The sequence below is a fragment of the Coregonus clupeaformis genome, chromosome 17, assembly GCF_020615455.1.
Source record: "Coregonus clupeaformis isolate EN_2021a chromosome 17, ASM2061545v1, whole genome shotgun sequence".
Taxonomy (NCBI): Eukaryota; Metazoa; Chordata; class Actinopteri; order Salmoniformes; family Salmonidae; genus Coregonus; species Coregonus clupeaformis.
The window spans coordinates 2881524-3025702 of record NC_059208.1 but is presented as its reverse complement, the minus strand read 5'-3'; the positions used below and the strand labels follow the sequence as shown (position 1 = coordinate 3025702).

At 43.2% G+C, this 144179-nt stretch overlaps 4 protein-coding genes across 8 annotated transcripts; 3 read left to right on the top strand and 1 right to left on the bottom strand.

Moving 5' to 3' along the window:
- Window positions 1-204: 204 nt before the first annotated feature.
- sybu (syntabulin (syntaxin-interacting)) lies at window positions 205-19121 on the top strand. Of its 5 annotated transcripts, none has more exons than XM_045226036.1 (8): window positions 205-331; window positions 10092-10146; window positions 10445-10631; window positions 11634-11774; window positions 14831-14930; window positions 15257-15403; window positions 17097-17249; window positions 17367-19121. In XM_045226036.1, the coding sequence occupies exons 2-8, from the start codon at window positions 10123-10125 to the stop codon at window positions 18505-18507; spliced, it is 1893 nt and encodes a 630-aa protein (XP_045081971.1). In that variant the 5' UTR covers window positions 205-331; window positions 10092-10122; the 3' UTR covers window positions 18508-19121. The 5 variants fall into 5 exon arrangements, with proteins under 5 accessions (XP_045081971.1, XP_045081968.1, XP_045081969.1 ...); XM_045226033.1 differs by having other exon boundaries at window positions 11580-11774; XM_045226034.1 differs by having other exon boundaries at window positions 206-331; window positions 17094-17249.
- A 5467-nt stretch (window positions 19122-24588) lies between these two features.
- LOC121585877 (receptor-binding cancer antigen expressed on SiSo cells) lies at window positions 24589-33103 on the bottom strand. Its single transcript, XM_045226031.1, has 7 exons — window positions 32780-33103; window positions 30825-30919; window positions 30430-30508; window positions 30008-30160; window positions 29290-29397; window positions 27805-27899; window positions 24589-25362 (listed from the first exon to the last, which is right to left on the bottom strand). The coding sequence occupies exons 2-7, from the start codon at window positions 30905-30907 to the stop codon at window positions 25245-25247; spliced, it is 636 nt and encodes a 211-aa protein (XP_045081966.1). The 5' UTR covers window positions 30908-30919; window positions 32780-33103; the 3' UTR covers window positions 24589-25244.
- A 384-nt stretch (window positions 33104-33487) lies between these two features.
- On the top strand, window positions 33488-43295 carry LOC121558616 (dual specificity protein kinase Ttk-like). The gene is made up of 25 exons (XM_045226616.1): window positions 33488-33610; window positions 34004-34096; window positions 34372-34594; window positions 35086-35192; window positions 35517-35660; window positions 35880-35991; window positions 36123-36207; window positions 36781-36887; window positions 36973-37054; window positions 37248-37356; window positions 37537-37759; window positions 37869-37975; window positions 38080-38223; window positions 38458-38621; window positions 38825-38964; window positions 39402-39534; window positions 39730-39822; window positions 40145-40302; window positions 41227-41378; window positions 41520-41644; window positions 41740-41814; window positions 41954-42130; window positions 42245-42344; window positions 42477-42562; window positions 42652-43295. The coding sequence occupies exons 2-25, from the start codon at window positions 34006-34008 to the stop codon at window positions 42736-42738; spliced, it is 3024 nt and encodes a 1007-aa protein (XP_045082551.1). The 5' UTR covers window positions 33488-33610; window positions 34004-34005; the 3' UTR covers window positions 42739-43295.
- Window positions 43296-47692: 4397 nt separating this feature from the next.
- On the top strand, window positions 47693-137559 carry LOC121558609 (2-oxoisovalerate dehydrogenase subunit beta, mitochondrial). The gene is made up of 11 exons (XM_041871995.2): window positions 47693-47913; window positions 55147-55224; window positions 55372-55440; window positions 58028-58161; window positions 64833-64988; window positions 67494-67602; window positions 74890-74987; window positions 76392-76502; window positions 124346-124432; window positions 136162-136323; window positions 137105-137559. The coding sequence occupies exons 1-10, from the start codon at window positions 47718-47720 to the stop codon at window positions 136300-136302; spliced, it is 1179 nt and encodes a 392-aa protein (XP_041727929.1). The 5' UTR covers window positions 47693-47717; the 3' UTR covers window positions 136303-136323; window positions 137105-137559.
- The last annotated feature ends 6620 nt before the right edge of the window (window positions 137560-144179 follow it).

The window sequence follows — 144179 nt, the reverse complement described above, 5'->3', positions numbered from 1 at the left end:
GCGTTATTATAGGCTTAATTGGCAGCCAGATATGTCTTTAAATATTGAAGGAATGAGTCAACAATTTCAGGACAGAACAATCATGTCTGCGTTATGTAACCCAACACGGTTGGGACATTGGTCATATTTGACTTCGAGCGCGCGCTGTCATTGGTCCTCGTCCAATCCTGTGTGCACAGTGTCATTTCCACATCTCAAAACACAGAGTGGGATGGGCTCGACAGGCAGACTCGTGAGGAACACTGGAGTAACGCGGGACTCGTTGTTGTGTTCGTGATTTAGGCTACACGCGCATCCTTTGCGACTGGAGGAATCAACACCAAACATCCAGGCAAGTAGACTTATATGTTTATGTAAATAGCTTGATGACAACATTTTTGAAAAAAAAAATAGGAATAGTAAAAAAAGAAAAGCATGTCATTCTGATTTCTAGCTGGCCTATGATGTTGTTTACTTTCCATTTCTTATCACAATTTGCTATCCATCGACATATTGTTGTATTCAGTTAAGTCCGAAATTATGATTGTAAAATACATTTAATTTAGTTAAGCTACTGCGCACTAACCAAATGTTAAAGGTGGGGATGGTTGAAAAGAGGGCCAGGTTAAGTTTGGACTCATACAGCCCTTGATCATATTCAGCACCACGAGACAGTGGACAGCGCCACTGATTTCAACTGCGTATTACGATAATCCCTTGAGCGACCATCCCCCTATATGCTTAGATATCTTTCCTCTGGGGTTACAAGAGCGACAAAACAAACATGTTTTGGTAGCTATATTTCAATAAACTTATGGGCTAGACTATATGTTTTGCATTCATTGCTGGATTTTGGGGGAATGGTCTAAAATCATTGACAAACCATCAATCTTAAGAATTCATACATGTGGCGGAAAACTTTTGATATTAGGCCTACCTTTGATATTAAAAAGGGAGAGAGCGGGTAAGAAAAACAAAACAACAACTATAATAACCTTAATCCAAGTCACCATGAAGCACATCTCATACTGTAACATAAACATGGACAAACATGGTCAGCATTTGCAGAAACAGATATTATATGGATATTAAGGAACGTTTTGCCATCATAAATTGGCTGATGTGAGCTGTCTGTATTTTCTCTGTAAATAATGTGTGTATTTAGAGTGCACTGAAAGGGATGTTATCGACCACCAACAGCAAGTGAAAGCTTTTACACCTTGCCATTGTTATGGGTCTTTTATGGGTAATTTATGCACACCATAATGTTCAGGTTGATACGGATAATCTATGTTGGATTTAGGGAAAATCTGTCAGAGCAATTTATAGATCTGGACATTTTCGGATGTGGTTTTATTGGAGAAACTGTAATGTATTCGTTTGTGAACATCATCAAAAGACAGATAATTAGACACCTTGAAACACATTGTTTCTATCATCATCTTGAATGCTCTCACACACACACACACACACACACACACACACACACACACACACACACACACATCACACACTCACACACAAACCATACACAATACCTACACATACAGTGGGGAAAAAAAGTATTTAGTCAGCCACCAATTGTGCAAGTTCTCCCACTTAAAAAGATGAGAGAGGCCTGTCATTTTCATCATATGTACACGTCAACTATGACAGACAAATTGAGAAAAAAAAATCCAGAAAATCACATTGTAGGATTTTTAATGAATTTATTTGCAAATTATGGTGGAAAATAAGTATTTGGTCACCTACAAACAAGCAAGATTTCTGGCTCTCACAGACCTGTAACTTCTTCTTTAAGAGGCTCCTCTGTCCTCCACTCGTTACCTGTATTAATGGCACCTGTTTGAACTTGTTATCAGTATAAAAGACACCTGTCCACAACCTCAAACAGTCACACTCCAAACTCCACTATGGTCAAGACCAAAGAGCTGTCAAAGGACACCAGAAACAAAATTGTAGACCTGCACCAGGCTGGGAAGACTGAATCTGCAATAGGTAAGCAGCTTGGTTTGAAGAAATCAACTGTGGGAGCAATTATTAGGAAATGGAAGACATACAAGACCACTGATAATCTCCCTCGATCTGGGGCTCCACGCAAGATCTCACCCCGTGGGGTCAAAATGATCACAAGAACGGTGAGCAAAAATCCCAGAACCACACGGGGGGACCTAGTGAATGACCTGCAGAGAGCTGGGACCAAAGTAACAAAGTCTAACATCAGTAACACACTACTCCACCAGGGACTCAAATCCTGCATTGCCAGACGTGTCCCCCTGCTTAAGCCAGTACATGTCCAGGCCCGTCTGAAGTTTGCTAGAGTGCATTTGGATGATCCAGAAGAGGATTGGGAGAATGTCATATGGTCAGATGAAACCAACATATAACTTTTTGGTAAAAACTCAACTCATCGTGTTTGGAGGACAAGAATGCTGAGTTGCATCCAAATAACACCATACCTACTGTGAAGCATGGGGGTGGAAACTTCATGCTTTGGGGCTGTTTTTTCTGCAAAGGGACCAGGACGACTGATCCGTGTAAAGGAAAGAATGAATGGGGCCATGTATCGTGAGATTTTGAGTGAAAACCTCCTTCCATCAGCAAGGGCATTGAAGATTAAACGTGGCTGGGTCTTTTAGCATGACAATGATCCCAAACACCCCCCCCGGGCAACGAAGGAGTGGCTTCGTAAGAAGCATTTCAAGGTCCTGGAGTGGCCTAGCCAGTCTCCAGATCTCAACCCCATAGAAAATCTTTGGAGGGAGTTGAAAGTCCGTGTTGCCCAGCGACAGCCCCAAAACATCACTGCTCTAGAGGAGATCTGCATGGAGGAATGGGCCAAAATACCAGCAACAGTGTGTGAAAACCTTGTGAAGACTTACAGAAAACGTTTGACCTGTGTCATTGCCAACAAGGGGTATATAACAAAGTATTGAGAAACTTTTGTTATTGACCAAATACTTATTTTCCACCATAATTTGCAAATAAATTCATAAAAAATCCTACAATGTGATTTTCTGGATTTTCTTTCCTCATTTTGTCTGTCATAGTTGACATGTACCTATAATGAAAATTACAGGCCTCTCTCATCCTTTTAAGTGGGAGAACTTGCACAATTGGTGGCTGACTAAATACTTTTTTGCCCCACTGTACATACACGATATGTCCTGGTCAATAAGCTTATTTTCTCTGTTTTTATATGGCTTTCAATAAATGATTATGTGCCATACCATATGTCAACCCACTCAGAGGAAGAGATTGGATTATATAACTCTCCATACAGTTGACTGACCTAAAGTGCACACTCTAAATAGCTGAACAGATCTGCAGGGTATGGCAAGCTCATATTTTAACAAGATAACTAATTTAGTTATGAAAGCCCACTGAGTGGGTATAATGGTTTCATTTAATTCAAGTTGTTTTATTTGTTATTTGCATTACACTTAGACGTAAGGTTATTTCTGAGCTGGGAATTACCTCACGATACTGCATCTTCAATCTGTTCAATCTGTATTTAGTCTGCCTGCTTGGCTTGAGTGTGCACTTTAGGGCAGTCAACTTTATGGAACGTTATATGAGAGTGGAAAAATCATGTGAAATTGTGAAAATTCTGGTAATGCCCTTTTAGTTTGAAAAGACCACCTGAAATTTCAGACTGTTTTGGTGGGATGGCGTTTTGGCCTGCTTGGTGACACCACCAGGCGGTAAATTAGTTAATAGACCAATAACAGAGAGTGTTCCAAAACTCTCTGCCAATAACAGCTCATTTCAGTTTTCCCCTCCCACTCAGACTCTCCCAGACAGTCCTAGCAAAATTCCTGTTTGAGAAATTGCTCTTTGCTAAGAAGCTATTTTTGTTTCTTTTTTATCATTTTAATTTAAAACAATCACAGCATGGTACTTAATTGTTACCCAGAAATGATTTGATATTGAGATAAACGGCTGCAAACCACTAGAATAGATGAGTAACCTTGCCTGCAGAACTGAAAATGAATGTTAACTCCCAGAGCTGAGGTCTATAGACTTTAGCTTGGTGGGGTAACATAGTCTTGAGTTGTGCAGAACACCCGTGTTTGATACCCAGTTTATTGCATAAGTTCCAGCCGTAGGACCAAGGCCAGGAACATTGTGAACAACACAGCCAGGTCACTCGTGATACAAGTCAGTATTAGACGCACATCTATATCCGAGGACGTCAGGAGATGATGTCAAAACCAGCCACTAGGGGCAACAGTGAGCGCTGTTACCTTCAAGAAGGTTTATGGTTGATGTTTTGTGATGTGAACACGGATGGGGGATGGGTGTGAGCATCTGCCTCTGGTGCCAAAGGTTGCATGTTTGAATCCTGCTATAGAAAGTTGTTTTTGAGATTTCTTTCCCAAACCTTAACCCTTACCTTAACCATTTGGAGTTAATGCCTTACAAATTCGCTTCCGGTAAGCATCTGCCTCTGGTAAGCATCTGCCTCTGGTGCCAAAGATTACATGTTCAAATCTAGCAATAGAACGTTGTTTTTTTACACCTTAACCCATACCTTAGCCATTCGGAGTTAATGCCTAACCTTAAGAGTTCGGAGTTAATGCCTAAACTTAGCCCTAACCTTAAAAATTCTGAGTTTCACTTCAAAATATGACGTTTGGAACAACTTCGAAATGTCATGCTTGAGAAACATGGACGGACATCTAATTCTGACGTGAGACTGTAAGAGCTGCTGTTGCAGCAACAGCCAGAGCGCCAGACAGCTCCCGTCTACCAAGGCATAGATGAAAACCTCTCTGTGAATCTGAGGCTGTCAACCCTCCACAGCCCTTATTGGTCTCTATCTGCTAAGGGATCACCAGGGTCACATTTGCCTGCATGGAAAATGTAATGTTTTAAATTATTTTGCAAAGGAAAGCGAAAATTAGTGCTTCTTATTTGACAGGTCCAGGTAGTCCGACACCATTTCGGTCCATTTTCTTTGACCTTTTCTTTGAGAAGGAGGTTCACAAGCACTGCTGAGATTCAATCAGCATTGAAACACCGTATGGACATGACATGATAACAACTATTGGGTATAGCAATGCACAAACTTGATTGCATTTTCCTGACATTGATTGCTGCTGATGTGCACAGAGACAACAGCTCACGTGCGCTTGTTCATATGGGAGCACACCTGACCATGTCTCAGTCTGTGGTAACACTCCCCCCACACTGCCCTAGGCCACTCCCAAAGTAAACAACATTGACCTTTGTTATGTTGCAGGAGGAAAACCCTCCTATTGCACTCTCGGAAGATGCAGAACACTGAACTGTCTGCAAATGTAATTGGCCCCATTTAGCCTGTGTCTTCCTTGCAGTCATTTTCCTCTGTTGCTAAGTCTGTTGCTAGGGCATGGTTTGGTTGGTAGCTCTGCGACTGTGCCTGCTGCCTAATCTGATTCTACTCTGAAGCTGTGTGCCTGTGTGCCAGCTATCCAGAAGCGGGTAGAAACAAAAGGAAAACATATCGAGGCATAAAATGCTGGTGTACTGCGTTTTTATTGTGATGCTCATGACACACTACTCAGTTGCCTTAAGAGGTACAAAAAGCTGAGCTCATTTCAGGTGAACTTTTGGGGTGTTCTCATATCAGGGCTGGGGGACCTACATTACCAAAAGTGCATACAATCTGGTATAAAACCTGCCTTCAAGTATTCTATTTTGTGGTTTAACTGATTTCCTTGCCCTTACTTGCTGAAAACATACCTGTTGTCACGCCCTGACCTATAGAACTCTAGTTAGTTTGGTCAGGGTGTGAATATCATGTGTGTGTTGATTCTATGTTTGTATTTCTATGTTTGGCCGGGTGTGGTTCCCAATCAGAGGCAGCTGTCGCTCGTTGTCTCTGATTGGGGATCATACTTAGGCAGCCAGTTTTCCTGCCTGTGTTGTGGGATCTTGTTTTGTGCTCGGTGAGTTTGGCTTGTGTGTATAGCCTTCCGACGTCACGTCAAGTTTAGTTTATTGTTTTGTTGAGTGTTTATTAAGTTTAAATAAATGTATGCATATCACGCTGCGCCTTGGTCCGTCCCGTCTATGAACGAACGTGACAGAAGATCCCACCACCAATGGACCAAGCAGCGTGCCCAGGAGGAGCAGAGAGTATGGACTTGGAGGGAAATAAGAGAGGATCTGGCCAAGCAGATGGAGGCCCTGAAAGGGATCAGGGTGGAGAAGGAGAGACAGCCACAATACATTTTTTTGGGGGGGCTAAAAGGGTGGTCGGGGAGCGACAGAGAGGAGCCCTGACCACTGCATTCGTGGGGGCTCAAAGAGGAGTCCTCACTGGAGGAGGACGGGGCGCGGAGTGTAAAGGACGGAGACAGTCGTAGACCTCCAGCGCCGGTTCCCAGTCCGGTACGCCCCGTACCTGCTCCTCGCACCAGAACTGTGGTGCGTGTTTCCAGTCCGGCACGGCCCGTGCCCGTTCCACCGGTGCCTGGTCCAGCTCCGGTCAACGGTTCCACTCCGGAGCCAGAGCAGTCCGCTCCACCGGTGCCCAGTCCAGCTCTGGTCAACGGTTCCACTCCGGAGCCAGAGCAGTCCGCTCCACCGGTGCCAAGTCCAGCTCCGGTCAACGGTTCCACTCCGGAGCCAGAGCAGTCCGCTCCACCGGTGCCTGATCCAGCTCCGGTCGGTTGCTCCACTCCGGAGCCGGAGCGGTCCGCTCCACCGGTGCCTAGTCCAGCTCCGGTCAGCAGCTCCACTCCGGAGCCAGAGCAGTCCGCTCCACCGGGATCCGGTGCAGCTCCGGTCAGCGGCTCCACTCCGGGTCCAGACGTTAGCCCCTCTCTAGGTTCGGCGTCTCCCACACCAGGGTCCAGACAGGGATCGGTGCATCGTGGGAGGACTGAGAGGGGAAGCTCCGCGTTGAGGTCCAGACCGGTCCAGGGTGCAACGCGAGTCAGTAAGGAGGAGACGGCAAGCCCGGAGCCGCCACCGAGGCTGGAAGCCCACCAGGACCCTCCCCTGTTAAGTCAGGTTTGTGCGGCCGGAGTCCGCACCTTTGGGGGGTACTGTCACGCCCTGACCTATAGAATTCTAGTTAGTTTGGTCAGGGTGTGAATATCATGTGTGTGTTGATTCTATGTTTGTATTTCTATGTTTGGCCGGGTGTGGTTCCCAATCAGAGGCAGCTGTCGCTCGTTGTCTCTGATTGGGGATCATACTTAGGCAGCCAGTTTTCCTGCCTGTGTTGTGGGATCTTGTTTTGTGCTCGGTGAGTTTGGCTTGTGTGTATAGCCTTCCGACGTCACGTCAAGTTTCGTTTAGTTTATTGTTTTGTTGAGTGTTTATTAAGTTTAAATAAATGTATGCATATCATGCTGCGCCTTGGTCCGTCCCGTCTATGAACGAATGTGACAGAAGATCCCACCACCAATGGACCAAGCAGCGTGCCCAGGAGGAGCAGAGAGTATGGACTTGGAGGGTAATAAGAGAGGATCTGGCCAAGCAGATGGAGGCCCTGAAAGGGATCAGGGTGGAGAAGGAGAGCCAGCCCCAATAAATTTTTTTGGGGGGGCTAAAAGAGTGGTCGGGGAGCGACAGAGAGGAGCCCTGACCACTGCACTCGTGGGGGCTCAAAGAGGAGTCCTCACTGGAGGAGGACGGGGCGCGGAGTGTAAAGGACGGAGACAGTCGTAGACTTCCAGCGCCGGTTCCCAGTCCGGTACGCCCCGTACCTGCTCCCCGCACCAAGCCAGTGGTGTGTGTTCCCAGTCCGGCCCGGCCCGTTCCTGCTCCTCACACCAGACCAGTGGTGCGTGTTCCCAGTCCGGTCCGGCCCGTGCCTGCTCCTCGCACCAAACCAGTGGTGCGTGTCGCCAGCCCGGTACGCCCCGTACCTGCTCCCCGCACCAAGCCAGTGGTGCGTGTTCCCAGTCCGGCCCGGCCCGTTCCTGCTCCTCGCACCAGACCTGTGGTGCGTGTTTCCAGTCCGGCACGGCCCGTGCCCGTTCCACCGGTGCCTGGTCCAGCTCCGGTCAACGGTTCCACTCCGGAGCCAGAGCAGTCCGCTCCACCGGTCGCCAGTCCAGCTCTGGTCAACGGTTCCACTCCCGAGCCAGAGCAGTCCGCTCCACCGGTGCTTAGTCCAGCTCCGGTCAACGGTTCCACTCCGGAGCCAGAGCAGTCCGCTCCACCGGTGCCTGATCCAGCTCCGGTCGGTTGCTCCACTCCGGGGCCGGAGCGGTCCGCTCCACCGGTGCCCAGTCCAGCTCCGGTCAGCAGCTCCACTCCGGAGCCAGAGCAGTCCGCTCCACCGGGATCCGGTGCAGCTCCGGTCAGCGGCTCCACTCCGGGTCCAGACGTTAGCCCCTCTCTAGGTTCGGCGTCTCCCACACCAGGGTCCAGACAGGGATCGGTGCATCGTGGGAGGACTGAGAGGGGAAGCTCCGCGTTGATGTCCAGACCGGTCCAGGGGTGCAACGCGGAGTCAGTAAGGGAGGAGACGGCAAGCCCGGAGCCGCCACCGAGGCTGGAAGCCCACCCGGACCCTCCCCTGTTAAGTCAGGTTTGTGCGGCCGGAGTCCGCACCTTTGGGGGGGGGGGTACTGTCACGCCCTGACCTATAGAATTCTAGTTAGTTTGGTCAGGGTGTGAATATCATGTGTGTGTTGATTCTATGTTTGTATTTCTATGTTTGGCCGGGTGTGGTTCCCAATCAGAGGCAGCTGTCACTCGTTGTCTCTGATTGGGGATCATACTTAGGCAGCCAGTTTTCCTGCCTGTGTTGTGGGATCTTGTTTTGTGCTCGGTGAGTTTGGCTTGTGTGTATAGCCTTCCGATGTTTCGTTTATTGTTTTGTCGAGTGTTTATTAAGTTTAAATAAACATGTATGCATATCACGCTGCGCCTTGGTCCGTCCCATCTATGAACGAACGTGACACCTGTAGTGAAGACATGATAGTCAGGGTACACAGTGTATTTCAAGATGGGTGTTTGCTTGGGGATAGGGACAGCAGATGTCCTGAGCTATATATACCAACATCCTGGGTGCCATGCAGTCAAAATAAAGAGATAGCATCTGGATGGTAAGTGGGGAAAAAGAAGTCCGGATTCAGGAAAGCGATAACGAATCAGACCTTAGGGGTCAATTACATAACCAACCCCTTTAAGCGGTGATGCTAAGAGGCACAACATTCAACAGGAGAGAGGGAATGGATAAGGAATGGAGTGACGTTATAATGTGCAGTCAGGCATTATGGGAACCTTGAATTATTCAGCCATCAAACATCAATAAAACATACACTTTTGTACTGGATCCTGGAGTCTATGTCTATGTCAAAATGGAAAGGGTGAAATGAACTACGTGTATAGGGTCTATGAAAATCAATATACAACACAAACACCATACACTATTATTCTGTAATTCTTATCTCAATATTCAGTGAGCGGTTTGCCGGTGTGTTACTCTCTGGTGTCATCTTTTTGGCAGGAAAAAGACTCTTGGCACAGGATCCCAAAAGGAAGAAATGATGTCATATTTCTGTGGTGTTTCTTGGCAGAATTACTCATGGCACCGAGGAAAACCTTAGTCAGCCTCTCTCTACTAGATGTTTGAAGATGCTGCTGTCTGTTTACCACCTAGTGGGACATCATTTAGAAATAAATTAATAAATGAAGAGTTAGAACCACACCCAGTTCCTCTCTGCAGCATCATTCACGACTAGATTTCAATCATCATTCCATTATATCGATACATAATTGGATAATGGATTTTAGGTTGTTGTATTTTTTGTGGCACATGCATGTGAAGGACAGTAAGCCTGGGTTTTATTGGATTCAAGAAACGGTCTCATGCCTTTGTTACATGTTTGAGGAAATACATGCAAACTATTTTCAAGTAAAGAATATATATTTTCAATCTGGTAGCCTACATTTGATGTGGGGCTCACTGGTTTAATGACCAAGGTCCGGTCAGTGTCTGTGCCATCTGTGCCAGGCAGGGGTGGACGTGGGCGGGGGTGACATGATTTACGTAACAGATTTCGGACAGAGTCGCCCTTGTTCGTAAAGGGATCAGTGCCAGTGTGCCACGTCAGGATGCCTCGGACAGAAATACATCTCACCTAGTTTTACTTTTCTCACAGATCCAAAGGGGGAAACGCAGAGTGAAGCACAATGGGACCGTTCCAGGAATATGAGGTGCGTGTCATTGCAACACTTTGAAATCATTTTGAATCTTAACAATTCAGCTAATATCTTTGTTAAAATATCACATGATGAGAATGATAATAGCCTACAGTTATCTAATCTAGACTGTCAACGTCACATTAATAGACCATCATTATTTAATGACTGTGTTGCTGTGACAGAGCTAGTAAGACAAAAACTAAATGCACAAAGTTGTATTTGCGCACACTGATTGTCATATGAATTTCATGTGTTCTTGTCGCAAACATTCAAGTGGTGAGCATAGTTGTGATACCTGTATGGTTCTCAGGAAAAGAAGTCACCAGGGAAGGAGAGCCCCCGCAGCCGCATCCCACGCTTGATCCTCCATCCTTTCCACCCTAATGAGAAAGGGTTGCCCCTGTCCGAATCCCCCATTTCTGAGGAGGAGGGTAAGGACTGCGACATCAGCTCGGACAACTCCAAACGGACCATCAGCACTAACAGCTTTTGCTCAGGTATGTTGTTCCCATGTTTCAGATCAAGGTTAGGTTGCATCCTGAAAGTCTAAAATAGATTCCTCTTCTAATCTCACTACATTTAGCTGAAAACAGAACATTTATGGGAATTTGCTTTCACCTGTCACTATTGTCACATTGTTGATGGCAGCCAGGGCAGTTCTGGCAATGGCAGATGGGCTGGTCTGTCTTTAGCTCAGTGGGTCTATCTAAATATCATTTTTGTGTGCAGAATTAATGGCCGCCGGTGTGTTAGAAATGCCCAGGACGATTTCTGATCCCAGTCCATCCCTGCAGCCAGGGTTCATCATATAAAAATGTCTGAATTCATGCCAACACACTGCTATGTAGGCCGAATCCACATCTTATCACACACTAGTCAGGGCATTGATTACATAATCATGCATTGGAGGTTTTGTGAGTGTTGCCAAGTCAAATTATGTAAAGATAAGTCCTCCTCATATGAAAGCTAGTTGATTACTGTTGTTTCAATCAACTAACATACTTTTTTTGTAGATGATGACATCAACTGTTGAAACAAATCTGAATTACACAAGTCTACTAACCTACCATAAACAACAAAGTGGCAAACATAACAAAGTTGGCATAATAGTTGGAATTATTCCAGAAATTACCTTCTATAGTAGGCCTAGGTTCTTTTCTCTATTGACATTATTTTGACAACAGTTAAACCTAACCAAAATTAGGTTACAACATATTGATGTATATTGAATAACATTAAGTCACCATGGAAGTTTCTTGTCACCCCTTTCACCTCCCTTCTGCTTCCATAACACAGTGCTGTGGTGTTGGTAATATGAGCACTGTTGGTTGGATGAGTTACAGTATGAACAGATAAGAGGGACTGAACATCGAGCTCTGAATGATTGATTGACTGCTGTGTGTTCCGTGCTGCATGCGTATTCTTGGCTGTACCTGTTTACATAGATGACACCGGCTGCCCCAGTAGTCAGTCTGTGTCCCCCTCCAAAACCCTGTCAGGCTCAGACAACAGTCCGCATGGCTCACCCACACCCACCGCTGAGTGCAAGACCAAGGTGAAGAGGGTGAGGGTGATGGCAGAGTGGCAAGCATCCCCGCCGAAGCACAAGAAGGAGCAGCGATCCTCCACATTGCCCAGAGGTAGGCTACTACAGGGAATGGCTTCAGGTTGGTTTTTTTTGTAGGTGGGGTTTGGAGGCTCATACATACGTTGTCCTAGCAGATCTTAGGCTTTTCTCTCAATTCTGATTCTGACATGTATTTGTTTGATTGAGGTACTAACTGTCAATTAAAAAAAGATCTACAAAATAGATCAACGTCAGAGTAAAATATATATGAAATAACCATGTGAAATGGGATCTTGTAGACCAGGGTTGTGCTCAATTCGAATTGAATGCAGTCAATTCAGGAAGTAAACTAAAATCACAATCCTATAATAGAAAAAATGGCTTTTATTTTCAATGACTTCTCAATAAATTCAAAAGCAGAAGTTATTTATTTCTAAAGTTTTTAAATGTCTGCATTTTAAATTCAAATCATTTCTTGATTGACTGCCTTTAACTTAATTGAACCCAACCCTGATTTCTACATGCTTTGTATGTATACACTATCTGCATAGTATTGTTTTCATGTAATTTTAATCTCAATTGCAGAACACCCATTGGAGGAGACAGTCAGAGGGGAAGGACCTCTGGCTTTCTCATCCATTGGATTTTGAGAAGGAGGCAAGACACTAAAAGCTTATCGTTTTTTTTAATGAGTACGCAATTGAGACTCTCCCTATGGCTAAATCCCAAATATCTCTCCTACCTTCCACAGTGAGTGTACACTTGTTCACTTCCCTTCATGGATTTGAAGGAACTGACTGGTATAAGCAATATGGTAGAAACGTCCTCTAGCCCATGCCTACACCAATCCAATGCTTTTACATTTCTGGGGAGTAGTGAATGAGTGCAGGAAGAAGGAGATATTATTGGGACGCACTCAATGGTTGTGTTCCCCTGCACAGACATTGCATGCATTAACCAATGGTTGCATGTCACTTCATCGACTGTGCCTTTGGGCACCAGATTGCTATGACATATGATGTGGTTAGCTGATATGTAAAATACTTATGCAGGCTTTGTCAAATCTGGCATGTGTCAGCAACGTTTGTGCAGAGGAATGCCAACAATGAGGGGATTTGAGTAATCTGGGCCGGGCACCCCGTTTTAAAGCCCACGTTGAAGTTGGCTCAAAACAAAAGTGATGTAATTAAGCACATGGAGTAATGAGTAAGACTCTGTGTTTTCACATGCAAAAGTGATTGCTTTTGATAAAAAACGATTTATCTGCCAAATTAAAAATAGGTAGACAATACAAATATATACTGTATGGAAAAGAGATGTATGTTTCTGGACAATGCGCCATGCTGCCTTGTTTGACGGCATGACCGAGCAGTGCAGATTACTGTTTGATTTGAGAAGGGCACTCCTCCCTCACCCCTTTTGCCCGTTCATGTCACGGGCCATATACTGGTGCCCCGAGGCTCAGCCTAATTGAATCCGCCCAACGGCTTGATCAAGGTTCAAATCCAGAGAGGCTGCTGATTGGATAATTAATGTTGGACCTGAGGTTTTCCAGTTAGGCTGATTAGCAGTAGTTGACTTCACTTATTGGTTGGCAGCACATTGTACCTGGAATTGACTCACTCACCCAGTGTTGAAGGTTCAGTTTTGTTGTTAGTTAATCATAAATTCACAGTGAGCACTTTGCTATGGTTTTATCGAATGGAAATAGATGCTACTCAGGTATGTCATGTTTTCACAGAAAATACATCATTAGTGTCCCATGCTTCCTTTCCTTACAGAAGGTTACCAATCATTGATAAGGGAGAAAGATATTCTACCCACATAGTGAGTTGTCATACTGGCTCATTCTGAGTGATTATTTTGTTTGATGGAATGTCTGAATGCAGTATTGCAAAAGTATTTATGTACTAATTTAGCAACATGTCTTCAGAGATTATTTATAGAATGATTTGGTACAGCTGTAGGTACATTAGGTTAGGTTGACCCTGTTCTTTTCATTAGATTAATCTTGTCTGAATTTTTACTAGATGATGATATGCTTAAGCTTACTATCTTTGGTTTTCTAGGTATTACCTGGATTAGATTTAGATTTTTTTTTGTTGGTATATAGTGGTTGATAATATATATATTTGTTTTTTACATAACTTTGCATCGGCCCTTCATGTCTGCTCACGTCAGTAGGTTACTGTAGTGCGTAGGGGATGGAGGGAGAGGTTAGAGAATGGGATACCACAGCCTGTCCTGCAACCATCAGACAGGTGTTGAGTGACAGATCTCAAGGTTGCCTAGCCCAATAATTGACAAAAGGAGCCTAATGTTATTCCTTATAGCCCAAGCAACTCGCATGTTCTGTTTAGAGGTGAATTGGCTCTGGCAGCCAAACCAGCCAAATACTCCATCTAAACATTAGCGCAGGTAGTTGACCGTCTTCTGTCTGTTCTCCGTAAACAAGCGCTGTAACATGGAAATATGGCAGTTTGGGAACCCTATAAAGGTGTGTAGCAATTTAACCTTTTTATTGTTATTTCTCGCTTTATGTTTCGAAAACCATACCGTAAGCGACGCATTTTAACGTTCAGAACGAGTGTTGGGGCTCTTAATAAAACTCCCCCAGCCAGAAGATCCTATCGTCAATGGGCGCTAAAGGTAGTTGGCGTCTATGAATGGATTAGCGGTTGCCTAGAGGGTAAGAGGCTGCATTCATTAGGTAGTATCTCATGCCGTGCGAGGTTGGACTGACCGGGCCTGCTTATACTATGGCAGCTGTGTAATCCCATAGCCTCTGCTTGAATCCTGCCATTGTTGCTAACGACAAATGCACCATAGCCTCTTACAAGGAAGGGCTTTGCAGCAGGATGAAGCTTGTCAGTTTGCTTACCGTTTTGAAGTGGCTCACATGGTGATTTCGGGGACTTTTCTGTGATGTTTTTGACTTCTGAACACAGAAGTAGGTTCTGATAGGATTAAATTCAAAGACTTGAAATGGACATGGATCACAACTGCACGATGTGTAGCCATGGAAATGCATAATGTAAGTGGTGTGTGTGTATAGCACCAGTGTTTGGTGTTTCCTGCCCGCTGATGCTAGGTCAGTAGTAACATCCTGATGCATTTGTCTGACTGCAGGTAGCGAGGCAGACTTCAGCTCCTCCAGCAGCACGGGCAGCCTGAAGAGAGGGGGGAGCCTGGCCCACAACTCAACAGGGAAGAAGATCTCCTCACGCAGGTGATATATGGGGTGGCTCTGGTTCTGTTTCTCTACTGCCTCTGTCCTAAAAGCAGGCACTCCATTCTCTTACACCACTAGTGGGTGTCATACTTAAAGGGCCAGTTTCCCAGACCCTGATCCTAAACTAAAATGCACTTTAAACAAAAAAAATGTAATTGGGTCTGGGAAACTGTTCCAAAAACTATAGCTATGCTATTTCTTTATTGCTGTATCGTTTTTTCCCCTGCTGGTATTTGTTTTTTCAATGATAAATGGACAACATTACAAGACTAGTTATGTCTTCTCATTAGCTTTACCTAACAACTACATGTCTCTTCCCGCAGTCGTGGTGCCCACATCAGGAGCCTCCCGGTTTTCAAGCTGGCAGGGAGCCCCTCAGCATCCCGCGATGCAAAGCTCTACGCCCCGTACAGGACAGTCCCCTCATCCACCAACAGCAGCAGCAACTCCAGCCCCACAGTACCCTCCAGGTAAACAGCCATGTCATACCCACACCCCCATACACTGGCCAGTTCCAGAAACAACCTCCAGCGGTACCCCTTCTGGTATTTCTTGCCATATTGCTTACGTAGACAGGGCCTGGATCTGAAATGATTGGATAGCTCAAAGCAATATGGCAATAATTCCACCTAGCCTATCAAAGGACAAGATCAACTACCATGTTCCTATCCTTTCAGATCAACATGAAAGAAGGGGCTAGGGGTCCCTTTGTAATGGAGCGTCTGCTCTGTGAGGGGTGGGCATTCACTAGTTGGGGCAAGGGTGGATAGATTAGGCTCTATGCCAGGACTGTTTGTCATCTCCTCCCCCCCCCTCTTCTGAGAGACTGGGATTATATTCGTCAGGATTGGGCTATGCCGAGATGATTAGAACAGTCTGAATTTTGTTATGGTCTGTGTGTGGGTGTCAGTCAAAACCTTGGGTTTATAGGAGAGGAAGGTCATGAATATTTCATCGTAACTCAGTCGATAGCCAGACTGGCTTGCCTGACTGCATCCCTGCCTTTTTTTCACTTACTGTCTCACATTTGTGGTAGTGCTGCTGGGTTCTCATGTTGCTATGTGGCAGAATATTCACTCGAGGGATCCTGTGCTGCCATGACAGCAGCACTGCACGAGCAAGCTCAACCTTGCCTTTCTGCTCTGACTATATAAAATAACTAACCAGCGCCCTCTTGAATTCAGCCCAAAGGCTTAATGTGAGTCATTCTCTATGCAAAACAATCCCTACTTATGTATTTTATGCGGACGGGAAAACGTCCATGACTGCATTTTTGTTTCTAGAGTCATTTTATTGCTACAGGATTTCTTTTTGTTCTTGTTCCCCTCAGCTCTCTTCTGGCTGGCTGGGTTTCGTGTGGTGTCCTTGTTCTCTCGCTACCTTCTGCTAGCCTGTTCTATTTCTGGCAGGGATGCAGAGCGCTCACATCAAAGCACAAGTCCCATTTTGATGCTAGGATCTAGTGCTAGCTTTTAAGCCTGTTTGTAAGCCTGTTTGTAAGAGGGGCTGCTCTGCATATTAGCCAAATCCACCCTCTCATCCTCAGACACACACAAATGTGTTTCATCAATCCTCTTTGAACCTGAGGAAGACCTGATCACAGGTATATTCCAGAACTGCTCATGTACAATTGAAGGTTAATGTACTTGTATTAATTTTAAAGACGTTTTAGGCATTTCAGGGAATTCTCAGGCAGAAATGCTGTTACCTTGTAGACTAGAGCCAAGCAAATGTAATTTGGGCTTTCCCTCCCAATTAATTGTTTTCCTATCCAGCCTTTGACCAACCTGGCATTTTAGCTTTTTGCAGCATGAAGTCTGCTGGTTGGTCAGTCCGTGTCCTGACAGTGACATCCCCAGTCAGACACAATCGACTAAGTAATAACCTTGCCCGGCAGTGTTTTCTCTCTAAAACAAGCTATTTTGAGCTTTGCGTCGTGCAAGTTGCACCAATCACTATTTTTTTTCATGGCCTAGTTCCTTCCCCACAGAACTGAGGGAGTCTGCTTTAGATGGGGCTCAGCACTGTTCATGTTACTGAACACAGTACAGGATGGTGTGTACAATAGATGGGTTGTCCTCTTCATCAGATGTCTCACCAGCAGAACATACAGTATGTGACTTAGGGCTAATGTGTAATTTCCTGTCTCATCCCCCCCAGAAGGATGACCCCCGTACGATACCACTCCTGTGGGGACAACCATGGCATCAGACCCCCCAACCCAGAGCAGTACCTCACCCCCCTGCAACAGAAGGAGGTGGCCATTCGCCACCTGAGGAGCAAGCTGAGGGAAGTGGAGAACACCGTCCACGACAGGTTACCTTCTCAGTGTACATCTCATGTTTAGCTTATTTCCTAAATGCATTCCAACTACAGTGTAGCCAAACATTGCAATCCCATTCAGCTGTAACTATTAACTCTTTTCCCCCTCAGGGAGTCTGAGATCGAGGAGCTCAAGTCCCAGCTGGGACGGATGAGGGAGGACTGGATCGAGGAGGAGTGCCACCGCGTAGAGGCGCAGCTAGCCCTGAAGGAGGCGCGCAAGGAGATCAAGCAGCTTCGGCAGGTGGTGGAGACCATGAAGAACAGCCTGATGGAGAAGGACAAGGGCATCCAGAAGTACTTTGTCGACATCAACATCCAGAACCGCAAGCTGGAGTCCCTGCTGCACAGCATGGAGATGGCCCAGAGCGGCTCCACACTGCAAGACGAGCCAACTATGGACTTCATCTGTGGCGACTCCGACTCCCCTGTCAAAGACAAGCAGTGGGAGGTGGGTGACCAGACGGCGGAGGAGATGGCGGACAGTGGGCTGCTGGTCAACGACAACCTGGAGCACGTGCTCATGTCCACGGCGGTGGACTCTAGCGGTAAGCTGCGCTGCCACCCAGAGGCTGGTCTGGGGGTGTCCACTCTTCTCCACAGCCTGGAGGAGGAGAAGATCACACCACTGCCTCCACCACCCTCCTCCAACACGTTCTGCTACAGCACACTCCCCTTCCCCGCTCCAGAGGAGAAGGCCGTTCAGACCGAGGTGGCGTCATTCCCTCCTGATCTGCACGCCCTCCTGCTGCAGCTGCTGAAGCTCCATGGTGGTGCAGTTGGAGACGCTCTCCTCCCAGCTTCTACCAGCCTCCTAGAAATCCCAGCACTGCAGGGCCCAGACTCGGCCCCTATCCCGTCCACTCTAAGCCTGCCCAGTCCCAGCCAGCCCACCCCAGTTCTGCCAGTGAGCCCTGACATGTCCAGTGATTCAGGGCTGTGTTGCTCAGACCCTGAGGTGGTGATCTCCATGGGCTTCATGGAGGAGCTGGATTTTGAGGTGAGCAGCGAGGAGCCCTGCAGGGCCCCTGAGATGGACGTGGTCAACAAACGCTATTGGAGCAGCAGCTTCCTTGTTGATCTGGTTGCTGTGGCTGTACCAGTGTTGCCCACGGTGGCCTGGCTGTATTCCCGGCATGGCGTGGATGGGGCGGCGCCAGTCTACAACATCGCAGCGCTGATCCGTGGCTGTTGCATCATGGGATTGCACTCTCTCCGTCATGTCACTCCTCATCATGTGGCAGATGTGTAACGGCCTCCGACCCGCATGCACAACCCGACCCGTCAACTTAAAGCACTTCTTAATCTTTAGTTTTTCTACACTTGTGAATATTAACGCCACAGTTATTACTTTAGGTTCCCACGCGGTTACTTTGCACTGTGTACAGTTGCTGTGCGTCAAGGCAAAAATTGTGAAATTATTTATGGTGAAGGGATCTATTTTGTTCATTTTATTTACTTTCCATCTGTTCCGTTATCATAATTGTGTATAAACTGATAATCTGGGTAGGTGGTTATGCATCATTGATGTCCTGGGCTGGCACTAGTTACCCCTACTTAAACAACCATGTTTTTTCTGAAAGTATTAGGATGTCTGAGGGTGGGGATGAAATTGAATGTTTGAGCAAGCGTTTGATATGTTCCAAAATAATCTTAAACCTGCAGCCAAAGCGTAATTAATGAATGTTCACTCTTGTTTATTTTTCTACCTGTGAGTAGAGCTTTTTACGTATGTGTTAAAGAAATTTGTTAGGAGTATGAGATCAACGCTTCAAAACAACCCATACTTGTTTGTGCCTGAGCTATGTGTAATACTCTTAACATCAAATGTCCTAATATATTTATTATTAAAGCATGATAATCCCATTCGTGTTTGGCTCCTCTTGGGCATTTTCGGGTGGGAAGGGTTTAGCAGATTATTTAATCCCAAGCAGTTTATAAGAGAATCTATGGCATATGTAGCAACAGAACGTTGTGTATTGTTCTACATCCAATTGCGATGCATTGTTCAGCTCTTGTCTTTTTCATGGGTGCAAATTTCAATTGGTGATTATTTGAATAGTTTCTTTTTAAATGCCAACAAGAAGGATATTTGAGTGAACAAATTAAACTAAAGACTTCTTGGATTTACTGTTTTAATCTCCAGATTAGAGGGGGATCCTTAATTGCAAAAACATTTCTGAGAACGGCAGAACACAATGTTCCCGGCCCCAAACACGAGGGCACATGTTTCTGCGTTCGCACAACAGCTCTTAACTACGGAACAAGTTCACGTGAATTAGTAAACATCTGTCTGAGCCTTTCCTTATGACTGCAGATTACACTGAACAAAAATATAAATGCAACATGAGCTGAAAAAAGATCCCAGATATTTTCCATATGCACAAATATTTTTCTCATTTTGTGCACAAATGAGTTTGCGTCCCTGTTTGTGAGCATTTCTCCTTTGCCAAAATAATCCTTCCACCTGACAGGTGTGGCATATCAAGGTGATTAAATGGCATGATCATTACGCAGGTGCACCTTGTGCTTGGGACAAAAGGCCACTAAAATGTGCCATTTTGTCACAACACAATGCCACGTGTCAAGTTAGGAGGGAGTGTGCAATTGGCATGTTGACTTAAGAAATGTCCACCAGAGCTGTTGCCAGAGAATTCAATGTTCATTTCTCTACCATAAGCCGCCTCCAACGGTCCTGGTTACACATGGTCATACATTGAGCATGTTTGGAATGCTCTGGATCGACGTGTACGACAGCGTGTTCCAGTTCCTGCCAATATCCAGCAACTTCGCACAGCCATTGAAGAGGAGTGGGACAACATTCCACAGGCCACAATCAACAGCCTGATCAACTCTATTCCAAGGAGATGTGTCACGCTGCATGAGGCAAATGGGGGTCACACCAGATACTGGCTGGTTTTCTGATCCACGCCTCTACTTTTTTTTTAAGGTATCTGTGACCAACAGATGCAAATCTGTATTCCCAGTCATGTGAAATCCATAGATTATGGCCTAATTAATTTATTCAATTGACTGATGTCCTATTATGAACTGTAACTCAGTAAAATCTTTGAAATTGTTCCATGTTGCGTTTATATTTTTGTTCAATGTATATCAAACAAAAAATGCAATGGCTTTTTCAGGCTGTCAATGTCCCCTGGGCAGTTTACAACGGAAGTGCATTAGACCTGCCATAGTGGAACTTCCAAAGCTGCAAGATGGTGGTTCCGAGTCCGACCATCTTTGAAGAAAGGTCATGCACCAGACCAGCAGTGACTGTTTACACACACAGACTATGTTTTCACTTGTCACGTTACAGCTATTTAAATACATCTAATCAACCGGCAAACTGATGCAATGAGACTGGGGTTGGAATGAGAAGCCCCATGCGATGCTAAATAACCAATTTCCCCTACTGCCATATGGGGATGTTCTGTTACATAACCATATGTTCATTAGAGTGCAAGCAGACTGATTAATCATTCCATCTGTTATAATCTCTCTCTGCAACCAGGCCTGGTAGCAAAGAAAAGGTTGAATCAATATGAGGAAAGGGGTGGAGTCATACTGCATTCGTAACCAAGTGGGAATTTACCACATATGAATGGGGAAAATTCATCTGAATGGCCTTCCAACTGGTAATTACTCGTGGTGAACTCGTCTATCATCCTGAGCTCTCATTTCTTCCACATGCTGACCTCTGACATCAGCTACTAAGGAAATTACCTTGATAACAGCATTTTCGGCAGTTAAATGCAACAAAACGTTATTTATAAAAGGCAATATATTAATATGGTTTTTGAAGATAATTTGTTTACGGGCGTGATAGCTGAACTTTTAGTTTACGGTTTACTCAGCTTGTTGGCCATTAGCCAATCTGCATTTCTCAAAGAGTTCATAGCATGTGAATGCATCCAACTGTTATTTATGACTTCACAACTGGTCAATTCCCACTTCCCACTTGGTTACGAGTGCAGCGTTAGCTAAATTCAGGGCTGTCTCAATTTGTCTTTCTTTGATTCCATGCATCCTTTCTCCTCACCTCCTTCTCAACTGTATTGGAGGAGACGGACCAAGGTCCCTCCCCTCTGACCTTCTCCAATGCATTTTGAGGAGGCGAGGCGATAGGATGTGAGGAATCAAGGAAAGATGGATTGAGATAGTGCCAGAGAGAGCTAGTAGTGGTTAACATACCAGCAGGATAAAATATGGATACTTTACTTAGAATGGCTATTAATCACACAGATGAGACAATTTCATTTTTACAATCGAAAGATAATTATAATTCTGCAGGAACAGAGCAGATTATCCCTCAGAGATGTCTACCCCAGCTCTTCCCGAAAAACTGATGAGTGAGACGTTTCGTTCCTAAAAGTAGGTAATGATCAGCCTCTGAGTGGTTTGGTCAAGCGGGGGTGTTTTTGGAGACAGATAGTGAATTTGTGACGATGACGTTACATGTTAAGGCCGGAAATGAAAAGAGAGACAGGACAACTAGTCTGACCTTGGGTTTGAAAGGTATTTGAAAGGAATTAGCATTGCATGAGATTAAAATGCCCTATTAATCTACTTAGAGAACAAGCATATCTAATGACACTGGGATCCATGCACGTAAAAGGTTTATTCATAATGGGTGTTTTTCCTAATGCAATAAATCGTGGGTGGTTCAGAGAAATATGGCTTGAATGAATCTGGGGAGGACATTTTTATTCCAATACTAAAGATTATGTTCAATCAGTGATTTAATGCTGATTTAATCTTAAAATTGCTTGCTTTATTGGTTTTGAATCTTTGTTTCTGTCATGACTCTAATATTGGTTAACATTCAGACACAATTAAAAAAGGATCCAGAGATTTATTACAGAAATTAAGGAATGTGCAAAAAAAAACATCTTTATTGACAAAGAAAAATGTATAATCATGTATCCCCATCATGCTGACATTGATAACAATTGGAAGAAGAATGCGCAAAGAAAGCAAAAGGACATGTCAGCTGAATTATTTTCTGAATTCTCTGTGGCCCCACCTAAAATAACCATGAAAACACCACACTGTTTCAAAGGCATCGTTCATTGAAAACATTCAATATAAAAACTACTTTTGCCAGAATCCCCATATTATATACAGGATACCCCAGTGATGGTACAAGGAAAACAAAAATGTGTAAAAGGGACTATCAATTGTTATTCAAATCCAACAGGTCTGTTTAACTGCAAATGCCTTATGCATATCAGTTCTTACAGCGCCATCTCTGCATATATGTTTCCATGGCAACTAGACCCTTCTGCTTGACATTCCAGTCTCATAAACCGGTTTGCTAGTCACACACACACACTCACGCCCACTTCCATCACAAAAAGCTCCACTTGATTCGACATCGATTGACAATACCAAAATCATATTGATACGTAACAGGTTATTGGTCCAGTCAATGCAAAAGGCTTTGACTCATTACATCTATTGTCCAAGTCTGTTATTAACTGTCCACAAATTACAGATGAGGGGAGATCGGACCTTTGCATCTTTTTATTTGCTTTGATCACCGAACAAGGATGTGAGTTGGCCATCCAAGTCTGATCACCAGGCTGTCTCAGATAACACAGAGACAGAGTTTGTGTGTGTTATGCTACATTGAACATGTAAAAAAACAAAAAACCCCATTCAACATAATAACAAAGACAAAAGTCGTTAAAGAAGAGTCACATCTATTTTGGTGTATTAAAAAGCAGGGATAAGAACAAGCAGGAAAATGTTTTGATTATTCAAGATGTCAAAGATGTTGAGCCTGGCAGAACAGTAACCATAGGATTACCATAGGAATCCACAGCCAACTCTTTAGTAAGGCTCAATTAAATTCCCAAATCCCTTTGACAGTGTCCACACCCTCAGTTTGAAACTCTTCTTTTTAAGCCTTCAATTCAAATGTGCAACTCCAGTGTATTGAAGGCTGTACAGTACAAGTACAGTACCAGTCAAATGTTTGGACACACCTACTCATTCAAGGGTTTTTCTTTACTTTTACTATTTCCTACATTGTAGAATAATAGTGAAGACATCAAAACTATGAAATAACACATATGGAATCATGTAGTAACCAAAAAAGTGTAAAACACATCAAAATATATTTTATATTCAAATAGCCAACCTTTGCCTTGATGACAGCTTTGCACACTCTTGGCATTAAAGGGCTTGTAAGTAAGCATTTCACTGTAAGGTCTACACCGGTTGTATTCGACGCATGTGACAAATAACATTTGATTTGATTTTCTCTCAACCAGCTTCACCTGGAATGCTTTTCCAACAGTCTTGAAGGAGTTCCCACATATGCTGAGCACTTGTTGGCTGCTTTTCCTTCACTCTGCCATCCGACTCATCCCAAACCATCTCAATTGGGTTGAGGTCGGGGGAATGTGGAGGCCAGGTCATCTGATGCGGCACTCCATCACTCTCCTTCTTGGTCAAATAGCCCTTACACAGCCTGGAGGTGTGTTGGGTCATAGTCCTGTTGAAAAACAAATGATAGTCCCACTAAGCCCAAACCAGATGGGATGGCGTATCGCTGCAGAATGCTGTGGTAGCCATGCTAGATAAGTGTGCCTTGAATTCTAAATAGATCACTGACAGTGTCACCAGCAAAGCACCCCCACACCATAACACCTCCTCCTCCATGCTTTACGGTGGGAACTACACATGCAGAGATCATCCGTTCACCCACACCGCGTCTCACAAAGACACGACGGTTGGAACCAAAAATCTCCAATTTCGACTCCAGACCAAAGGACAAATTTCCACCGGTCTAATGTCCATTGCTCGTGTTTCCTGGCCCAAGCAGGTCTCTTCTTCTTATTGGTGTCCTTTAGTAGTGGTTTCTTTGCAGCAATTCGACCATGAAGGCCTGATTCACAGTCCCCTCTGAACAGTTGTTGATATGTGTCTGTGACTTGAACTCTGTGAAGCATTTATTTGGGCTGCAATTTCTGAGGCTGGTAACTCTAATGAACGTATCCTCTGCAGCAGAGGTAACTCTGGGTCTTCCATTCCTGTGGTGGTCCTCATGAGAGCCAGTTTCATCATAGCGCTTGATGGTTTTTGCGACTGCATTTTAAGAAACTTTCAAATTTCTTGAAATGTTCTGTATTGTCTGACCTTCATGTCTTAAAGTAATGATGGACTGCCGTTTCTCTTTGCTTATTTGAGCCATTCTTGCCATAACATGGACTTGGTCTTTTACCAAATAGGGCTACCCCCCCCACCACCACCACCACCACCACCACCCCCCAATGACGACAAGAAACGTAAATAAAAAGCATAATAATCAAGCCAACAAAAGGGATGTATGTAACTGATATACAGTGAGACTTACATTTAATTACACGCCATTGTCCTTTATGTTATAAATAAGACAAAGTCAGAGAAATAGGTCTCTTTTGAGAGTCCACTTGTACTATAGGTACCAGTATATTTACACGTATTCCTGGGAAATACAAATGGACTGTTTGTTTTCTATAACTCCGATCTAACTACTGAACCCAGAGTCATACCTAGCCAGAGTGACATTTGATACCAAGTCTCTGACTCTGATACCAAAGGGCATTGCACAGAGTATTTATTGAACACTTCAGATTCAATAAAGTATCGTCACACAAACTGTAATTAAATCAGAGTTGTGTTCATTCGGCGCCAAACAGAAGAAAACGGACTGAAACAGGGAGGGACATGCTCATTTACATTTTCCGTTGCGTGCCCTAATGAACACATCCCAGGTATGAAGTGCCTTCCGACAGCTGAATGCAACAGTCATTGAGCAAACATCACACTGGCCAAGCCATGCCTCGAATGATGGCTGGTGGACAGAGATTTTTAAAAATGACCATTGTGTGGAGTAGAGATGATCTTCGTGTGGTGATGACTAGAGAATAGCGTGTGACGTTTGTCTCAGTGTTTCTCTTTTTGCCCTCCAGCTCACGGGATGAGTGCTCGAAAAAAATGTTACGAGAGCTTGACAGCAATCTTCTGGTCCTTCTTCATCATCCTCTGAACCTCCTTCTCCATCTTCTTCTTCTGCTGCTCCATGGAACGCTTCTCTCTCTCTGCCATCTTCTGTTGTCTGGAAGACAGGGAAATGACAAAAAAGGTGTGCGTTTAAAAGGATTGCAACAAACCTCCTTACTAAGCTTTTTGAGAGAGCAAAGGTGATGGTTCACAGAGGTAGAGAAGAAAAAAAATCATAAAAAGTACTGCCAACCAAGTTTCCCTTAAACCAGAATTTGTGTGCAAATAATGCCTTTCTTTCATGTTGATGTTGTGCTGAACATTCTTAATATACTGCCACCTGCTGGATAACAACTAAACTTGCAGATCTCTTGACTATTTGACAGCAATATGACACTGAACATGACAGGGGTTTCACATTGAACTAGGGCTGACCCCGACTAAAACACATATTGGTCGACCTTGAGTCATCTGGTCAACATTTTTAAACGTGTATTTTTACCTATATAGACACATCCTATGTGTTTTAATCAAATAAACTTTATGCACTGAACTTGTCTGATGCTTTAAGCCCACCATTTGATGAAATAATTAAAGACACACATTGATTTCATTGTGCAGGGCCGGGCTCAGACTTGCTGCACTGTTAAAACAAATGACAGCGAGTGACTGTGTGACTAGCAACCGTCGTCTCTCTCTCTCCTCCCTGCTGCAGTGACCACCACAGAACATCAACAGTGTTTATCGCGCTGTCCGTGATGCTTAAGCTGAAACATAACTACAGCCATTTCAGACTGGAAAGTTCTGTTACCAAAATCCTTATTTTGTTTAGGAAAAACATTCCCTCAACCCTTGCTCTCTTTACGTGACAAATGTATGCATCGCATGCACGTGACCAATAGGGCCTGACCTATAGCATATCATAATCACATCAATAAATTGGTTATAACAAACTGAACACGTTGGATGCAGAGGACGTGACAAATAAACTGGAAACGGGGGAATGTTTTACTGGTTGCTCAGGAGGTAAAGGGGAAGTCAGGTGTGTGGAATACATCTGACTAGTTGTGGAAAAAATGGAGATCAAGGAAAAACAGGTGCGGTTAGATTACAATATACTTTTCCTGACCGTTTGGAACAATGTAAACCACACTAAATAAATTATAAGCGTACCAGAGTCTGTTGTAACGTTTTTGTTGTTGTAAAGCCTTTATTACAGCAAAGACTAAAAACAGTCGCATTCATTCGTGAATGATATTTCCGAAATGGAATGGTTTAATGGTCTGGGGCTGTTTTTCATGGTTCGGGCTAGGCCCCTTAGTTCCAGTGAAGGGAAATCTTAACACTACAGCATTCAATGACATTCTAGACGGTTCTGTGCTTCCAACTTTGTGGCAACAGTTTGGGGAAGGCCCTTTCCTGTTTCAGCACGACAATGCCCCCGTGCACAAAGCGAGGTCCATACAGAAATGGTTTGTCGATATCAGTGCGGAAGAACTTGACTGGTCTGCACAGAGCCCTGACCTCAACCCCATTGAACACCTTAGAGATTAATTGGAACGCCAACTGCGAGCCAGGCCTAATCGCCCAACATCAGTGCCCGACCACACTAATGCTCTTGTGGCTGAATGGAAGCAAGTCCCCTCAGTAATGTTCCAACATCTAGTGGAAAGCCTTCCAAGAAGAGTGGAGGCTGTTATAGCAGCAAAGGGGGGACCAACTCCATATTAAATGCCCATGAGTTTGGAATGAGATGTTTGACGAGCAGGTGTCCACATACCTTTGGTCATGTAGTGTATGTGTGGTCTCACTGAAATCGAGTAGGCTGCCTATGCATGTGCGGAGAATCACTGGCAGTTATCTTTCCTAGGAAATGTACTACCTGAATATGATTAGGCTATAGTTTACTACATTGCCTAGAAATAAATATTGATAACCCATATTTGTCTCAGTCTGAAAATCATCCCACTCCTAAAAGGTCAACTATAAAAATAGCTCAAGAGAAAGTGCAAGTCTCTCCAACTCTGCTCTCGTCAAACTAAGTCTAGCATATTGGCTGATATAGCCCAGTAATAACGATAGCTTAATATAATGGGCCACGTGAGAATCTCAGGTAATGTAACCTAGGCTATTTCTTAGGTTATTTTTGCGTATTTTGATATTGCCTATAAGGCACAAAATTGCTGGGACCATGGCTGGCAAGCGAGCTGCGTCACATACGCCTAAAATAACATTTTGGGACTGCGGTTGGGTTCGGGACCAGTTATGCGGTAGCGGGTGGTAGCAGGATGAAGAAATCAGTTCCGCGCAGACTACATCGAAGCCAGTTCCATTGATTCCATTTTTTTTCTCTCCATTCTTCCCCTTCAATCAAGGACAGATTTAGACCTGGGACACCATGTAGGTGCAATTTATTATCAGGTAAAACAGAAAAACAGCAGGCTCTGGACTGTGTAGGATAAGATTTGAATACCCCAGCTCTAGACAATATAATAATAATAATAATAATAATAATAATAAATAAATAAATAAATAACTAAATAGAAAGTGCTATCACCTGAGCACTAAATCGGCCTCCCAGGCAGCATCTGACGACTCATCCTCCCAGGCGTTGGCGTCCTCGTGCCAGGTATCCATGTCTCCAAGCTCAGACTGTGGGACATAGAAGAGGACAGGAATGCAGTCAGGACACGGTCACTGACACCAGTATAGGCTGGCAGTGGGACCTAACCTCCCTTAGCAACTATTCTTCACATCGTTATAAACCTTTATTCAACCTGAATACAGAGAACTGTGGCCCTGGAGGACTTGTGCACTCCTGGGAATGAACAATGTCACAGCACTGGTCCAACTATGTTTACAATCCAGGTTGTACAACATTTGATTCAACAATTTCAGAGGTTAGCAGTGTGCATTAGAACATCCAAGTTAAAATCCCCACCCTAACTTCAAATAACACCTCTGCAAAATCAGTATTTGTCAAAATAATTAGTGAAGCTAATCCACCGTACAAGGAGATCACCTCCCCCCCATCTTAGATTCAGCAGAGGCCAACAGATGATACCATTTATATTAACCGTCTGTCACAAGAGACTAGTGGTACAGTGCCTATAGAAAGTCAACACCCCCTTGAACTTGTTTCACATTTTGCTGGCTTAAATCAAAGGGATTAAATTAGATTTTTTTCTCCTACAGATCTACACAACCTACTCCACATTTTCTAAGTGAAAGAAAGTTATAGAACATTTTCCAAATTAAGAACAAATAGCAAACATTAAATATCATAATTGGATAAGTCTCCACCCCCCAGAGTTAATACTTGGTGGAAACACCTTTGGCAGCCATTGCAGCTGTGAATAACTTGGAATAAGATTCTACCAACTTTGCACAACTCTTAGTGCAACATATATCCATTGTTTTTGTCAAAATTGCTCCAGCTCATTACATTTGGTTGGAAATCATTGATGGACAGCAATATTCAAACGTCTCTGATTTTTTTCAGCAGATTTAAGTCAGGACTGAGACTAGACCACTTAGTAACACTCAACACCTCTTGGAAACCCATTCTAGTGTAGTCTACTCTCAGTCCTGACTTTCTGCTTAAAGAAATCTAATACAAAGTTTAAATATTGCTGTCTATCAATGATCCCTAACCAAATTGTATGAGTTTGAGCAATTTTGACAAAAACAATGGATATATGTTGCCCTAAGAGTTGTGCAAAGTTGGTAGATTCTTATTAAAATTATTCACAGCTGCAATGGCTGCCAAAGGTGCTTCCACCAAGTATTAACACAGGGGCGTGGAGACTTATCCAATTATGATATTTCAGTTGTTGTTTTTTCATATTTTAGAACATTTTCTATAATTTTATTTCACTTAGAAAATGTGAAGTATGTTGTGTAGCTCTGTAGGAAGAAAAATTCTAATTTAATCAATTTTTTAGATTTAATTGTACGGCAGCAAAATGTGAAAAAAAAGTTAAAGGGGGGTGTAAACTTTCTATAGGCACTGTACTTTGGACGGTGCTACACTGTAACTCACAGATGGTTGGATGAAGGAGGTGTCTTGAGTGACTGCCAGTCTGCTGGAGAAGCCCGCACTGCCGTCGGGTACCAAGTAGTTGAGTGGCTCCCTCTTCTTCAGCACAATCTGGGGTGGGGACAGAGAGAGAGGAGACAAGTTAAAACTACTAAGACTCAACAATATGATATAGCGTGACTACAAGCAGCAGTGTGGCCAGCGATATTGTCGACAGAGTGTGAGGCAAGAGGCTGCACTCGTCATCACCAATACAGGTACTGTTAAGCATCAGCGCATGAGTTTGCTTCGCTCTCTCATGCCATGTGATAGCTGCGTGACAACAAATGTTGAACAGTGCAGCCTCGCCCTTTAGACAATTTGTGTTTGTGTTAGGAGTTACCCTGCTCCTCCCTTGTGGTAAACGTATATTGCTGAGTCTACCTTCAATTAGTGTTGAGAAAGGCACTTAAAGCTGGAATCCGTACTTAGTGAAAATGCCTCATCCATTTGGGATATTACAACAACAAAGAAGTTACATCAAACAACAAACACATTTTTCCGCTTGGACATCATTGCATGCGCATACAACACCAGAATATGTACTGCGATTTTTTAAATCATGCTGCCTGACACTCCTCTCCTGAGTTTCATCAACTCAACAAAACAAACACAACAACAAAGACGTTGGGGCGAACAGTGGCACTTTATACAGATTTCAGCTTATGAAGAGCCAGCCTACTTTCTGTGTTTTTCTGATGGTGGGAGCCATGTCTTTGAAGTAGTCTGGTTCCTCTTCCTCGCCAGGCTGAGGTGGCATGTTGCCGTTACCGCCCTCGATCTTGATACTTGTGGGACCGTCTTCATCCCACGAGCTCCATTCTTCAATCTCTGGCTGCACAGGGTTTGGTCAAAGTGACAAGGTGTAAATTAAGTTTCTTGTAAAAAGAATGAGACGAAAATAATATGACGAAAATAAAGAGAAAGGATTTAAGTGTGCCACAATGTAAACATTGGCTGTTGGTTGCACAATAAATGCTTGATGATGTCATTAATGACAATAGGGGGAAAGCAGGTTTGTTATGGCTGTAAAGCGAATCGGCTAAGCACTTGCCTCATGTTAGCAATAATGGGCTGTATCTTATAAACTTGTATATCACTGACCTGTTTGGGCAAGGATGAAAAATCAACCGTCGTTGGAAGAGATATCTGATCGCCGCTTAGCTTACGCAACCTCCCAGATCTATGTCAAAACAGGAAATGTGCTTACCATCAAACTGTCGGCCACCACAAAAACATAAATTTTAGAGCAAAGGCATTCCAAGGATGCAATTTTCACATGCAAATAGCATTTGATTTCTATGCTAATGTCTTTGGTTGTGCTCAAGGAATGACGTTCCATGAGGTTAACATTCTTTTCAACATGAAGTAAAATGACTGGAAATCTTACAGACTGTGGCTTTCAGATTTTACCAAATCTATGCAGACATAGTCTGACACGGCAAAGGGTTCTAGATCAGTTTTGCTTCTTTCAATTCACCATAATGGGTGTTCCTTACCTGCATATCAACCTTTTGAAGAATGAAAGGAAGGTTGCAAGCCATGTGCAAATCTTAAAAAGGCGAAACTGAGAGATGGCCATGGTGAAGTTGAGCTAAAATGAGGACATACCATTGTTAGCAAATCCATTGGATTTATAATGAGAATTTTCTAGCAAAACTGTCATCAACATCCTTCTAATAACAAGTAAGCTTGCTAGCTGTTATAGCTTTTGTCATTAGCATAGCTAGAAAGCTAGCTAGCTATTTTCTTCCTGGTTACTTCTTCTTCAGTGGGGTTCATCGGCGGTTGGCATCCAACGTTATGGTGCATTACCGCCACCTACTGTACTGGAGTGTGGGCCAGAGACAGGGAGAAACTAAATCCTACCTTCCAGCCCCGTTGCTCTTAAGAAAGTTAACAAAATATTTTAGACTATTTCTAATGACGTTCTACTCAATATACTCTTTAAACTAATTTCCTGTAACCCCTTCTCCCTCATACTAGATATCATCCTCTCTATTTCCCTCTGATACTGCCCACACTGTAGCAATACATGCTCCATGGTCTCTGTATGTTGTCTCCCGAGTGGTGCAGTGGTCTAAGGCACTGCATCGCAGTGCTAGCTGTGCCACTAGGGATCCTGGTTCGAATCCAGGCTCTGTCGTAGCCGGCCGTGACCGGGAGACCCATGGGGCGGCGCACAATTGGCCCAGGGTAGGGAATGGCCGGCAGGGATGTAGCTCAGTTGGTAGAGCATGGCGTTTGCAACGCCAAAGTTGTGGGTTCGTTTCACACGGGGGGCCAGTATAAAAAATGTATGCACTCACTAACTGTAAGTCGCTCTGGATAAGAGCGTCTGCTAAATGACTAAAATGTATGCTGATCTTCCTGGTTACTTCTTCCTCCTGGCAAGTTAAAGAGTACCACAGTGCGTGTCATAAAACCTAGCGGTCAAACAGGGAAATGGTTCCAATTGTTTTTCCCATAGGGGATTTTAGAAACACTTAAAATAAGGGCTGTGTTTCGTGACATTTTGGTTACCGTGTAAATCTCTCTAGGACAAGGTGACTTCTCAATATATCCGCCTATATTTACCCCTAAAAAATGAAACACTAATTAGCTGCTAATGTGGCTATCATAAAGAACTACAAATGCCATGATGATCTGGACGAGACTGCCGAATCAAGGCAAAGGTAAGCATCTCTGGATTAACTATGTAATGTTAGCTAAATGTAGTAATTAATAAATTGGCTACATTTCTTTAAATGCGCAATTCTGTGAACTGTCTTGTGCAAGTTTAAAATTGACAATGCCTGTTAGCAAAGGTGTCAGCTAGAAATGACGTGCAGGAGCTTGCAGGGATTTGTAGTTTTGCATGACGTCTACTTTGATGCTATTTAGCATTTTCGAATCTGAGAGTAAATAGTCGAACGTATTGATAAGTCACCTTGTCCGAGAGAGCTATCAATGGTTATCAAAACGTCACGCCAGGGTAAGCCTACACAAAACACAGCCCTTATTTTAAGTGTTTCTAAAATCCCCTATGGGAAAAATGAATGGTTGAAAAACGATTGGAACCATTTCCCCGTTTGACTGCTAGGTTTTATGGGTATTATGACACCACCACTGTGGGGCTCTATTGCTGCATAATCTAATGCCCCATCCAAAACAACTGAGAACTCATTAAAATATCATGAGGTCAGTAATTTTGAGGTCGGAAAGTCGGAACTCTAGAAAGAGGTCCGAGACCCCGAGTTGGAAGACCGTTCAAATCGATTTTTCCCATCGGAGATCGTTTTTTTCCTGAGTTCCGAATTGTTTTGAACGCACTTAAGTCGGAGGTTTCAGAATTCCCAGTTGTTTTGAACGCGGCATTCTAATCAAGTCTAGGTAGCTAGATTATTTTAACTGAAACGGATATAGACAGGTAGCCACAGTTTATTGTCTTCATAGATAAAATACAGACACTCACCGCACAGATCAATATGTTTGCTTAGCTGACAGCTGGCGAATCAGATGTGGCCGTCCCCAGAATTCATTTATTTGGCTAGCTAACGCTAGCTTAGCAAATGAGCATACCGGTATGCAACGTATTTTTCCTTGTAAATTTCACTCTAGAAACAACACACTTGCAATAATGATACCAGTCATATCACAATCGTATGTGTCTAACAGCTGCTACCTAGTATCTGTTTTCATTATTTATTCCAGAAACATTTGTCGCTTCTTCATAGCCTCATGGCTGCCATCTTGAAACTGGGTAGACGATGTGGAACCAAAACCGGGGCAAGAGGCACCCTCACCATCTCTGGGTTTTTGTAGGCATTGGTCTTCTGCCCCCTAATGGTAGAACACATCATAGGACTTTGGCTTTATTTGTCTTCCCTAAAATAGATGTTATGTGAAATGTAATAGGTTAAACAAAACAGTATTTGGTTAATAAAAGCATAAATGTCATCCAGGCAAACTATGAATTTATTATGACCAAATAATTAGGACATCCCGTAGCCCACTAACACATTGCAATATGGCAGGGATCATCAACTAGATTAAGGTTGGCCCGATTTTTTATTGAACCTTGAACTGATGGTCAGGTGGCGGGAGCATAAATAAAAATAATTTTCAGCGAAGTGGGCGGAGTCTTTCGAATATTTGGAGGCGTGGTCGGCCATACAAACTGACCAATGAGCTGACGAAGTACTTGGAAGTGGTGGATTTGAAAGTGCGTTATAAACAGACAGACAGACGGACGTTTTTTGTAGTGAAGTATAATTATTTCACTTGAAAGTACATTTTAGAAAAGGTGAGATGCGTTTTAATCTAATGTACGGTGAAAAAAATAGTGATTTGGATTGCTTTATAGCTTTGTTTCCTTGCAAGTCTGTGTGTTCGGCCACGACCGGGAGCTAACTAGCTAGAGCTAGTAGCTAACGTTATTAGCTAAGCTACCTTTGCTTTGGCTAGACAATATGCAGATGGTTAGCTAGCTAAGGACGTTAATTTAGCTACACATATCCCAGCGAGCTGGTTATTTACATCAGGGTCCGTTTTCTGCTTGCTGATTCAGACATCAGAAGTATATATATTGCACTATAGCATAGATGTCATATGTGTGAATAGCTAACTAGGCTTAATCAGGAGCTGCCTCAACATATCCATTAGCTAACAACGGTAACGTTAGCTACGTTCTTTGCAGAGATGTCGGAGGAGGAGCATACAGACAGACAGCACCAACTTGCCATGTTGTGTCAGAGGCTCGACCGAATTAAAACAAGATATCTAACCGAAGGTAATAACACAATTTCATTCGTTCTATGGCGAAGACAACATGGCCTCATATAGTCTCCCCTGTAGCTCAGTTGGTAGAGCATGGCGCTTGCAACGCCAGGGTTGTGGGTTCGTTTCCCACGGTGGTATGAAAATGTATACACTCATTAACTGTAAGTCGCTCTGGATAAGAGCGTCTGCTAAATGACTAAAATGTAAATGTTGTACATAATGATATGCCGATATAAGACCACTGAGTTTACAAATAAATGGTCACTCACTGTATTTTTCATGCAGATGACACTGATAATATCAACCAGGCCATTGGCTCAAATTCCCCTGAAACGTGTCTCGCATATCTGATGGGCTTGGAGAAGAAAGGAGACCCTCACTTGGATCCTAGTCATCTCACAAAGCTTACAGACTTCTATACCCGTGTATTCTCAACTATGCCACTGGGAAAACACTGCCAAAATGAGAGCTATGCCAGAATGCTGGTCAGATTTGCAGAGCTGAATGTGTGAGTGAACCATGATCATACTGTTCCATGAGATGGTTGAGCCTTGTTTTGCAACATGTTCTTCTGTTGACTGTACTTAGCTACATCAGTTAAAAATGCAATGTGTGGGGTGTATTAATAATATTAAAGGGGCAATCTGGGATAAGGCTAGAGAAATGTAACCACTCTCAAATTAATGGATGCAATGACTGACCATCCATGAGATCAAAATGATAGTTTTATCCATGTTTTGAAGCTATTCAGTGTTTGTTTACAATTACATGGTTTACAAATAATGGAAGTAAAATAAGTTTAGATGTTGGGTTCTGATCGATTACAACAGTTGAACTAAGCTCATGGGGCATTTATACCAGTAAATTATGTTCTTCCAAAAATCAAAGGCACCTCAATACTACCAAAAATGGATGTACCAATCCCAGATTGCCCCTTTAACAGACACCTTTTTGGTATTTAGTTTAGTTCAGTCGAATGAGTCTTTTAATGTCTTTCAGAATCCAAGACACCAATGGAGCAGAGGGCAACTTCAATGTTGCGACTACACACTGCCAGGATTTTGCTTTTGTCCACATTGCACACGCTCAGTTTGAACTGTCTCAAGGTAGAGAGAGATGCACAACAATCTTTGGTTCGACTGGCGTAGATGATTTATACTCACAGACGACACAATTTGGGTTATTTACTCAACTTTAACTCCATGGTTTTACCAGCTTTTTCGTATTGATAAATACTCAGACACCCAATACAATACACACCCATAGCAACTATTGAATCTCTAACATCTTATTTATATCCTGACGATGCATGCATCAGTCCAATCTGTGAAGCTCACATTCAGAAACTATACTGCTGCAGGAAAGTGTTATTGGTATCTAGTCAGTAAATATTTTTTTTTATATTTTTTGGTGCTATCCCATCTCAAAAGGCAACACAAAGAAAAGTACTTGGATACTTCAGAGGGCCATTGAACTGAATGCCAAACCCAGCGACCTGCTGGAGGCTGCTATGCAGAACTTGATATTGGGCAAAGCAGAACTTCTTTCCTCTGAGGATAAGGAAAATGTACCAGGTTAGTTTTTATGTCCAATTTCCAATCCCATTTGAGATCAGTATTAACCGGAAGCCCATCTTGATTTTTATGTCAAAGACAAGAAGTAGTATAATACATGACCATGTTTCTTCACCCTAGTTTTTTATTTTAATGCAATCACCACTTTTATGCTGCTTTAGGGTACTAGTACTGTATATTCATTGTCTTAATGTGTTGTCAAAACTATTTTTCTTTCAGTCTCAACTTATAATACACATGGTTCTGCAAAAAATGGCACAGAATTTCGCAAAGTCTCCAGAAACTCTGACGGTACAGGCGACTTGCAGCTCTCCAGTATTTTTTCTTCAGGGTAAAATACGATTGTTTAGTTTTTTACAATGCCAAGTTCTCACATCAAGGTTCTGTCTTTGTTTTGCTTTACATTCTTCTATTCTGTCTCGTGAAAAATGATTGTTGACACTGTTCTTCTCATTCTCTTAGAACAATGGAACCACGAGGTGGACCCCTAGAAGACGAGGTTCCATCTTGGAGGTCTGGGTCTCAACGAAAGAGAGCCGTTGGCATGGTAAAGTTTGATTTTGTCTTTTAAAGATCCTACATTCATTTTTATTAGTAGTAGTTTTAAATAGTGTTGGGGGGGAAAATTGAAACAGTTACATATCGCAATATTATTTTGGACGATATTGTATCGATACTTTGACTCAAAGTATCGATTGTTTTTTTTGCTAGGTAGCGTTAGCTAGCGCTAGTTGGCTGTACCTGTGCCAAAACTTGGGTATTTTTCATCCTATAGCTTGTTCTCCATCTTCTTTTTAAATAGTGAGTCAACATGTTGTCAGCACTTTTATTTCCCTGACTGATCAAAACTCGTTTTTATTATGGCTCTCTCTTGTCTCTGCAGCAGACATATAGTCAGCGATATGTTTGGAACATCAAATCGCAAATAAAATCACAGTATCTAATTGCAATACACATAGAATCGTGAGAATTGCAATATATATCGTATCGGTACCTAAGTATCGTGAGAATATCATATCGTGAGGTCCCTGGCAATTCCCAGCCCTAGTTTTAAAATAGTTTTTCCATCACTTCTCTGATTTTTAAATCATCTCCTGTTCTTTATTATCCTGCCCTCTAGCCAGGGAGAGTGCCTGTACTCCACCACTCTATCCCAGAAATGGATGATGACAGTGATGGAAGACAAGTGAAGAGGAGGGAGGCTCTCATCCCAAGTAGCTTATCCAGGTAAGCATTTTTTACCTATGTCAAGGGAACACATTCAGAACAAAGGATTACAAAGCCTAAACTGATGAATGGAAATTTGTTTTAGGCAAACGTCTGGTTCAAGTGCCACGTTCACCTTGTCCTCAGCCAAGAAGCATGTTGAAGATGGGGACTTCCTCAATCTAAAGGTTTGAATGAAAATCCCCACATTTCAGTTGTAATTATAGATTGTATAAGAATCTTCTAGCGCCCGGCCCAACTGTTTACAATTATATAAAATAACATGGAGAGCAGAGCATAGTAAAGTGATATCTTACATAATCCTATTTTAAAGACTGGAGTTGATTGGACAGTCATATCATTGTTGATTTGCTCTCTCAGACACCTATCATTAGCCCTGAGCCACGCCCATGGGAGGACATGGGAATGGTGGACTCCACCACTACACTGCTGCACAGGCAAGACAGAAGAGATGCCACTAGGATGGAAGGTAGGTACCTTTACATTGAAGTAAAACTATTTTTACCTAGTTGTTGACGGTGCATAAAGCTTGTTTAGTAAAAAGCAAGAGTTGGTGCACACCCACATATTCAAGGAGGTGCTGACTAACGGAATGGTAAAAATTCATTCTCACTCATATCGAGTTTGTTCTCTGCTGTTTCAATGGTAGATACCACTGACAATATAAACCAGATCATCGGTTCCAACTCCCCTGAGGCTTGCCGGATGTATCTGACCAAGCTGGAGAAGAGGGGTAATCCTCAGACAGACACCAACCTTCTCCTAAAGCTGAAGGACTGCTATTCCAGAATCTTCTCAAGACTGCCATTGGGAATGTACAGCAAAAACGAGAGCTATGCCAAGATGCTGGTCCGATATGCTGAACTCAAAGGGTGAGTGTACTTCGGGATGTTTTGGAGTATTAAAAACCCTGCATATATTCAGATATGTTTCCAGTGTTCTAGAATTGGTTTGATGGCTGTCTAAAAATGTCCTCTGTAGCATTGATGACCCAGATGATGCTCGGGACAACTTCATCGTTGCGAGATCCAACTGCAAAGGCTTTGCCTTTGTGCACATAGCACATGCTCAGTTTGAGGTCACTCAAGGTAGTTTTTTTTTTTACATAAAATATTTTGCATAATATAGAGTTTAGATACTGAACATTTATATTTAGATACTAAAGAGATTTTTGTTCATATTCTTTTAAAAGGTCAGGTCAAGAAAGGCACCTCAATACTACAGAAAGCCCTTCAGGTGAACGCAAAGCCCACTGAACTAATTGAGACGGCAATGCAGAAGCTAAAAGCCGGGAATTACCAGTTTCTCCCCGAAGAAGACCGAGAGAGTCTCCCAGGTAGGTTTCATTTACTTTTAGTCAATTATGCTGTACGTCTTGGTCGTGTTCATTAGGGCATGGAATGGAAAATGTAGTCCCTCCCTGTTTGTCTCTTTTCTTCTGTTTGGTACCTAATGAACATGACCCAGTTCATCCTGACTACAAAGTGATAACAGCTTCAAGCTTAAAGCTTGCAAACCTGATGTAAGTTTTAGTTGAATAGATTCCTTATATGTGTGTTTATTTTTACAGAGCCACAGTCCCACGGGTTTAGTCTGTCAAACTATGGTAGAGAGAGGGAGCCGGAGATTCCCGCCCGTTTACCTCTGAGCCAGACACAGCCCAAACCCTCTAGCATGGAGCCATCTTCAGGGTGGAAAATGCCAGCCCGCGTCAACCGAGTCGTGTCTCCAGAGGTTTGGCTTTCTGTTTTATTTTTGGGATTACTACTGTGTTATGAACATGAAAAGTGCTGGCATCAAACTCCAATTTAGTTTGTTAGTTCTTATGGCTGCGTTAAAACCACATTTCTGTGGTTAACACTTAATTTTTTGTTGTTTTTCTTTTGGATTCTTCAATTTTAACCTCTGGGTTTAACTGTGTGTGTGGTCGTCATCAGGAGAAGCACACCCCTCCTGATTTCAGGCCCACTCCACGTCTGGTGGACTCTCTACCCACCCCATCCCGCCCTCTCCCGTCCAGACTCAATCCACCCGTCGCCTGCCAGACGCCCAACACCAAAGACCCCTGTGCCAACAGGTGAGCGGGCTGGAGTAGACATGTATCTGACATAAAAGCTCTTGTACAATGATCCTAATCATCATTATCTAATTATTCTATTTCAGCTCTTGATATTAGGAAATGGTATTGTCAGTGTTGGGGAAGCTACTCTGAAAATATGGTTTATCAAGCTACCAATTACTTCACACTGGAAGAAGTTGAGCTACAGTAAAGCTACCCTCAAGAAAAATATAGTTTAACTAAAGTTACTTTGAAAACTACCTCGTGAAAAATGATCATATTTAAATCTGAACTGTCATAATGCAAAGTTAATACTGTCATTCATACTGTGACGTGGTGTGAGTAACAGTCACGGCAGATGGTGTAGTGAGATTTGTGAGTGCGTTTCGTCTTGGAATCAAGAGGAAAGTTGGGAAGCAGTGATGTAAACATTGAATTCCCTTCTCTCCTCACAGTTACGTTACCCCTGTGGTCAAGAGGAACCCCCCATTTGCGGCCCCTCTCTCAGCAGCCCATAAAGCCGGCCCTGCCCAGCAGCAGCTGTGCACCCCCCTCAGCCAGGTGTCCTATGCCCAACAGACCCCCCAGGTAAACCACAAACGCCATCCATGGGATTTCCGTGATCACTTGACCTGAACAGGCAAAACGCCGTCAGGTCAGGAGGAACAAACGCATGGCCCTAGTTATGTTCTATTTGTGAGTTTGCTGTTTAAGTTATAGGCCTATGTCAAATGAAATGTGAACTTGATGGTTGAATGACTCTGCACTTGTCCCTTACTTCAGGGTTCCGTCGCTGCTCTCTCAAACGAGTCCATCATAATAAAGGGCAAACAGTTCCTCGTCCTGAAGATGATTGGCCGAGGTGGATCCAGTAAGGTAGGGTCTAGTTGTCTTGTTCATTAGGGCACAATGTAAAAAAAGCTCTCAAAACATTGTGCAATGGAAAACAAAAAACAGAGTTTCTTGTTGGACAATTTAAGATGGTACCCCCCCACGGGGTGCCAGTATGAAGAAAAAAAGAAGAGAAAAATTATGCACTCACTAACTGTAAGTCGCTCTGGATAAGAGTGTCTGCTAAAAATGATTACATTTAAAAAATGTTTGAAACAGTAAGATACCAGGGAAGTACTACAGGTGGTTTGATGGACGATTGGCTGTTTTTTCAGCTGGTTTGATGGTAGGTTCTCTGTCATTTCAGGTGTACCAGGTTCTGGACCAAAGGAATCAGCTGTTTGCTGTGAAGTATGTGAACCTGGAGGAGGCTGATGCTCAGACAGTGGAGAGCTACAAGAATGAGATAGAGCATCTCAATCACCTGCAGCAGTACAGTGATCAGATCATCAAGCTGTATGATTAGTGAGTGTTCAGTGTTCACTACTCTGACTTATTCCGCTAGGGTCTAGCAATAAATTAATTTGATTTTTTGATAAATGCATACTGTGCATCCAAAACATAACAAAAACTGGTGGTACTGGTACGTACAGTGAGGGAAAAATGTATTTGATCCCCTGCTGATTTTGTACGTTTGCCCATTGACAAAGAAATGATCAGTCTATAATTTTAATGGTAGGTTTATTTGAACAGTGAGAGACAGAATAACAACAAAAAAATCCAGAAAAACGCATGTCAAAAATGTTATAAATTGATTTGCATTTTAATGGGGGAAATAAGTATTTGACCCCTCTGCAAAACATGACTTAGTACTTGGTGGCAAAACCCTTGTTGGCAATCACAGAGGTCAGACGTTTCTTGTAGTTGGCCACCAGGTTTGCACACATCTCAGGAGGGATTTTGTTCCACTCCTCTTTGCAGATCTTCTCCAAGTCCTCCGAAATGTGACCCGCCAAGCTGCGCTTCTTATTAACACCTGCTCGCTTAACCCTGAAGCTAGCCGCACCAATGTGTCGGAGGAAACACTGTTCAACTGACGACTGTGGTCAGCTTGCAGGCGCCCGGCCCACCACAAGGAGTGGCTAGAGCGCGATGAGCCAAGGAAAGCCCCCCCGGCCAAACCCTCCCATAACCCGGACGACGCTTGGCCAATTATGTGCCGCCCTATGGGACTCCGGGTCACGGCAGGCTGTGACACAGCCTGGAATCGAACCCCAGGCTGTAGTGACACCTCAACACTGCGATGCAGTGCCTTAGACCGCTGCGCCACTCGGGAGGCCCCTAAACACAACGTATTTCGATTGTGGTCCTCTGTTCCATCCCACTGTACATGTCATGTGATTCCCAGTGAGCAGTGCTTTTTATCAGTCGAGTTCTCTTTTATTCCAGTGAAATAACCAACAGCTACATCTACATGCTGATGGAATGTGGTAACCTGGACCTCAACACCTGGCTACGGAACCGTAAAACTGTCAACCCGCTGGAGAGGAAGTTCTACTGGAAGAATATGCTGGAGGCAGTACAGACCATCCACAAACATGGTTATTATCTCTCCATCTATCTTGAACTCTGGATCTCTCTTCATCAGTCACCCTTGTGTTTTCTAAGTTCCTCATACCCAACCATTGCAGTCTCTATAACAAGTATTTTTTGTTTTTTTTCTGTTACTTTTTTTTGTGTAGGTATTGTCCATAGTGACTTGAAGCCAGCCAATTTTGTGATTGTGAATGCCTCGCTGAAATTGATCGACTTCGGCATTGCAAACCGCATCCAGCCTGATGTGACAAGCATTATGAAAGATTCTCAGGTAAGAGCACAACCCCCCATCTCCAACTGTAGTTAATAATGTATGTATACATAACCAGAAGCTTGCCAAAATAAGGATCTTGATCCTAAACACAGGTGGGGACCTTGAACTACATGCCTCCCGAAGCCATCAAAGACACTTCATCCCAGCCAGGGAAGGCAAGCTCTAAGGTGCGCTGATGTCCCTTCCTTCTTATCCAAAACAATGTATTTTTAATACATGCATATTCCATATGGACTCATTTATATCAATGTTGAAAGATTATGTGTAATGATTTATAATAAATATTTTTGTTGATTTGATTCATAGATTAGTACTAAAGGTGATGTGTGGTCCCTTGGTTGCATCATGTACTGCATGACCTATGGGAAGACTCCATTCCAGACCATCACCAACCAGATCACCAAGCTACACGCCATCATTGACCCGTCCCATGAGATAGAGTTCCCTGACATTGCGGAGAAGGATCTGCTAGATGTGTTGAAGGTGAGTGATTCCTTTTCATTCTGCTATGTATTGGCTTTTTGGTTGAGTTTTGATTTAGTGTGAATGGCATGGATAAATGGGATCTGATGGGGATATATATTTTTCTACCACCAGAGGTGCTTGGTACGAAACCCAAGAGAGCGGATTTCCATCGCAGAGCTACTGGAACATTCATACCTAAAGCTTCAGTCTCAGCAACAGTCACCTGTGCCAGGTACATAACCGCACACACACTATGCATATTTACACCTCATACCTGCCATAATACCAAGTGTTTTTATTTATTTTTTAAATAAGAAAAATAATTGCAACAACTTTCATTTTGTCTTCCTCTATCTCCTTTCAGCACCTCCTGACAATAACGATCTGAAGAGGATCCTCAACGAGCTCGCTGCCTTACGGTCCCCCAACAGCATTGCCAGGGCTGCTAATGTAAGCGTAACAATGTGGAATTTCCAATAATGTTCCAGTCTTATCGTCATTTGCTTTTAACTGACTGGCATCTTCTCTGCAATCGACAGAACTTGGCGAAAATGTGCAACAGTGGTCGGAAACTGGATGCTGCAGGGTGTGTAAAGTCATCCAGCCAGCTCAACTGGAAGATGTGATCTGGCCATGTAGATTCTCCACTGATGGCCTAAAAAAAAACATGGGGTCAGCAGATGAGACGCCAATCCTGGCCTAAGTCGAGCTTTACCCAAGAGATACACTGCCCATGCCATGCTTCAGCACAACTAAAAAAATACGTCCTGCTTGGCAGTACACTGGCCCTGTTTGAATACTTTGAAAATGTATCCTTACTTCCTTCCCCTCAAAGTAATCGCTGATCTGACATGTCTGGATTGATGAAAGCTATGAAGTGGAACCATTGCTTTTATTCTATCCAAGTATGTTAGATCAGTGATAACACCGAGGAAAGAAGGAAGCATTTGAACCGTTTTCAAGCAGGGCCCATATCTGCCCTACAGAGTTCTACCATCATCGCCATGTTGTATCCTCTCATGTCCTCATGACTTCCCCTTGCTCGCATCTTGAAGGATACGGATCTACACTTTTGTCTTTTTTTTTGACAGACACTTTTTTGTGTTTCTTTACTTTTATACATTTTACTGTCCTCAAACATGTAACTATAAAAAATACTCAACAAATAAACTAGCTAAATGTATTATTGATGTTTATTTCTTTAAGCGGTCACTTTCATCTGTAGTTATTTGTAGGAATATCATTTTTTTTTACTGCCACTGGTAGGATACAAATAACTAGAAGTCTTGAATGGATGGATGAAAGGGGGCATTTTATGTGAGGGGTGGGGGGATAACCTGCTCTGACATAATGTAAACTGGGATGATTTCAGTGTATGGTAATAATGCTGTCTCAAATTGATATCAAAACCAACCGAAGGATTTCAGCACCACATCAGGGAGAGCAATGAAAATTGACCAATACTGCATGCACCATTTTCTAATACCTCTATCAGCATGACTGTTCCATGCTCTTCACGACACCAGACATCTTCCTCTCTTTTTCACCTGTTTGCACCCAGGAATGGTTTCCACTAGATAGCACAGCCACAAAGTCAGAATTGGTTTTTGTAAAGTTTCCTGAAAACAAAAAAGAGCTTTTTGGTCTTTAAGGTTAGCAGTGTGGTAAGGGTTAGGTTTAAATGGGTCATTAGTTGTCTTTTTACCTAAGCACAGTACTTGACTTGGGAAGGAGCTCACAGAATTGAGTAAAGGCACATTCCTGCACCTCCTATAGAATATTATCTAACAAAGTATTGAGTTCCTGCACCTATTTCAGACCAAGACAAGCACTGGCCTAAACACGCATTTATAGTCAGGTAAAATTCATAGCAAGCAGTAGGGAGGGGGTGGGAAAACAAAAGGGATATATAGTATATATTGACAATAATAATAATACATTTTATTTGGCAGATACCTTTCAGGACACTCATAATACATTTTATTTGGCAGATTCCTTTCAGGACACTCAAGGACATATTACATCAAATCTAGTCCTGTACATGAAATCTATTTCATTTAGGCCTATGTAATGAATTTGAATTATGCTTTATTATTTACAGGGAAAAAACACATTTAAATTAACAATCAGCTTATCAATTTCATAATAATTGGTGGGTTCTGAAAAGTGTCACTTCGCACTGATACCATGTGCAGTAAACAGTAGCTATTGCTGTGTAGGCTACTCACCGTTAGCTAGCTAGCTAGACTCACTAGGCTATCAAAAACAAGTAAAATGGCCAATTAAAGATCACTGTTCAATTTTTTCTAGAGACCGTGTATAGAAGAGGATGTTGGAGCATTTGCCAAGTCATTTGATAAGTGATTTTGCCATGAAGGGCCTCCAGTCCCCCTCTATATCAATCACTGATTGCATTAATCTAATTGAGGGCCTTAAAGACAGTTTCAGTGAATTCAGAGACAATGATCAGCACTACAACACTGTTTTTATTCAACACTTTTAGAAATCATGAAACACGCTTCTCCACTTCGACTCGCACTCTCTCCCTTCCTCGGCTGAGAAATGGCCATCAGTCCAGTGAAATAAAAATAAAAAAGTTATTTCAGTTTATGCTCCAATGTGCCTCTCAAGTAATAGGCTACAACAACTGACCTATTACCAGTGTTTCCATATTGAAATATAAGGGACTTTACCTTATCAGACCTCTTATATGTGAAAATAGGCAAATGCATGAGACAATATTTCCAGTCAACGTAAATAGCCTATTTTTAGGAATGTAATTTATTTGGAAATAGACCTTTGCCCTGGGCTTTTCCGCTCAGTTGTGCTGAATTTCAGCCTCAGCTGAGCTTCTTTAAATGCATAGATTTTCCTTTGTACTTCCTCATTTTCGTCATTTGTTCGCCATGCATCCTTGAGAAAAAATAGCCTTTATTCCAATGCATTAGATTGATCCGTTGATTTATCATGGTTTGCTTTGGTCAGTCATCTGTTTAGAGCACTCATTGCTTTGTTTTTCAGATGCATGTGGGTATTGGTTCTCCACAGGGGCGCAACTTTGGTTTTAGAAGTGGGGGGACATACATTATTATTATTATTATTATTATTATTTATTTTTATCCAGTCAGATAAACACACCAAACAGCCTACCCGACCGCTCTGAGGTGTCTGCATGGTCCTAAAGCACACCGTTGCCTTGTTTTGTTTCACATTCCAATGACAAAAATGCAATTTCAGAATGTGGCAAGAAGAAGTAGACCACTTATTTGGCTTTATTATTTTCTATCAATTTTTGTTTTCTTTCCTGGATCAGATGATGATGGTTGCCAATATCACTAGACAACTAGCCTACAGCTAGACACCAATGCGCATCCAATCCATCCAACAAGTATACTTTAATGACAGTAGGCCTATAGTTGACTCTTTCGGTTAGAAGCATTCGATTTTCCAATGGCATAGGCCTACATTATATTGGATTTGTGTGCCCATGAGAACTGTTTTCACAGGGAAACACAATTCAATGTTACATAGGCATAGTTAAACTTACAGTGCACTTTCTGAGATCTCCAAGATCCAGGATTCATACAGGGTTTAAGTTCAATTTACTAATTAAAATGCAGCTTACCCACCTTTTTCAGAAAAATGCATTGAAAGTATAGGGAGCATTACTTTTTTCACCGCGACCAGCAATCATAGCTTACCCACCAATTTTTTTTTTACCACTATATCACTGGCTACATGTAGGCCTATTTGAAGTTCATGGTAATACACATTGTAGCCTAGTCTATTAACGTGACCGTGTGTGTTAGGGTGACCATCCCGTTTTCCCCAGGACAATTTCAGCCCCATTTCAGGTGTCCTGACTTTTCAGGCTACAAAAAAGGTCAATTTGTCAGCAAGAAGCGTCAATTAATGTAGGCCTAATAAATGGCAATCACAGAATGTCATTAGGCACACTTTTTGGTGTTTGTAAACAAATGTCTATTTCCATTCATCAAATGGTGTGAGTGTACATACAGTGCATTGTTTGGTTGCTGGGATTATTTTGGAGTGGATAAACATGCACAGGTAGCCTACTTTTTGAAGAGATTTGTTTGACAATCAGATGAAAACATCATGACTGGTTGTGTTCATGCTACATTTTAAGGTAATTCGTTTTTACCGTTAAATTAAGTCTTTATTATTAGGCCCTGCCTATAGTTTATTATGTGTAGGTCTATGTGAGTAGCATGTTAAATGCAAGAGTCATGGATTTACATAGGACTACAAGACTATTTGGTCTATAATGCGAAATCACGTTAGATGGTTTGTTGTTTGTGATCGATTATAGTACGGTATATGGTAGGCTTTTATGAGAATTTAATGATGATTTGAGTGCCCAAATTTTGGCCCAACTACATTTATGCTGGACCTGCCGGCCGACAATGGATTTCTGCCTATGCCACTGGTTTAAAATCTAAGTTTAAGTACATCAATTGTAGAAATGGGCGCGATTTGACTTTGTGGCTGTGGTAACTAGTATCGACCCAGTTTCATCATTCCACAATAAAAAGTCTTTCGTTTTTTCATGTTTAGCACAACCAGAAAGAGGAAGAGAGAGGCCCAACTCGACGGAAAAGCTTTGAGAGAAAAACACTGTATGGGCGTTGTCTCGAGATTGTTATGCATATTCATTAAATGAGGCGTCTCTCTCCATTGAATATAGGTGGTTGACGTCAACAACCCTCATCGAATATTCAAAAAAAATATTACAATAATGAGATGTATCCACCAATCCAAAGAAAGGATGGGCGGGTGCCAGACAGCCCGCCGTGCCGCTTTGTGGACAACTATTCCCAGTGTTAGGGCAAAGAGACTATCTTGTTAGTATATCCATAATCTTTGACACAACTTCATTACCTGCGTCAAAGGCTGTGTTCGAGAGAATCAAAACCGCGACGTTTCATGGGTTTAATTGTGACTGACTGACTGATCAACAAATAATATTGAGTAGTTATTTAGGGTGCAAGGTGATTTGTAGATCAGTCAGTCTCGACTCGCTTTTAAAGTCGACTCGCTGTCGAACATGTCAAGGAGGGAGTTCGATTAATCTCGCCCGGGCGCCCGTGTAGGCGTGTTTTGCACCGGCTGAAAGTTGATCACATTCGATTAGGAACCGGGCTGCCTCCCGGGCTTGAGTCGGCTCAACATAAAAGTGATTTAATAAGAACGTGTAGTAATGAGTTGGATTCTGTGTTTTCCCATGCAAAAGTGATTGCTTTTGATAAAAACGTTTTATCTACCTTCCCAATAAAAAAATTATAAAATATTTATTTTATGGAAAATATATTTTGTATGTTTCTGGACGATGCCATGCTGCCTTGATTACTGTTCGATTTGAGAAGGGCGCTCCTCCCTACCCGCTTTCGCCCGATGACGTGCCGGACATGTCAACGCGGGCCAGCATAAAATAACTCCCTCAAGTATTCAGGGCGATGGAGGGCGATTGGACAAGAGGCTGAACCCACCGAGACCACCCACTGTTTCAACCAATCACAGCCCCTTTCGTCTAAAAAGGGACTCTGTCATCTTTCTCTGCTTCCTGTTCAGTCCACTCACAACAGTAATGGCGGCTGCTGCACGGTTTCTGCTTAGAGGTGCAGGCTCGAAAGCCTCCATCGCGAATGTAAATAGCGGTGCTCAGAGCTCGTTTGGGATCACTCTGCTGAGGTTATCCCCGAATTGCTCATCCCAAACAAAGACACAAAGAAGGAATGCAGCGCACTTCACCTACCACCCTGACCCTGTCCCCACAGAGTATGGTAAGTGAAATGCCCTTGCATTCTCAAATAATTTGTCATACAGATAACTATCTTTGCTGAAAAGGTAAAGATCATTTGAAAATATTTTCAATTCGTGGTCTGTAATTTTTTTCTAAATGAGTTAGCTAACTAACTAACTAACATGCTAACATTAGCTAGCTAGTTAACGTTATTATTTTTCTGTTGGCTGTGTTGCATGCCCGGACTTTTGTTTGGCAGATGTGGAATGCGGTCACATGGGTCTTTCTATTAACTAGGGTACCAGTGAGCATTTCGTTTTTTTCATGTGAATACATTAAGATATAAAGGGGGAACATAGATACATTCAATATCGCTAATTCATGAGTTGAATCAAAACCGATGTTCAAACACTTTCTCGTGCTTGGAGTCTTCACAGATTTGGCTATAATCGTGTGACATAAAACACTACCTTTCTTTCCTACATTTATGATACTATTTGTTGATAGCATAAACTAAGCATTTAACCATTTAATTATACATTTACATTGATCCTGTGAAATTCCTGGATATTGCTGTCAGACTCACTTTTTTTTGTATGGAGACCTCAGAAGTGTACTATAACCTCGTAACATTTCGTGAACAGTTTTCATGGGCACACATCCAAAATAATGTATGTGATTGCAAAAATCCAATGCTTCAAACATAAAGAGGAACTTTAATATGATTTAATAAAACAAAAATCGATACTGTCATTAACAGGCTTTTTCAATAATTCCGCATAATAGTTGTTTGATACACGTTTGATGTCTAGCTGTTTATGTTAAGTGGGGACATTATCGCGCAACATCAGCTGATTTAGGAAAGGATTTTCTGAATGACAGTCAAGTGATAAAGACCTTGTGTGATACTGCACACGATTTAACAACAGCCAAAGTGCGGGAATTAATGTTGATCTCGAGGATTGACAGAACATTTTGGTGTCTGTTGGGGCAGTCAAGATACTTAGCCTACTTCGTGGACAACATTAAATCAAGATTTCAGAGGTAAGATTATGGTCCGTGTACATTTTGATAGTTTGCTTTCCGAGTTAAAACGGAGCAATCGGGAACGTAAAAACGGCCAGTTATTCGTTTTTGAATAGAAATTGCATGTAAAACCAAAAAACAACTTGATATTTAGATGTTCAAATGTGGGTGGGGTTAAATGTGGAATGCCTGGTCAAGTGCACAGCCAACACTTCCTGTCCTTTCAAAGTAGGTGGTCACCCTTTTAATTACATTTTATGCATCTATTATTGATTAATAGCTGCCCATACCGTGCCAGAGTACCAAAATGAGGTAAGATTTCTCAATTTCTGCATAAGATTTAGTGTGTATGGACGTATTAAATAACTGCTGTTACTGTAAATGGTTAGCTGTTACTGTAAGTGGCGCAGTGGTCTAAGGCACTGCATCGCAGTGCTAGCTGTGCCACTAGAGATCCTGGTTCGAGTCCAGGCTCTGTCGCAGCCGGCCGCGACCGGGAGACCCATGGGCGGCGCACAATTGGTCCAGCGTCGTCCAAGGTAGGGGAGGTTTTGGCCGGCAGGGATGTGGGTTCGTTTCCCACGGGGGGCCAGTATAAAAAAAAATAAAAACATGTATTCACTAACTGTAAGTCGCTCTGGATAAGAGCGTCTGCTAAATGACTAAAATGTAAATATATCCTAGCTACCTAGCTAACCATTGGTAATCTTATAAAATAATGCTATATAACCAAAACAACAGAATTTTTGCTAGATATGACCTAGCTATAGTTAGTCAGTGGTTGCACTAGCTGGAATGAAGCAAGGGAGTGAATAGTAGGCAGGTAAATATATCCTTACACTGTTTACTGCAGCTCACCAGCTACCCGGACCAGTCTGATCAGCTTGATAGGGTGCCATGGGTGTGTCCAATTTACACCTGTGAAAATCTGTGCGTGTATAGCAATGGAATTGAACATCCAACCAATGCCTCAAGTGTCATGCTGTAGGTCCACTACACACCGCAGTTGAGAAGGTGAAAAGCTTCAAGTTCCTCGGCGTACACATCAATGACAATCTGAAATGCTCCACCCACACATTGTGTTAAAGAAGACACAACAGCGCCTCTTCAACCTCAGGAGGCTGAAGAAATTTGGCTTGGCCCCTAAGACCCTCACAAACTTTTACAGATGCACAATTGAAAGCATCCTGTCGGGCTGTATCACTGCCTGGTACGGCAACTGCACCGCCCGCAATCGCAGTGCTCTCCAGAGGGTTTGATTTGATTTGATTGGGGGGGAGGGGTAAATGAGGGACTGTCGTTTATTTAACACTTTTTTGGTTACTACATGATTCCATATGTGTTATTTCATAGTTTTGATGTCTTCACTAATATTCTCCAATGTAGAAAATAGTAAAAATGAAGAAAAACCCTTGAATGAGTAGGTGTGTCCACATTTTTGACTGGTACTGTACATCACAGAAGACAGAATTATAACAAAACTGTTTGACATAGAAACACCAGATTTTCTGTGTAATAAATAAATAAATAAATAAATAATAATAATGAAAAATATTAACATTCCACCCATGAGGCCACTAAGTAATTTGACGGTAGGAAAGGGCTACAAAAGGCCTTCTTCAAAGGGACGACGCTTCAGGCTGAGGAGTGAGTTTCACAAAAGCCCCATCTGCTGCAAGTCTTCAAGATCCAGCAAGGTTACTCATCAAAATAATGTGCTTTGGTGACCCATGATAATGTGATGAGAACCTTGCCTGAGACCTGAAGATGTGTTAGTTTGACATGTTAAGGTGTCCGCATGCTTCCCAGCTGAAACAGTTTGGACGAGTTCGTGCATATAATGTATTATGATGACATTTTGTGTGGTTTTTGTTCGTTTTGGACTTCGGTGAGGGGTTTTTCAGCTGTTTGAGGACACATTTGTTTTTCTAGAGGCAAGCCGAAGTTCGGAGCTGAAGTCTACGCCCCTTCATCGGTGATTGGTCAACAGTAGGGATTCTTCAATAAAGTCTTTGTTGTCATTCAACGCGGGACGACTTGTTTTCATGCAATTTTTTCATTGAGAAATACTGCACCAAACATCTTAGTTGGATGTAAAATTGCGTGACTAAGATCTCATTTGCAAAAACATCAAAACGAATGACAGATTTCTTGGGTTAATTAATTTGGACTATTTTGAGGACTGGCTATGGCATCTCAAAATGGACAAACAGTACTATTGCTCTTTTTCTCTCGTTTTTCAAGCAACTGTTATTTTTTTGTATTGTATTTAAAATAAAATATTATATATGTACTTGTTTTTTTTGGCCCTTTTTCTCCCCAATTTCGTGGTATCCAATTGGTAGTTAGTCTTGTCTCATCGCTGCAACGCCCCTACGGACTCGGGAGAGGCAAAGGTCGAGAGCCATGCGTCCTCCAAAACACAACCCTGCCAAGCATCACTGCTTCTTGACATGCTGCTTGCTTAACCCGGAAGCCAGCTTCACCAATGTGTCAGAGGAAACACCGTCCAACTGACGACCGAAGTCAGCGAGCAGGCGCCCGTTCCGCCACAAGGAGTCGCTAGAGCACGATGAGACAAGGAAATCCCGGCCGGCCAAACCTTCCCCTAACCCGGACGACACTGGGCCAATTGTGCGCCGCCTCATGGGTCTCCTGGTCACGGCTGGCTGTGACACAGCCTGGGATCGAACCCAAGGCTGTAGTGACGCCTCAGCACTGCGACTAAGACTTAGACCGCTGCGCCACTCGGGAGTATGCGAGCACATCGTTCGGTTTGGCTAGCCGCCAGCCGAACTGAAGCATGCTGACGCCTTTAGTTTCATGTCTCTGGCAAGGGTACTTATTATAAGGGTAACGTGAAGGACTGGGTTAAGACTTTGTTAGCCTGCGGTGCTAAGGCCTAGGCATTGGTTCTGTGACTTGGGTGGGTCTCTTGAGGAGGTCAAAGGGGGGTGAAGTGTAACACAGGTGGTTCGGGGACCATGCTTGCATGATGAGTAACTTGTTAGAGACCTGTTACATTGTGTGGTGCACAGGAGACCTGGGTTAGAACCCCATCAGTCAAACTAACACGTCTTCAGGTCTCGGGCAATAATGTTGCTCATCACATGCTTGGTTCACCAAACCACCTCTGTTGCAGTCTCATTGGGGTCCACATATCTTTCTGCGGATATATGGGGTTCAAGTCTGGAGGCTAAATGTTGATTTTTGTGGTCAATTAACCATTTTGTTGTGGATTTTGGGTGGCTTGGGGTTATTATCTTGCTGGAAGATCCACCTCTGGCCAAGTTTCAGCCTCCTGGCAGAGGCAACCAGGTTTTTTGGCAAATATATCAGGGTACTGGGTAAAGTTCATGATGCCGTTGGGCTTAATAAGGGCCCCAGGACCAGTGGAAGCAAAATGGCCCCATAAAATCAAAGATCCACCACCATACTTTACAGTAGGTATTGGGTTATTTTCTGCTTATGCATCCTTATTTTGATGCCAAACCCACCACTAGTGTGCGTGGCCAAAAATATAGATTTTCATGTCATCCAACAAATGTAAACGCCTAGAGTTTGCTAAACGGCATTGGCACTTGGATTGGAATCGGTGCTATGGTCAGGTGACATGAAGAATTGTTATGGGGGCCAAATAGCATTTCTTGTCACACTCCCTTATAACGTGTCCTGTGAGCATAGTAGCTTATAGCCCAAACGGTTCAAACGCAAGAGTCAAATTCATAGGAAGAAAATAAATTCAACATATTGATTTGATTTATTAGGATCCACATTAGCCGATGCCAATGGCAACAGCTAGTCTTAGTGGCGTTCGACACGTAACGAAAAATACATCACAGACAAAAGCCTTTACAATTTACATACATTTTAAAACATTAACGTGTGTGTGTGTGTGTGTGCGTGCGCATCTATCTGTTACACATACATGTCAGTACATACACATAACAAGTAGGTCACATGGGGAGCGGCGTTGTGCCGTGAGGTGTTGCTTTATTTGTTTTTTAAAACCAGGTTTGCGCTTCACTAAGATGGAATGGAGTTCCATGCATTCACGGCTCTGTATAATACTGTTTGTTTCCTTGAATATGTTCTGGACCTGGGGACTGCGAAAAGACCCCTGGTGGTCTGTGTCAGTGCTGTGTGAAAGTTGACTGCAAACAATTTGGAATTTCCAACACATTGTTTCTTATAAAAACAAGAAGTGACGCAGTCAGTCTTTCCTCAACTCTTAGGCAAGAGAGACTGGCATGCATAGTATTAATATTTGCCCTTTGATTTACAATGAAGAGCAAGACATGCGGCTCTGTTCTGGGCCAGCTGCAGCTTAACTAGGTCTTTCTTTGCAGCACTTGACCATATGACTGGACAAGATAAAACTAGAGCCTGCAGGAATTGCATTGTAGAGTGTGGTATCAAAAAAGCAGAGCATCTCTTTATTAAGGACAGACCTCTCCCCATCTTTACATCCATTGAATCTTTATGTTTTGACCATGACAGTTTACAATATAAGGTAATGGCAAGTAATTTAGTCTCCTCAACTTGTTCAACAGCCACACCATTCATTACCAGATTCAGCTGAGGTCTAGAATTTAGGGAATTATTTTTGCCAAATACAATGCTCTTAATTTTAGAAATGTTCAGGACCAGTTTATTTCTGGTCACCCTTTCCAAAACAGGCTGAAACTCTTTGTTAAGGGTTTCAGTGACTTCATTAGCTGGGGTTACTGATGCGTATATGGTTGAATCAGCAGCATACATGGACACACATGCTTTGTTTAATGCCAGTGGCAGGTCATTGGTAAAAATATAAAAGAGTAGAGGGCCTCAAGCACTGCCCTGCGCTACACCACACTTTACATGTTTGATATTAGAGAAGCTTCCATTAAAGAAAACCCTCTAAATTCTATTAGATTGCCATAACATGGATTCAGAGCTGAGGTTGAAAAGCCATAACACATACTTTTTCTCAACAGGTTATTGTCAATAATATCAAAGGCTGCAATGAAATCTAACAGTACAGCTCCCACAATCTCCTTATTGTCAATTTCTTTCAACCAATCATCAGTCATTTGTCAGTGCAGCACATGTTGAGTGCCCTTCTCTAGAAGCATGCTGAAAGTCAGTTGTTAATTTGTTTACAGAGAAATTGCATTGTATTTGGTCAAACAAAATGTTTTCCAACAGTTTGCTAAGAGCTGTTAGCAAGCTGATAGGTCTGCTGTTAGAACCAGTAAAGGCCGCTTTACCACTCTTGGGTAGCGGAATGACTTTGGCTTCCCTCCAGGCCTGAGGACAAATACTTTCATCTAGGCTCAGATTAAAGATAGGATTGGCTGTAGAATGAGCTACCATCCTCAGCAGTTTCCATCAAAGTTGTCAATGCCAGGAGATTTGTCATTATTGAACGATAACAATATTTTTCCACCTCTCCCACACTAACTTAACAAAATTCAAACGTACATTGCTTTTCTTTCAATATATGAGTATGATGGCTCACTGTTCGTTGTTGGCATTTCCTGCCTAAGTTTGTCCACTTTGTCAATGTATAAAATAATTGGCAACATTAGCTTCAGAAACTGCCAGAAACCTGTTTAACACAGAGCGTTTGATTCTATCTGTTCTCTTCTACAATTCCTTGCTGGTAAAGTACCAGGATGTTGTCAATGGTTTTTAATATGAATTTAGAGAACTGAATTTGCAAACTGAATCTGAATGCTACGGTGCGACCGTTTTACTCGCATTTGCGCCAAATATTTTGCTGTGCGACCTGAAATTAAAATTTAGGGAGCAGCAGTGCGCGTAGAAAAATGAAGGATTCCATCTTTATTACCTCATATTTTTCCTTGTTCTCCTAAATGCCTTTGTGTGCCTACATTTTTTAGCTTAGGCGCTTACGTGTTCCTTGTAAAAAGGTCAGAGTAGAACCCTGGAATGCATCTGAGAAGTTGAATATATAAAACTTTGGTAAAACTAGAAAATATAGTTTGTAAACTTGATACACATACAATGAATGCGATTTTTACCATATTGAAACTGAATATATAAATATATAATTTGAATATGAACTTACATTGAATTTATAGTCTGAATGCAATATTCACTCAATTCAGTTTGAAATTATGAAATACAAGTGACATTTATGAATTAAATGATTCCATCTCTGCATTACAAATTCAATATCTATATACAAATAGTTTCTGTTGGCACTTTAATCGCTCCATAAAATTCTTCCAACTTCTTGTAGGCCCCACTACAAAGATGAACTTATTTCAGTCTGTGACCAGTGCCTTGGACAACACTCTCGCCAGCGACCCCACCGCAGGTAATAAAACTGGTCTGGATTGTCATTTTATGTGTTCATGTATTCATCAATATCTTAAAAGATGTAATGTGTAAATAAGACATGCAATTTAGAAATATTAGGCCTATGTATTAGTGTCAATCAATATGAGATGTATCTGTCCTTCAGTCATCTTTGGGGAAGACGTTGCCTTTGGTGGAGTATTTCGTTGCACCGTGGGTCTCAGAGACAAATATGGTAAGAGGCTGAATCCTTTCCCCTTACCATTTTAGACAAATATATCAGTATGTTTGTGCTGACTAATGTCAGCACAAACATACTGTCCCACTGATGTCCTGGTTAATGACATTGGGAGACCACCAGATGGCAGCAGAGAACCATTTTCGTGCCCTTGTTGGTCAAAACTCAGTGTGTGTGTGTGTATTGGTCAAAACTGCAAAATTGTGTGTGTCAGTTTGCATGTGTGTGTGATAGTCCTAACATAGCTGTGCTTGCTTACAAAGGTTGATCGCAAGGATACACATTTTTATAGAAACTTGATTCAATAATAATCACATTGTTTTTTGTCAGCTATGCCCATGCGTACTCTTAGGCTATTCATTGTACAGTTGAATTCCTCCTCTTATTATCCTAATATAACATTATTTTTTATAGTGGATTAACTAGTGTGGGTGTACTGCTGCTACAAATGTGCAGGTTTTGAAATGGCCATTATATATTTTGTGTGCTGCCTCCTGATGATGTAGAATACTTTACCCTCATCTCCATAATGCGGACACCAGTCGTGATTCACCCCTGGCTAGGTGGAAATATATGATTAGGTTTTGGAAAAGACAATGCACATCTCCCTCTTTGTGCTATCTTTTTGTTTTCATTGACGTCAGAGGTGTTGACCTTCTGCTAGGGATCATTATTTTTAATCTCATCTAGGTAGATTGATGGCGGAGAGGGATTTTATTTTTTTATATATCCCTCTCTGTTTACCATTATACTACATGCAGGTTTATGGGCAGTATGCTAATCTCTATTTGTGTGGCTGACTGATGCATTCACCCCAGTGATGCATTACTCCGCCACTGAGTAGCGTGCGCACAGGCAGTGTCTCCTGTGCCGTTCACCTGGAAATTACTAGCCACTTCGACCTCGGTCTTTCTATTTCTCCTAAATGAAAATGAGTCAATCATGAATGATTATAGATTATTAATGATAGATGCCTCAAACATGTGCAAGTGCAGTGCATATTCATCTAATGTGATCTCCAAAAGTATTGGGACAGTGACACAATATTTGTGGTACCAAAAGTATTGGGATAAATTCACTTGTGTATTAAAGTAGTCAAAAGTTTAGTATCTGGTCCCATATTCCTAGCACGCAATGATTACATCAAGCTTGTGACTCTACAAACTTGTTGGATGCATTTGCTGTTTGTTTTGGTTGTGTTTCAGATTAGTTTGTGCCCAATCGAAATGAATGGTAAATAATGTATTGTGCCATTTTGGAGTCACTTTTATTGTAAATAAGAATGTTTCTAAACACTTCCACATTAATGAATGAGAATCTTACAGACGCAAAAATATCATACCCCCCCAAAAATGGTAACCTCCCCTGTTATTGTAATGGTGAGAGGTTAGCATGTGTTGGGGGTTTGATATTTGTGCGTCTAACATTCTCTCTCATCATTATTCACAATTCATTCAGGACTATCCGTATTCATGGTAGCATCCTCATTAATGTAGAAGTGACTCCAAAATGACACAATATGTAGTCTGTAACAACCAAAAACAACCAGAAAATGCATCCAACAAGTTTGTAGAGTCACAAGCTTGATGTAATCATTGCGTGCTAAGAATATAGGATCAAATACAAAACTTTTGACTACTACTTTAATACACATAAAAGTACATTTGTGGTCCCCTAAAATAGGGGAACTGTAAAAAGCGCTGTAATTTCAAAACGGTTCACATGATATGGATGAAGATTCCCTCATATTAAAGCTGACAGTCTGCACTTTAACATCATAGTCATTGTATCATTTCAAATCCAAAGTTCTGGAGTACAGAGCCAAAACAACAACAAATGTGTCACTGTTTGGAGCTCACTGTGTGTCACTCATTGACCACCAGATGTATTTGTTGTTTACTCTGGCAGTACACAGGATTCTGATTGGACTGTGACGGGTTGGCCTAATTATACATTTCTGAGGGCTTGTGGTGCTCTAATGGTGTCCGGTCTGTGGTGAGAGAAGGGCACTTGAGGTCAGGTCTCCCTAGACGGGACAGAAACGAGGTTTGGAGGGATCAAAGAAAGAAAATACTTGCTTCTTGGCAATTAAACAAAGCAAGAGAACCAAAATAACATTCCTCCCCAAATGTAGAGTCCCCAGTCCTGCGGCTCGCTGTCAAGATAATAGAGTGGAGGATGGAAAAATAGTTTTTGTGTTTATTATTCAGACTTTTTAGTGCATCACAGCCTACTTTGCTCCAGTTGAGGAGGAGTCCTGTCTCTCCGACTGTCACTTAACTTATTTTAAGTCCGGATGGTATTTTAAGGAGACACTGCAATGATTATGAAGCAAGTGTTGGGTAGGGGGGGCGACTGACAAACCCTGTCATCCATCATGTGCCCTGGTCCTATTACACTGTATTTTGCTTGGATTTCATCCCTAATTGAAAATGAATGAGTGGATGTTTTTGAAGTCATTAGTCAGCAATGCACAGCACAAACTCCCTCCTTTGGTTGAAATGGGTGTGCTCTTATTTGTCGTTATCAGCCCCCTTGGTAGATAACTGAGTAACCCTCTCCCATCCTCTCTCTCTCTCTCCAGGTAAAGACCGTGTCTTCAACACTCCTCTGTGTGAGCAAGGCATTGTGGGATTTGGAATCGGTGCGGCGGTTGCCGGTGCCACGGCCATCGCTGAGATCCAGTTTGCCGACTACATTTACCCTGCCTTCGACCAGGTGAGCCAGTCTGTCTGCGCTCTGTGCATAAAGAATTATGGCTATTTCTATAAACTGTGTAATTTCTCAGTCACTTGTTTGCCTGTTTGATTACGCAGATGGTTTTATTTGTTGTCATCATAGCCCAGCCTCTCGTGTGACGGGAACAGATTTGATCAGGGACTACTGGGATCCATTTCCCATTTCTGCTTCACTCATGCACATATGTTTTAAACCACCAACAAACACCTGCCTCATTTGCATCAATGTCAATATTGTGTAATTAGTGTAAATATCATATTTAACCCAGTGAGTTCTCTGCTCATACAGTGAGGGGAAAAAAGTATTTGATCCCCTGCTGATTTTGTACGTTTGCCCACTGACAAAGAAATTATCAGTCTATAATTTTAATGGTAGGTTTATTTGAACAGTGAGAGACAGAATAACAACAACAAAATCCAGAAAAACGCATGTCAGAAATGTTATAAATTGATTTGCATTTTAATGAGGGAAATAAGTATTTGACCCCTCTGCAAAACATGACTTAGTACTTGGTGGCAAAACCCTTGTTGGCAATCACAGAGGTCAGACGTTTCTTGTAGTTGGCCACCAGGTTTGCACACATCTCAGGAGGGATTTTGTTCCACTCCTCTTTGCAGATCTTTTCCAAGTCATTAAGGTTTCGAGGCTGACGTTTGGCAACTCGAACCTTCAGCTCCCTCCACAGATTTTCTATGGGATTAAGTCTGGAGACTGGCTAGGCAACTCCATGACCTTAATGTGTTTCTTCTTGAGCCACTCCTTTGTTGCCTTGGCCGTGTGTTTTGGGCCATTGTCATGCTGGAATACCCATCCACGAACCATTTTCAAAGCTCTGGCTGAGGGAAGGAGGTTCTCACCCAAGATTTGACGGTACATGGCCCTGTCCATCGTCCCTTTGATGCGGTGAAGTTGTCCTGTCCCCTTTGCAGAAAAACACCCCCAAAGCATAATGTTTCCACCTCCATGTTTGACGGTGGGGATGGTGTTCTTGGGCTCATAGGCAGCATTCCTCCTCCTCCAAACACGGCGATTTGAGTTGATGCCAAAGAGCTCGATTTTGGTCTCATCTGACCACAACACTTTCACCCAGTTCTCCTCAGAATCATTCAGATGTTCATTGGCAAACTTCAGACAGGCATGTATATGTGCTTTCTTGAGCAGGGGGACCTTGCGGGCGCTGCAGGATTTAGTCCTTCACGGCGTAGTGTGTTACCAATTGTTTTGCTTGGTGAGTTGGTCCCAGCTGCCTTGAGATCATTGACAAGATCCTCCCATGTAGTTCTGGGCTGATTCCTCACCGTTCTCATGATCATTGCAACTCCACGAGGTGAGATCTGGCATGGAGCCCCAGGCCGAGGAAGATTGACAGTTCTTTTGTGTTTCTTCCATTTGCCAATAATCGCACCAACTGTTGTCACCTTCTCACCAAGCTGCTTGGCGATGGTCTTGTAGCCCATTCCAGCCTTGTGTAGGTCTACAATCTTGTCCCTGACATCCTTGGAGTGCTCTTTGATCTTGGCCATGGTGGAGAGTTTGGAATCTGATTGATTGATTGCTTCTGTGGACAGGTGTCTTTTTATACAGGTAACAAGCTGAGATTAGGAGCACTCCCTTTAAGAGTGTGCTTCTAATCTCAGCTCGTTACCTGTATAAAAGACACATGGGAGCCAGAAATCTTTCTGATTGAGAGGGGGTCAAATACTTATTTCCCTCATTTAAAATGCAAATCAATTTATAAAATTTCTAACATGCATTTTTCTGGATTGTTTTGTTGTTATTCTGTCTCTCGCTGTTCAAATAAACCTGCCATTAAAATTATAGACTGATCATTTCTTTGTCAGTGGGCAAACATACAAAATCAGCAGGGGATCAAATACTTTTTTCCCTCACTGTAAGTGATTAGGCCTCCACACAATGAAGTTGTAATTAAACACTGTCAAAAAAAGTAAAACATTATAATTGAGGTGCAATTTGGCCAGATGCCAACCAGACACTAGCTTTTAACGCTATCTGCTGACGCATTTCTGCTCTGTTGTTTGAAAGACCGGAAATTGACACTGGAAATCTGCCCAAACTATGCCTCCCTCACTGTAAAATGAAAACACTAGCGTAGCGAGTCTACCTCAGAAGATAGCAATGGGGCTTTAATGTACTGACCTGGAAAGTGAGCGGCTTCGCTATCCGGCCTTGTCTGTTATGTTGGCATTCGTTTCCCGGCAGCAGGTCGACACCCTAAAGACGAATGAATTTCCCTCCCATGTCAAGGCAACCGAAAACAGCTAAATGTTGATAATGGGGAAATATTTCAGACCGCTGCCATATTGCTACAGAGCACAATGGCATTGACATAGCCTGGCGCGTTGAGTCACTCACACACACACTCTCCTCTCCTCTCTCTCTGTACTCTCAATTAAAACGAGGGAGTCCAAAATGGCCCTCAGAGATGCTTAAAACCAAGAAAGAATTGTCTACCTGAATATTGGAGGAAATAGAGCCTTGGACACCACCAGTGGAAGGGTCAGGTTCTGTCAACCATGAATACGTAGGGGAAAATAGTTCTGAAATCAGGTTCCTAGGGACTTGGAGATTTTCACCTGTTTTTATGATAGTTGGAATGTATTTTACATTTACATTTTTAGTCATTTTGCAGACGCTCTTATCCAGAGCAACTTACAGTTAGTGAATACATATATATATTTTTTTATACTGGGAATCGAACCCACAACCCTGGCGTTGCAAACGCCATGCTCTATCAACTGAGCTACATCCCTGCCGGCCATTCCCTCCCCTACCCTGGACGACGCTGGGCCAATTGTGCGCCGCCCATGAGTCTCCCGGTCGCGGCCGGCTGCGACAGAGCCTGGATTCGAACCAGGATCTCTAGTGGCACAGTTTGCACTGCGATGCAGTGCCTTAGACCACTGCGCCACTCAGGAGTATGTATTGGCAAGTATGAAGTATGCTTGAATATAGTAACCACAGACCTAAAAAAAAAACTCAAGCTGTGGTCTTTAATCGTTTTTTGTGGTGGGTAAGGTCAGTTGTAGTGTGGTAATATTTAATATAAGTATTTACAGTGCATTCCAGAGCTTGAGAGGATCTGCAGAGAAGAATGGGAGAAACTCCCCAAATACAGGTGTGCCAAGCTTGAAGCGTCATACCCAAGAAGCCTCAAGGCTGTAATCGCTGCCAAAGGTGCTTCAACAAAGTACTGAGTAAAAGGGTCTGAATACTTACGTAAATGTGGTCTTTCATATATATATATATATACACAGTGGGGGGAAACAAGTATTTAGTCAGCCACCAATTGTGCAAGTTCTCCCACTTAAGAGGCCTGTAATTTTCATCATAGGTACACGTCAACTATGACAGACAAAATGAGATTTTTTTTCTCCAGAAAATCACATTGTAGGATTTTTTATGAATTTATTTGCAAATTATGGTGGAAAATAAGTATTTGGTCAATAACAAAAGTTTCTCAATACTTTGTTATATACCCTTTGTTGGCAATGACACAGGTCAAACGTTTTCTGTAAGTCTTCACAAGGTTTTCACACACTGTTGCTGGTATTTTGGCCCATTCCTCCATGCAGATCTCCTCTAGAGCAGTGATGTTTTGGGGCTGTCGCTAGGGCAACACAGACTTTCAACTCCCTTCAAAGATTTTCTATGGGGTTGAGATCTGGAGACTGGCTAGGCCACTCCAGGACCTTGAAATGCTTCTTACGAAGCCACTCCTTCGTTGCCCGGGCGGTGTGTTTGGGATCATTGTCATGCTGAAAGACCCAGCCACGTTTCATCTTCAATGCCCTTGCTGATGGAAGGAGGTTTTCACTCAAAATCTCACGATACATGGCCCCATTCATTCTTTCCTTTACACGGATCAGTCGTCCTGGTCCCTTTGCAGAAAAACAGCCCCAAAGCATGATGTTTCCACCCCCATGCTTCACAGTAGGTATGGTGTTCTTTGGATGCAACTCAGCATTCTTTGTCCTCCAAACACGACGAGTTGAGTTTTTACCAATGATGAAAATTACAGGCCTCTCTCATCTTTTTAAGTGGGAGAACATGCACAATTGGTGGCTGACTAAATACTTTTTTTCCCCACTGTATACCTCAACTGCGACCCGTAATAAGACTATGCAATTGGCCTATTAAAATGTTTATCTGACTCCATTTAACATTATAGTAAAACCATGTGAAATCAAGTATTATGTGCTTAGCTGACTAAGATCAAGGAATGGTCATGAGAAGCAAACATCAAAGCAAGTATTATTTAATAACTTTGAAATGAATGGATTCACATACAAGGCATACAGCTTAAGTTACAAGGCAATACTGACATTAATAAAGCATAATTCTAGGCATATACACTACTGGTCAAAAGTTTTAGAACACCTACTCATTCAAGGGTTTTTCTTTATTTTTACTATTTTCTACATTGTAGAATAATAGTGAAGACATCACAACTATGAAATAACACATATGGAATCATGTAGTAACCAAAACAGTGTTTAACAAATCAAAATATATTTGAGATTCTTCAAATAGCCACCCTTTGCCTTGATGACAGCTTTGCACACTCTTGGCATTCTCTCAACCAGCTTCATGAATGGAATGCATTTCAATTAACAGGTGTGCCTTAAGTTAATTTGTGGAATTTATTTCCTTCTTAATGCTTTTGAGCCAATCAGTTGTGTTGTCACAAGGTATACAGAAGATGGCTCTATTTGGTAAAAGACCAAGTCCATATTATGGCAAGAACAGCTGAAATAAGCAAAGATAAATGACAGTCCATCATTACTTTAAGACATGAAGGTCAGTCAATGCGGAACATTTCAAGAACTTTGAAAGTTTCTTCAAGTGCAGTCGCAAAAACCATCAAGCGCTATGATGAAACTGGCTCTCATGAGGACCGCCACAGGAAAGGAAGACCCAGAGTTACCTCTGCTGCAGAGGATAGGTTCATTAGAGTTACGACCCTCAGAAATTGCAGCCCAAATAAATGCTTCAGCGTTCAAGTAACAGACAACATCAACTGTTCAGAGGGGACTGTGTGAATCAGGCCTTCATGGTGGAATTGCTGCAAAGAAACCACTACTAAAGGACACCAATAAGAAGAAGAGACTTGCTTGGGCCAAGAAACACGAGCAATGGACATTAGACCGGTGGAAATTTGTCCTTTGGTCTGGAGTACAAATTTGAGATTTTTGGTTCCAACCGCCATGTCTTTGTGAGACGCGGTTTGGGTGAACGGATGATCTCCGCATGTGTATTTCCCACCGTAAAGCATGGAGGAGGAGGTGTTATGGTGTGGGGGTGCTTTGCTGGTGACACTGTCTGTGATTTATTTAGAATTCAAGGCACACTTAACCAGCATGGCTACCACAGCATTCTGCAGCGATACACCATCCCATCTGGTTTGGGCTTAGTCCCACTATCATTTGTTTTTCAACAGGACAATGACCCCACACCTCCAGGCTGTGTAAGGGCTGTTTTACAAAGAAGGAGAGTGATGGATTGCTGCATCAGATGACCTGGCCTCCACAATCCCCCGACCTCAACCAAATTGAGATGGTTTGGGATGAGTTGGACCGCAGAGTGAAGGAAAAGCGGCCAACAAATGCTAACCATATGTGGGAACTCCTTCAAGACTGTTGGAAAAGCATTCCAGGTGAAGCTGGTTGAGAGAATGCCAAGAGTGTGCAAAGCTGTCATCAAGGCAAAGGGTGGCTATTTGATGGATCTCAAATATAAAATATATTTAGATTTTTTTTGGTTGCTACATGATTCCATATGTGTTTTTTCATAGTTTTGATGTCTTCACTATTATTCTGCAATGTAGAAAATAGTAAAAGTAAAGAAAAACCCTTGACTGAGTAGGTGTTCAAACTTTTGACCAATAGTGTACATCCTAAGGTTAATTAACTTACAAAACAAAGCATGAACTAATCAGACCTACTCAGGGCATAGGCCTGGGTAGCTCACAAAATAAAAATGTCCATACAACCTTATTCCATAGGCAGGATACAGGAGAAGAGCGAAAACAACAGACCTTCATCCCATTTTGTACCAGATCTATTCAAAAATATATTGTTGACCAATCCACAGACTCAACCAAAGGTAGTAAAACTAAGAACTCAGGTCAAACCAGCCAACATCCTCTAGGAAGCGGGTCACATCTACATGTGATGACCTGAGGGGGTGGGCTGGGTAGGACAATTTCATACAGTGTCGACAGAGTTCACTCTGAACAACTTCAAGTAACCATAGAGATCATACATCCATACTTCGGAGATCTATTCAGAAGACAAGTTTTTTTATATAGAATAACACTATTGCAGCCATTTTTGGTATCTAACACACATTTCTGTAGTCAATTCTCTGGTTTCTGTTGGAGAGGGATACAGTTTGGCCCCCTCGGAGGGGGGTAGGGTGTACTGGTCCTCTGGCATTGTGTTTTGCTGAGCAATTTGTCATGCAGCCGAAGGTGACAGAGAGCACGTAAATGAGGGCCGAGCCCACACAGTCATGTGAGGTCGTAGTCTTTCTGTTGTGGGAGACGGAGGTATTGTTATGAATGTCTAGCTGTGACTGACCAACTTGATGAGTGGTGACGTTATTATTTATGTGTCCCTGTCTGTCCTCAGATTGTAAACGAAGCTGCCAAGTACCGCTATCGCTCCGGCAACCTGTTTGACTGCGGGAACCTCACCATCCGGGCGCCGTGGGGCTGCGTGGGCCATGGCTCGCTCTACCACTCCCAGAGTCCAGAGGCCTTCTTCGCCCACTGCCCAGGCATCAAGGTTTGACACTCATCCCTATTGCCTTCCCTCTCTCCCTCCACTCACTTCTCCACCTCACCTGTACTCTCAAAGCACCTTATAACCTATTTACTTCTGCACTGCTTGCCCCTTCCTTAATGAGCCTGGCTTTATGGTGTAAGGCACACATATCTGTCTCCCTGTATCAGTTAGCCAACCTCTCTCTTCACTTCACTGCACTTATTACACATATTTTGGTATAGTCGATCTCAAAGTTTATGCACCTTGCTAAAACACCTACTGGACTGTTTGGATTGTTGATTTGATGGGTGTAGAAAGGTAAAAAAAAGATCTACCTCAAATTGCTGTTGACCTATTCATGCACCCACTCCCTTCATTTCCAAACCCTGCTGGCTGCTGCATATTGCTTTACATCTGTAGAAATGAAAGGTAAATTAAGCACACGGACTCTCAAATACCTGACTCACTGTACGCCGTGCGTGGTCATCTGGGGTTCAACCGGCTGATCTGTGAGCGTGATTAAGCTGGCATTTAACGAACGTACGCTTGGAGGGAAACGAGTGTGTGCTAAAAATGTCAAATATGATTCACCCCATCATGATAGGAATACAAGTCTAAAGTTCTCCTACGCAGCCAAGCACCACAGCACCAGTTAGCTCTTTACAGCCATAGTCAATACAGTAAACATCCTCTGTTGTCTTTTTCAAAGGTCAAGGTAATAAACACTGTCTTTTTGCTACGCCATGACCGATAACTATAGACAGCGCCAGGGGGTTAGAGAAGGCTCAAATGTCTAGCTGAGCTTTTCCAGATTTTGTTATGTTACAGCCTTATTCTAAAATGGATTGAAAAATAAAAATCCTCAGCAATCTATACACAATACCCCATAATGACATAGCAAAAACTGGTTTTTAGACATTTTTGCAAATGTATTAAAAACAAAAAACCGAAATACCTTATTTACGTAAGTATTCAGACCCTTTGCTATGAGACTCGAAATTGAGCTCAGGTGCATCCTGTTTCCAAGGTCCCACAGTTGACAGTGCATGTCAGAGCAGAAAACAAGCCATGAGGTCGAAGGAATTGTCCGTAGAGCTCCAAGACTGGATTGTGTCGAGGCACAGATCTGGGGAAGGGTACCAAAATATTTCAGCAGCATTGAAGGTCCCCAAGAACACAGTGGCCGCCATCATTCTTAAATGGAAGAAGTTTAGAACCACCAAAACTCTTCCTATAGCTGGCCGCCCGGCCAAACAGAACAATCAGGGGTGAAGGGCCTTGGTCAGGGAGGTGACCAAGAACCCGATGGTCACTCTAACAGAGCTGCAGAGTTTCTCTGTGGAGATGGGAGAACCTTCCAGAAGGTCAACCATCTCTGCAGCACTCCACCAATCAGGCCTTTATGGTAGAGTGGCCAGACGGAAGCCACTCCTCAGTAAAAGGCACATGACAGCCGGCTTGGAGTTTGCCAAAAGGAACCTAAAGACTCTCAGACCATGGGAAACAAGATTGTCTGGTCTGATGAGACCAAGATTGAACTATTTGGCCTGAATGCCAAGCATCATATCTTGAGGAAACCTGGCACCATCCGTATGGTGAAGCATGGTGGTGGCAGCATCATGCTGTGGGGATGTTTTTCAGCGGCAGGGACTGGGAGACTAGTCAGGATCGAGCCAAAGATGAATGGAGAAAAGTACAGAGAGATCCTTGATGAAAACCTGCTCCAGAGCACTCAGGACCTCACACTGGGGCGATGGTTCACCTTCCAACAGGACAACGACCCTAAGCACACAGCCAAGACAACGCAGGAGTGGCTTCGGGACAAGTCTCTGAATGTCCTTGAGTGGCCCAGCCAGAGCCCGGACTTGAACCCAAGCGAACATCTCTGGAGAGACCTGAAAATAGCTGTGCAGTGACACTCCCCATCCTACCTGACAGAGCTTGAGAGGATCTGCAGAGAAGAATGGGAGAAACTCCCCAAATACAGGTGTGCCAAGCTTGTAGCGTCATACCCAAGAAGACTCAAGGCTGTAATCGCTGCCAAAGTTGCTTCAACAAAGTACTGAGTAAAGGGTCTGAATACTTATGTAAATGTCATGTTTTTCAGTTTTTTATTTAAGAAATTTGCAAAAATGTCTAAAAACCAGTTTTTGCTTAATCATTATGGGGTATTGTGTGTAGATTGACGAGGAAAAAATACTATTTAATACTTTCCGAAGGCACTGTAGAGGATGCCGGCATCTGCTTTCCACCCAATTGCACATTGTTTGGATCTGGGTTGTTTGTGTGCGTACCAGTTGAATATTATGGTCTGTGTTGGTACAGATACACCCTATTTGCACTACTAAGTCAAGGCAAGCTGTACTGTTGTCCTGGGTACACTGCCTTAATAGTTGCTGGAACCGTGCTGAAAAAGGACAACGTTATAAGAAAATGTCAGAGCAAGTACGGTTTAGGTTGGCACAATAGTGTGAATGGGTAATATTGTACTCTCTATGCATTTACGATGTATTTATTTCACTCCAGGTTGTAATACCCAGAGGTCCGGTCCAGTGTAAGGGACTGCTGCTGTCGTGCATCGCAGATCAGAACCCATGCATATTCTTCGAGCCCAAGATCCTCTACAGAGCAGCGGGTGAGTGAAAGAGCCGATCTGACCCAGGTGATGTGATGTGTGTTTGTAGGCAAGGTGTGTGGTGGTGAAGTGTGTTTACAACAACAAGTCTATGCTCAGTTTCCTCAAGCATTCTCAATGGCCTTCTGTCAGCCTTTTTGTCTCCTTGGTGACAGATGGCAAACAAACTATGCCCTGGCCACTTGGCTCTGTACTGAGTGTGAGTGAGTTCACCAGATTAAATCGCAAGTGTGAATCAGCTGGTCCAAATGAGCTGTAAACTGCTGACAGCCTCTGGCCTGCCCTGTGTCCTGTCGTCTGGCTGGCGGTCCTCTCTGGCCCTGGCAGGACTGGCTGCATGCTGCCTCGGGCACCTGCCTCAGACCTACATCGTTTTTTTAGGCATTTAGAGCAGGGATAGACGGCCTTCACAACTGGACGGCCTCTTATTATCCCTCTCAACAAAGCCTATAATTTCCACACATTGCTAGCTTTGGGTGATGAGTCAAATAAATGAAGTTGTGAGATACTCAAGCTGACCGTTGAGACTGTTTTGATTAAGGCATTAGAAAGTGATCGTGCCCAGAACTTTCTTTTTCTTCTCAGGTATTAAAACCACTCAGTGCAAACAAGTATTTCCCTCCGTCTCTTCTGGGACTGCGTTAAGCTGTGTTTAATCAAATCTCCCCTTACCATACAGGGCTCGACAAACTGGGCTGCCCGCTGGCCCGGGAAGGGTTTGGAGGCCGTCCGGGCCAGTCAATCATCTATTGTAATAATGCTATTTTCAATCTATAAAATTGATGAAAAAACAGACAAATTCCCGAAGCTGTTAGTTAATTATGTAGATTTATTATGAGACGCATGCACACACAGCCTAGCGGAATCATCTGTCAGGTAGGAAGAGCATGCAGCTCTCAACTGGTAGTCGCGTGGAACAGCTCACAGAATTTAATACGGCAGGACAGCCTGTGTAACACTTTTCTCCATCATGGCATGCGCCACACACAGACACAGACACAGACAGACGACACACACAGACACACACAAACAAACCGGTTCCATGATGAAGCTCCACCAGAAATGAATATTCGAAAATATTTCCCTGCACTTATTAGCCTCTGTTGCCCAGGCTTTCATCAATATTATCTTTCGTCATGATCCGTCTAGTTGTAGCATGTGATTTCGCGCTATAGCCCAACGGTGGTTTTAGCTGAGTTTTTGTTAACCATGAATAAAAACAAAATTTGGGGGGGTACAATAGGGTACAATACCATCGTATATCATGTACATAGTCACGATAGGACAAAGGTTGACATCGCCCAACCCTAGATTACGTAACAAAGTAAACAGAGAGAGGCACAATAGTTATACTACTAACTATGAAGAACATTATAAACTGGGTGGTTCGAGCCCTGAATGCTGATTGGCTGAAAGCCTTGGTATATCAGACCGTATACCACGGGTTTGACAAAATATTTATTCTTACTGTTCTAATTACGTTGGTAACCAGTTTATAATAGCAATAAGGCACCTCTGGGGTTTGTGGTATATGGCCAATATACCACAGCTAAGGGCTGTATCCTAAGAACAACATTTAGCCGTGGTATATTGGCTATATACCACACCCCCTCGTGCCTTTTTGCTTTTAAATATACACATGTCACACAACTCATTTGTTGCACGCACACCATCCCACAAGTCCACAGCAATATGGAGGAGTCCAGTTGTGTTGGGCAGGGCAAAGGTGAAGGAGCTTGCTCCTCTCTCTGCAATTTCTTGAAGGAGACTGAGTAGTGTGAGACCTGGAGTGTCAGAAGGGTGTCCGGCCCCCTAGCATTCTGTTAAATGCGGAGAGGTATGCTGTCATCAATGTGCAGTTTACTTAGCGTGAGTGTATGCTTCCAAATTGTAGAATATAGGATATGTGGCAGTGTTGACTCATTTCGCATCTCTGCCATTTCTATGCAAGTCTGAAGTGTATTATTGGCTCTAGTGCAGGGGGTTTTCCTTGAGCGGATTGTCGGAGGGCGGGAACATAGTTGTAAATAATGTGTGCAATATTAAAATCAGATCCAATAATAATATCAGAGGATTAGAAATACAGGGCTTAAAAACAAAGGTGTCATTGTACGCAGATGATTCATGTTTTCTTTTAGATCCACAACTAGAATCCCTCCACAGCCTCATAGAGGATCTAGATACATTTTCTAACCTCTCTGGATTAAAACCAAATTATGACAAATGTACTATATTACGTATTGGATCACTAAAAAATAAAAATGTTACATTACCATGTAGTTTACCAATAAAATGGTCTGATGGTGATGTGGATATACTCTGAATACATATCCCAAAGGAAATAAATGATCTCACTTCAATAAATTTTTATAGAAAGTTAGCAAAAATAGATAACATTTTACTACCATGGAAAGGAAAATACCTGTCAATTTGTGGAAAAATCACCCTGATTAACTCTTTAGTATTATCCCAGTTTACCTATTTGCTTATGGTCTTGCCTACGCCTAGCAAACAGTTTTTTAAATTATATGAGAAAAAAATATTCAATTTTATTTGGAACGGCAAGCCAGACAAAATTAAAAGCGCATATTTATATAATGAATATGAATTCGGAGGACAGAAATTATTAAATATTAAAGCATTAGACCTATCACTAAAATCTTCAGTCATCCAAAAGTTATACTTAAATCCGAACTGGTTCTCAAGCAAATTAGTAAGATTGTCTCACCCACTGTTCAAGAAAGGCCTTTTTCCCTTTATTCAGATTACAACCTCTCACTTTCAGTTATTTGAAAAGGAAATAATCTCCCAAATGTCACTATTTCTAAAACAAGCCATAGAAAGTTGGTTGCAATTTCAATTTAATCCTCCAGAAACGACAGAACAAATAATGCAACAAATATTGTGGTTAAATTCAAATATACTAATTGACAAAAAACCTTTATTTTTTGACAGAATGTTTAAAAAAGTTATAATCTTCGTAAATGATATCATCGGTAGGACTGGTGGAGTTATGTCGCACATGCAGCTAACAAAAACATATGGAAATGTCTGCTCTACCCAAAATTACAACCAAATAATTGCAGCCTTACCGCAAAAGTGGAAGAGGAAAGTTGAAGGGGGGAGAAAGTAAGGAACTTGTCTGTCGGCCTTGCATTAAAGAACATAATTGGTTAAGGAAAACTGTGATAAATAAAAAAAGTATATCAGTTTCACTTAAGGACCAAAGGATTGACAGCCGTCCCATATAGATTGCAAAATAGTTGGGAAGAGATCTTTGACGTACCGATCCCATGGCATAGTGTTTATGAACTGACACGCAAAACGACACCGGATTCAAAAATTAGAATCTTTCAATTTTAAATTATTATATAAAATTCTTGCTACCAATAGAATGTTATTTATATGGGGGATACAATCTTCCCAGCTCTGCATATTTTGCTGTGAAGAGACAGAATCATTAGATCATTTGTTTTGGTTCTGTCCATTTGTAGCTTGTTTTTGGACACAGGTCCAGGAATGGCTAAAGGATTGCAATATTTACCTGGAACTAACCTTGCAGATAGCATTACTGGGTGATCTGAAAAGTCATAGTCAATCAATCAATAATATAATAATACTTTTAGCAAAAATGTTTATTTTTAATTCACAATCTGTAGAAGCAATGAGAATAGAAAGGTTCGGAACTTTTGTGAAACATCACAGTACGGTTGAAATATATATGGCAAATAGAAATCCTATATGGATGGTGTTAAGAGATAGATGGGAGGTATTGAATAGAGTTGAAGGATGGGACTAATAACAAATAACAACAAATAATAACAAAGATAGCTAATAATGTAAGCATACTGTGTCCATAATAAGTATATAGGTTGTATGTTGGGAGCTTTTGGGAAAGAGCACAGTTAGAAAGATATGGCATTTAGAAGCAAACCGGATGGACATCATGAAAATGATCGGAGAGGTTGAGAGTAGAAGAAGTTCAGGAGCAAAAAAAAATATATATATATATATATATATATATATATAGAATTATTGTAAAATTAACTCTGTCCATAAGGTGTAGATAGTAAGTATAGACCGGAAGTAGAGGCCTGGGCGTTGTTGTTCACTAATTTACTCCAAGTAGGGAAAGGATGGTGGGGTTGAAAAGTAATAAAGGGGAATATATATATAAAAAAAACAAAAAAACATGGGGGATTGGAAGTGATGCAGACAATTACATTGATAGAAGATACAATCTATCTGCAATATTAAGCTGATCCATTCCCCCCGCAAAAAATAAATAAATAAAAAATAAATAATAATAATAATAATGATGTGTGCACTGCACATTGTCTTCAAGAATCCCAAACATATATAGTATTTAACAAAAACAGAATCATTTCAAACCTTGATTACATTGGGATACGATCACAAATGCCTCTCTATTTATGCGCAGGAATACTAGTGAACTTCCTAAATTAAAATAACTTTTTGCTGATTTCCTGGTGATTTTTACAGTCTTTATGTCCAAAAACAAATATTTTATTTTTGCTCAGAATACTTGGGGGGCCAAATAAAATCACCCGCGTGCTGAATTTGGCCTGCGGGCAGCCTATTGGGGAACCCAGCTCTAGTCTGACAGTAATATGGTGAGGTGAACTGTTAGTCACAGTAATATGGTTTAACAAACAAGTTGAATTCCGCCTCTTTAGGACCTGCAAGGATATGATGTTTCAGTTTTGCTGTGTTCTTGGCACAGAAAAGCAGTCGCCACATAATTTTTCCACTCCTTATCTTTATTTTGGATGTCAAATTGTGTTTGATGCTTCTCAGGAAGTCAAGAGCAGCCTTTTGTTCCTACTGCAGAGTAAAAATGATATTAGTCATGACACTTACTTCTCTCAAAATGTGAATGAAATAACACCTCAGTTATATATCCCTCAACAAAACCCTAAATCTTTCTTTCTGTGAGGTTTGTTGTTGCATTTTCAGATGGACTAAACCCAGTTACTTGGAAGTATACCACCTAATGGATATTTCTCGTCTATCCTCTTCTCAAAATATCTCCTAGTTATGTTTCCCATAGCGAAATGACTAAATATTGTTCCTTTTTTCCCCAACTCAGTGGCTACAATCGCTTGTCTGTCCCACAGGGCTCTCAGAACTGGTAGCAGTTAGGGAATTACTTTAATTTCCGAAAAGAGCAGAAAGCACTACCTCTCGTGCTAATCCCTCTGAGCGACGTTTGTTTGGATGATGAGGTCATGTAATGTTTTGAATTGAAGCAGTCATTTTCGTTTCTTACCAGCCAGAGGGGATGGAACCACAAGCACTGGTTTCATCAGGACCGTAGTTAAATATAGGCTAGTTAGTGACAGAGATTCCCCCTATTAAGATTCTATTTTTTATGAAGACTGTTATACATCACCATTGTCACGTGAGCTTATGATCTCTAAGCTGGATGTTGAGTGTACTTCCTTTAAGTGAATTGGGGACTTGATTCTGAAAAAGGCAATCTCCAACTGACATGGGTCTTCTTGAGTAAGATCGGTCACTACTAAATGACTGCTGTGTCACGGTCTGAAAGGTTGATTTAAATTCCACTATATAAAGATCCCTGAAGCCAGTCACCAGCAGTTCGTTGGTGGTAGGTGTGGGATTTTACTTGTTGCTTGTTGTGGCTTTCTGTGTAAGGTTAACTTAGTAGATTTAGGAAAAACCTACGAATTTCAGTTTACTGTATGTTTACGTATTATAAGTATCTCAAGATGTTCCGAGAGAGAAATAATTTGAAATTCCATCATTGGAGTTGGTATTTTGAAAGAGTGCATTTTCTTTTCTCAATTCCACATCTTTCTGAATCACCCTGATGATTAGATTACTTGCTCTGAGAGATACTGATTAACCAAAATAAACACCCTCTCATCCCTGACATCACTTACATCTGGAAGCCATTTAATTGTAAATAAATGTCCCATGTGGCCTATAGGTGATTCTATCATTCACACCCCATTCAGTCCATGATTAATTTGAACCATGTACCGGCACACCCTGTGACTTCAGGATTGGGTTGTAAAAAAAGGCTTGCCAGAGGTAGCTCTTTCGACTCGTTTGAAATTGCTGAAGAAACTTGAAGTCGGCAGCCTGTTTCTTAACCTCTAGAGGGGGAATGGGTGGAAGTCATCCTGACTGTTCCGGGAAGCGTAGAGTGGAGTCGCAAACCATAATGTCTCCCGTGAGTATCAATAGTACGCCCAATGACATTTGCAGTTCATGTGTTACCATGCAAGAGACCTTTTAAAGAGCACAGGTCTCCCCAATAAACCCCCACACACACCTTCTGATGGTATTTTATCTTGCTCGTCAGGGTCAAAGTTGTGTATGATGAGCGCCAAAGACATGTGTAATGTTGTTACCACATAACTACATGATAGGCTATGTTGGTTCCTTAGGTTTTTTGCTACCAAGTGTTTGTTATGAAGTCAAAGGGTTAGTCTCTTTGGAAAAGGATCCAAGAGAAAGTCTGATGAATTAATATAATTTCCCTTTGAACTATATCCCATCCCGCAAATGTTTTGTTGACCACATTGATCAGGGCCTATAGTTGGCACTAGATATTGTTAGTGCATAGATTTATCTTCTTCTTATTATTATAATAATATATGTCATTCAGCAGACGCTGTAATCGAAATCGACTTAGTCACGCGTGCATACATTTTTCTTATTGGTGGTCCCGGGAATCAAACCCACCATCCTGGCGTCGCAAGCGTCATGCTCTACCAACTGAGCTACAGAGGCCCATAGAGACACAAGGCTCCTCGTGATTGATGAGGTCTGGAAAAAGCATCTCAAATGGGCCAGAGACTTTGTTCCTGACTGGAAGCACAGATTGAAGGCTTTCATTTGTGAGTGTGCCGGTCATTTCCGTGCTTGTCATCCTTACTTGACAGAGCAAACACAGTTTGCCATTAACAGAATGATTTAATGTGTGTTCGGGATTGACCCCCAATTGTATTCCTGGTGTGTGTAGTACTGTAGTTGCACCGGGTCATGTTGGCCGTACTGATAAGATACTTGGCCTCTTTCTAAATTGTCCCCCCCAGAAATCCTCTCCTTCACTGCACTGATCTGCAAGAACTGACTGGGTGAAAGCCAGCCTAATGATTAGCTTCTACCATAGGGTTTTCACCTGTCCAAGTATTTTACAATCAGTGCAGATGAAGGGGAGGAGATGAGGTGAGGACAGGTTTTGAAACAATTGCGATAGAGGTTGTGTTTGCTTTTTCTTTGTGTGTTTTGCAGTGGAGCAGGTCCCTACAGAGACCTACACCATCCCACTTTCCCAGGCCGAGGTTATACAGGAAGGAAGTGACGTCACTCTGGTCGCGTGGGGAACACAGGTGAGACGTGAAAGAAGGAGCCATGGGTTGATTCTACATACTCGAGCCATAGAGGAGATGGAGCTATATGTCCGTCTATGACTGTGCATGAGTCATGACCTTAGCCGGAAGTCATTGTTTATGGCATGGTATGGAGACGGGCAGAGTAGGGACATCCGCGTTACATCTTGGCTCTTTGACATTTTAAGCCGACAGGGACGAGCCATGGATTATCTCCTAGCTCCATCACAAGCCCACGCCTCTCAACAGGAGGTTTCCCACCAGGGGTTGGTGGTTTATCGTATCTACACTGACGTCTCCGTTGGACCGACGCTGCTCCGCAGTGTTAACAGTCCATGTCAACACAAGGCCTTCCATTGTCTTCAACTCCTATCCCCCTGATTTATTTTCCTCAGGAGAGGATTATGGTCTATATAGCTCTCTTGGTGTCGTCGCCCCTCACAAAGATTATGCTAGCCCACTTAACAGGCTTAACCCACCCAGAGAAAGAGACTAATGTAGGTGCAGCTGAAGAGCAGAAGGGGTCTAAGCCTGAGGGCCGGGAATGACGGGGAAATCAACTCCATCAAAGCCATCATTTTGCAAAGATGAAAAATCCACCCGTTGTCGAAATCGGGGCTTCTTTTTAAAATCCTTTCCCCACCCCATTACTCCGGTAATCCCTCAGCCCTCCATGGATGAGGGAAAAGAAAACAACTCTCAGTGAGTGGAGCGGTCGGAACCGCGCCTGGAACCTGCCATGAAGGCCTGCTAATGAGCAAAACAGAGGGGTTCATTTTGCTAGTGCTGAAAATCCCTACTGTTATATTGTAAGGTTTTATTGCACACTTTAAACCTGTTTATACTGTGTCTTGACAGAAGTACTAGGCTATATCATTGCTTCAGCAATATTCAGTATATTAGTAGTTATCTCTAGCAAGGTTGACTAACGCCAGAATAGTTATCTTTTTAAATGCCTTTTGTAGACTTGTCTAAATGGACTGGAAGCCTAGAGATTGTGGTGTTCCTTTTTTATCAATTGGCTATCTGATTATGACTCATGGCTATCACTCAAGACCCACACATTAATATATTTTATTAATCAACCCTCACACACATTCATAGACACACTCAAAGCCTTGCTGCACAGCTTGGGGTTAATAACGATGTAGCCAGATTGCCGATTTATTCACAGGCACAGCAGTCATTATCTGGAAACAGAAAGCTTTGTAATCTGCCAATTAACAGTCTATCCAAGCAACTTTCTCCATTAGTCCAAACTGACTTGAACGTTAATAAGGGGTCTTGTGTATTGCTTTTCTGTCGATTCTAAAAGGGGTTCTTGATGTTATTATGAAGTGTTCTAATATCCATTGTGGATTAGAATGGAATACACTGTCTTGATCTCTGACTCCTGCCTTGCAGATCCATGTGCTGAGGGAAGTGGCCAACATGGCTCAGGAGAAACTGGGTGTGTCCTGTGAACTCATAGATCTGCAGACCATCTTGCCTTGGGACACTGAGACCGTTTGCAAGGTAAGACGCACACTAGGTTATATCATTTGTACACAGACACTCTCACACACACTCTCACACAAACACACTTACTAGTTACCTGTCCAAAAATGTAATCAGTAATGTAACTTTTTGATTACCCAAACTCATCTGATTACTTTTAGTTACTTCTAGATTCCTTTCCCCTTAAGGCATTAGAAGACAAAAATGAATTACCAATTGATCTATTGCAGGATAAATCAATGTTAGAGTTTACATAGTTGGCCATAAATGGATGATGCATTTTACTTTATGGGTTGGTTCTGTAGGCTTCTTCTAACCCACTACTACAGATAATAATGTGATTATTTCCAGTCATTCCAATTAATTTAATACACCTTGATCTTCAAGAATAGGACTTGGAAATGTAGATCAGTCAAAATGTTTTACTTGTGCATAACCCAAAAACTAACTCTGTTATTTATGATTTTGTTGTCATGAAGAACTGATTTGGGCTCATTGCTTCGTGTTGAAAAAGAAATGCTGCTCTCATGGAATGGCATGCTTTGGGTACTACAGAAAAGTGCTATTTGCAAATGAAAAATAAATGCTGTATGCTGCATTTGCTATAGGCCTGTTTACGTTTTTGTTGGTGACACTTTGATATCTCAATAATTTGCAGCAGTTTAAGTCTATCAAAAGTGTGCGAGTTTGATCATGTGTCTGTTAGGCCTATGCTAGCAGATACCCATAGACGTCCAGTCATTGCACTAACGCTAGTTAGCATTGGCTCGCGAAACTACCTCTAACTTCCTTAATACTGGACACAGAGACATACAAATAGTTCATCTGACTCTGGGTAAGTAGATGCAGTGGCTTGCGAAAGTATTCACCCCCCTTGGCATTTGTCCTATTTTGTTGCCTTACAACCTGGAATTAAAATGGATTTTTTTGGTGGGTTGTATCATTTGTTTTACACAACATCCTTACCGCTTTGAAGATGCAAAATATTTTTTCCTGTGAAACAAACAAGAAATAACACAAAAAAACTGAACCTTGAGCGTGCATAACTATTCACCCCCCAAAGTCAATACTTTGTAGAGCCACCTTTTGCAGCAATTACAGCTGCAAGTCTCTTGGGGTATGTCTCTATAAGCTTGGCACATTTAGCCACTGGGATTTTTGCCCATTCTTCAAGGCAAAACTGCTCCAGCTCCTTCAAATTGGATGGGTTCCGCTGGTGTACAGCAATCTTTAAGTCATACCACAGATTCTCAATTGGATTGAGGACTGGGCTTTGACTAGGCCATTCCAATACATTTAGGGTCATTGTCCTGCTGGAAGGTGAACCTCTGTCCCAGTCTCAAATCTCTGGAAGACTGAAACAGGTTTCCATGAATTTAGCGCCATCCATCATTCCTTCAATTCTGACCAGTTTCACTGTCCCTGCCGGTGGACATTCCCACAGCATGATGCTGCCACCACCATGCTTCACTGTGGGGATGGTGTTCTCGGGGTGATGAGAGGTGTTGGGTTTGTGCCAGACATAGCGTTTTCCTTGATGGCCAAAAAGCTCAATTTTAGTCTCATCTGACCAGAGTACCTTCTTCATATGTTTGGGGAGTCTCCCACATGCCTTTTGGTGAACACCAAACGTGTTTGCTTATTTTTTTCCTTAAACAATGGCTTTTTTTCTGGCCACTCTTCCGCAAAGCCCAGCTCTGTGGAGTGTACGGCTTAAAGTAGTCCTATGGACAGATACTCCATTCTCTGCTGTGGAGCTTTGCAGCTCCTTCAGGGTTATCTTTGGTCTCTTTGTTGCCTCTCTGATTAATGCCCTCCTTGCCTGGTCCGTGAGTTTTGGCGGGCGGCCCTCTCTTGGCAGGTTTGTTGTGGTGCCATATTCCTTCCATTTTTTAATAATGGATTTAATGGTGCTCCGTGGGAAGTTCAACGTTTCTGATAATTTTTTATAACCCAACCCTGATCTGTACTTCTCCACAACTTTGTCCCTCACCTGTTTGGAGAGATCCTTGGTCTTCATGGTGCCGCTTGCTTGGTGGTGCCCCTTGCTTAGTGGTGTTGCAGATTCTGAGACCTTTCAAAACATGTGTGTGTATATATACTGAGATCATGTGACAGATCATGTGACACTTAGATTTCACACAGGCAGACTTTATTTAACTAATTATGTGACTTCTGAAGGTAATTGGTTGCACCAGATCTTATTTAGGGGCTTCATAGCAAAGGGGGTGAATACATGTGCACACACCACTTTTCCGTAATTTATTTTTTAGAATTTTTTGAAACAAGTTATTTTTTTCATTTAACTTCACTCAATTTTGACTATTTTGTGTATGTCCATTACTTGAAATCCAAATAAAAATCCATTTGAAATTACAGGTTGTAATGCAACAAAATAGGAAAAACGTCAAGGGGGATGAATACTTTTGCAAGGCACTGTAAAGGGCATCATTGCCAAAATCCCGAGGTGTCCCTTTAAATTAAACTTGTTTTTGACAGTATGGAGCACAATACCACAGAGGAATTTAGAAGGGAGGAACTCCCTCAAACGTCAAATCAAATGTTATTTGTCACATGGTTTGTAATCAACCTGTGTAGACTAACAGTGAAATGCTTACTTACAGGCCCTTCCCAACAATGCAGAGAGAAATATAGGAACAATTATAACTCAAGGAATAAATACATAATGAGAAACAACTTGGCTATATAAACAGGGTACCAGTACCGAGTCGATGTGCAGGGGTAAATATGTACATATAGGTAGGGGTAAAGTGACTAGGCAATAGGATAGATAATAACGCTGGTAGCATCAGCGTATGTGATGAGTCAAAAGAGTTACTGCAAAGAGGGTCAATGCAGATAGTCTGTGCAGCTATTTGGTTAACTATTTATTAGTCTTATGGCTTGGGGTAGAAGCTGTTTAGGGTCCTGTTGGTTCCAGACTTGGTGCATCGGTACTGGCAACTGCTTGGCATCCGACCGCAAGTCGCTACAGAGGGTAGTGCGTATGACCCAGTACATCACTGGAGCCGAGCTCCCTGCCATCCAGGACCTCTATACCAAGCGGTGTCAGAGGAAGGCACCTGTGTCTTGGGTGGCTGGAGTCTTTGAAAATGTTTAGGGCCTTCCTCTGACACCAAGCGGTAATGAAGCCAGTCAAGACGCTCTTAATGGTGCAGCTGTACAAAGTTTGTGGATCTGAGGGCCCAAATCTTTTCAATTTTTATTCCATAGGCTGGGATCCGCACTATGCAGCTGTTGCAAGAGCGCATTTTTCACAGACTGCCCACTGGTTGCAAAAACAATGATTGATAGGCAGCTTAAACTTCTTCAATTCAACCATTATTGAGTTACACCTATACACAATCCGTAAGGCGCAAATGGCTAAATGAGAGGGCAGCAGTGTGATTCACATCAATGCGCTATGTAGATATCAATAATATGTAGCCCGTAGGCTACATCACTGCTGTCGGCCTTACCCTTAGGGTTTATTCAAATTGGATAATCTTTGGATGCCGACAGCGGTCGCACCATTGTAAGACAGCTTGGACTGTAGGCTACAAAATCCTATTCCTGCTCTTTTCCACGATCCATCAAAAAGCATTTGGTGTGTCATCATAGTGGTCTCTGATATATGGTCAGACTTGCTCAGGCAGAACAAACTTCAACTTGAATTTTTGTTGTTGTTGCAAACATCCTTTCGGAATTAAACATGTATTCCAGAAGCAATCGTATAAACTCAGCAAAAAAAAGAAAAGTCCCTTTTTCAGGACCCTGTCTTTCAAAGATAATTAGTGAAAATCTAAATAACTTCACAGATCTTCATTGTAAAGTGTTTAAACAGTGTTCCCATGCTTGTTCAATGAACCATAAACAATTAATGAACATGCACCTGTGGAACGGTCGTTAAGACACTAACAGCTTACAGATGGTAGGCAATTAAGGTCACAGTTATGAAAACTTAGGACACTAAAGAGGCCTTTCTACTAACTCTGAAAAACGCCAAAAGAAAGATGCCCAGGGTTCCTGCTCATCTGCGTGAACGTGCCTTAGGCATGCTGCAAGGAGGCATGAGGACTGCAGATGTGGCAGGGCAATAAATTGCAATGTCCGTACTGTGAGATGCCTAAGACAGCGCTACATGGAGACAGGACGTACAGCTGATCGTCCTCGCAGTGGCAGACCACGTGTAACAACACCAGCACAGGATCGGGTACATCCGAACATCACACCTGCGGGACAGGTACAGGATGGCAACAACAACTGCCCGAGTTACACCAGGAACACACAATCCCTCCATCAGTGCTCAGACTGTCCGCAATAGGCTGAGAGGGACTGAGGGCTTGTAGGCCTGTTGTAAGGCAGGTCCTCACCAGACATCACCGGCAACAACGTCACCTATGGGCGCAAACCCACCGTCGCTGGACTAGACAGGACTGGCAAAAAGTGCTCTTCAATGACGAGTCGCGGTTTTGTCTCACCAGGGGTGATGGTCGGATTCGCGTTTATCGTTGAAGGAATGAGCGTTACACCGAGGCCTGTACTCTGGAGCGGGATCGATTTGGAGGTGGAGGGTCCGTCATGGTCTGGGGCGGTGTGTCACTGCATCATCGGACTGAGCTTGTTGTCATTGCAGGCAATCTCAATGCTATGCGTTACAGGGAAGACATCCTCCTCCCTCATGTGGTACCCTTCCTGCAGGCTCATCCTGTCATGACCCTCCAGCATGACAATGCCACCAGCAATGCTGCTCGTTTTGTGCATGATTTCCTGCAAGACAGGAATGTCAGTGTTCTGCTATGGCCAGCGAAGAGCCCAGATCTTAATGCCATTGAGCACGTCTGGGACCTGTTGGATTGGAGGGTGAGGGCTAGGGCCATTCCCTCCAGAAATGTCTGGGAACTTGCAGGTGCCTTGATGGAAGAGTGGGGTAACATCTCACAGCAAGAACTGGCAAATTTGGTGCAGTCCAGGAGATGCACTGCAGTACTTAATGCAGCTGGTGGCCACACCAGATACTGACTGTTACTTTTGATTTTGACCCCCCCTTTGTTCAGGGACACATTATTCCATTTCTGTCACGTCTGTGGAACTTGTTCAGTTTATGTCTCAGTTGTTGAATCTTGTTATGTTCATACAAATATTTACACATGTTAAGTTTGCTGAAAATAAACGCAGTTGACAGTGAGAGGATGTTTCTTTTTTTGCTGAATTTAGTTTTTCAAAAGTATCTGTAATCTGATTACAATATTTGAACTGGTAATATTTACGGTTAGTTGTTTTTTTACTTCCCCAACCCTGCATACACTCTCTCTCACACACACACACACACACACACACACACACACACACACACACACACACACACACACACAATACTACTAATCATAATCTCTTCAATGTATTATATTTATGTCTTCAGTCATCAGGACACCCAAGATCCAGATTAGATCAAAGAAAAAATCCTGTTTAGTAGTTCCTGGACAGATTTTTATTTTTACTCAGTAGACCAGTGTTCCCCAACTGGACATGAACTGTAAAAACACCAGGAAATCAGCTCCAAATGATTTTAATTTGGGAAATCTGTTCCTAAGTATTTCCACGCATAATCAAATGTAAGCAAGGTTTGAAATTATTATGTTTTAGTCAAGTATTATATCCGTTTGGGCTTCTTGCGGTCAATTTGCAGTCTACAAATTATTTGTCATTATGTTCCAAACCCCCTACCATCCGCTCAAGAAAAAATTGTCCCACAGCTGAATCTACACTGAACAAAAACATAAACGCAACATGTAAAGTGTTGGTCCCATGTTTCATGAACTGAATTTAAAAATCCCAGACATGTTCGATACGCACAAAAATATTATTTCTCTCAAATGTTGTGCATCAATTTGTTTACATCCCTAATAGTGAGCATTTCTCCTTTGCCAAGATAATCCATCCACCTGACCGGTGTGGTATATCAAGAAGCTGATTAGACATACATAGCGTTTTCCTTGATGGCCAAAAAGCTCAATTTTAGTCTCATCTGACCAGAGTACCTTCTTCATATGTTTGGGGAGTCTCCCACATGCCTTTTGGTGAACACCAAACGTGTTTGCTTATTTTTTTCCTTAAACAATGGCTTTTTTTCTGGCCACTCTTCCGCAAAGCCCAGCTCTGTGGAGTGTACGGCTTAAAGTAGTCCTATGGACAGATACTCCATTCTCTGCTGTGGAGCTTTGCAGCTCCTTCAGGGTTATCTTTGGTCTCTTTGTTGCCTCTCTGATTAATGCCCTCCTTGCCTGGTCCGTGAGTTTTGGCGGGCGGCCCTCTCTTGGCAGGTTTGTTGTGGTGCCATATTCCTTCCATTTTTTAATAATGGATTTAATGGTGCTCCGTGGGAAGTTCAACGTTTCTGATAATTTTTTATAACCCAACCCTGATCTGTACTTCTCCACAACTTTGTCCCTCACCTGTTTGGAGAGATCCTTGGTCTTCATGGTGCCGCTTGCTTGGTGGTGCCCCTTGCTTAGTGGTGTTGCAGATTCTGAGACCTTTCAAAACATGTGTGTGTATATATACTGAGATCATGTGACAGATCATGTGACACTTAGATTTCACACAGGCAGACTTTATTTAACTAATTATGTGACTTCTGAAGGTAATTGGTTGCACCAGATCTTATTTAGGGGCTTCATAGCAAAGGGGGTGAATACATGTGCACACACCACTTTTCCGTAATTTATTTTTTAGAATTTTTTGAAACAAGTTATTTTTTTCATTTAACTTCACCAATTTTGACTATTTTGTGTATGTCCATTACTTGAAATCCAAATAAAAATCCATTTGAAATTACAGGTTGTAATGCAACAAAATAGGAAAAACGTCAAGGGGGATGAATACTTTTGCAAGGCACTGTAAAGGGCATCATTGCCAAAATCCCGAGGTGTCCCTTTAAATTAAACTTGTTTTTGACAGTATGGAGCACAATACCACAGAGGAATTTAGAAGGGAGGAACTCCCTCAAACGTCAAATCAAATGTTATTTGTCACATGGTTTGTAATCAACCTGTGTAGACTAACAGTGAAATGCTTACTTACAGGCCCTTCCCAACAATGCAGAGAGAAATATAGGAACAATTATAACTCAAGGAATAAATACATAATGAGAAACAACTTGGCTATATAAACAGGGTACCAGTACCGAGTCGATGTGCAGGGGTAAATATGTACATATAGGTAGGGGTAAAGTGACTAGGCAATAGGATAGATAATAAACGCTGGTAGCATCAGCGTATGTGATGAGTCAAAAGAGTTACTGCAAAGAGGGTCAATGCAGATAGTCTGTGCAGCTATTTGGTTAACTATTTATTAGTCTTATGGCTTGGGGTAGAAGCTGTTTAGGGTCCTGTTGGTTCCAGACTTGGTGCATCGGTACTGGCAACTGCTTGGCATCCGACCGCAAGTCGCTACAGAGGGTAGTGCGTATGACCCAGTACATCACTGGAGCCGAGCTCCCTGCCATCCAGGACCTCTATACCAAGCGGTGTCAGAGGAAGGCACCTGTGTCTTGGGTGGCTGGAGTCTTTGAAAATGTTTAGGGCCTTCCTCTGACACCAAGCGGTAATGAAGCCAGTCAAGACGCTCTTAATGGTGCAGCTGTACAAAGTTTGTGGATCTGAGGGCCCAAATCTTTTCAATTTTTATTCCATAGGCTGGGATCCGCACTATGCAGCTGTTGCAAGAGCGCATTTTTCACAGACTGCCCACTGGTTGCAAAAACAATGATTGATAGGCAGCTTAAACTTCTTCAATTCAACCATTATTGAGTTACACCTATACACAATCCGTAAGGCGCAAATGGCTAAATGAGAGGGCAGCAGTGTGATTCACATCAATGCGCTATGTAGATATCAATAATATGTAGCCCGTAGGCTACATCACTGCTGTCGGCCTTACCCTTAGGGTTTATTCAAATTGGATAATCTTTGGATGCCGACAGCGGTCGCACCATTGTAAGACAGCTTGGACTGTAGGCTACAAAATCCTATTCCTGCTCTTTTCCACGATCCATCAAAAAAGCATTTGGTGTGTCATCATAGTGGTCTCTGATATATGGTCAGACTTGCTCAGGCAGAACAAACTTCAACTTGAATTTTTGTTGTTGTTGCAAACATCCTTTCGGAATTAAACATGTATTCCAGAAGCAATCGTATAAACTCAGCAAAAAAAAGAAAAGTCCCTTTTTCAGGACCCTGTCTTTCAAAGATAATTAGTGAAAATCTAAATAACTTCACAGATCTTCATTGTAAAGTGTTTAAACAGTGTTCCCATGCTTGTTCAATGAACCATAAACAATTAATGAACATGCACCTGTGGAACGGTCGTTAAGACACTAACAGCTTACAGATGGTAGGCAATTAAGGTCACAGTTATGAAAACTTAGGACACTAAAGAGGCCTTTCTACTAACTCTGAAAAACGCCAAAAGAAAGATGCCCAGGGTTCCTGCTCATCTGCGTGAACGTGCCTTAGGCATGCTGCAAGGAGGCATGAGGACTGCAGATGTGGCAGGGCAATAAATTGCAATGTCCGTACTGTGAGATGCCTAAGACAGCGCTACATGGAGACAGGACGTACAGCTGATCGTCCTCGCAGTGGCAGACCACGTGTAACAACACCAGCACAGGATCGGTACATCCGAACATCACACCTGCGGGACAGGTACAGGATGGCAACAACAACTGCCCGAGTTACACCAGGAACACACAATCCCTCCATCAGTGCTCAGACTGTCCGCAATAGGCTGAGAGGGACTGAGGGCTTGTAGGCCTGTTGTAAGGCAGGTCCTCACCAGACATCACCGGCAACAACGTCACCTATGGGCGCAAACCCACCGTCGCTGGACTAGACAGGACTGGCAAAAAGTGCTCTTCAATGACGAGTCGCGGTTTTGTCTCACCAGGGGTGATGGTCGGATTCGCGTTTATCGTTGAAGGAATGAGCGTTACACCGAGGCCTGTACTCTGGAGCGGGATCGATTTGGAGGTGGAGGGTCCGTCATGGTCTGGGGCGGTGTGTCACTGCATCATCGGACTGAGCTTGTTGTCATTGCAGGCAATCTCAATGCTATGCGTTACAGGGAAGACATCCTCCTCCCCTCATGTGGTACCCTTCCTGCAGGCTCATCCTGTCATGACCCTCCAGCATGACAATGCCACCAGCAATGCTGCTCGTTTTGTGCATGATTTCCTGCAAGACAGGAATGTCAGTGTTCTGCTATGGCCAGCGAAGAGCCCAGATCTTAATGCCATTGAGCACGTCTGGGACCTGTTGGATTGGAGGGTGAGGGCTAGGGCCATTCCCTCCAGAAATGTCTGGGAACTTGCAGGTGCCTTGATGGAAGAGTGGGGTAACATCTCACAGCAAGAACTGGCAAATTTGGTGCAGTCCAGGAGATGCACTGCAGTACTTAATGCAGCTGGTGGCCACACCAGATACTGACTGTTACTTTTGATTTTGACCCCCCCTTTGTTCAGGGACACATTATTCCATTTCTGTCACGTCTGTGGAACTTGTTCAGTTTATGTCTCAGTTGTTGAATCTTGTTATGTTCATACAAATATTTACACATGTTAAGTTTGCTGAAAATAAACGCAGTTGACAGTGAGAGGATGTTTCTTTTTTTGCTGAATTTAGTTTTTCAAAAGTATCTGTAATCTGATTACAATATTTGAACTGGTAATATTTACGGTTAGTTGTTTTTTTACTTCCCCAACCCTGCATACACTCTCTCTCACACACACACACACACACACACACACACACACACACACACACACACACAATACTACTAATCATAATCTCTTCAATGTATTATATTTATGTCTTCAGTCATCAGGACACCCAAGATCCAGATTAGATCAAAGAAAAAATCCTGTTTAGTAGTTCCTGGACAGATTTTTATTTTTACTCAGTAGACCAGTGTTCCCCAACTGGACATGAACTGTAAAAACACCAGGAAATCAGCTCCAAATGATTTTAATTTGGGAAATCTGTTCCTAAGTATTTCCACGCATAATCAAATGTAAGCAAGGTTTGAAATTATTATGTTTTAGTCAAGTATTATATCCGTTTGGGCTTCTTGCGGTCAATTTGCAGTCTACAAATTATTTGTCATTATGTTCCAAACCCCCTACCATCCGCTCAAGAAAAAATTGTCCCACAGCTGAATCTACACTGAACAAAAACATAAACGCAACATGTAAAGTGTTGGTCCCATGTTTCATGAACTGAATTTAAAAATCCCAGACATGTTCGATACGCACAAAAATATTATTTCTCTCAAATGTTGTGCATCAATTTGTTTACATCCCTAATAGTGAGCATTTCTCCTTTGCCAAGATAATCCATCCACCTGACCGGTGTGGTATATCAAGAAGCTGATTAAACAGTATTATCATTACACAGGTGCAACTTGTGCTGGGGACAATAAAAGGTTGCTGAAGAGAATTTCTGTCTGTTATAAAGCCCTTTTGTGGGGAAAAACTCATGCTGATTGGCTGGGCCTGGCACCCCAGTGGGTGGGTCTGACTGCCAAGTGGGTGGGCCTATGCCAACCCATGACTGCACCCCTGCCCAGTTATGTGAAATCCATAGATTAGGGCCTAATTTATTTATTTCAATTGACGGATTTCCATATTAGAACTGTAACTTAGTAAAATCTTTGAAATTGTTGCATGTTGTGTTTTATATTTTTGTTCAGTATAGTTGATGATCCCTGCAGTAGACTGTCTAATTTAGCACTTAAATTGCCCTTCAATGTGGCACAGAAACCATATTATTTTCTCTACAGTGCAGTTTTCTGCCATTTGTGATTGATTGAATTCCAACTTCATTCTCCCACAGCTGGTATCGTTTCATTAGGGCTGTATTTCTACTTTGCCACACTATTAAAGTAGCTGTAGCACTAACTCATGTTATTATGTAATGTAAGACAGAGAAACTGTTTTGTTGGCCTTTCAAAGTGTTCTAAAGATGTGTCTTGAGATTGAAGTTGTGGTCCATTCAAGCCCAGAGGAGTTGACATTGGGAGGAGTTGAGTGAGGCCTGTATATTTTGTCCACACATACAGTGCCTTCAGAAGGTGTTCACACCCCTTGACCTTTTCCACATTTTGTTGTTGCAGCCTGAATTTAAAACGGATTCAATTGAGATTTTTTGGTCACTGGCCTACACACAATACCCCATAATGTCAAAGTGGAATTATGTTTATTTTTAAATGTTTGCAAATTAATAAAAAATGAAAAGCTGACATTTCTTCAGTCAATAAGTATTCAACCCCTTTGTTATGGCAAGCCTAAATAACTTCAGGAGTAAAGATTTGCTTAAGTCCCATGATAAGTTGCATGGACTCACACTCTGCAATAATGGTGTTTAACATGATTTTCTTTTTTATGACTTCCTCACTCACATACAATTATCTGTAAGGTCCCTCAGTCGAGCAGTGAATTTCAAGCACAAATTCAACCACAAAGACCAGGGAGGTTTTCCAATGTCTCGCAAAGGGCACCTATTGGTAGATACAAAAAAAAAAAGCATTGAATATCCCTTTGAGCATGGTGAAGTTGTTAATTACACTTAGGATGGTGTATCAATACACCCAGTCACTACAAATATACAGGTGTCCTTCCTAACTCAGTTGCCAGAGAGGAAGGAAACCACTCAGGGATTTCACTATGAGGCCAATAGTGACTTTAAAACAGTTACAGAGTTTAATGGCTGTGATAGAAGTGTACTTACTGTGATCAAGATGTGGTTGTCCCACTGGCTATCCTAAGTTGAATGCACCAATTTGTAAGTCGCTCTGGATAAAAGTGTCTGCTAAATGACTTAAATGTAAAATGTAAATAGGAGAAAACTGAGGATAGATCAACAACATTGTAGTTACTCCACAATACTAACCTAATTGACAGAGTGAAAAAGAAGAATGCCTGTATGGAATAAAAATATTCCAGAACATGCATCCTGTTTGCAACAAGGCACTTAAGTAATACTGTAAAGAAAGTGTCAACGCAATTCACTTTTTGTGCTGAATACAAAGTGTTATGTTTGGGGCAAATTCAATATAACACATTACTGAGTACCACTCCCCATATTTTCAAGCATAGTGGTGGCTGCATCATGTTATGGGTATGTTTGTAATCATTAAGGACTGGGGAGTTTTTCAGGCAAAAACATTTTCCAGAATAGAGCTAAGCACAGGCAAAATCATGGAGGAAAGCCTGGTTCAGTCTACTTTCCACCAGACACTGGGAGATGACTTTACCTTTCAGCAGGACAATAACCTAAAACACAAGGCCACATCTACACTGGAGTTCCTTTCCACAAAGACAGTGAATGTTCCTAAATGACTTAAATCTACTTGAAAATCTATGGCAAGACCTGAAAATGGCTGTCTAGCAATGATCAACAACCAATAATGGACAGATATTGCACAATCCATGTGTGAAAAGCTCTTAGAGACTTACCCAGAAAGACTTACTGCTGTAATCACTGCCAAAGGTGCTTCTACAAAGTATTTACTCAGGGGTGTGAATACTTATGGAAATGAGATATTTCTGTATTTCATTTGCAATAAATTTGCACTTCGAATGTGCCACATACTGTTCTGTTTGTGAACATGGCAAGCCGCTGGGGACATGGCGCTCTCTGGCAAAAGTGCCGGATGGATTTTTATATTGCCTGTTTTATCATGCAATTTAAAGTCCCTCTTCTGCAGCACATGACACAGTATGTAAGCTCTGCGAGGCCCGCCGCTGCCAAGTAAATCTTATAACTGACAGTTAAGGCACAAGATGAAAATTGTGGTCGCAGGCCTGTAATTTAATTGGGAGCCCAATTGGAATCGATGGCATATTATTATTGTCTTGGCACCGGGGCGCTTCAAATGAAGTGCGCAACAGTCTGTTATGGGCTGTTTGTTCAGAGACAATTTTCTCAAATAAACGGGGTGATTTTCAGCAACGGCCGCCCCATTAAACCGGCGCTATGAAATTGAATAGTGTGTTTATACACCAGTTATGGTTCTCGGGGGCAAGGCCGCCGTCTCCACCTTGCCAACAACACTTGTCTTCCTCTCCACTGTTTTCTCTTCCCTCCTCTCCTTCACCTAAACGTGTTGTGGATTATCCACCCTCACACCTTTTAATTCCCCTTTTCCCTGCCTGTTTATAGCCCCCTATCTCCTCATTCTCTTATTACGTATTAGTCTGTTTTCTCTTGATAAGGCCATTATGTCCTCACTCAGTCCTAAAAAGCCGACAACACTGCCTGGGAATGTGGTGTTGTGCAGCAGTCTCTCAGCCTCAGTGTGTTGCCCTGTGTGACCCATGTGTCATTATTTTGTGGTTGAGTAGAGAACCTTTTAATCATGCAATTAACTGGAGAGGATGAATTAACCACAGGCTAAATAATCACCATGTTCTTTGTACCCGATTGCCATGAATGCAACGTAAAAATATTTTGTTTTATCTTTTACTAAATCTGAAGCGTAAAGAACTTCATGTCCAGATGTCAAATTAGGAACAAATGTGGGTCTCTGCTAAATAAAGAAAACAGAGACTCACAATTCCTCTCAAAGTAAAAGCAGAGAATCCCTTTTTTTTTTATGTTTTCAGACAGTGGGGCCAACTAATGAAAACAACCCTGACATGAAATAGAATATTGGCTCCTTTTATGCACAAAAGGTGGGTTAGTGGACGGGGAAATGGGGTTTGGTTACCCAGAAATGGCTATGCTGAAGTACTGTTTTTATTTTTATTTTTTATTTTTTTGTCTGTCTAAGCATTGCCTGTTTTGGTCACAAAGCACAGAAAATCTAATCATCATTCCAAATGGTCTGCCCTGACTGAGTGTATACTTTATCTTCCCACCTGTGGCCAATGGTCTGCCTCTGCAATGATGAGGTGTGTGTGTGTGTTGTGAAGACTAGACACTGAGTGCCATAATGGCATTTTTTTGTGAAAAGCTCCTGTCGTCTTAGTTAGGAAGTGCTGGCTGCTGAGCGGTTGAATTACAGGTTTTGACCAGTGTAGGTCCCCTTAGGTGCTACAATGCATAGCACATGAAGGTCGCCTTTGAAACTAGTGTACTTTTCCATATCTGCATTTGAAGAGCTAGATTGATGCTACTCGCATTGCACAGCAATTTAGGCGGCATAGCTGCCTGACGATAGGGAAAATATTTCACTTTTATGGTTGGTTTCACTAACCCATATTGAATAAATCCAAGAGTAACAGAGAACTACAAATTTCATTTAATTAGGATTGAAGTAACTGGGATTTCAGACACCAGGCCAGGACTATTGAGTCTGAGTGGAACCTTTTAAATCAAATGAACTGCCAATTAAACAAAATTATCATTCATCCTACCTAAAAGTGCAATCTAGTCCAGGTCCCTGCTTAATCTCTAATGTGAAACAGACCCATTATGTGTGCCTACTCTACTCTTTGTGTCTTTGTCACCCCTCCGCCTACCCAGAATCCTCCACTTCCAATCCTAAAGTAGGCCCTATATTCAAAGGTTGAGTGGAGAGTGAGGTCAAACCCTGGTACCCCTGTTCACCCTGACTGACTGACTGACTGAGGGCTAGTCCTGGGTGCCCTACGTGTGTTTGTTGGGGCACAATTGTCACAAACCTCTTCTGTCCTTCTCTTGACTCACCCTCCCACCGAGCCCTCTGACTCACCAGCTATTTTGGATTTACAGAGGACGACTGTGGCCAGAATTACCCAAGTCACACAGCCCTCTCTGGTCTCAGAGCCTTAGATCTTTTGCTACTTAAATAATAATAATAATATAATATGCCATTTAGCAGACGCTTTTTATCCAAAGCGACTAACAGTCATGCGTGCATACATTTTTGTGTATGGGTGGTCCCGGGGATCGAACCCACTACCTTGGCGTTACAAGCGCCGTGCTCTACCAGCTGAGCTACAGAGGACCACTTAAGGGGCGATGTGACATTTCATCAAAGGATTGCTCAGAGGAAAAACTCACAGAGCATTGTGACCTCAATTTTTATCCTGTTCAATCTGAGTTGGCTTTCTCAGACTCCATTGGGAATTCCTAGGATTCAGTATGTGCCAGTATATATGCTGAGGTATGGAAACAAAAAAACTGGCACAATTGGAGCCATCAGAGGCTAGTAAATGGTATTATTCTCTGATCCATTGATTTTGATTGTCAGTGCTATTCTTGGCCTCAAGTACATGTCAGAAAGAATTCAGAGTCGCTTTTTAATTCAATGGTTGTTCGCTTGATCTCCAGCGTTTCCAGGAATACCTACGTGCGCTAACATCGTCTTGCATGAAATGGGTTGATAGGCTCATATGCAGGCGGAGTGTGTGTACACACATGCACAGCTAGTTGTTCCATGGACACATATCCGAACACTGGAGGCCAATTAGGACTTCATATAAATCTATGAGTCACAGTCGGTCCTGCATATCTCAGCATCTTTCAACAGCGGACATCCATGCCCAGATTGACCATGATGTCCATATGAGTCAGTTAAATCAGTTCTTGTCTGTTTGAGCCTGGTGGGTCTTATAAATGAGTGTCCGTGTGTGTGTGTCTCAGTGCATGGGATCATTAACACAATAGCTCTGGGTTTCCTGTTCCCTCCATCCGGAGCCATCCTCCCTGGCGGTAACCAGCGGCGACACAGGGATCTAAATATACAGTCAAGTCTCTTGTTGACGAAGGGAATGGACAGAAATTGCTGTAGAAATGCAGGGAAAAACTGTATTTTGTCCCGCTGTCTGCGGCAGTCCAGTAAATGTAATAGTCGTTCATTTAAGGGATAAACAAAATGGCTGGTTTGGCCCTGCCAGACCCACAGGCTCAGATGATATAATGTGGAAATTCTCCATCCCTCTTGCTCCTGGGTCAAAAGCCAGTGTGGCAATTTATATAAAACCCCATATCATCCTCTTTGACGGATCTTCAGTCTCTTGTTGTTTTGAGTGGCCTACATCTTAAGTACTCTTGGGCTGGCTCTTGTACAATCTGAATTTGATCAGACATTTCTACTGCATTGTACGGCTCTTTGTCCATATTCATATACTAGTCCCGATTCAAATGAGTGCCTAGTCAGTGATTCAGAGCCATTTTCCAGTCCTGGTCAGACTCAGATCTGGCCAGTGTGAAACCGCTTGTTGAGGGGGTGCAGTCAGTAATAGAGCGGTGGCTCAGTTAGCGGTGATTGGAGATGGCACTTCCCATGCCGAACACACCAGACCCATCAGCCAAAGGCCTGGGACCTGGAAGGCTTTGAGGAGCTCAGGCCCTCTCCCTACAATGAACCTCTTATTATTTTCCACCCATAGCTTCAGCTCTCTCTATTGAAAAGAGCTATTTTGGCTGCTTCGTCCTCCATGACACACAATACCCTTCCAGACTGGGCCTTTCCAAAGCAAAGAAACGGGCTAACATGATCAAGATGTGGCTCTGGCTCTTGCTTTAAGGTTCCAAGCTCCATGCACGCGTGTCCCCTATACAATGAGGGGAAAAAAGTATTTGATCCCCTGCTGATTTTGTACGTTTGCCCACTGACAAAGACATGATCAGTCTATAATTTTAATGGTAGGTTTATTTGAACAGTGAGGGACAGAATAACAACAAAAAAATCCAGAAAAACGCATGTCAAAAATGTTATAAATTGATTTGCATTTTAATGAGACTGATCATTTCTTTGTCAGTGGGCAAACGTACAAAATCAGCTAATCAAATACTTTTTTCCCTCACTGTAAAATCAATTTGAGAAAATTCACGGTAAATTATGTATTTGTTTGATTTTACAGTGAGACTCGGAAAGGCGTTTTGTACCCCGGCCCTATTCCTTGTGGTAGGCCTCTGTAGGGTTCACGCACTATTCTTTAGTATCTGGACGGCAGAGTTCATGTACCGTTTCATTTCGTAGTGTCTGTGGGTTTAAAGACATTTTAAAGACTTCTTCTCAGGCTCATTTTAAGGTCACCAAAGCACTGATGAAATAAGTTGTTCCACTATGAACTGTCAAGATTAGCTTATTTCATCTGGGATTGATCTCACAGCAGAGGGCCATGTAGCTGACATTATAATAAGATAGCATATCCCTTGGGTCGTGGCTGGGAAACACTATTTTAGAAATCTCCCTGTCTCCCATCTCTCCTCACACTTGGTCATGGTTTGTTAACTCTCTCTTGGTCACCTTTTACTTGACTTCTTTTACCCCTCTTGACCTCTCTTGCGTACTCTCCCCTCTCTCAACATCGCTATTGTCATTGCACACAATATTTCTTCGCTTTGGCATTTGTCCTCCTCGCAGGCAGCAAGTCCATGCTGGTTTGTGAATCTGCAAGTCCTATCTGCTCCCATAAAACACACCGTTCCCATTTCCCCAGCCCCAGCCTCGGCACACATTCCACATCATATGGTGTCCCTTAATGACCCCTGGAAATATGTGTGTGTGTGTGTGTGTGTGTGTTCTCACTTCTCCTTCCTCCTCTCCAGAAATATGTACGACTTTGCCACAGAAAAGCCAGAACACCCACTGTGTCAGAGCAAAGAAGTAAAGGAGAGCGAAGACTTAACAGAGATCACTCTGACTTTCAGCAGCATGGAGGAAACTCCTCTACTTCACCCTTCTGCTACACCAGAGCACTGCTGCCACAGATGGAGATTGCTGCTGGTGTGTCCTATTTGACAAGTAGAAAAGGATGCGAAAAAATGGAACAGCCAGTGATATGTTCTCCCTGTCTGCTCTCAGTGAGTGATGAACTTGGTTACCCGAGGGGCTGGTGTTCCCGGCAGTCGGCACTTGACATTGAAGGCTGACACTTGCCATGGTAACAGAGATGTGTTGGCAGGTGGCATAGTGTGGCAGGTGGGCAGGTCCTGGCTGGCCGTGCCCTTTCATTAGTTTATTCAAAGTTCACTGGGAGTGGAAAATGTTATTTTAAAAGCCCCAGGGTTGCAAGGGTACTTAAAGGTGTGGATATAAAAGATGTGGTTGTAACTACAGAAGCTGTATATTATCCATAGTGGATTAGCGTCACTGTCGCTCCATCTGTCAGTTGATTTATTTGTAGCAGTGAATGGAAGACGTTACAGACTGTGTACGGTTTATGGCCATATCTTGACCAAGAAAATATCTGTTAAATCAGTATCGGCCTAGAATTTGCATTTTTTAGCACGTCCCTCACATAGACTTGTATAAATTATCCCTAATGCACAGTGGAGAGGTCTGTCTGCCTACGGGCCCGCTGGTGACACGAGTAGGGGCCTACCCTTTTCGGTACGATAGTGTGAAAAGGGCATAAAGCTCCTGTGTTGATTTAATGTGTATACTTCCTGGGAAAATGATTCCTCTCGAGGTGACGCAACCCATTTGGCTGAACCCATAAGAGGCAAGAGTCTTCTAAGGACTAGATTTGTGTGTTTGCACACGCTGATCTCTGCTAAATGTGTCTATTGTCAGAGCCAGTGACAGAGAAGTAGATGAAGGTATGAGAATGGTGGGGGGTGGGGGCGAGGAGGCACAGATGCAATCTCGGCAGCGTGGCCAGTTCTCCAGCACTGTGTTTCTGGGAAGTGGTGCTGCTGACTGTATCGGGAGCTCTGGAGCCTGTGCACTTGCTGTAGTTAAGACTTACCACTTACCAACCTGGCCCACCTCTCCCACTAAGTGCCTCGTCCACTAAGTGCTGTCTTACTCAAAGAAAGCTAGCAAATATACTGTACCGGCAGTGGAACGGTGTGTTCAGACTTTGTTTGTCATGAACTGGGATGGAAGCAATGCGGAATGCGAACACTTTTAGGATTGAGTTTTTTGGACACTATGTCACAAGTAACATGCTTTTCTCAGTCTATGGCTGTGGGTGTAGTGGTACTGTAGTTTTGTGGTAGTAAATATTTTGGACTTTTGATTATTAATTTTTTGGACTGTTTACTTGGATTGGCCTTCAAAATTAGCTTGGCCTTTCAAAATCAAGTTTTAATGTCACATGCACAAGTACAGTGAAATGCCTTTCTTGCAAACTCAAAACCCAACAATGCAATAATCAATAACAATGTATTACTAGAAAAAACACACGAGAGTAAGTAAGTATGTAAGGAAGCATACTATATACAGGAAATATTTAGAAAGTCAGATCCAATACCATATTTACATGTGCAGGGATACTGGAGGGATGGGGGTAGATATGTATAGGGGTAAGGGGACTAGGCAACAGGATATAAGATAAACAAACAGAGTAGCAGCAGATTGTATGTGAGTGGGTGTAAATAAAGGTCAATAAAGATGCAAGGTAAACTCAGATAGTCCGTGTAGCTATTTATCAGTCGAATTGCTTGGGGATAGAAGCCGTTCAAGAGCCTGTTGGTGTCAGACTGTATGCACTGATACCTAGTCTATGGCTTGGGTGGTTGGAGTCTTTCCGGTGCTTCTTTTCACACAGCCTGATATAGTGGTCCTGGATGGAAGGGAGCTCGGCCCCAGTGATGCACTCGGCTGTCCACGCAACCCTCTGTAGCGCCATGCGATCCAGGGCGGTGCTATTGCCATACCAAACAGTGATGCAGCCAGTCAATATGCTCTCAATGGTACAGCTGTAGAACCTTTTCAGGATTTGAGGGACCCCCCTTTCCTGTACTCCACGATCAGCTCCTTGGTCTTGCAATGATGAATAGAAAATATTTAGCCTACTATATTAATTATTCACTGACCGCATTCTGATATGGAAACAAATATTTGAAATGAAGATTAATATGCTTATTTATAGTTATTGGATTTGTCATGTTTGTACAACTGTGATTTTGGACAGCTTAGATGGATGCCGTGTTATGATGGTGAGGTTAAACAAAAATCCACAACGCTACTGTGGTTAGTTCCAAACTTCCAAACCATGACCTCGTCATTTTTGCTTAATAAGTCCATCTTTCAGTAAAGACCCTACAATGAAACAAATCTACACTACATGACCAAAGGTATGTGGACACCTGCTCGTCGAACATCTCATTCCAAAATCATGGGCATTAATATGGACTTGGAACCCCCTTTGCTGCTATAACAGCCTCCACTCTTCTGGGAAGGCTTTCCACTAGATGTTGGAACATTGCTAAGGGGAATTGCTTCCATTCAGCCACGACTATTAATGAGGTCGGGCACTGATGTTGGGCGATTAGGCCTGGCTCGCAGCCGGCATTCCAATTCATCCCAAAGGTGTTCGATGGGGTTGAGGTCAGGGCTCTGTGCAGGCCAGTCAAGTTCTTCCACAACGATCTCGACACACCATTTCTGTATGGACCTCGCTTTGTGCACGTGGGCATTGTCATGCTGAAACAGGAAAGGGCCTTCCCCAAACTGTTGCCACAAAGTTGGAAGCACAGAATCGTCTAGAAGTCATTGTATGCTGTAGCGTTAAGATTTCCCTTCACTGGAACTAAGGGGCTTAGCCCGAACCATGAAAAACAGCCCCAGACCATTATTCCTCCTCCACCAAACTTTGGCGCTATGCATTCGGGCAGGTAGTGTTCTCCTGGCATCCACCAAACCCAGATGTGTCCGTCGGACTGGCAGATGGTGAAGCGTGATTCATCACTCCAGAGAATGAGTTCCCACTGCTCCAGTCCCCAATGGCGGCAAACTTTACACCACTCCAGCCGATGCTTGGCATTGCGCATGCGGCTGCTCGGCCATGGAAACCCATTTCATGAAGCTCACGACGAACAGTTCTTGTGCTGACGGAGATTGCATGGCTGTGTGCTCAATTTTATACACCTGTCAGCAACGGTGTGGCTGAAATGGCCGAATCCACTAATTTGAATGGGTGTCTACATACTTTTGCAGATTTTCCCCTCAGGTTAGCAGCCTGCTTTCTAGAGGAGAAATTCAAAGAGAAGCCTTGTGAACGCTGGACCCATAGAACTAGATGTTTTAGTAACCTACATTGTTGTTGATATTGGTCTGTGCTGCTTCTGTTTTTGAGTAATGATAAAGGTGCACGTTCGATTAAAGGGTCTTGGCTTGTACTGGAGCAATGACGTTAGCTCCTTGAATACCGAACAAATATTTAGAACTGTAGAACTGGAATCCTAAAAGCCATTTTGGATTTAGAATGTGAGTACCATTTTATTTTAAGCAGGCTGTACTGCTGTCTGACTGCTTGCCCTGCTGTCTGACTGCTTGCTCTCTTCCACTGGGGCATCAGGTACCGAACCACCTTTCTTCTTTGATTCTCTTCATTTATGAACATAACATGGACTGCATCCAAACACCAGGTCCTTGGGCGGCCACATGGACATGTGTCGAAACGAGTCAGCTGGCAAACGGCGTCGCAGAACACAATTAATTAATTGAACTGTCGTAAGGTTGCGAGGTGACAGTGCGCGCAAGTGTGTATGTTCGAGGCTGAGACTGCATAGTGTGAGACTGGGACACAGCCGGCTTGAGTTAAGTTGTTGACCACTAAAGGAGGCTGACATGTCTAAGCATATCTCCACTCACTGGCAGGAACCCATCTCACATTAGTTTAGATATGCATTGAAAAAGATTACTTCAAACAAGCAATAACAAACACAGAACATGGCCCCAGTATTGTGTCGGAGACATCGCTTTTCAATTAAAGTGGATTTATGACGAGCCTGCTCCAACAGAACGCTATGCCTTCCAGGAAATGAAGTTCAATGATTTCATAAATGATTTTATTAATCCTTTATTTATGGGTCGTTCCACGAAAAGCGTGTATTTTGGGTAGTGTAATGCAGATAATTTTTTTGTGTGAATATTTTGTCATAAGTAGCACGTTCCCCTTCATAAAGAAATCATGTTTTCCCATCTCAAGAGCTCAAATTAAGAAAAGTGCCAATTTAAAGTAACAGGGTTGACCATCACATGGTTGACGATTTCATCTTAAATCAGCCATAACTCCCCTTGTGACAGGGAATGAAAGCATGTTGAGGGGCAATTGAATGCAAGCTTAGCTAAAAAGTGACTTGTTAAAACATTTCTAGCCCACCTACAGTGGGGAAAAAAAGTATTTAGTCAGCCACCAATTGTGCAAGTTCTCCCACTTAAAAAGATGAGAGAGGCCTGTAATTTTCATCATAGGTACACGTCAACTATGACAGACAAAATTAGAAAAAAAAATCCAGAAAATCACATTGTAGGATTTTTAATGAATTTATTGGCATATGATGGTGGAAAATAAGTATTTGGTCAATAACAAAAGTTTCTCAATACTTTGTTATATACCCTTTGTTGGCAATGACACAGGTCAAACGTTTTCTGTAAGTCTTCACAAGGTTTTCACACACTGTTGCTGGTATTTTGGCCCATTCCTCCATGCAGATCTCCTCTAGAGCAGTGATGTTTTGGGGCTGTCGCTGGGCAACACAGACTTTCAACTCCCTCCAAAGATTTTCTATGGGGTTGAGATCTGGAGACTGGCTAGGCCACTCCAGGACCTTGAAATGCTTCTTACGAAGCCACTCCTTCGTTGCCCGGGCGGTGTGTTTGGGATCATTGTCATGCTGAAAGACCCAGCCACGTCTCATCTTCAATGCCCTTGCTGATGGAAGGAGGGTTTCACTCAAAATCTCACGATACATGGCCCCATTCATTCTTTCCTTTACACGGATCAGTCGTCCTGGTCCCTTTGCAGAAAAACAGCCCCAAAGCATGATGTTTCCAACCCCATGCTTCACAGTAGGTATGGTGTTCTTTGGATGCAACTCAGCATTCTTTGTCCTCCAAACATGACGAGTTGAGTTTTTACCAAAAGTTATATTTTGGTTTCATCTGACCATATGACATTCTCCCAATCCTCTTCTGGATCATCCAAATGCACTTCAGACGGGCCTGGACATGTACTGGCTTAAGCAGGGGGGACACGTCTCGCACTGCAGGATTTGAGTCCCTGGCGGCGTAGTGTGTTACTGATGGTTGGCTTTGTTACTTTGGTCCCAGCTCTCAGCAGGTCATTCACTAGGTCCCCCCGTGTGGTTCTGGGATTTTTGCTCACCGTTCTTGTGATCATTTTGACCCCCACGGGGTGAGATCTTGCATGGAGCCCCAGATCGAGGGAGATTATCAGTGGTCTTGTATGTCTTCCATTTCCTAATAATTGCTCCCACAGTTGATTTCTTCAAACCAAGCTGCTTACCTGTTGCAGATTCAGTCTTCCCCAGCCTGGTGCAGGTCTACAATTTTGTTTTTGGTGTCCTTTGACAGCTCTTTGGTCTTGGCCATTGTGAAGTTTGGAGTGTGACTGTTTGAGGTTGTGGACAGGTGTCTTTTATACTGATAACAAGTTCAAACAGGTGCCATTAATACAGGTAACGAGTGGAGGACAGAGGAGCCTCTTAAAGAAGAAGTTACAGGTCTGTGAGAGCCAGAAATCTTGCTTGTTTGTAGGTGACCAAATACTTATTTTCCACCATAATTTGCAAATAAATTCATTAAAAATCCTACAATGGGATTTTCTGGAATTTTTTTTCTCAATTTGTCTGTCATAGTTGACGTGTACCTATGATGAAAATTACAGGCCTCTCTCATCTTTTTAAGTGGGAGAACTTGCACAATTGGTGGCTGACTAAATACTTTTTTGCCCCACTGTATCTATCTATGTGGGTTACACGGTTGATGTGTCATATGCTACACTGTTTTCTACCACAAAACACCAGAAAATGGCCAAAAATAGTCAAACCAGCTCACCTGCTTTTACACTATGATTTGACTTGGATGTATAATGTTTCTTCTGAAAAAATATTTTAAGAAGGAATAGTTTCACCATATTAAAACAAGTGTTCAGTTCACAGGGTTTAACCTAAAATGAGGGACAAATGTATCACTAATCACATGAAATGAATAATAATCTTCTGAAATGACTTTGTCAAAGCAACTAAATAACAATGATGGTAAATATCTGGACATTTTGGGGTTAAGTGGGTTAAAATCTTCCTCGAAGTGACGTGAGTGGGTGTTATTGGGAAGGGTGGGGGTGGGAGTCGGGGGGGGCGGGGGGTGAGGGATCAATAGGGAATTTTCTGGAGGATTTGTTGTTGTAGTTTTATTGGTTTCTCAGTTATAGACTGAATTGTAAACCAATTTACAATCATAACATCATATATAATTATCAAATAGTAAAATCCTAAACTAGCAAAACACTTAATATAATACAATGTTAAAATATGCAATATATACAAAACAACAACACTACAACAACAATGTTTGGGGTGGCAGCCTGAGTACAATATATTTATATTCCGGACATTGCTTGTGACATTGCTTGTTCTGAAATGTCTATTTTTATACTTTTTAGATTATGTGCAATGTTCCCTCAATTTCTTTGCGGCACTGAGCAAATTTCAGGTCTGCTGTGTGCAAACTTGAACGTTGTAATAATTCCAGCGCACGTTTACTGTGAACACTGAGGATGTACCCGCTTGAAGTCATAGTTTTAACAGTGGCCATGTAGGCTACTGTGGCTATTTGATCATAATGTAGGCCTACCAAAAACAATGGAGAGAATGCATCCCATAACATTTTAACATGTAAATAGCCATTCTATCATTCAGCCTACAGTAACAGCCAATGTAGGCCTACATTCCATGAGACTCGCATTTCAAAGATGTCTAGAAATGTACACATTTTGTGCTCTTGTAGGAAGCAATCACATCCTTATTGCTGACTACAAATGATCTATAACTGGGCTAATAACTCACTAACTAGCAAAGGATATGAACACAATGTGCACACGTGGCTACAGTGAGGGGAAAAAAGTATTTGATCCCCTGCTGATTTTGTACGTTTGCCCACTGACAAAGACATGATCAGTCTATAATTTTAATGGTAGGTTTATTTGAACAGTGAGAGACAGAATAACAACAAATAAATCCAGAAAAACGTATGTCAAAAATGTTATAAATGTATTTGCATTTTAACGAGGGAAATAAGTATTTGACCCCTCTGCAAAACATGACTTAGTACTTGGTGGCAAAACCCTTGTTGGCAATCACAGAGGTCAGACGTTTCCTGTAGTTGGCCACCAGGTTTGCACACATCTCAGGAGGGATTTTGTTCCACTCCTCTTTGCAGATCTTCTCCAAGTCATTAAGGTTTCGAGGCTGACGTTTGACAACTCGAACCTTCAGCTCCCTCCACAGATTTTCTATGGGATTAAGTCTGGAGACTGGCTAGGCAACTCCATGACCTTAATGTGTTTCTTCTTGAGCCACTCCTTTGTTGCCTTGGCCGTGTGTTTTGGGTCATTGTCATGCTGGAATATCCATCCACGACCCATTTTCAATGCCCTGGCTCAGGGAAGGAGGTTCTCACCAAAGATTTGACGGTACATGGCCCCGTCCATCGTCCCTTTGATGCGGTGAAGTTGTCCTTTCCCCTTAGCAGAAAAACACCCCCAAAGCATAATGTTTCCACCTCCATGTTTGACGGTGGGGATGGTGTTCTTGGGGTCATAGGCAGCATTCCTACTCCTCCAAACACGGCGAGTTGAGTTGTTTTCTTGGTGACTATGGTCCCAGCTGCCTTGAGATCATTTTCTTTGTCAGTGGGCAAACGTACAAAATCAGCAGGGGATCAAATACTTTTTTCCCTCACTGTACATGCAGCTCTCGCTTTGATCTCAAAACAAGCGCATCTACTCACGAATGCTCATGCTGTAAACACAGTCCAGTTCAAAGTAAATGGCACAGATCCATATAGGGCAATGGTCTATTTGCATATAAGCCTACTGCAGCTCTGATTGTTTATGCCACACTGGTCTGTGTAAAGTACAGGCTGAGTAGTGCATGTCAATGCAATAGAATCCTACTCCGATGCGTTCTGCCTACAACAAAATCTCTTGCGTAGTTTGTTTTGTTTCGGTATGTTTTATTGAAAGTGGCTAATATTGCATTGATTTGATCACAATTGCCACAGTAAAGGGAAACGTTGATGGTGTTAACAGGGAAAACTCTAGAACAGTGGTCACCAACCTTGTCTGAGTCTAGATCACTTTGAGTCAAAATTCAAGCCGAGATCTACCGCTCAGATTTTTTTTTTACATAACAAAAAAAAAACGTAAGCCTATTGAACATTAACCAATTAAAAACAGTACTGTAGCAATGAGGTTTTTGCCGTAAGCTATAGGCCCAATACCTTATCACCACAATATTGGCTTTGCTTGAATTGCCCGGCCAATGAATGCATTGTTGTTCGGGACATTTTTTAAAATTATATTTCCAAATTTGAGGTAGGCTATATGATCACACCGGTAATAGAACCGTTGTTGTATTACTTGTGAGGCACAGCTGAGTGAGCATACATTTAAATAATTAGCTTTTTATTTTACTGGGCTGATGGTGTCTGCATCTGATGGTCAGTCTCAGCGAAGGTAGAGAGCGGCAGACTGAGGGTCTGCCTCTCAACGTTCCCCCACTCCCCCTTTCCTCCTCTAGACAATGACCAAAAATGGACACAGTCTTCCAGCTGATGGCGAAACTCGAGTCGCACCGTATTATTTCTGCCTCCTGCACAAATTCATGTGAACAGAGAAAGTTAAATATTCCTTGATATTAAAAAAGACCCAAGCTTCTAATAATAACAACAATGCAAGCCTATATATACACTTTCCTACTCATTCATTACTGCTGCAGTGCTTGTTGTAATGCTGAGTGGAAATATGAAGAACATGCGTTTTATGGCTTATAAAAGTGTTGAATACAAAGTGTTGACAGTCCAGAGTAAGAACTTAAACAGGAACTCACTCATAACAACAGCATCTCTTTACTGTATTCGTTGACAGTCTCTCTCTAGTCATGGTTTTAAACGTTTTGAAATCTCACAGTATCAACTTTGCTGTAGCTTTCTTTTATGCACTTGATTTGCTCACTGGGCCCGCCGGGAAGGCAGAGTTTGTACCTTCAGACACATGAAATCGTTCAAAATGTCAACTGTTCGCCTACCCGGCGCACAGGGCAGCTGAATCGGGTACACTAGCCGCCAACAGCCCGTGACAATTTTTAAAAAATAGGAACAAAAGGCTTTATCGGTTTTTTTTATTTTACAGACATGTTTGGCGAAGAGCATCAGCCTTTGCATAGCTGGTCCAGTGTGAGGTGATGAGACTGGCAGCTAATGATTAGCAGACACTCTCCCCTGGCAGGCCCAAGGTTAGAGCCTGTATCTGCTTACTGGGTCACACTTATAATATCTTTGGCCCGTCGTCGGCCAAAAGGCACTGGAAACAATCGCTAGAGGAAATGGCACACGAAGAAAGAGCACAGTGGTTTTGGGGCTGGCTCCTACATATTTATTGTTATAGCCGATGTCTGTAATTACAATATTAACACAGTACTCTGGTCTGGCCCAGTGGGGTTGCGTGCCTATTGGCCAATGTGTCATGTGTCCTTAATGTGGTGACGTTTCGGCAGTTATATCAGTGGAAAATGACTCATGGTTGTTTTTCGGTGGCGGCTCCAGCTTTCCCCCCCCTGCTGTGTCGCTCGCTGCCTAGTGAAAGTATGGCATAACCCGACACTGCCAGAGGCATAGGCCTGTGGTGGACTGGTGATTACCTTTTCAGACTACAGGGACTTATTCAGGTGAATAAAGTTTTATCCATAGTGTTACAGTGGGGAAAAAATGTATTTGGTCAGCCACCAATTGTGCAAGTTCTCCCACTTAAAAAGATGAGAGAGGCCTGTAATTTTCATCATAGGTACACGTCAACTATGACAGACAAATTGAGAAAAAAAATCCAGAAAATCACATTGTAGGACTTTTAATGAATTTATTTGCATATTATGGTGGAAAATAAGTATTTGGTCACCTACAAACAAGCAAGATTTCTGGCTCTCACAGACCTGTAACTTCTTCTTTAAGAGGCTCCTCTGTCCTCCACTCGTTACCTGTATTAATGGCACCTGTTTGAACTTGTTATCAGTATAAAAGACACCTGTCCACAACCTCAAACAGTCACACTCCAAACTCCACTATGGCCAAGACCAAAGAGCTGTCAAAGGACACCAGAAACAAAATTGTAGACCTGCACCAGGCTGGGAAGACTGGATCTGCAATAGGTAAGCAGCTTGGTTTGAAGAAATCAACTGTGGGAGCAATTATTAGGAAATGGAAGACATACAAGACCACTGATAATCTCCCTCGATCTGGGGCTCCACGCAAGATCTCACCCCGTGGGGTCAAAATGATCACAAGAACGGTGAGCAAAAATCCCAGAACCACACGGGGGGACCTAGTGAATGACCTGCAGAGAGCTGGGACCAAAGTAACAAAGCCTACCATCAGTAACACACTACGCCGCCAGGGACTCAAATCCTGCAGTGCCAGACGTGTCCCCCTGCTTAAGCCAGTACATGTCCAGGCCCGTCTGAAGTTTGCTAGAGTGCATTTGGATGATCCAGAAGAGGATTGGGAGAATATCATATGGTCAGATGAAACCAAAATAGAACTTTTTGGTAAAAACTAAACTCGTCGTGTTTGGAGGACAAAGAATGCTGAGTTGCATCCAAAGAACACCATACCTACTGTGAAGCATGGGGGTGGGAACATCATGCTTTGGGGCTGTTTTTCTGCAAAGGGACCAGGACGACTGATCCGTGTAAAGGAAAGAATGAATGGGGCCATGTATCGTGAGATTTTGAGTGAAAACCTCCTTCCATCAGCAAGGGCATTGAAGATGAAACGTGGCTGGGTCTTTCAGCATGACAATAATCCCAAACACACTGCCTGGGCAACGAAGGAGTGGCTTCGTAAGAAGCATTTCAAGGCCCTGGAGTGGCCTAGCCAGTCTCCAGATCTCAACCCCATAGAAAATCTTTGGAGGGAGTTGAAAGTCCGTGTTGCCCAGCGACAGCCCCAAAACATCACTGCTCTAGAGGAGATCTGCATGGAGGAATGGGCCAGAATACCAGCAACAGTGTGTGAAAACCTTGTGAAGACTTACAGAAAACGTTTGACCTGTGTCATTGCCAACAAAGGGTATATAACAAAGTATTGAGAAACTTTTGTTATTGACCAAATACTTATTTTCCACTATAATTTGCAAATAAATTCATTAAAAATCCTACAATGTGATTTTCTGGATAGTTTTTTTCTCAATTTGTCTGTCATAGTTGACGTGTACCTATGATGAAAATTACAGGCCTCTCTCATCTTTTTAAGTGGGAGAACTTGCACAATTGGTGGCTGACTAAATACATTTTTTCCCCACTGTATATTAAGGCCATTTGTTGGTTTGTTTTTACTGCCTCTGTTTAAAATGTATACCCTTCTTTCCTTCTCAACACTGTTTGTGAGATTTAGTATGGTGTCTCTTGATCTCCATCTCTTCATTCATTCTCTCTCTCATCACCTTTTCCTCCCCCCCCCCCATCCCTCTACCCATCCATTGTCTCTCTCTCTGACTGCTTTCCCATTCGCTTTCCAGGCTGCAGCCAGCATTCCACATTCCTCTCCTCTGCACTGGAGATTTATAGAATTCCTCTCTGTGTCACCAGCTAGCGGATGCCAGGCTTACATTTGCTAAATCCACACAGAGGCATTAAAAAAAGGGTGAGAGCAACAAGGGGCTCTTTATCCTTTCTTTTGGAGGTGCTTTTTCCTGGAGGGATTCAGGGATGTGGTGCACATTGACTCTAAAGTGATCTAACTGGTCACTCTGAGGAAGCTCACGGCCAGGGTTGACATACAGTCAGGGTGGGTGCCGTGAGGCAACCCTACTCTATACCAGTGAGTGATGCACACCAATTGGCACCTTACAGATACACACACATTGGCACAGATGCACACACACACTGTGATGGAGAATAGGCCTAGTCAATAATGAGCCACTGATTCCCAATTACACATTCCCCATTGTTTTCCCAGTTTTTGGTTTCATAAGTTGGCACGACCAGCACTTACAGCAGGGGCTGATGGTGTTCTCTTGAGATTGAACCCGTGAAAGCAAAAGCCACTTAACATTTGATGCGCCGCTGGGTCGTCAGTTTTCCACTCAGCGGTAGGAGACTTTTGGATGGGGGTCTGGACAGATTGAGATCATTGAGGTCAGCTTGGAGCATGGACCGATAGCAGCAGGCCTGAGTGGAAAAAATTGCGAGAGAGAGACAGAGCTGTTAGTCATGAGGATGGTACTGGGATCCAGCACGTCCTCAGAGAGCGAGAGAGGGAGGGAATGCTCTGTGTTGTTTAACAGGGGACCTTCTGGCCCACGCTAGGTTAACTCGTGTCATATGAGGTGAGCTCTCTGCCTAGCTACACCTGAAATTATGAACTGGCCTTCGGTTCACATACAGAGCCGAAAGCCCTTCAGCTGCTTTTGTAGCTCTTTGTATTTGGCAGCTGCCTAAGTAAATGGTGAGGGTGCAGACTTTGACCTCTCACCCATCACTCATAGTGGAGGGAACTCACAGAAGGCTCAGAATGCCATCCCCGAAAACATTATCTCCTCACTGCCTCATCACACTAGAGGCAAAGTGGCAGAGTCTGTAGCAGCATTATTGAGCCTGACGCTCACACTTTGCATGACATTCTTAGCTCTGATATCGTAGTTGTCAGGACACATTTTTATTTTTATTTTATTTCACCTTTATTTAACCAGGTAAGCCAGTTGAGAACAAGTTCTCATTTACAACTGCGACCTGGCCAAGATAAAGCAAAGCAGTGCGATTAAAAACAACACAGAGTTACATATGGGGTAAAAAAAACATAAAGTCAAAAAATACAACAGAAAATATCACGACCTTTTCATTAGACGTCCCTGACGTAGTACATTAAAAGCTTTTAGTGTAGTCAAGCACCATTGCCAGCCTTATAAGCAGCATAATTATGAGCTCTTATACTCAAATCAAATCCAATTTTATTGGTCACATGCCGAAAACAACAAGACTTTACAGTGAAATGCTTACCTACGAGCCCATTCCCAACAATGCAGAGTTAGAAAGTAAGACAAATATTTGCTTAATAAAAAAGGAAATAGTAACACAATAAAATCATAACGAGGCTATGTACAAGGAGTACCTTGCTGTAAATTTACAGGGATACTGTAATGTTTTACAGTAAGGAAAATAGTACTGTAAAGCAAAGTTACAGTATTAAACTGGCAACTCTTTTGCCAGGATAATGCTGTAAATTTACAGTGAAATTCTACCGGAAATCTAAATGTAAGAAAAACATTACAATTGTACATAAAATACGTTTATTCAAATTCAAAACAACAAGTTAACACATATGTAACCAAATAAGATAATCATTACAACACTAATGTAAAACGATATTGTGTGCCTGTGCGTGTGGGCTGTGGGGGAGAGAGAGGGAGACTGAGTTAAAATTGGGATTGGGTACAATCCTAGATCTTCCGAGCTCTAACATGCAGGACTAGTGAAATAAAACAATGAAAATGGTAATAAGAAAAATAGAAATAGTACTGTATACATAATAACTGTAGCAGTGATAAAAAATTAATGGAAACTGGGAGAACAGGCCATGGCTGAAGTCCCTGATGATCTTCTTGGCCTTCCTGTGACACCTGGTGTTGTAGGTGTTCTGGAGGGCAGGCAGTGTGCACCCAATGGTGCATTCGGCTGCGTGTATCACCCTCTGAAGCGCCTTGCGGTCCGCAGCGGTGGAGTTGCTGTACCAGGCTGTGATGCAGCCCGATCTATGATCAGGGGCAAATCTGTTTGGGGTAAGGGGGTCCGGTCCAGAGGAGGTGAAACACACAACAGGACAGTTTGGGCCGGAGAGCCTCCAGGAGAGAGAAGTCAGTGCACCATCAGCTGTTCCTCATGGGGCTCCGAATCAAACCTCCTCAATTCTGATTCGTCAGCTCTTCTCAACCTTAGGACAAGCATAGAAAAAGAAAGAATAGAATGAGAGACAGAGAGCACCAGGGCTGTTACTCTGTGGGTAAAAAGACAGGGGACAAGGGACATATTAATCTGGTGTTGTGTGTGTGTGTGTGTACTTACCTCACTAGAAGTCTTCATTCAAACTCAGTGAGCTCTTGAAAGAATGGGGCAAGGTAGGGATTGAGAACAAACAGCTGGCTTCCTCTGGGCCATCTTGTCATGCACTTTGTCCTATCTTCAGGATTCATCATCTTGGTTTGATTCGAACCTACAGCATATATCCAATATAGTTTATGAAATCAATTGAGGCATTGAATGAATACAAATAAGACGGCTAGATACACCTACTTCAAACCCTAGCAAACTAATACAACATTGCTATAGCCTACACTATCACAGATTATTTGACCAGACTCAACCTTTTCCTTTCTAGCTGTGCCACCAAATGTTTGCATACTACTGGTAAAGTGAACAGGTTTAGCTAATACTGGAACATTATGGAACAATGTATTTTAAATTAAACAAATGGTTAGAGGGAGAGGCAAATGCTGGCCTACAAAACGATGATTAATACCGCGCAGATGAGAGCCAAGTGAACCGAGTCACACAGGGTTGTGACAGCTAAGGAAGACACTCTGTCCGGGTGTTTTAGCCATCTATGCTTTCCCCATTGAGTATAATATATCACGGTGACATCTAGATGGCTACCAATATTAGTTATTTTTTGTGTAGGCTGCTATCCTACTTGAAATACTGTATAATCCTGTGTGTGGAAAAAATTGGCCACGTTATTAGTTACTGCGCTTTAGGTCGGCAGGCACCTCGATACATCATGGTGCCCTGGTCATTCGCATCAGCTTTAGCGGCTCTCGAGTACGGCCCACAACGTGGTTTATGTGTAAAAGGCATCCCGTCAATCTGGAAAAATATGGGTCATCTTTTGAACTGCTAGAAACAAGCCATTTTCTCTGTAGTAATGGTGGAAATATAACTCACGAATCTGCGCTCAGTGTATTCTGTATGCACTCAGAGGCTGCGATACAGCCTATAATCACAATATTCTCTGGGTGATGTTTTTCTAGGTCACATAGCTAGATATTTACGAGCAATTCAGAGCAGACCGAAATGGCTTTTGTCAATTTGTGCTAGCTAGCAAACGTTAGCCAGCTATCTCGCTAGGTTAACTAAGGAAACATGCAGTAATTCAACGTTGGCTAGCTATAAATATACTTATAAACAAGACAAGGCACCTACCCAGCAGCTGCTGAAAATACTCTTCCACTTCAAGAAGATATTTACTAAAATTGTCTGAGCTTCATGTGTCTCACCCTGAAACGGTCATTTGAATCTACAGTAGGCATAAACTATTACTGCAAAGAAATACAGTATGTTAAAGTAATTTTTACAGGAGGCTTCCGAATTACAGTTAATAACAGTATTTTCAGCATTTTACCCAAAATTCAGTGCAATCTACAGCATGAATGCTGTAAAACACATTTATGGTATTATCCTGTGCATCCTATAGTGTTTACCTGTTGAAATTGCAGAAAAGTATTCTAGTGTAGTCATTTAGACAAGTTACCTTGGCATTCTTAGGCACAGGGACTATGGTGGCTTGCTTGAAATACGTAGGTATTACAGACTGGGTCCGACAGAGGTTGAAAATGTCAGTGAAGACATTTGCCAGCTGGTCAGTGCAGGCTCTGAGCATGAGTCCTGGTAATCCATCTGGCCCTGCGGCCTTGAGAATGTTAACCTGTTTAAAGGTCTTACTCACATCGGCTACAGAGACCGTAATCATACAGTCGTCCGGAACAGCTGGTACTCAGGGAAACTCCCCTTTTTGTTACATTTCCCAACGTTTAGAGGCCCTTAAAGAGAAAAGTTGATTGTTTTTAGTGCCTCTCCGTGCCACTGCTCATGCCCTAACAGAGCTGCTCGTCAGGTCCTGTGGTCTGTGCTCCGAGTTGTTGATGGCGGTATGGTTTAAGGGCAGAAAGATAGTGTAATTGACTTGAATTGGGTTTAATGGGCCTTTATGGGATGTCAGGAGTTATTTCTGTCTGAGGTCTCCCCTGGCGTCCTGGCTCCTCTCTCTGTAGGCAGGCTTGGCCAAGGGCCCAGTGCTGAGACTGTTCTTGTGTGTGTGTGTGTGTGTGTGCATGTGCATTTTCCTCCCACACTGTGCTTTAACGGGCCTCCCATTCACCGGGCACTCACCCCTCTCGCTAATCGTGCAGCGCCACTTAAAAGGACTGAGTAAAAAGTCAAGCTGCGCAGCGACGACCATTTGTCATTAAGATCACAAGGCGGCCGTGTGAGTTTGGACCTGTCAGCGGCGATTACAGGGTGGGCGGGGCGACTCAAAGCCCAAACGGGCCACAATTCCTCGCTGGCGACAGGGTTCACCATCTTCACTTCCTGTCCTGGGGTTTTGACGGAGTGCCCTGTGGAAGAGGAGGGTTGGGGAAAACGCTGGGAGCTTCTTCCTGCCGGTGCTCTGGCGGCTCTCCCGGGATGTTTTTTTGTGTGTAGCATGTGTGCTGGATTTAGTTTTTGTTAACCATGCTATTTATTTATGTTTTTTTCTTGGAAAGAGTTGTACCAACTTAGCTGTGTGAATTATAGGCTAGATCTCACATGTACATTTTATTCAATGTTTCTCCTAATATAAAACTTAATGTGTTGGACTTTTGGCAATACGAAACACATTAATTTCTTCTGTACCACTCAACCGCAGTGTTTGTTCGCTTGTCTCAGACTGCACACAGTCCTACAGAGTGAGAGTCCATGATGAGTTTGTAGTTGTACTTTGTGGGAGTGTGTCTTTTCATATTGCTTTCCCGCAGACATCAATATCGGCTTCTGAAGATTTTCAAAGCAGCCAGGAATATCTATTGAACTGCCATCTGAAAAGATGTAGCGTGTGGCGGTGCAATATTGGCAGGTCTTGGGCGATAATAGAACTGTCAATCAGTCGAGGTTCAACTGCAACAATTGATTTCCTGGCAAGTTTCTGTTAGAAAGAGGGATTTTAGCCTACAACCGTGTCAATATGAGTGGACCCAGTGACCCTGAGGCAGAGTTGGACTGAGTGGGTCTAGCCTGAGACTGTGCCACTGGGTTAGCTGGCTGGGCTAGCTGTATGTTGGTTGGTGGTAGTGTGGTTGGGACCGGAGCGTAGGCTGCATGGCCTGGGGCTCCGAGGCAGAGTAGAGCGAAGCTGAGCGCTGCTCATTATGTTGGGTGTGTATGGGAACGCCTGTAAACATGACAGTCCCTCTCCGGCGAGCAGGCCCGGGTTAATGACAGCCCTGCAGCACAATGAGCAGTAAGGTGCAGCCACCGCTGTCACCACCCAACCGCCAGGACCTTCCTCCTCCCAGGCCGGGAAGTGACAGACCAAGAGTGGACATTAACCCCTCTGTCCCACCTATTGAAATAGAATACCTACAATGGACATCCATTCAATTCCATTTTTATTTTCTCACGCTCTATCTTGCCGCCCTCTTTCTGCCTTCCCTTCCTTCCCCCTCTTCTCTCTCCCCTTTCATCCCTCTCCTTTTAAGTCTTCCATATGTTCCAGAGAGGACATTAACCTCTTTCCCACCATACACCACTCTGACTCTCTCTGCTCTCCTCCTTTCTGCTCTCCCTCATCCACCCGACTGACTCTGGGTTGTCACCATCCACCCAACTATGTCTACCTGCTACACTCCTCCAACCACTTCTGCCTTTCATCCCTTCTCTCAGATGTCCCTTCCTTTTCCCTCTCCTCTTTCACGCTTCCTTTCCCCTTATTAAAATGTATCAAAATGTCCCCCTTTACCTTCTGGTCTTCCTCTTCTCTCTTTTCACTCTTTCATAGAGGAGGTGGAGGAGAGATTTATCTTACAGCCTCCTAGCTCCGTACTCATCGTCTCAGAGGTTTTTGAAAGTTCTAATTGAGTCTTGATTACACGCGTCACACACACATACACACTCATCCACTCTTCCTCTCCTCCTCATCTCCCTCTCCTTCTCTGTCTGCTCTCTTTCTTACACACACACACACACACAGACACACACACACACACACACACAGACACACTGACTCATCAGGCCACCGTCCAAGTAGTGAAATCGTAGCAATAAAATTGACATTATGACATTGGGTCCAAGTTCACCAACATGAAAGACTGGTTTTGATGAGTGAAATAAATTGGTAGTGTGCTTCTGAAAAAGGGTCACTGGCTGCTCTGAAGAGGAAGAGTCAGGGTTAAAGGTCCGGCCACAATTACTATGTTTGAGTAAATTAGTACTACTGTCAGATTGTGTGTGTGTGTCTGGCCCATCCCTGTCCCCTGGGTGAGGCAGTGATTTGAGATGAGTGAGTAGGACAGTGCCAGTGTTGAGGTCAGCAGTATAAGCTGAGGTCTGACAGCAGCCGCCATGGTATTTGCCCTTTTTAAAAGCGCTGTGTGCCAGACACTGAGAGAGCGAGAAAGACAGAACACTGATAATGGAACACTAAGAAAAGAGACAGAAGGAAGATGGACAGACAGACACGGACGGATGGACAGACACGGACGGCCATACAGACATGGATGGACAGACAGACCGACACACGGACAGACAGCCGGAGGACAGACCGACACGGACAGACAGACAGAGGACAGAAAGACGGACGGAAGACACATACAGACGGACAGATGGAAGACACAGACGGACAGATGGAAGACACAGATGGACAGACACGGACAGACACGGACAGACGGAAGACACGGACGACACAGACACACGGAAGACGCGGCCAGACGGCAGACGCAGCCAGACGGTAGACGCGGCCAGACGGAAGACGCGGCCAGACGGAAGAGGCGGCCAGACGGAAGAGGCGGCCAGACGGAAGAGGCGGCCAGACGGAAGAGGCGGCCAGACGGAAGAGGCGGCCAGACGGAAGAGGCGGCCAGACGGAAGAGGCGGCCAGACGGAAGAGGCGGCCAGACGGAAGAGGCGGCCAGACGGAAGAGGCGGCCAGACGGAAGAGGCGGCCAGACGGAAGAGGCGGCCAGACGGAAGAGGCGGCCAGACGGAAGACGCGGCCAGACGGAAGACGCGGCCAGACGGAAGACGCGGCCAGACGGAAGACGCGGACAGACGGACACAGGAAGACGCGGACAGACGGACACAGGAAGACGCGGACAGACGGACACAGGAAGACGCGGACAGACGGACACAGGAAGACGCGGACAGACGGACACAGGAAGACGCGGACAGACGGACACAGGAAGACGCGGACAGACGGACACAGGAAGACGCGGACAGACAGACACAGGAAGACACAGACAGACACAGGAAGACACGGAAGACGCAGACAGACAGACGGAAGACGCGGACAGACAGACGGAAGACGCAGACAGACAGACGGAAGACGCGGACAGACAGACAGACGGAAGACGCGGACAGACAGACAGACGGAAGACGCGGACAGACAGACAGACGGAAGACGCGGACAGACAGACGGAAGACACGACTGAAAACGGGTAGAAGGAAAATGGACAGAATGTAAACAGACTGACGGAAGGAAGGCAGACTGACTGAAGGAAGGCAGACAGACAGAAAACAGAAGGAAGACAGACGGACGTATTAGAGAGGTTGAGAGAAAAGTAGAGATCAGATGGACATAAGAACCGTTTCTTCTCCATATTTTTTTGTCTGTCCCACAAAATCTTCTTCCAAAAGGATAAGCAGTGATTTATAGCTTTAAACGGTCTAGCTCACAATAAAATGTAAGTTTCTTCATAACAGAATATTGCTGGGTATGATCTAGCATTTGAGGCAAGAGATCTGGGAGCTGGAATAATCCTCAGTTTGAATCTGATAGTGTTTATTTTATTACATTTTTGTGACTATTAATAAGAGTGTGATCTCACATAATCTTGGCCCAAGCCTCACCTGGCTCTCATATTCCTATTTAGACCACATAGTCCAACATTTTGGGCACCCCTGCTTTACATTCAGTAATACCCCTGTGGTGTGGTCCAGACGTGAATAGCTACATATTCTCTTGTCTATTATTGTCACCGCATGCACTGGAATCACAGTCAAAATCACACACCAGAATACCGGTTGGTAATACTATCTCACAATATTGAAATAACAGCGCAGCCTCCTTTGTCAGAAGCATCTGAAGAATGTGCTTGTGTTGGAGTATGGTGTGCAGCTCCACTCCTGGCACGAGCTGAGGTAGAGGCAGGGGTGAAGTGAAACGCTTATTTAAACACAATCTGTGTGTGTGTGTGTGTGTGTGTGTGAGACAACAAGCAGGAGGAATGGGTTCAATTTAGCTGCAGGGTGTGGCAGGGAATTGGGCGGTAGCCTCACTTATTCACTCTACCTGTGAGTCATATTCCGTAACATGTCACACCATGATATTGGGGCGGCAGGTAGCTTAGTGGTTAAGAGAGTTGTGCCAGTAACCGAAAGGTCGCTGGTTCTAATCCCAGAGAAGACTAGGTGAAAAATCTGTCGATGTGCCCTTGAGCAAGGCACTTAACCCTAATTGCTCCTGTAAGTCGCTCTGGATAAGAGCGTCTGCTAAATGACTAAAAATGTAAAATGTAAATATTGCTGCCCTCGCTCACTCCTTGCCTGATTGGCTCTCTGCTTTACCTGTTAGCCAGGCACCATTACCCTCTTGTTCTCCCAATTTCCAGATCTTTATACCAAAATGATATAGCCTGCGATGCTGTGTTTTGCATCAGGAAAAGGCATTTTTTAAAGGTATTTCACTTTTTCACCTGGTAGCCAGTTACTCAAGCACAGTAGACGAATCTAATGGCAATTATTATTTTAAAGGGATGGTACAAAAATCTATTCCCGATCACACAATATGAGTGATTGGACAGTCCTACTCCCAACCGGAGTGCTATACCTAGAAATGCCATGGCTGTCAAAGCAGGCATTCGTCCCATAGGTTGACTCTGGAGACTGTCATGGTGAGATCCCCATATTAGTATGTGGTCTTTGACCGAGTCAGTGTGTCACAACCAAACCAGGGACCTCAGCAACGTAAACAAACACTCAACCAACCTCTTTAACATCAGAGACGCCCAGAACGCTTTTGGTTCTGATACTGTATCTGTGGTCCTTTGGTGTAAACAAATGTTTTTGGCACTTTCTATATCCATGTGTTGCGTATTTCTAAAGAATGTTTTGAGTGAGGTCAGGAGTCCCCACACCAAACTAAAAATAACGCTGTATATAAGCTGTGGTGCTTACCCCCAAAAGTATTGCAGATGGGGTATGTTTTGATACATTGGGAGTTCACTTGCCAAGTGGTTTAGAAGGTGGAGGAGCCAGGTGATAATTTGCCTCCTGTCTGTTCTAGTTGCAGTGTCACATGCCTGCAGTAGACCCTCTTGTATAGGGGAATGAGGGAATCACAGCTTTCGCTGTATAGTCCATTATCTCTGTGGAAAAAATATTCTCATTCCAAACCGGAGAAGGAATTTCACTAACAGCCATAGCTCAGGGCTGTACGTTCCAATAGAAACACTTCAGCTGAACCAGTCTAGCAGGTTTATACAGACTGGATTGATGGAGTTGCTAACTGTACTTCCGTCAAGTATAATTGTTATACCGGTATTTGTCTCCTAATCAAGAGTAGGGAAATAATCTATTGAGGATAGAGCGATGTGATTAGGAGACATGGAGACGATGGAGCAGAGATGGAGTTAAGGAGAGACAGACGAGGTTTGGATGAGATACTATACGATAGTGTTAGTTATACGCTGTGGTCTGTTGCATCTTCCCCCTCCCCCTCTTCTTCCTCCTCCTCCACCTCTTCTACCTCCTCCTGCTGCTGTAATGTAGGGTTACTGTAAAGCCAGATGAGCAGCCTGGGAGATGTGATCTCCATGATCATCCTGCTCTCTCAGCATGTCATCGAACTCATTGTCTACCAGCCTAAATCAAACCCCAGCAGCATTTCAAAAGAACACCTCCTACTGCTCTCCAACATCCATACCACACAAAGCCTGGCCATGCAAACACACTGTAACTGCTATCATGTGGAATCAAATAATGGCGTTCTGAGGTATAGAAGATGTCAGTATAACCCTTGCTCTGGTAAGGTCCTAGAGCAAAAATGTAATCCAAAATTGTCATATTGCCCAGCGGTTGGAACCGAAATTAAACTTTTTTCGTTCCGTTCCACTGTTCCAACCAGCAAAATAAAGTTCTGAACCGGTTCGAACCACAAAAAAAGTACCGGTTTATACAGTGGGGGAAAAAAGTATTTAGTCAGCCACCAATTGTGCATGTTCTCCCACTTAAAAAGATGAGAGAGGCCTGTAATTTTCATCATAGGTACACGTCAACTATGACAGACAAAATGAGAGAGAAAAAATTCCAGAAAATCACATTGTAGGATTTTTTATGAATTTATTTGCAAATTATGGTGGAAAATAAGTATTTGGTCAATAACAAAAGTTTCTCAATACTTTGTTATATACCCTTTGTTGGCAATGACACGGGTCAAACGTTTTCTGTAAGTCTTCACAAGGTTTTCACACACTGTTGCTGGTATTTTGGCCCATTCCTCCATGCAGATCTCCTCTAGAGCAGTGATGTTTTGGGGCTGTCGCTGGGCAACACGGACTTTCAACTCCCTCCAAAGATTTTCTATGGGGATGAGATCTGGAGACTGGCTAGGCCACTCCAGGACCTTGAAATGCTTCTTACGAAGCCACTCCTTCGTTGCCCGGGCGGTGTGTTTGGGATCATTGTAATGCTGAAAGACCCAGCCACGTTTCATCTTCAATGCCCTTGCTGATGGAAGGAGGTTTTCACTCAAAATCTCACGATACATGGCCCCATTCATTCTTTCCTTTACACGGATCAGTCGTCCTGGTCCCTTTGCAGAAAAACAGCCCCAAAGCATGATGTTTCCACCCCCATGCTTCATAGTAGGTATGGTGTTCTTTGGATGCAACTCAGCATTCTTTGTCCTCCAAACACGACGAGTTGAGTTTTTACCAAAAAGTTATATTTTGGTTTCATCTGACCATATGACATTCTCCCAATCCTCTTCTGGATCATCCAAATGCACTCTAGCAAACTTCAGACGGGCCTGGACATGTACTGGCTTAAGCAGGGGGACATGTCTGGCACTGCAGGATTTGAGTCCCTGGCGGCGTAGTGTGTTACTGATGGCAGGCTTTGTTACTTTGGTCCCAGCTCTCTGCAGGTCATTCACTAGGTCCCCCCGTGTGGTTCTGGGATTTTTGCTCACCGTTCTTGTGATCATCTTGACCCCACGGGGTGAGATCTTGTGTGGAGCCCCAGATCGACTGAGATTATCAGTGGTCTTGTATGTCTTCCATTTCCTAATAATTGCTCCCACAGTTGATTTCTTCAAACCAAGCTGCTTACCTATTGCAGATTCAGTCTTCCCAGCCTGGTACAGGTCTACAATTTTGTTTTTGGTGTCCTTTGACAGCTCTTTGGTCTTGGCCATAGTGGAGTTTGGAGTGTGACTGTTTGAGGTTGTGGACAGGTGTCTTTTATACTGATAACAAGTTCAAACAGGTGCCATTAATACAGGTAACGAGTGGAGGACAGAGGAGCCTCTTAAAGAAGAAGTTACAGGTCTGTGAGAGCCAGAAATCTTGCTTGTTTGTAGGTGACCAAATACTTATTTTCCACCATAATTTGCAAATAAATTCATAAAAAATCCTACAATGTGATTTTCTGGGTGTTTTTTTCTCATTTTGTCTCAGTTGACGTGTACCTATGATGAAAATTACAGGCCTCTCTCATCTTTTTAAGTGGGAGAACTTGCACAATTGGTGGCTGACTAAATACTTTTATTCCCCACTGTATTGTTCCTTTGTTCCTTTTTTAACCTGTGAATGTAACTCATTAAATGACTTCACTAATCAGTGCAGATAGAGCAGGCAAGCTAGTTGTTTACATGCGTGATGGACAGCCAAGTGTATAGTATTGCACAAGATGCAACACATTTTGTGGGTGGGGAAAGAGCGCGAGAGTGTTGAGGAGGAGGCTTGAAGCACTGGGCATCTTGTTATGACATGCATTATTTGAATTAAGTCCACAGAATTCTACCTAGGTGGAGTGGCTTCTATGGAGGAACTTTGAATGTCCTTTGAGCTAGCTAGCTAACAAGCTTGAGCTAGCTAGCTAAGAAGCTTGTGTGTGCAGAGCGGCACCAGAATTAAAAACACTTCTTACCTTTTTGTAGTTAATAAATCCAATGTGAAACGTGATAGCTAAGCCTATAGTATCCTTAACTAGCATTGAAAAAGCTCATCTTTACTCTAGCTAATTACAAATCTCGCTCCCTATCTTCTGGTTAATGCCTGTACATCAGTACAGTAGCCTATGCTTCGGCGGGGGAGGGGCAGGTAGCCTAAACACGTGCGCACACACTGGCAAAGATTTTCAGCTTGCAGGCAGACACTTGTTTTGGATATCGCCTCGGCTTATATGATCATTACTATTTTCTAAATAAGATAACCTTTTTTAACATTAAACCTGTTTTCTCTTAAGATTAATCATATTTACAGTTTTACTGCGATAATATGAATTGCCACAATGATGTTTGTTCTTCAAATATGTATAGTATTGGCTCTACTGCTGTGGACACTCAGGGTAAGGAAATCAATATGTCTTTTGTCATTTGGGTGAACTCTCTTTAACAGTTTGGCCTGTCAATCGATCACTGTGGGTGGGATTGTCAGGGGAGGGGGCAGGATGTTTGTGAGTCAGAGTTGGTAGGGTTTCAAACCTGTCAATCAATCACTGTGGGTGGGATTGTCAGGGGAGGGGGCAGGATGTTTGTGAGTCAGAGTTGGTAGGGTTTCAAACCTGTCAATCAATCACTGTGGGTGGGATTGTCAGGGGAGGGGGCAGGATGTTTGTGAGTGAGAGTTGGTAGGGTTTCAAACCTGTCAATCGATCACTGTGGGTGGGATTGTCAGGGGAGGGGGCAGGATGTTTGTGAGTGAGAGTTGGTAGGGTTTCAAACCTGTCAATCAATCACTGTGGGTGGGACTTTGAGGGAAGGCGGTAGATTAGTAATCTAGTCAGAAAAACTTTGTCTGATCTTTCAAATTAATTTACTGTGGCAAATACTAAATCTGGTCTACTCTTTCAATTTAGTTTATTGTGGCAAAAACCTACGAATAAAGGTTGTGTTCCGTCAAGTAAATATGGATTCCCTGTTGAGAAACAATATAGAATTGCAGAATATATATATTTTTTTATAAAGAATGTCAGGGGGAGGACACCCAAACTCCCTGCCAGGTTGTGCACCCCCACTTTTATACAAAGTCAGGCGACCATAAATAGACCAGAGGAGGCTGGTGGGAGGAGCAATGCGAGGACGGACTCATTGTAATGGCTGGAATGGAATTATTGGAACGCTATCCAACACATCATACATATGGAAATCACATGTTTGACTCAGTTCCATTTATTCCATTCCAGCCATTACAATGAGCTCATCCTCATATAGCTACTCCCACCAGCCTCCACTGGAATAGACTTACAGGTATGAATGAAGCAGGTGCTAAAAATGGGCTTTGCTACAGCGAATGAAACAGTTGACCACTCCAGTTTCGACACTTTAATCAAATCAGTAGGCCTATATCAATATATTTAATAATACCATATACAGTGCCTTCAAAGTATACTGTTACAGCCTGAATTTAAAATGGATTAAATAGATATTTTGTGTCACTGGTCTAAACGCAGTACACCATAATGTCAAAGTGGAATTATGGTTTTTGAAGCTGTAATGTCTTAAGTCGATAATTATTCAAACCCTTTATGGCAAGCCTAAATACGTTCAGTAGTAAAAATGTGCTTCAAAAGTCACATAATAAATTGACTCTGTGTGCAATAATAGTGTTTAACATGATTTTTTTCATCACTACCTCATCTCTGTAACCCACACATATAATTACCTGGAAGGTCCCTCAGTCGAGCAGTGAATTTCAAACACAGATTCAACCACAACGACCAGGGAGGTTTTCCAATGCCTTGCAAAGAAGGGCACCTATTGGTAGATGGGTAAGAAATAATAAAAGCAGACATTGAATATCCCTTTGAGCATGGTGAAGTTATTAATTACACTTTGGATGGTGTATCAATACATCCAGTCACTACAAAGATACAGGCGTCCATCCTAACTCAGTTGCCAGAAAGAAAGGAAACCGCTCAGGGATTTTCTCATGAGGCCAATGGTGACTTTAAAACAGTTACAGTGAGGGGAAAAAAAGTATTTGATCCCCTGCTGATTTTGTACATTTGCCATCTGACAAAGAAATGATCATAATGGTCTATAATTTTAATGGTAGGTTTATTTGAACAGTGAGAGACAGAATAACAACATGTCAAAAATGTTATAAATTGATTTGCATTTTAATGAGGGAAATAAGTATTTGACCCCTCTGCTAAACATGACTTAGTACTTGGTGGCAAAACCCTTGTTGGCAATCACAGAGGTCAGACGTTTCTTGTAGTTGGCCACCAGGTTTGCACACATCTCAGGAGGGATTTTGTCCCACTCCCCTTTGCAGATCTTCTCCAAGTCATTAAGGTTTCGAGGCTGACGTTTGGCAACTCGAACCTTCAGCTCCCTCCACAGATTTTCTATGGGATTAAGGTCTGGAGACTGGCTAGGCCACACCAGGACCTTAATGTGCTTCTTCTTGAGCCACTCCTTTGTTGCCTTGGCTGTGTGTTTTGGGTCATTGTCATGCTGGAATACCCATCCACGGCCCATTTTCAATGCCCTGGCTGAGGGAAGGAGATTCTCACCCAAGATTTGACGGTACATGGCCCCGTCCATCGTCCCTTTGATGCGGTGAAGTTGTCCTGTCCCCTTAGCAGAAAAACACCCCGAAAGCATAATGTTTCCACCTCCATGTTTGACGGTGGGGATGGTGTTCTTGGGGTCATAGGCAGCATTCCTCCTCCTCCAAACACGGCGAGTTGAGTTGATGCCAAAGAGCTCCATTTTGGTCTAATCTGACCACAACACTTTCACCCAGTTCTCCTCTGAATCATTCAGATGTTCATTGGCAAACTTCAGACGGGCATGTATATGTGCTTTCTTGAGCAGGGGGACCTTGCGGGCGCTGCAGGACTTCAGTCCTTCACGGCGTAGTGTGTTACCAATTGTTTTCTTGGTGACTATGGTCCCAGCTGCCTTGAGATCATTGACAAGACCCTCCCGTGTAGTTCTGGGCTGATTCCTCACCATGATCAGATCAGATCAAATCAAATCAAATTGTATTGGTCACATGAGCCGAATACAACAGGTGCAGACATTACAGTGAAATGCTTACTTACAGCCCTTAACCAACAGTGCATTTATTTTTAACAAAAAAAGTAAAAATAAAACAACAACAAAAAAATGTGTTGAGAAAAAAAAGAGCAGAAGTAAAATAAAATAACAGTAGGGAGGCTATATATACAGGGGGGTACCGGTGCAGAGTCAATGTGCGGGGGCACCGGCTAGTTGAGGTAATATGTACATGTGGGTACAGTTAAAGTGACTATGCATAAATCATTAACAGAGTAGCAGCAGCGTAAAAAGGATGGGGTGGGGGGGCAGTGCAAATAGTCCGGGTAGCCATGATTAGCTGTTCAGGAGTCTTATGGCTTGGGGGTAGAAGCTGTTGAGAAGTCTTTTGGACCTAGACTTGGCACTCCGGTACCGCTTGCCGTGCGGTAGCAGAGAGAACAGTCTATGACTATCATTGCAACTCCACGAGATGAGATCTTGCATGGAGCCCCAGGCCGAAGGAGATTGACAGTTATTTTGTGTTTCTTCCATTTGCGAATAATCGCACCAACTGTTGTTACCTTCTCACCAAGCTGCTTGGCGATGGTCATGTAGCCCATTCCAGCCTTGTGTAGGTCTACAATCTTGTCCCTGACATCCTTGGAGAGCTCTTTGGTCTTGGCCATGGTGGAGAGTTTGGAATCTGATTGATTGATTGCTTCTGTGGACAGGTGTCTTTTATACAGGTAACAAACTGAGATTAGGAGCACTCCAGAAATCTTTCTGATTGAGAGGGGGTCAAATACTTAGTTCCCTCATTAAAATGCAAATCAATTTATAACATTTTTGACATGCGTTTTTCTGGATTTTTTTGTTGTTATTCTGTCTCTCACTGTTCAAATAAACCTACCATTAAAATTATAGACTGATAATTTATTTGTCAGTGGGCAAACGTACAAATTCAGCAGGGGATCAAATACTTTTTTCCCTCACTGTACATAGTTTAACGAGTGTGAGAAGGGAAAACTGAGGATGGATCACAACATTGTAGTTACTCCACAATACTGACCTAATTGACAGAGTGAAAAGAAGGCAGCTGGTACAGAATAGAAAATATTCCAAAACATGCATCCTGCTTGCAACAAGACACTAAAGTAATACTGCAACAAATGTGGCAAAGCAAATCACTTTTTTTCCTGGATACAAAGTGTCATATTTGGGGCAAATCCAATACAACACATTACTTAGTACCACTCTCCATATTTTGAAGCATAGTGCAGGCTGCATGATGTTATGGGTATGCTTGTAATCTTTTCAGGATAAAAAAAAATGGAATGGTGCTAAGCACAGGCAAAATCCTAGAGGAAAACTTGCTTCAGTCTGCTTTCACCTTTCAGCAGGACAATAACCTAAAACACAAGGTCAAATCTACACTGGAGTTGCTTACCAAGAAGACAGGGAATGTTCCTGAGTGGCCGAATTACAGTTTTGACCTAAATCTGCTTGAAAATCTATGGCAAGACTTGAAAGTGGTTGTCTAGCAATGATCAACAATCAATACAAACAAGATCTTTGGTTTACTTTTCCGGATGCAATACTATTGACATACAGCATAACTACGTTGTATGATTTATGAATAACAAAGGGAAATAGGAGATTGACTTTATTCAGTCATTGCGACACCTTTTATAAACTAGTCAACACTTGCAGTTCGGTCGTCAATCAAACCACAGGCCTTTGTGCCCAATTCTGTGGCTGGCTATAGTAGGCCTATGAAACAGGCAAAATAAAATAAATGAATGTGCCACAGTACAATAATTACGTGGATTTCAACTCATAATTACCACTTACATTACATGGGACGTGTAAATTCACTCACAGGAGATGATGCTCGTGTTCTTCCTCCTCCGTGAAATCAAATTCAACTGCAGCCAATCAGAGCGCACAACAATAACACGGATACCGAGAGGCGGGACAGACAGCAGACTGACAAAACCAGCAGTGTCCCTGTCATCGCTCGCTTTGTGGCTGACAGGCGCCTATCCTATCACTAGAAGATGCATATTGTTCATTCTATTGGGAGAAGTCTATACAGACTTTTCTTGCTAGCGAATTGAAGCTTTTAAATGAAAAGAAGCCTAGTTAATCAATTAAGTAGAAAAAGTAGCTGGCTAACAATGAGTCTGAGGCTATTTCGCCAAAGGCCAGCGCTTATGGAAAATACTGCACTCATTTGTGCGCACACACACACGCTACACAAATGCTTTTAGAGTGCGTGTTTGTGAATGTTTGAGTATTTATTATCTCCGGGGGGCTATTCATTGTGTGATTAATTGTTACTCATGGGCTGACTGCACTAACTGTACTAAAATGTATCAAATGTGAAATAGGGGTCCCTCAGGGAAAAAGGTTGGGAACCCCCTGTGTTAGAACATGCTACAAACTGTATTTGCATACTCAAATCATGTTCACCCTCTACCTCATTGTACATTTGTCATGGTACCATAATACGATGCTTGTCTCGTTGCCTGCCACATGCTTGCCTTAGACACGAAAGGCAGGCTCTTCAGTCCCAGCTGGAGAGAGACATTATGTGTACAGTAACCACAGAGTTTGTCTATGGGTGATGTGTCACACTGTATTGTTCAGACTGTGTGTGTTGTGTTTTTCAGTCGGTGGCCAAGACCGGACGGCTGCTTATCAGTCACGAGGCTCCAATCACCGGAGGCTTTGCTGCCGAGATCAGCTCCACAGTGCAAGTAAGTGTGTTTGTGTGTGGTCATGCATGCAGAGGGTTCTATTGGAATCCGAGGTGGCCTTCAGAGGTGAGATGTGGGACGAATTGCACATGGACAGTAGGGTATCTATATCTGTGTGGTTGGGGGTTTGGGTTGAGCTTTCTCGGTTTGAAATGCGAAATGAAATTCAAATGTCTGTCAGTAGGTGTCCTCAGGGTCAGGCAATAAATCTGAGCTTAAGAGGCACTGACATGTCATACTGAAACTCGCTAGACTTTGTCAGTTGAAATTAGTAATATATATTAGATCAAGCCAGTTGAAACTAATACTCAACCTTGTCTGTGGATGAATTTTTGCTCATGGACTGTACTGACTGTGCTGGACGTGTATCCCCTCTCCCTCCCTCCATTTTTCCTGTCCTCCCTCCCTCCCTCCCTCCCTCCCTCTGTCTAATGATGATCAAAGTATGTGCTGTGTTCCCTTCAGGGAGAAAGTGAGAGGGCAGTATTTTTCACCTCCGTGAGCTATTCCTGAGGTATGATTATGACCCTTGTCAGCAGGCGAGTATTCGCTCTTTTTTTCCTACACCACACTCAAAGGTGTCCGGATAATGGCATGCTATGCAGTGTAGGCATTACCTCAAGTAGATGCCCTGTGTGTCTGCATCAGCACTGGTGTAGCGCTGAGATGAGGGCCCTGGAATTGGTCCTTCTCATCTCCCTTGCTGTCACTCATGTTGTTGTTGTTATCCGCAGACCTGCTTATTGGTAGGGTTAATGGTCTATGAGTCATACCAATGTTTTCACATGTTTTGTGTCCCGAGGTAACCAGACTTATTTTTAGTCATGAACTAAGGTTTTAAACGGACCGCCATGCTCCATTGTTGAATGTGAGAAAGCATATGATGAATATAACTATTTATAGCATTTAATACTTCGTTTTTTATGTGTAGAGCCATTAGCTTTATGAGCTTTGTGTATGATAAGGTATTGTTGAGACTGCTTTCATCTCGCGCTAAATGAATCCTCAACCACTACTGACATAATAAATGATCACAAACATTTGCACCTCATGTCTAATGTCTAAGTGTATCCAGGTGTTTGTCCCCCCAAGAGCAGGGAAAACACACACACTCTCATGGCCTAGTTCCCTTGGCAACTTGACAGTTCTAGCTCTGGAGGGCCCACTTGCCCCCTGTCCAGATGGCCCAAGAGTGGCGGTCAGTACTGCGACTCGCCGGACTGTGGTGACTCACCTGGTAATAACTGGGATGTGGCGTGGGTTCCGTGCTGATAATGCGATGAAACAGAAAAGGTGCTAAAAATAGGGCTTTTAGTAGGAAGGTGCTGAGCTGTCGGACCTGGATCAAGCCTCTGGGAACTACAATAACAACGACAACAACAACGTATCAAGTGCTCTCAAGGGAACGACCAGAAAGGGAGACCTAAACCACCCCTTAGCAAGAGTCAAGAGCAGAGATGAAGACCTGCAGCACCAGAGCTTAGAGCAGAGAGGGAGACCTGCACCACACCTCACCACCAAAGTCAAAAGCAGAGAGGGAGACCTGCACCACACCTCACCACCAAAGTCAAAAGCAGAGGGAGACATGCACCACACCTCACCACCAAAGTCAAAAGCAGAGGGAGACATGCACCACACCTCACCACCAGAGTCAAAAGCAGAGGGAGACATGCACCACACCTCACCACCAAAGTCAAAAGCAGAGGGAGACATGCACCACACCTCACCACCAGAGTCAAAAGCAGAGGGAGACATGCACCACACCTCACCACCAAAGTCAAAAGCAGAGAGGGAGACCTACACCACACCTCACCACCAAAGTCAAAAGCAGAGGGAGACATGCACCACACCTCACCACCAAAGTCAAAAGCAGAGGGAGACATGCACCACACCTCACCACCAAAGTCAAAAGCAGAGGGAGACATGCACCACACCTCACCACCAGAGTCAAAAGCAGAGAGGGAGACCTGCAACATTCAGGGGCACAGGGCGGGAATTAAGGCCTGTGATACAAATGGGTTACTACATTTTACATTTTAGTCATTTAGCAGACGCTCTTATCCAGAGCGACTTACAGGTAGTGAGTGCATAATTTTTTTTTTTTTCATACTGGCCCCGCGTGGGAATCGAACCCACAACCCTGGCGTTGAATGCTCAGCTGTCAGAGTCCAGGACTCCTTTATGTGAAATATACATTGAACAATTTGCAAATAGATTTTCTTAGAACTGACATGGCTTAGAGAATGCCTTGATTTACCCACCCTGGAGCTTGTTGTTTAATTTGGACTGTTGAAGAATAAATAATTTAAATCAGGCCGTCACTAGGCTTATCCCAACGTTCAGCTGTTTTGTCTTAGCTAATTCTCAGCTGTTTTGTTATCTGGCTTTGAGCCGTGTGCAAAACTCTTTCCACCCCTTTCCATGTTTTAAAGTGACTCTAGGAGTGGCTGTACATAATGGTTCTGTCAATGTATTATGTCTGGACAGGAGGGCGAAACTAAAGGATAATCAGGTCAAAACCAACTGCCTCAGGGCAGTGTGAGCACGGTCCAATTATGAATTAGTTTGACTTTCTTTCAAATTTGGAACAGCAGTTAAGGGTTTGAAAGTTTCCATTCGGTGGATTGGCTGCACCTCACAAACGATGCCGTGTCATTGTTTGCCTTGAAATAAGGTGTTGTCATTGACTGACCTCATCAGAGCTTCTCTGCTGACTTGCAATGGATCTCAGGGATACAAAGAGTGCCATGGTGAACTCTCTCATATTACTGTTCATACAGCTTTGTGACAATTAACAAATGGACCTCACTGTGCTACATATAGTATTTATAGGCTAGACCCCTGGGATTGGACCGTACAGTAGAGGCTGTGCTTACAATCAACACTGTGACTTTAAGTCTCTGTTTCACACTATAGACGGAAGTACACTTAGGGATGAAGCTTTACTTGAGATACACAAGCAAAACTAGAGTTTCCATATTATTATTTATTTATTTATTTATTTATTTATTGAGTAACAGTTCATGCTGCATCTCCCCAGTCACTGCAAACAGCAAACCCGGACTATACACTGCCTTTGGTCCTGTAACCTTTGCTGTAGACCTACCACAGCTTTCAGACACGTTGGAATCATCCACTCTTTTTGCTCTGCCGAGTTCTTTCCGTTATTTGTGTGTAATGGGAATGGAGTGGAGTCCAGCATCGAACCCAACGCTGACCGCTGAGCTGTGGTAGTACTGGTCCGGGCCTCACATCAAAGATGGCCGTCTTCCATTCCGGCCCAGTTGGGGTTAGTCGAAGATGAAGGCCTGCGTTTTTCTGCCATAAATGCCTTCCGAATCAGAACCAGAACCCTTGTTTGGCTGTCAGGCCGTTTAAAGAAGGCTGGTTTGTTTCCTCAGGCGCTGTTTTTCTGTGCCATCCACTGTAAAACCATGGCTGGATGCCCCTTGTCTCTCTCCCTCACAGGATACACTGATCCCCTTCAAAAGGGATGTGTTTACGGAAGTGGCCTGTTAGGCTACACACACTGAGGAAAGTGAAATTGGATAGCCTAAAGGCTGTGGCAGAATATGGACATGATGTATCGCTCCATGTTCTCTTTTTTGCCAGTTGATGGGTTGAATGGCCACATTCTAGCTTGAAACCCTCTTTGGCCAGTATGGGTATTAATTCATCCATACTGGTCTATCCTTTACCTGTAGAGGTAGATTTGAATCTAAATTGCAAGGAATTTCCCCAAATTTGACCTTAAACAGGATGATCAGAGAATGTGTGATTCAATTTTCCTTCCAGGAAGTTGCTGAGTAAGTAACACAGGAAGTCTATAATGAACTCCTCCAATCAGTCTCTAAAAGCTTCCAGTGTTGATGAACCCACTATCTACAGCGGTCTTTGAACCCTCTGAAACCATTGTTCATATGGAAGCAAACAAACAAATACTTTTAAGATCAAAATCTAGATGGATTTTCCAAGATGTCTTAAGAAATAAATATATATACATTTTGGACACACCTACTCATTCGAGGGTTTTTCTTTATTTTTTACTATTTTTTACATTGTAGAATAATAGTGAAGACATCAAAACTATGAAAGAGCACATATGGAATCATGTAGTAACCAAAGAAGTGTTAAACAAATCAAAATATGTTTTATATTTGAGATTCTTCAAATAACCACCCTTTGCCTTGATGACAGCTTTGCACACTCTTCCACAACCTTCCCACAATAAGTTGGGTGAATTTTGGCCCATTCCTCCTGACAGAGCTGGTGTAACTGAGTCAGGTTTGTAGGCCTCATTGCTTTCACACTCTTTTTCAGTTCTGCCCACAACTTTTCTATAGGATTGAGGTCAGGTCTTTGTGATGGTCACTCCAATACCTTGACTTTGTTGTCCTTAAGCCATTTTGCCACAACTTTGGAAGTAGCTTGGGGTCATTGTCCATTTGGAAGACCCATTTAAGACCAAGCTTTAACTTCCTGACTGATATCTTGAGATGTTGCTTCAATATATCCACATAATTTTCCTTCCTCATGATGACATCTATTTTGTGAAGTGCACCAGTCCCACCAAGCACCCCCACAGCATGATGCTGCCACCCCTGTGCTTCACGTTTGGGATGGTGTTCTTTGGCTTGCAAGCAACCCCCTTTTTCCTCCAAACATAACGATGGTCATTATGGCCAAACAGTTCTATTTTTGTTTTATCAGCCCAGAGGACATTTCTCCAAAAACTATGATCTTTGTCCCCATGTGCAGTTGCAAACCGTAGTCTGGCTTTTTTATGGAGGTTTTGGAGCAGTGGCTTCTTCCTTGCTGAGCGACCTTTCAGGTTATGTCGATATAGGACTAATTTTACTGTGGATATAGATACTTTTGTGCCTGTTTCCTCCAGCATCTTCACAAGGTCCTTTGCTATTATTCTGGGATTGATTTGTACTTTTCGTACCAAAGTACGTTCATCTCTAGGAGACAGAACGCGTCTCCTTCCTGAGCGGTATGACGGCTGCGTGGTCCCATGGTGTTTATACTTGCGTAATATTGTTTGTACAGATGAATGTGGTACCTTCAGGCGTTTGGAAATTACTCCCAAGGATAAACCAGACTTGTGGAGGTCTACCATTTTTGTCTGATTTATTTTGATTTTCCCATGATGTCAAGCAAAGAGGCACTGAGTTTGAAGGTAGGCCTTGAGATACATCCACAGGTACACCTCCAATTGACTCAAATTATGTCAATTAGCCTATCAAAAGCTTCTAAAGCCATGACATCATTTTCTGGAATTTTCCAAGCTGTTTAAAGGCACAGTCAACTTAGTGTATGTAGACTTCTGACCCTCTGGAATTGTGATACAGTGAATATTAAGTGAAATAATCTGTCTGTAAACAATTGTTGGAAAAATTACTTGTGTCATGATCAAAGTAGATGTCCTAACCGACTTGCCAAAACTATAGTTTGTTAACAAGACATTTGTGGAGTGGTTGAAAAACAAGTTTTAATGACTCCAACCTAATTATATGTAAATCTACAACTTCAACTGTACATAGTTCTGATGATTATGTTGAAATTGGATTGATGTAACAACCTGTTTAGTCAGGTTACGTCAATGTTTACAACGCTGGTTCAAATTAGATCAAAACAGAACTGGTTGATTTCTTTTTTCAAATCCAATGTATTTTTCACATTGATTCCATACACAATACAATTACAAATTATGTTGAAACAACGTTGATTCAACTAGTGTGTGCCCAGAGGGCAGTGTGTGATTTGTCATTGTCGGTAGTCCCATTTGGTAATATTGGAATTACCATGTCACCCTGGAGTGACTGTATTCCCCAATCTGTGTCTGCCGCTGACAAACTCTGTTTCCGTGTGACAGGAGGCAAAACGCGCAACTGCAAATCTAAACCCCCGCCGGTTGGTATTTTTCAATCTTGCCTCCTCAAGAGATGCAGTCCGTAGTTTGTCCTGCCATTTTGTCATATTTATATGCTGACATTTAAGTCAGATTGCATATAATGATGTGTTTTCTCCAAAGATAAACAGCGATTTGAGTGAAATCTGAGTTATGTGGCACTTCACCATTTAGCTGTGGTGACAAGCAACCAGACTGTTCTTTCCTCCTGCTTCCAGTAAGTGTATTTAGAGGAGATTACAGTTTGGAATCTGACAGGAAAAAGCCTTTAGTACTGTCTATGTCTGCCTGTGAATCGTAGACTGTCTCATGAGCCGTTCTCCGTTAATGCTCTGCATTCTAGACACACAGATGGTCCTCTATCATGACTCTGAAATGACAGTAAATTGGGAGAGATGGACCAGGCTATATGGCCTATGCTACATGTTTTGATTCTTTCAAAAAAGTCTTAAAGGATTTATCCCACTTCTGATCTAACTCTACAAAAATGCAGGCCTGACCAGACTCATCTTATTTGTTTTAAGCTTCATCTTCATGATTAAGTGTGATGTCAATCTGTCACTGAAGTCCACTGCAGGCCCCCTCCAGCCGCCACACAAGTGTCTGCCTGTTACACTGTTAAACCCCTAGCCCCCAGGACCAGGAATAGCTCTCCACTGAGCAACATGACAAGGAAACCTGTTCAGAGAATGCAATTAGTCATCGCAGCTCAAATGTTTTATTTTCCTGCCACTGCCAGACATTGGGAGTGTCCTTTATGAGCGTTTTGTATCAAGAAAATCATCCACCCAAGTGTTGAAGCGCTATTAAAGTTATTTAAGACTGAGAAAAACTCTAATTATGGGCTTATAAGATTTTGACCTTACAGACGCTAAATTGATTCACGTTCTTTCCCCAACTACGTGCAATGGGTGAATAGAGATATTTGAATATAGAATATGGGAACTTATGGTCTTATACATACAATGCATCATGCCTAGTCTCCCAGCTCTGCCCTAGACTGTTGGAGGGGACAGAAGGAAATCTCCACAGAAACCGTTTGGCCCACTTGGCCAAGGAGAGGCAGGCGGGCTGGGGTTGGATGGGGAGGGGATGCTGGCTGGCACTAGCTGCGGGCATCCATTAAGGCTAATCACCACTAATTAGCGAGGCGGAGCGGGGCTGCCTGTTGTGGGCTGAGTACTGCCCCCCTCCCCCCCGCTTTATACACTACAGTGGACCATGAGCCATACACATGAGCACATCACTTTCCCTGCATACTGTAAACCTCTAAAAAACAGAATTGCTTGTAACACTGATTTATGACATCCGTTGTACCACAGTGGTAATGGTGTGTACTGCGTATGTATTCCTGTCTCGTGGTACAGCAAACCCTTATGACCCAGAGGACCATTTTGTCTGTCTGCTAATTCCCTTTTAACAAATCAAAGCATCCTGAGACCTGCTGGCAATGCTAAAGCTATAGCTGTGAATTAGACCCGGCGGGCCTGGCATGGTACTGGCTCTCTGTTGTGTTTTTACAGCCTGTGAAATAAGGCAACGCACTAAGGCTTTCTCATGGAGCCTGACGTTCTCCTGAACCCTGCCAGATGTTTTGGAGGAGATGAAAAACATATTACTGCAGAAACATGCAAATACAACACAATGTCCAAAGAGTATGGCTTGCCTTCGTTTAGCTAGGGGTCTGCAAAATATTTGATAAAAGCTAAATGACTAACATTCCCTACTCGTTTTTGTCTCCGTTTTCAAGTTTGTGACTGATTTCTCTTGTGTAGGTTTGATTGGGTGGGCTGTGAGCACACGTCACATTAAAACTGAAAGAGAGTATTGTGTGTGTGTGTGTGTGTCTGTGAATTCTAGTTACTAAGACCTAATGGTTCATTTGGCTCAGCGATGGCTGTTCTCCCCTGTGGAGGCTATTGGCTTCTCCATCGCATTCAGATGCTGTGGGAGGAGGTCAAAAGCCAATCGAGACATGAGTGGTTGCTAGTTTTCCAGCGCTGCTTAAACACAAGCTGTGCATTTGCCAGCTCTGAGCTGGGATTTTAAATAAGCCATTTGTCTCCAACTCTTAAGGGTGGTGTACCAACTTAGCTAGCTGAATAAACTAAGTTAGTCTATTCCTAGAAAACATTGAACCGCTGTAGTTTACAACAAATATCGTTTCTGAGGTGGAAGTTGGGAGAGTTATATTTGGGTGTTTCAGTGAAACGTAAGTGAGGGAGGCCCCGCTCTCTCGCTTTCCCAGATGTTTAGTTAATTTCATTCTGATCTCCCTTGCATTATTGTAGCCATTTTCTGTAGCCTGTCAACTATGCCTCTGTCTATCCCTGTTCTCTCCTCTCCACACAGGCTATACAAACGCCTCGCACCGCGTGGCTGCTGCCTCTCTAACCTGGTGGTCACTGCACGCACGACCCAGGTGAAGTTCCAGGTCTCCGGCAGCCTCTGGAACTGCCGTTCTGCGGCCAACAAGGCAGAGTTCATCTCAGCCTATGCTACCCTCCAGTCCCTCGACTTCTTGGCGCTGACGGAAACATGGATTACCACTGAAAACACTGCTACTCCTACTGCTCTCTCCTCGTCTGACCATGTGTTCTCGCATACCCCGAGAGCATCTGGTCAGCGGGGTGGTGGAACAGGAATCCTCATCTCTCCCAAGTGGACATTCTCTCTTTTTCCCCTGACCCATCTGTCTATCTCCTCATTTGAATGCCATACTGTCACAGTCACTAGCCCATTCAAGCTTAACATCCTTGTCATTTATCGCCCTCCAGGTTCCCTTGGAGAGTTCATCAATGAGCTTGACGCCTTGATAAGTTCCTTTCCTGAGGATGGCTCACCCCTCACAGTTCTGGGTGACTTCAACCTCCCTACGTCTACCTTTGACTCATTTCTCTCTTCCTCCTCCTTTCCACTCCTCTCCTCTTTTGACCTCACCCTCTCACCGTCCCCCCCTACTCACAAGGCAGGCAATACGCTTGACCTCATCTTTACTAGATGCTGTTCTTCTACTAATCTCACTGCATGTCCCCTCCAAGTCTCCGACCACTACTTTGTATCCTTTTCTCTCTCGCTCTCCTCCAACACTACTCACTCTGCCCCTACTCAGATGGTAATGCGCCGTCGCAACCTTCGCTCTCTCTCTCCCGCTACTCTCTCCTCTTCCATCCTATCATCTCTTCCCTCTGCTCAATCCTTCTCCCTCCAATCTCCTGATTCTGCCTCCTCAATCCTCCCTTTCTGCATCCTTTGACTCTCTGTCCCCTATCCTCCCGGCCGGCTCGGTCCGCCCCTCCTGCTCCGTGGCTTGACGATTCATTGCGAGCTCACAGTACAGGGCTCCGGGCAGCCGAGCGGAAATGGAGGAAAACTAGACTGGCATCTCTTCACTCACTCAATTTTCTTCATCTGTTTCTGCTGCTAAAGCCACTTTCTACCACTCTAAATTCCAAGCATCTGCCTCTAACCCTAGGAAGCTCTTTGCCTCCTTCTCCTCCCTGCTGAATCCACCTCCTCCTCCCCCCCCCTCCTCCCTCTCTGTGGATGACTTCGTCAACCATTTTGAAAAGAAGGTTGATGACATCCAATCCTCGTTTGTTAAGTCAAATGACACTGCTGGTCCTGCTCACACTGCCCTACCCTATGCTTTGACTTCTTTCTCCCCTCTCTCTCTCCAGATGAAATCTTGCGACTTGTGACGGCCGGCCGCCCAACAACCTGCCCGCTTGACCCTATCCCCTCCTCTCTTCTCCAGACCATCTCCAGTGACCTTCTCCCTTACCTCACCTCGCTCATCAACTCATCCTTGACCGCTGGCTATGTCCCTTCCGTCTTCAAGAGAGCGAGAGTTGCACCCCTTCTCAAAAAACCAACACTCGATCCCTCTGATGTCAACAACTACAGACCAGTATCCCTTCTTTCTTTTCTCTCCAAAACTCTTGAGCGTGCCGTCTTTAGCCAACTCTCTTGCTATCTCTCTCAGAATGACCTTCTTGATCCAAACCAGTCAGGTTTCAAGACTGGTCATTCAACTGAGACTGCTCTTCTCTGTGTCACGGAGGCTCTCCGCACTGCTAAAGCTAACTCTCTCTCCTCTGCTCCTGTCTGCTGCCTTTGATACTGTGAACCATCAGATCCTCCTCTCCACCCTCTCCGAGTTGGGCATCTCCGGCGCGGCTCACTCTTGGATTGCGTCCTACCTGACCGGTCGCTCCTACCAAGTGGCGTGGCGAGAATCTGTCTCCGCACCACGTGCTCTCACCACTGGTGTCCCCCAGGGCTCAGTTCTAGGCCCTCTCCTATTCTCGCTATACACCAAGTCACTTGGCTCTGTCATATCCTCACATGGCCTCTCCTATCATTGCTACGCAGACGACACACAACTAATCTTCTCCTTTCCCCCTTCTGATAACCAGGTGGCGAATCGCATCTCTGCATGTCTGGCAGACATATCAGTGTGGATGACGGATCACCACCTCAAGTTGAACCTCGGCAAGATGGAGCTGCTCTTCCTCCCGGGGAAGGACTGCCCGTTCCATGATCTCGCCATCACGGTTGACAACTCCGTTGTGTCCTCCTCCCAGAGTGCGAAGAGCCTTGGCGTGACCCTGGACAACACCCTGTCGTTCTCCGCTAACATCAAGGCGGTGACCCGATCCTGTAGGTTCATGCTCTACAACATTCGGAGAGTACGACCCTGCCTTACACAGGAAGCGGCACAGGTCCTAATCCAGGCACTTGTCATCTCCCGTCTGGATTACTGCAACTCGCTGTTGGCTGGGCTCCCTGCCTGTGCCATTAAACCCCTAAAACTCATCCAGAATGCCGCAGCCCGTCTGGTGTTCAACCTTCCCAATTTCTCTCACGTCACCCCGCTCCTCCGCACACTCCACTGGCTTCCAGTTGAAGCTCGCATCTGCTACAAGACCATGGTGCTTGCCTACGGAGCTGTGAGGGGAACGGCACCTCCGTACCTTCAGGCTCTGATCAGTCCCTACACCCAAACGAGGGCATTGCGTTCATCCACCTCTGGCCTGCTGGCCCCCCTACCTCTGCGGAAGCACAGTTCCCGCTCAGCCCAGTCAAAACTGTTCGCTGCTCTGGCACCCCACTGGTGGAACAAGCTCCCTCACGACGCCAAGACAACGGAGTCACTCACCACCGTCCGGAGACACTTGAAACCCCACCTCTTTAAGGAATACCTGGGATAGGATAAAGTAATCCTTCTACGCCCCCTTACCCCACCCCCCAAAAAAACAACAACAAAAAAAACATATTGTAAAGTGGTTATCCCACTGGCTATAAGGTGAATGCACCAATTTGTAAGTCGCTCTGGATAAGAGCGTCTGCTAAATGACGTAAATGTAAATGTAAATTACAAAAAGCTGTTAGCAATGTTACAGTGAAGCATTTCTAGTGTTACTGTGGCTACAGGCATGACAGTGAAACTGATTCCACTCCACTGTCTCTCTGTCAAGCACAGAACAGGGGCCTAGCGTTTTTCCTGGTCAGGTTATGTGGTCAAGAAAAACTCTGGCCATATGTGTGTACCGCAAAGTCAGATAAACAGTTGCATTAACTGGGTCATGTTTAGGCACAAGAAGGATGGAAACCTAGTAAAACGGGGAGGTACTATTTGAACTTGTCTGACTATAAATACTTTCCAACGGTATGCCCTAATAAATACGAATTGTTGCGAATACCCAAACACCTGCGGAGCCTGTCGTCCATGTCCAAAAGGGATGTGATGTGTGACTGCTGAGATGCAGAGTGAGACTGACCACGTACCTGTTGTGTCTCTGTGTGTCCACAGGAGGAGTGCTTCCTCAACCTAGAGGCGCCCATCGCTAGAGTCTGCGGTTACGACACTCCCTTTCCTCACATTTTCGAACCCTTCTACATCCCAGACAAGTGGAAGTGCTTTGACGCCGTCAAGAAGTTGATCAGCTACTGATCTCCAACTACTGATCCCCAGGTGAGTACCACGTTGGAAATGGATGTGTTGTCTGTCCTCTGGGGTTTGTAGTTTTTAACTGTGCAACTTTGTGAACCCTCCAAAAGAAATAAATCAAGACCATATGTTCACCTCCAACCACTTTTTAACATGGATTCATAAAGAACAATGAAGATTATATCAGAAGCCTTATATCAGGTCTGCGTTCAGGAGTTGCAATGTTCTGGAATGTTGCCAATAGAAATGTATTTTGTAGAGCTGACATGATTCCCTATTTGACATGACTGAGGAACACGCCTGTTCTGCATGATATATTTCTATCTGAAAAATCTAACATTACACCCCACTGAACGCAATCCTGATGTCTGTGCTACTTGCAATTGTCCTCAAACATCTCACTATGGCTGCCTGACAACCCATCTAGATTTAATGATTATGGTTCGTGTCTCCAATTGAACTTGTGTAGCTCCATGCTGTTATTTTATAGTTTGTGTATTGCAAATTATTATCTTTATTTGTGGCAGAATTGATGAATAATTCACAGTGAAATGGAGAGCGCTGTCATCATTCGCCTCGATCGGCTGTGTTTAATCCCCTTTTTAATTGCCTGTGTCGTTTTGAGCACCAGGTTGTAAAAACGAGCCTGGGAAGAAGTCAATAAAGGGATGGTAAATTGAATTCTACAGGAGTCAACCCCCGCCTTTCTCTCGCTCTCGCTCTCCCTCTCCCTCTCCCTCTGCTATGTCAAGTAAGATATCTGGACTGACGTACTGAACCTTTCTCTTCTTATTATTCTTCCCAGAGCCACCTCTCGGAGGACCTAGTCTCAGAGTTCTCCCTCGCCATTGTTCTCACCAATGGACATCATCCAGAAAAATACACTTTGTCGGCCATCCAATCAGGAAGCAGCATCCAGACGGGGCTCTTGGTCCTCTGTGTGCAAGCACAGACTGTTACTTCTGGTTTAGTGAACCTTTTCTGTAAATGGGGGACTCTCTTACTACTGTACGCTTTCTAGCTTCCATGGTCAATCAGACCCACACAGACAGTTTCACAAACACTAATGTGAGTACCAGTGAGTGTTATTCTATAGGAACTCTGACTGTTAGAATAGTTGAATGTCTCTCTGCCCCAGTCTTCCCCGTTTGATTTTACTCTTTGAATGACTCTTTGCCTTTCTAATCTTAGTTTTCTTTGTTGACTGTACTAAAAATAATGGACCTGTGGTTTTTAATGAAAATAAAGTAATTGACCTTGCAGTGGTACATCGGCCTCATTATGTTTGACTGTTTTTTTTTAAAGGGCCAATCTGAAGTAGCTACATCCATTTTTTTTACTTAGAAATGAATGATATGTACCCATTGATTCTTGAAGAATATAACTTATAAATGTCTCATCAGTTCAACAGTTGTAACCCATCAAAACCCACAATATAAGCTTGTTTTACTACAATGTTTATAAACACAGTCAATGTAAACAAACACTCAATAGCCTCAAAACATGGTTACAATCATTTTATATCATGGATGGTCAGCATCCATAGCTATCTGAATTTGAGTGGTTACATTTCTCCAGCCCCATCCCTCAGCTTTTTGGCGAAACAGTGGCGGGGAGGGTGCTTTGTTATTGTTTCAACTGCTGATTTCCACTTTAATGTCTTGATGGTTTTCATAGCTGAGATGGTAAAGTTTATACTGGTTAATACAACTTTATAATGAAGCTATGGAGGTGACCTTTGAGAATAGTTGAGTAAAGTCTACCGAATCTGTTGTGGAATACCTCATCTGGGTTGTGCTCATTACGTTTACATTTACATTTACGTCATTTAGCAGATGCTCTTATCCAGAGCGACTTACAAATTGGTGCATTCACCTTATAGCCAGTGGGATAACCACTTTACAATATGTTTATTTTTTTTTGGGGGGGGGGTAGAAGGATTACTTTATCCTATCCCAGGTATTCCTTAAAGAGGTGGGGTTTCAAGTGTCTCCGGAAGGTGGTGAGTGACTCCGCTGTCCTGGCGTCGTGAGGGAGCTTGTTCCACCATTGGGGTGCCAGAGCAGCGAACAGTTTTGACTGGGCTGAGCGGGAACTGTGCTTCCGCAGAGGTAGGGGGGCCAGCAGGCCAGAGGTGGATGAACGCAATGCCCTCGTTTGGGTGTAGGGATTGATCAGAGCCTGAAGGTACGGAGGTGCCGTTCCGCTCACAGCTCCGTAGGCACCATGGTCTTGTAGCAGATGCGAGCTTCAACTGGAAGCCAGTGGAGTGTGCGGAGGAGCGGGGTGTCGTGAGAGAACTTGGGAAGGTTGAACACCAGATGGGCTGCGGCATTCTGGATGAGTTGTAGCGGTTTAATGGCACAGGCAGGGAGCCCAGCCAACAGCGAGTTGCAGTAATCCAGATGGGAGATGACAAGTGCCTGGATTAGGACCTGTGCCGCTTCCTGTGTAAGGCAGGGTCGTACTCTCCGAATGTTGTAGAGCATGAACCTACAGGATCGGGTCACCGCCTTGATGTTAGCGGAGAACGACAGGGTGTAGTCCAGGGGGCACTAAAAGAAAAAAGTCCAGATAGTTTCAGTCCACTTTCTTACACTTGGTGTGCCTAATGAACACGACCCTGGTAAATGATAGTAAACATGAGTGCGGCGGATTGAACACAGAAAAGGATGACTGAATCAGGTCCCGGGACAAAGTGTGTGTGTGTCACCACATGTCCTCTCTAATGCCTTCAAGTAACCTATCAATCACCCTCTGATGTCCCAACCCTCAGCCAGATGCACACATGAAAAGAGACCTTATAAAGACTCCTAAGGCCCATAGACAGCCTGACCCACTATAATTAACATATCTAACCACAGCTCAGACCCTGAGACTAGAGATGAGCTTTATTGGGGCTTCAAGGAGGCGTATGGGATTTTGAAGGTGGAAGACTCACAGATAGAGCTAGACATTGTTATTAGGGTATCTAGATTAAACACTACAGAATCCCATGACTTTTAGGTGTTCCTACAAAGTACCCTGAGAATCTGTAACTGCACACATGGGTGTTCAGAGTCAGACACTTCAACACACACACAGAGAGAGAGAGACTAGTGCACAGTTAACTCCCATGCAGTCCGAGTATTCAGCCTTTCTATATCTTTTCCCTTATCAGTGGTGCATGTTGCAACAGCACCTCACCTTGCAGCATATTTCACTTTAGGCCTCCAGTGCTCCTCTGTCTCACCCACAGAGTAATACGATCTGAACGATTTGAGGAGAAAGAGCTGAGGCCTCATTCATGAAACTACTCTGAACAAAAATATAAACGCAACATGTAAACTGTTGGTGACATGTTTCATGAGCTGAAATAAAAGAACCCAGAAATGTTCCATACACACAAAAAAACGTATTTCTCTCAAATTGTGTGCAGAAATGTGTTTACGTCCCTGTTGGTGAGCATTTCTCCTTTGCCAAGATAATCCATCCACCTGACAGGTGTGGCATATCAAGAAGCTGATTAAACAGCATGATCATTGCACAGGTGCAGGGGACAATAAAAGGCCACTCTAAAATGTGCAGGTTTGTCACACAACACAATGCCACAGATTTCTCAAGTTTTGAGGGAGTGTGCAATTGGCATGCTGACTGCAGGAATGTCCACCATAGCTGTTGCCAGATAATTTAATGTTAATTACTCTACCATAAGCCCCCTCCAATGTTGTTTTAGAGAATTTGACAGTACTTCCAACTGGCCTCACAAACGCAGACCGTATGGTGTCGTGTGGGTGAGGGGTTTGCTGACTTCAACGTTGTGAACAGAGTGCCCCATGGTGGTAGGGTTATGGTATGGGCGGGCATAAACTACCGACAACGAACACAATTGCATTTTATCAATGGTAATTTGAATGCACAGAGATACCATGATGAGATCCTTAGGCCCATTGTCGTGCCATTCATCCGACACTATCACCTCCTGTTTCAGTGGCCTACTGTGGCCGTTGCCAAATATACAGTACGAGGCTTCATCCCCAAGGATTAATTTGCTCTCCAAGTGTAAAACTCAAACCATCGGCACGCTTTGGAGGAGAAAGGTGAATCGTACATCAAAGCAGCACTAACAAACACTGAGCGTACGGTAATTCTTTCCTCATGGCCAGTGCCATATGAGATCAAACGAAGCGGAGGGAGCTGGGTCTGCCTTGTTCAGATGATGCCCTGGACATCTGGGCTGAGGAGATCTGGACACCGGGGAAGTGTCTCGTGGGCCTAATCAGAAACACAACATGTGTTGGACTTTGTTCTGAGAGGACTGTGACTGCTAGTCAACATGCACTTCTGGCTTTTTCTGTGTTCTTTGGATGTAATTTTGACTGTGATGTAGGCCACGCATTGGAGTGACGTGTTGTTGAGAGCAATTGTTTTAAACATGTTGCTTTCTTTGCATGCTATGATGTCCTGTTGTTCTGTTCCCCCCCCAAAATTATGAAGAATTCTTGAAGACATCGTACAAAAGCAGGTCGAACTCTAAACTCTGAAGGACATTAGTTGAGATATTACAGTGCCTTGGACTGATTCTAAGCAGGGCTTTGCCAAGATAAATATATGTATTCTCTGTTGACAATGTCTCCTACAGTCACTACAAAGTAAGATGGATGCCTTGACCTCTTCTGCAACCGTTCAACACCTCCTATCATTAAGTTCTTGTGGTTCACATCAACAGGAAGCTGTGGCTTTGACCTTCAAAGGCGGCCAAATAAACAGAGAAAGTAACAAACGTTGAACCATTAAGACAATGACACTAATCACCCAGTGTCTGCCAACCTCATGTTCGCTTCGCCGAGAATTCTCAGCACTCCCCGACTGCGAAACCCCGGAGAAAATGTAAAGATAAAATAATGTCTGTGATTTTGGTTAGGGCAAAAGCTGGGCCTGTAACTGCGGTGGTGAGGTGGCCCCACCCTAGGGCGTGGCAGGCAGCAGAGATGACCTCTTGTTGGGATGGTATAATAGCATCGATGCTCTGACACTGTCATTAGGCACTATATTTACATGAAACACGAAATCACCCCGTGGGCAGGCTGGTCACCGTTCAATGTATCCCTCCACTGCAAGGGGGAAAGGATCCACTGTGGTCCCTTTTCAACTCTAACTGGTGTTTACTGAGGGGGGAAAACATCAAGCTTTTCATGTACAGTGTTATATGACCGCTGTGTCATTGAAAATAAAAAATATTGCTTATGACAAAATTCAGCGACATTTTTTACTGTCACATATTTCCTCCCTGCCTTCCCTTCTATTCAAAGTCAAAGAACCACTGTAATATTGTATTATTAGTATCATTATTCACATAATAAACAATCAGATGTTTTGGTGAGTGTTTCAAATGCATAGAAAAGTTGAATTGACTAAGAAAGTCAATAAAATAGTGCATTTATTGACATATGTGATGCAACAGATTCTAATGAAAAAGCACTAAGACATGCTATCAGTGGCCTTGTGAGTCGTGAGGTCAGTCTTGCATTACAACTTTAATTGAATTTGGTGAACTCAAGAAACATGTTCACATCTGTAGGCTTGATATAACACAATGTCATTATATTCCCTCCTGTGTATTATTTATAATTAACTAGAATCCAATTTGTCACAATTGTGACTGGTTAATAAAAAATGTTACAGAGTTTGATACTCTTTCCCAATATTGAAAGTATTCTCAAGATACATTGTGAGGATCACGTCATGTACCATTGAAATCTTTGTGATGTTGATTGATTCCCCATTTCTCTGCCTTAGTAAGATGCCTCTGTGACTGGGGGCAGGTAGCCTAGCAGCGGTTAAGAGCATTGGGCCAGTAACCGAAAGGCCGATGGTTCGAATCTCTGAGCCAGCAAGGTGGAAAAATATGCCGTTCTGCCCTTGAGCAAGGCAGTTAACCCAACAACAACTGCTCCCCGGGCACCGATTACATCGATTATGGCAGCCCCCTGCACCTCTCTGATTCAGAGGGGTTGGGTTAAATGCGGAAGACACATTTCAGTTGAATGCATTCAATAGTGACTAGATATCCCCTTTACCCGTTCCTGTTAGTGCATTCAGACAGACTACAGCTGAACAGTGAGGAAACTGACAGACGCCAGTCCTTTCCTGTTCTGATTGGTCAAAGCTCTCAGACGTTCACACCGCATACTCTTCCAAGACATTTTGCTGTTTTCTTCAGCTTCCTCATTCCCATCCATCCCATGGTTCCTTAGATCTTCCCAATTTCAGATGCTGTTGCAGAGCTTCAGGGAACATTGTGATGCGGGAAGAATAATGGAAAACAGGTTAAAAAAGTGTTTTATTGCTTCCTTGGGATCAAGCAAGGAATGTGGTGGACATAGATTACTAAGATATAATACTAAGGAATTGGAACACTAAGATATTTTCTTGAGGTCAACCATTTAAACTCCAGTGTTAAATCCACACTCCGGTCTCCAATGTAAATGGAAGGAATTACATTCCCTAAGGAAAGACCAATAGGCTAATGATTTTAATCCAAGACTGAAACCTCTTGGTGTTGAAGGTTTTATAAATACATTTCAACTCAAGGAAATGAGCATTGACAGGAGAAAACCCACTAACCAGCTGTTCATCTGTTCCCCTCCAGACACATACATAGACACACACACACACATTCTCCTATTGTTGACTGGAGTCACAGGGGACCTCTAGAAAATACTGTGTCCTCATCTCGATTATTTAAACTTCCATTACTTCATCAAACATTTACCTGAAATCTGACACACACACACATACACTTTGTGCTCTCAGCCCATTAGGGCACTGATGGCAGAGTATAAAAAGCAACAGAAGAGGTTCAGTGGGCACACAGGTATCCTAGCAGCAGCGGACTGCTATCATCAAACCCCAACTAAATACTGTCTGTCTTTCTCTCTCGGTCTTTCTCGGTCCGTTTGCGTGTCATGCTGTGATGCCGGCTGACGGGGCTAACGAATGGTTGCTAGGGGGACACAAAAACATTGGTCAGCGGAGGTCATTTGGCTTGGCCGACCGTTTGACGGGGTGATTGTTTTTCTACTGATGACATCCTGTTTGAGACAGAGGGCAGCTCAGTCTTGTGACGTAAGTGGCACTAATTTGTGTGGCAATGAAATAATTTCCAAACTCTAGTTGAGGGACCCTTGCATGTCATGCTCCACACTTGCCCACTTAAGCCCCATGGCAAACAAGAAATGTGAGGTTTCCACCAGTTGCTCTGTAACATCTTTCTACACCAAGGACAAGCTTTTAAATGTTTATTTTTGCCTGGAGCGAGCATTGTGTATGAAAGCTGATACAATAGAAATGCCTACCATCTGTGCAGAACTGTCTGAGAAGGCAACATAGCGTTTGAAAAGTTTTAGCCAGAAGCACCAGCACTGGGTTGACCGTGTAAACACAAACTCATGCTTTTAGTGAGTAAACAAACTTTTCAATACGTTTTGGGAAACTGGTTATAATAAAATCAGACTGAGCAGCATTACTCTCTGTGGCCTAAGATAAGAAATACACCTCACACCATAGACCTAGGACTAGGAGTGAGGCATACAGTGTACATTTTAGGACATCCCTGGGTAGTGTGGTCATAGCTGGTGTGTGCAGTTTGTGTTCAGACTAGCAGTGTTTACTTACTTACTTAATCCTCTGCATTCCTGGAGGAACATAAGGCCTGTACTAAAGCTTTCTAACGTTGCCGGTCTTGGGCTGTTTTCTTTGCCTCAGGCCATGACAAGCGGATCTTCTTAAGTTCTGAGTCTACACCTGCGCCAGGTCATTGTTGGACGTCCTCTTCTTCGCTTTCCTTGTGGATTCCGTGTGACCAACCCATCTCTACTTCCGCTGTTGTATGGTGCTCG

Bases quoted from the DNA above. Each gene is read 5' to 3' on its own strand.
- LOC121558609 (XM_041871995.2), top strand. From the start codon at position 47,718: ATGGCGGCTGCTGCACGGTTTCTGCTTAGAGGTGCAGGCTCGAAAGCC. The intron at 55,225-55,371 runs GTAATAAAACTG...TCTGTCCTTCAG, and splicing joins CGCCAGCGACCCCACCGCAG to TCATCTTTGGGGAAGACGTT. The intron at 74,988-76,391 runs GTGAGACGTGAA...CCTGCCTTGCAG, and splicing joins TGGTCGCGTGGGGAACACAG to ATCCATGTGCTGAGGGAAGT.
- sybu (XM_045226032.1), top strand. From the start codon at position 10,123: ATGGGACCGTTCCAGGAATATGAG. The intron at 10,147-10,444 runs GTGCGTGTCATT...TATGGTTCTCAG, and splicing joins GACCGTTCCAGGAATATGAG to GAAAAGAAGTCACCAGGGAA. The intron at 15,404-17,093 runs GTAAACAGCCAT...CATCCCCCCCAG, and splicing joins AGCCCCACAGTACCCTCCAG to AAGGATGACCCCCGTACGAT.
- LOC121558616 (XM_045226616.1), top strand. From the start codon at position 34,006: ATGTCGGAGGAGGAGCATACAGACAGACAGCACCAACTTGCCATGTTG. The intron at 36,888-36,972 runs GTAAGCATTTTT...AATTTGTTTTAG, and splicing joins ATCCCAAGTAGCTTATCCAG to GCAAACGTCTGGTTCAAGTG. The intron at 41,379-41,519 runs GTTATTATCTCT...TTTTTTGTGTAG, and splicing joins ACAGACCATCCACAAACATG to GTATTGTCCATAGTGACTTG.
- LOC121585877 (XM_045226031.1), bottom strand. From the start codon at position 30,907: ATGGCCATCTCTCAGTTTCGCCTTTTTAAGATTTGCACATGGCTTGCA. The intron at 29,398-30,007 runs GTAGGCTGGCTC...TCCCCACCCCAG, and splicing joins CCATCAGAAAAACACAGAAA to ATTGTGCTGAAGAAGAGGGA. The intron at 27,900-29,289 runs GTGAGTTACAGT...TATGTCCCACAG, and splicing joins CCTCCTTCATCCAACCATCT to TCTGAGCTTGGAGACATGGA.